The 138,000-nt window shown below is 46.0% G+C and overlaps 4 protein-coding genes across 8 annotated transcripts; 1 reads left to right on the forward strand and 3 right to left on the reverse strand.

Annotated features, from left to right (window-relative positions):
- Positions 1-26,240: 26,240 nt before the first annotated feature.
- Positions 26,241-69,506, reverse strand: LOC119389579 (rab GTPase-binding effector protein 1). Of its 5 annotated transcripts, none has more exons than XM_049414484.1 (17): positions 69,339-69,506; positions 65,705-65,815; positions 64,495-64,801; positions 61,920-61,959; positions 58,762-58,974; positions 57,414-57,549; positions 55,885-56,127; positions 55,092-55,264; positions 52,156-52,399; positions 50,219-50,343; positions 49,878-50,078; positions 46,500-46,739; positions 45,861-46,050; positions 37,146-37,312; positions 35,413-35,529; positions 34,914-35,024; positions 26,241-33,704 (listed from the first exon to the last, which is right to left on the reverse strand). In XM_049414484.1, exons 1-17 carry the CDS (start codon positions 69,385-69,387, stop codon positions 33,537-33,539), a joined length of 2,835 nt encoding a protein of 944 aa, XP_049270441.1. In that variant the 5' UTR covers positions 69,388-69,506; the 3' UTR covers positions 26,241-33,536. The 5 variants fall into 5 exon arrangements, with proteins under 5 accessions (XP_049270441.1, XP_049270440.1, XP_037512844.1 ...); XM_049414483.1 differs by having other exon boundaries at positions 52,156-52,396; positions 61,920-62,040; XM_037656916.2 differs by having other exon boundaries at positions 61,920-62,040.
- Positions 69,507-75,408: 5,902 nt separating this feature from the next.
- LOC119389241 (carbonic anhydrase 7) lies at positions 75,409-87,166 on the reverse strand. Its single transcript, XM_049415067.1, has 8 exons — positions 87,127-87,166; positions 85,252-85,332; positions 84,085-84,168; positions 82,965-83,159; positions 81,495-81,643; positions 81,197-81,286; positions 77,620-77,847; positions 75,409-75,648 (listed from the first exon to the last, which is right to left on the reverse strand). Exons 1-8 carry the CDS (start codon positions 87,164-87,166, stop codon positions 75,409-75,411), a joined length of 1,107 nt encoding a protein of 368 aa, XP_049271024.1.
- Positions 87,167-102,411: 15,245 nt separating this feature from the next.
- LOC119389580 (transmembrane protease serine 7) lies at positions 102,412-112,189 on the forward strand. The gene is made up of 5 exons (XM_037656917.2): positions 102,412-102,886; positions 104,732-104,967; positions 105,724-105,904; positions 108,924-109,049; positions 109,547-112,189. The coding sequence occupies exons 1-5, from the start codon at positions 102,787-102,789 to the stop codon at positions 109,669-109,671; spliced, it is 768 nt and encodes a 255-aa protein (XP_037512845.1). The 5' UTR covers positions 102,412-102,786; the 3' UTR covers positions 109,672-112,189.
- Positions 112,190-117,175: 4,986 nt separating this feature from the next.
- Positions 117,176-136,398, reverse strand: LOC119389242 (uncharacterized). Its single transcript, XM_037656445.2, has 8 exons — positions 136,356-136,398; positions 134,927-135,195; positions 124,508-124,899; positions 122,793-122,960; positions 121,777-121,962; positions 120,428-120,739; positions 118,795-119,142; positions 117,176-117,769 (listed from the first exon to the last, which is right to left on the reverse strand). Exons 1-8 carry the CDS (start codon positions 136,396-136,398, stop codon positions 117,196-117,198), a joined length of 2,292 nt encoding a protein of 763 aa, XP_037512373.1. The 3' UTR covers positions 117,176-117,195.
- Between the last annotated feature and the right edge of the window lie 1,602 nt (positions 136,399-138,000).

A 138,000-nucleotide genomic window follows, 5' to 3' on the forward strand; every position in this document is an offset into this window, starting at 1 on the left:
CCTCTGTTTGAAAAGAGGGCACCTGAGAAATCAGCAACTTCGCGCTCCGCTTGTAGCCTTTATGCAGCGCGCACGACTGCAGTATTTGGCCGAGCAGTTCATAGCCGTGTCAGCTTTCCACAGGATGTGTTTTTTCAACAAGCCCAAGGGGTGCTTCATGGCCCCTTTAAACACTCTTGGGGAAACTACTACAAGTACACTGGCATGGTACCCACTACACCATAAATCATAATTTTTGTGAATTAGGGAAGCGTCCACTTTGTCATTACAGTGAAACTTTACTTGAACTTCAAGGGACCCCAGGAAAATGTTTGTTAAAGTGAAAGTACTCTGAACTGAAATAACTTGAAGGGACCCAGGAAAAAGTTTGTTAAAGTGAAAGTTCACTGAACTCAAATAGGTATGATGCAACTTGTTATTCGGAGCCAAAGAAAACATCAGTTGCTAAAATGTAATTTGAACCCTTTTATTGCAATGCTGCTCATTTTAATGTGACTTTCTGCTTATTTAGCATGTTTGAAAAATGTAGTAATCTTTTGCTGTACTAGTGCCCTTTGGACTGCAGTGATCATTAATTGAGTCATCTATCCAAGTACAGTCAAACCTACTTATAATAATCCCAGATATAACAATCTACTGGTTATAACAACTGTATTTCGGTGCACTTACTATTTTCCTATGCTACCCATTGAAACTGCGTCCACATATAGCAAACATTTGTCAAAGCCTCCGACATTTTACACCGAACACCACCAACATGGTCGCGGTAAAAATATGGCGCTTACGAACTGAAAAATTACACATGTTAATGTGATTCCTTAACTAACGTGAAGCCTGCATAGGGTCAGCTTGCAATGGAGATTCAAGCACAGGGGTGGCTCTGTGGTAGAATACTGGGCTGCCATGCAGAGAGCGCGGGTCCAAATTTCATTCTATCATGGGTATTTTTTTATTTATTTCGTTTTTTTTTTTCGCACGATAGCGGTTACGGACACCAGCGGCGGACAACTACGGCGCCAAAATTGGCCCTTGTGATCTCAAACAGCTTTCGCTGTGAAATGTTATTGAGCAAGCTCGGATTTTGGTCATGGAGAACCGTTGCATAGCAGTCCAAGAGCCTGCAAACGAGATGGGGGTAAGCAGTGGATCATTGCATTCATTTTTCGCCCGGGATTTCGTCATCAGGACAGTGTCCGGGAAAATTCGTACCAACACAGCTAGCAATGGAGGAGAAGAAAATCCATCTCAAAAATATGGATCTGAGCAACTTTTGAACCATTCTCCATGCAGAAAATGCCACATTGATGAACTTGATTTGAGACCATTCCTAAAGATGCGCCCAAAAGTGTTTCTAAAATTGGAAGAAGCGCTGGAGGAAGTGTATGCATTACCGACAAGACCACCCTGAAAGGGATGACAGTTTAGAACTTCCTAATCAACAAATGTATTTCATTCACCCACAATTCATACATCTTCTGAACACACCTTGCATATGAAGGCACATCTTGAAGTGTGTTGGCCACGTACCAGTGAACTGAATTTTGCTACACTGCCATTTTCTGGTTGTTTGGAGGATGTTAAGGGGGGCCATGGCGATGGGAATGGTAAATTTTGTCAAAATGTTTTGCTTTTCAGTTTCTTTTTTCGCGATGCCAAGGTCATACGCAGTATCCACAGGATAGAAATTTTCACCTTCTGGTGCTTGTGGGCGTTGCCAACAAATACAGTAAAACCTCGTTAATTCAAAGTCACTGGGACTGAAAAATCTTCTAATTAGGTGGGTTTTCATATTAACGAAACATACAAAAAGCGGGATGCAAGGAACACTGAATTACTAAGTAATATTAGGTGGTCACTTGTTGTTCCTGTTAGTTTGCGACTCCAAAGGTTATGTTTTCCAGCAATACCCGGTCCCATTTTTGCTGCTAAACCGGGGAAACGGCGGCCCTCGCTGCTGCCAGCGCAAGAAAAAAAAAAGAAAGGGGGAAAAAAAACAGTCTCGTGGTCAACTGAAATGCGCGCCTGCAGAAAAAAAGACGTGCTTCGCTACAAGACAGTGGCGACGTGCGGGGCAGCACATCACCCGCTCCTTGCAGCGTCAGCGCGTCACGATGCAACCATTCGCCCATTCTTTCTGGCAAAATAAAGAATTTAATAACGACCAGTGTTATGGAATTCGCGAAGTGTTAGGGGTGGAAAAGATCATTGAAGTTCTCGAACTGAGTTTTCGAAGCAGGTGTTGCAGGCAAGTACTCCGCCAGCAGCGCAAGTGCGCAAATTGCCGGAACAACCGCCAATCAGAGGTTCGCATACATCGCGAACCTCTTAAATTCCTTAATTTCTTTATTTTCCCAGAAAGAATGGGTAAATCATGACGCGCTGACACTGCGAGAATGCGTCATGCTACCCGCGTGTCACCGCTGCGTTGCAGTGAAGCACCACAGGCGCACATTGCAGCTGACCACAAGACCGCTTTCTTTTAAAGGGGGGACCCTGCTTCAGAGACATATTTCTTTATTTTTTGTACATTTTTATGAAACTTTCGCAGCTTATGTCTTTTTATGTCCTAATTTCAAATATGCAATTATTTTTCTATTACAATATGCTGTTTTCAAAATATATATTTCATGTATATTGTTGGGAGCAAGATTTATTTATAAATTGAGAGAGTTATCAAGTAAATCAGCATATCACAATAACTTGGAATGAATACTGTATGCAGTAAAACAAGAATGGATGTTCTAGGCCCGTTTGAACAAAAGTTAGGGTATGTTGAACATTCCCAGCTTGATCCCAGTTTGACCAAGCTCAACATCACTCACTTGCCAAAATGTCCTTGAATAGTTGTAATGCATGCGATTGCATTTGTAGCTTGTGATCTGTTTGTTAAGTTTCCGTTGTGCAAACACCATCTGAGTTATATTGTGAAGTTGTAACTGGTACCAGTCGAGTGCGCATGTGTTGGTGATATTTGTATTGCCTTAACTGAGAATATATTTTGTTTTCGTTCGTGTTATCGACTCTCGGTTCTGACTCGGTCTTTGGACCACAACCGGCGTCCGCTGGCGCACCAAAAGGACCAACTCTAAATTGTCCGCGCTTTCGTGGTGCGTTTTCGGAGGGCTGAGACGCCAGCTCTTGGAATCCACCCGGCGATTGCTAACCCGATTAACGGGATCAGTGACATTATCACAGTGTAGTTATTTACGATAAGTCGTAATGGCGCGTTCGTCAATAGCCGATGCCATGCATTCATGTAGATATCTTACCATCAGAGAAGTCGCTAACCTTGCCAGTTCGCCGTCTCATACTGAAGTGCTCCTGAGCACGTGGCTTGAAGACCGTGCTCGTCATGTGAACAGTAGACACAAGTGTAAATGTTACCTGCAAAATGAGAGCTTCTTTTAGCAACTGCGCTTTCTTGAAATAGGTAATACTATAATCAAATGACAAACACTTATTCTGTTGATTCGTGAACCAAACAAGATGACTGCAGAAGAGCTGAATGGCACAATTAGATCGCGGAAGTACAGTCAAACCCGTTTATAACAAACTTGAAAATGTTGTGATAAGTGGCCGTTATATCGGTAGTTTGTTGTATATGGCCTCACCCTCAAAAACAATCACTTAGCGACCAAACCATTTTTTGTTCTGTGTATATTTATTAAAAAGTGCTAACAACCCCTTCGGTGAAAAGTTAGGCCTTTTCCTGTGTTAAGCGACGTCCGCTGCGTGCTCACGAGTGAATTAAAACATATTTGCAATGAACTGACGCCACCCGCCACGGTGGCCTAGTGGTTAAAGGGGTACTGACACAATTTCGCGGCCGAGATACGGTTAATAGCAACTTTGAGGAACGAAATTCAGGGGCTTTTGAGGACTTTCAAGCCAGTAACAAAAAATTAAGTACTTGAAAGAACAGTTGTTGAGATCGTAGAAAAAGGCAACGCCGTCTTTTAGAGCATGGAAGTTCCCGTGAACATGTGTATATCATCTGCAATATATATCAACAGCGAACCTATCTTGGAAGGTATTTTACATATATCTTGAAGTTTGCGTGCGCGATCGAGCACCGCCCCCTGATAAGTGACCCACTGTGACCGCCCTACTTCCCTCATGTCCCTACGCTGCAGTCAATACAACAAGTTATGACGACGTCATAGCCGCCATTTTTCTTTTTGCCGCGTTTGCTCCAGCAGACTACTACGCGGCGGCTGCTCGCGAGTCTGTGGCCGCGGCGCACGCGTTGAAAGTTTTGTGTTTGGCGACACTGTTGTCCCGTTTTCTGTTCGAACGGACTTCTTGATCCGTACCGTGCGGAAGTGCATCACGTTTCCGTGTGCTGACGTGGTCGAGCGTTGCACACACTGGGTGGTGATAGTTGCACCCTGTGGCTTTTTGTTTTTGGAGCTCTCTCAAACAGAAAGTGAGACTGGTTGGTAATGAGGAGCCTATAATTAATTATCTGTTGCGCGGCAGCAAACGATGTGCCGTGCTATGACTAACAGGCCCCCAGCAACACATTTCAAAAATAAAACACAAGGCCAAAATTGTTGTGTCAATACTAGGGGTGTGCGAATATTCGAAAGTTTCGAATATTCGTCGAATATTACATTCGAAATATTCGTATTCGATTCGAAAATCGTGTATTCGATAACTTCGAATATTCGAAAAATTCGAATATGCGATTCGATTATCATGCATAAAATAACTCGTCTTCCACATTTCTGCTGCGTTCGTATAGCTAAAAACGTTGCCGAGAGGAGCGATAAAGATTGTAAGTACACGGAGGCACGATATCTGCCTGCGACGAGCGCCCCAATACGTATGATTTATTGCTGGTGCATCTCCGACGTGCAGCGTTGTTGGCGATCATGTAACCGTATATTTTCAATATTATGCGGCCGTAACGTGCCGCACTACCACTCGTTCACTATGCGGGACCACTTCTGAAGAAAGACAGTGGCCTATGTGACTGGTGGCGGACTGTAGGCACCTTCAGATACCCCAGTCTGGCAAAGCTTTGCCCCATATGTACCTCCCTATACCAGCCACTTCTGTTCCAAGCGAGCGTGCCTTTTCAGTGGCAGGGGGTTTGTCTCTGTTAGAAGGGAGCGCCTGCTGCCTGATCATGTGGAGCAACTCATATTTCTTCATGATAACATCTAGTCATTACTTTCATTGTGCCGTGATATTTGATAGTGTTGTCATGTGCATTGTGCTAGCCTGGACATTGTGTTCTGGAGATAGCTGCCAGTCAGGCTGTTAATGTTTTTTGTTTTTTTTTTTCAAATAGCTACATGTTAAATAAAATATTGTTACTGTGGAGGCAGTTTTCCTTTGATATTCGATATTCGATTCGATATTCGACGGTGGATATTCGTATTCGATTCGTATTCGAAAAATTTGATATTCGCACACCCCTAGTCAATACTCCTTTAATTTTAATTATATAGAACGTTAAACCGTTCTTTCGAGGGAAAAAAAAAAAAACGAGCATGGGCCTCAGCATCAGGTCAGGGAGCTTAACCTAACAGCAATGAGCAGCCACTAGTAGAAATGTATGTTGATGAAGTTAGTTTCTGGGTGTGGCTGGTAGGTGGCCTCTATAGCATACTTCTAGTTAATATACTACTCGAGTTAACCAATCAAGTGATAATGCTAGAACTTTTATATGTTAAGCATCTTATAGCGGAGTTCAATCCGGTGGTGGTGGTGGTGGTGTGCGGCGTGACCACCCTTACTGCGCATGCGCAAGCCCTCTCCACACACCTCCTCTCCCTCTCCGACCCCCCCACCCCCCCATTGTTCGAATGATGCATGTAACCTTCCTGTTCCCTAATTGAAGATCTCATCAATGAGACTCCGTAGTAGAAAGCCGAAAACAAATGGTACTAAGACTTATAGTTACGTGTGACTGATACACTTCATATTTCCTGCACCACGAAGCGATGGCTAATGCACCAACAGTAAATGATTCAAGAACATCCGAAAAAGAGCCTAGCTGGGACCTTTATAAGACGACATCTGAGGTTTCGAAAAGGACCTTTCTTGACCATTCTAGTACACACCCTGGAGATCACCTGTATGCCTTTGTTCTGAGAAAAGAGTTAGGGAAAGAAGGTGGATCTATTGTAACCACGGTTAATAGCAACTTTGAGGAACGAAATTCAGGGGCTTTTGAGGACTTTCAAGCCAGTAACAAAAAATTAAGTACTTGAAAGAACACTTGTTGAGATCGTAGAAAAAGGCAACGCCGTCTTTTAGAGCATGGAAGAACATCTTTCAGAGCATGGAAGCACATCTTTCACTGCACACAAGCCAAAGCAGGCATATCTTTCACAATAGCTAACCAAAGAAGTTTTCACAGTTCCTCATTGCCCATTCTTTGTTCATTGTCGGTTTTATTGCATTGCATCATTTTCTGTAGGTTTCGGTATTTTTCTCCTAGTTTGCTTAAACTGATTCGCCCACACTCGTGTCGCACACACACGGACCATTTTCAAACAGTGGACTCAAGGTTATCTTATGGCCCGTATTCACAAACGGAACTTATTCTTAACTTATGACTTAAGTAACCGATCGGCGTTTAACGCATTTCACAGACCAATCTTGTACTTAAGGTAAACTTAAATCGGCACTTAACTACCGGAAAGTAAAGTACAGCCACTGGCTACCTAATTAAGGGCGACTTTCGCTGTTTTCTCGGCAAACAAAATGGCCGACTACTACGGCAGTCTGGCCGACTTCGCCGACTTTGCTGGCCGTGTTGAAGAAATTACACAGGATGCAGCATATCGTTAGCGCCGCCGTTACGCCCACTTCTCAGGGATCGGCAGAATCCCATAGAGGCGTATAACGACGCGGAATTCCTGTCGTGGTACCACTTTTCCAAGCGAGCGGTGCTACGCATGTTGGAAACGCTGCCCCGGTGCCTAAAGGACAACGAACATGGTCACCCCGTTCCGCCACTGCATGCCGATGACATGCGTCAAATATTTTTGACAGGCGAGGTTCTTTTGCCTGCTTCAACAGAAATACACCAAACGCTCAAAAGCAGAAAAATAATCCAAGGAACGAAATGCACGTAAGGTGCCAAAAGAAGTGCTCGTATTGCCCGCGATATCTACCACAGTAAGAAATACATTTGTAGACGACAAAATAACCGCGAGTTGTGACGGCCACTTTATAGCAAAGGCCTCTGAGCGGCGGCTGCTTGTTGCAGCCAGCCGAAGGCTGGAACACCGACAAGGGGCAATATTTATTTCCATTCTTACGCAATGTAACTTTCTAAAGACTGGAACATTTACTGTTCAGTGTTGCGCGAAAGTTAGTTATTTATTGTAATAAGTATGAAAACTTCTATAGCCTCGTTCCAGGGCTGGGCAAAGATACTTTGAAATTGTATCGCGATACGATACAAGATACTCAGGCAAGAAGTATTGGAGATACAGATACAAGATACTGCCGCAATAATTGTATCCGATACGATACTTGGCAATTGTATCTTAAGATACTTCGATACATTATCAAATTTGTTATTATAGATCCATATAATGTAGCAGCAAACGCCAATGTACGAAAATGTCTGCTTGGAAATTTCGTAACTGTGACCTATTTTTTTTCACTTAAATGAAATGTCTGTTAGTATCTCGAAAGTATTGCCCTTCTTGCTCAAAGTACATTAGTTTCCTTCCAAAACAACTTATTGGGGTTTGTTTTAGCTTCTTCACAGGACAACTCTTTATACACTTCGCTGACAACGGTTCTTGCTTGTTATTTTTGCAATTGATGGGAGTCGCTGCTCAGCTTGCCGACCAGCTAGCGGGTTGCCATATAATCACAATAACTTCAATAAGAAGCCTTCCAACGACGGCGCAAATACAGGTGTGGACTTTTACCTTGTCCATAAAAGACAGTTTGCAAAATACCGTATATCCGGACAGGTGTACAGCAGCAGCAGCGCTGGTAGCGATATTTTCTTTTTTTTTTTTGGGGGGGGGGGGGGAGGGGGCGGGGTGGAACGCATGGTGTATACTAGGGGTTTGAGACCTTTCGCTGGCGGCCCGGCCCACACACGACCGTCTTCGTCCTACTTGTTTTTATTTTAGAAATGAGTATGTTCGTGAGCTGCACAGACATGACTGGTCTCAAGCATTCCTTTCGTGAGGAACATGTGGTCACCATGTGCTGAAACGTAACCGTGGAGCAAAAATTCTATATTTCACAATATGCGTCCAGATTTAACTCGTTTTGTACATCGGTATCGGTGTTTCTCGAATCCTGACTCCAAATCCCCTTCAGAAATGACCTATATATGAGATATGGGAAAGGCTTCCTTTAAATCGTAATTTTGTTCAAACTATCTCCCACCATACTCACTGTCCCGGCCCTTGGAACTAAATTTCGCGACGACGGCCCGCTGGCTATAAGCTGAGTTTGAGACCCCTGGCGTATACGCAGATGACGTAAAACTGCAATGAATTTTCATATTCTACTTATCTGCTGGCGTAATGGATTCTTTGTTGATAGGCTCACTAACGTGCAATCTTTTAGCAATTTTTCTTCAACGAGAGAACATGTGCAACATAGAAACATCTCAGACGTATTGTATAGTTGCACGGAGCGTCGCAGGACGCCGCCGCTATTGGCGCTATTGCCGCTATTGCCGCTTTTAGCTCACATTACGTAGCGATTAGTAATACGAAAAATATTTAAGAAGGCCTAAAAGAGGAAGACAAATATAAGCAAAATAGAGAGGTGGTTCTGTGTCAAACATTCACATTGAATGAGTACAGAAACACAATACAGAGGGCGCCCTTAATAGCTATGAGCATGAAGTATCGTCAACTTACCTGTTGAGACAATAGAAAATTCAGTGCCTATGGAAAATTGCCTGAAACGGCTCGTTGGGACGCTCACGAGTAAAACGGAGCATTCAGTAAAACAACGTTTCTCGAATCCCCTTCCTAACATCTTTAAGGTGGCTCCTAATGATTTCCATTGTTATAATGCAAACTCAATTTCGTATTTTCCTAAGCGGTAAGCAGAATGTTTTGTACTGTATACTCAAGCACGCCCACATAATTATATATTTGTTTTCAAAATCGTCTTGGCAACGTGTAAATGTGTTAACAGTAGTAGAAATAAAGCAGACAGAAGAATAAAGCAGAGATCTTATTTTGGGAGCGCGTTACAAAAGACCTACTGCAGTGACCAGACCGGACAAACAGTGCAGAGACCGAGGTAATGTATGGGATGCAAAATGACAGCTAAGAAAGCACTTGCGCAAATAATGACATTATGATTTGATAAATTTTTGAACAAATGTAGCAGAAGGTGAGAAATACGGTACGCCAAGATATTTTCACTTAGGTAAACGCTTGTTCTTTTAGATCTAGCTTCAGTACCAGTGGCGCTAAAGTTGTTAGAATCTTATTTGCATATAAGTTAATTCATTGCATGCAAGTCAAGATTACATCCACGAGATCCTTCCAATCGCTGATATGTAAAATTCACACGACGCAAACCAACCCCATTCTTCCACGCATCACATTTCGTTACGGAGCAAGACGCAAGACGCAAGAGAATCTTCAATAACGACACTGTAGCAATATCAAAATTTGCGCGATAGACGCCGCACGCAGTGGAGTACGCGGCGCAGGACAGTTGCTAAGAGCAAGTGTCGCGGCACTGGCGCAACTAAAACGAAAAAGAGATAGAGAAAACAAAAGGTGCGTGGGCTGGGCGTAGACGTCCGCGCGCTTGTCGTCCTTATCTTCTGCCCTCACTGGAGGACTCTGGCGGAAAAATAAAATTGCGTCACTGCCCTAAGACTTATTCAGATGGCTTAGTGGCACCAGTACCAGCTTGAGAAGCGGAGATTGGCCAGCGATTGTTGTTTCGCACGGTTGTGTTGCGATAGAAGTATCTTGTATCTTAAGATACACGATACATTATCGAACAGGGGCGTAGCCAAGGGGGGGGTTGGGGGGGGGGTTCAAACCCCCCCGAAATTTTTCAGTTTTGCTTGCGTATATATACACGCACACATACAAACGCACGCACGAACATACATAAAGTATGGTTGAACCCCCCCCCCCCCCCGAAAAAAGTTTCTGGCTACGCCCCTGTTATCGAATGTATCAGAAATACAGATGCAGATACTCGTCTTTCGAGACGTATCGCGATACAGATACAAGATACCCATAGAATATCTAAGATAGTATCTAAGATACATGTATCTTCGATACTGCCCAGCACTGCCTCGTTCGCAGGAGCCTTACCCAGAATAGTGGTACTTTCACCAGTGAGCTTAAAGTGCCGTTTTTGAAACTTTCCCCAAACATAACTCAAACTTATACTTTTCTTGTACTTTCATAAGTCAACTTTTCGCGATACTTAAGTTCTGTTCTTGAATACGGGCCTAAGTTCCCAAAGCTTTCCCTCTAACTTGTCATCCATTTCTGAAAGCTATAGAGTGTCTTGGTTTGCCATTTTTTTCTTAAGTTGTTTCACGTGACAATGAAGGTGACGTCGCTAGTGGCTTTTGTCTGCTCGGCATAGTTGCCGGCACAAGATGGTAAATCGAAAATCGTTACTTTCAACGTCGTCTTCACCTTGATGTATATTTCTTAAGTGCAGCTTCCGTTTGACGCCTTTGTTTGCTCGATCACTAATTTTTTTATACTCCATGTGGGCCCAATAAAAGGCTTGTTTGCAACTGAGACAGATCTACGCAACCCCTTTGCTATTCCAAAGTTCAAGACGCCACCAGCCTTACCATGTTTCTCGCAACGTCTCCTGGAATTAGCTTTAGTTGGTAACCATCTACTGTAACCACTGTAACCATCTACTGGATTTTGGCTACAGAAATGGAGTGGAGTGGAGGCCTTCTTCGCTCATGTACCTAGCACAGGCTTCGTTCAATAGCACAGGCTCTAGATGCAGGGTGAGGGGTGTCAACCCCAGTTTGAATATTGTTTGTTTTCAACTTCTATGAGTACATACAGTAAAACCTCGTTAATTCAAAGTCACTGGGACTGTGAAAAATCTTCGAATTAAGCGGGTTTTCGAATTAACGAAACATAGAAAACACGGGATGCAAGGAACTTTATTACTGAAAGTAATCAGAGGCGGTCGTTTGCTGTGCCTGATAGTTTGCGGCTCCAAGGGCTACGTTTTCCAGGAATACCTGGTCCCAATTTTGCCGCAAACCCGAGGAAACGGCGGGCCTCGCGCTGCCAGCGAAAAAAAGTCACAGCTTCGCCGCAAGGGCGAAGCAATGCATGCAATAGCAAGAAACTAATGCTATACGAAGTGAGGCTCGCCAATGGATACTCTCAGTTTGAACACCGCTCCTGTTGCAAAGGCGGCCGAAGCAGCGAAGGAAACTAGCGTGCTTCAAGTGTCGAGCTGTGACACTTGATAGTTCGCGCTGATCTTCTGTTTGTTCGTTTAGCGGCGTCCCTTGAGCTCGAGTGACTTTCGTACGCACCGTAACATGAGCGCGGACATCACGGTGAAAGCTTGAAGCATTCCTCTTCCCCTCACCACGAGAAAACCGCGCGAGCAGACAGCGGAAGGGCAAGGTTCTCCCTGCGCAAATATAAGAAGCGAGCGAGCTCACCGACGACTTTTAAATCCGCCCGTCGCGCTCGTAGCGCCATCTCGCTGGTAATGAAGAAACGCTTATAAGCGCCTGCCGTCTCTGAGTCCTGCCAGCGATAAAGGGTGTCTATATAACGCTCGCCGTTAGCTACCTGAAGGATCTGCGCTTTCTGGCGTAGTGGCTAGCCCACGCGCTGCGGAAGGAGAGGTCGCTGGTTCGATTCCGCGCTTCGGAAGCATATTTCTTAATTATTTTTCTTTGGGACTTTGATATACACTTCTATATATATATATATATATATATATATATATATATATATATATATATATATATATATATATATATATACTTATAAATATACGCTGCATGACGGCGGCGACGGCGACGGCAAAATCCAGCCGAGACAGTCCATATAATTGCTATCGCAATAAAAAGAAAAAAAAAACGGCCTCGTGGTCAGCTGAAACGCGCGCCTGCGGAAGAGAAGACGTGCTTCACTGCAACACAGTAGTGACACGTGGGCAGCATGCCACCTGCTCCGGGATGGAACGAGGTTCGAACCTGGACCCTCTGCGTGGGAGCCCAGTATTCTACCTCAGAGCCTTGCCGGTGCTTGTAACTGCTTTGCAAAAAAGACCCTATACAGGCTTCATGTCGCGAAGGAACCACATTAGCACATGTAGTGTGGTAGAAGACTAAAATAAAAACCAGGTATCACACAAACACGAATTCTGTAACCGGGCGTCACACAATGCGAATTGCGCAACGAATGGGTTGTTGAATGCTTCCAACCCATTACAAAGGGCTCTGCCATAATTCTTCATCGTCATCAGCCACAGCATCAACAAAGTGCACATAATGCCTCACAGGTGTTTAGCGGGCACCATCGGTTCTCCGCAGAATGAGGAAAAATTGCATAGTAGCTGCTTCCCTACTTCACAAAAATTATGATGATTTAAAGCGTAGTGGGTTCCTCGCAAGTGCACTTCTATTGGTTGCCAAGGAAGCCCCTAAGGCTCCCATGATCCATTTCCTCAGGGTCTTAATAAAGTTAATTCGCTCTCTCTCTCTTTCTCACGTTAGCGTCTGTTATAAAGCGTGGTGGGAGAGTTAAATAACGACCGGGTGCCACACAATGCGAATTACGTAACTAGTGGGTCGTTTAAAGCTTCCAACCCACTACAAAGGGCTCAGCCATAATTATTCATCGTCATCAACCGTCGCATCAACAAAGTGCACATAATGCCTTACAGATGGTACCTCGCTTCTCCGCAGAATGACGAATAATGTCGTGGTGGGTGCTTCCCAACTTTCCAAAAATTATGATTTTTGGCGTAGTGGGTACGTTGCTGGTGCACTTGTATTTGTAGCCACAAGAGAGTTTATAACGGGCTCTAGAAATGCCGCTCTTCCAGCTTTCGCTGTGACTGTGCTGCGCTTTCCGCGCAGGCCTGGCGTTCTTTTAGATGCGTAGCAGCTCTTTGACTAGCCTGTGTAACGCTGTCCGTCCGCACAAACGCGAGGCAACGCGCTTCCCTCGGCGCAGGTGTTGGATCGGTGCCAAGTAGGTCACGCCGCAGCTGGGCGTTGACGTCACGCACCCCTCGCAAGCTTCCCTCGCAGGTGCGCGCGTACGTCACTCTCTCCCTCACCCGCCGGGGCGCCGCAGCTGCCGGCTCCTACGCCCGCTCGCCTCCCGTGTCTGCGTTTCAAACAAACGTTTACACCAGTAAACGCTACACCGAGTTTCGCTTCAAACGAATCTTCCAGAGCTCACCGCAGAACCCGCGTTAGCGCCGTTCAACCCGTGACGCCACCCGTGCGCAACGCTGCCGCTTCGCATCCCATCAGCGTTCCCTTCGGGGAGATGGTCCAATTTTTTTTCTTTTCCCAAAAAGCATGGATAAATCATGACGCGCTGACGTTGCGAGAAGCGTGCGACATGCTTACGCTGCCCGCGTGGCACCACTGTGTTGCAGTGAAGCATGTCTTCTTTTCCGCAGGCGCAGAATTCAGGCGACCACAAGACCACTTTTTCTTATTCCTTTTTGCGCTGGCAGCAGCGAAGCTTATATGCTTCACCTGTCACTCATTAGCATCGCTACATTGCATTGCCTTGTAGCTCCTAAGGGGCGCCGTCGTTTACGCGGATTTGCGGCGAAATCGGGATCGGGAATTGGCACATGGCACTCAAAGTTTTAGGGGCGAAGCTCCTTAAGGCGGCACCCGTTCGTCCCTCGTAGTCGTAGTCGTAGTCCGTAACCAGTCTTACGCTTTGACCACCAAGGTGGTGCCGGTGGGAGATTTTTCCTGTGCGTTGTTGAACAATAAAAAATTCGCAGCGGTAGCTAAAAGCCGACTTCTTCTGTCTCTCATTCCCATTAGCAGCCATTCTTTACCTCCAAGGTAGTGCCTGGTGAGATTTCTCCTGTGCGTGATTAAACAATAAAAATTTTGTTCAAAACGCCGTTTATTGATGAAATAAACCAACGAAAGACGCCAGATGTTTTGTAAAAGCAAAACGGAAGAACGCCAGATGTTTCTAAAGCAAAAGGAAAAGACGCCAGCTGCTTAACGAAAGACGCCAGATGTTTTCTAAAGCAATGGTTTTCTAAACAATGAAAATTCGCAGCGTACATGTAAAATTAAAGTGAGCTGCAAGTCGTCATAACTCATCGAACCTTTAGTATAAACGCGCCCTATCTCACGTCGGTGATGATGTACTGGGCAGAATTCACGGAAGATTCACGGTTTACCGATGAATCTCCGCAGCTTCGCCCACTCATCATCATTCACTCCGTGGATATGCTGTGATTTTTTCGAATTAACCGGGCTGGTGCACACCGCCGCTTCAAATTATCCACTCAAACTTATATTGCAAAATAAGGGACCGCATAAATCCTTCGAAATAAGCCGGATTTCGAAATGGTTAACCGAGTTCGAATTAATGAGGTTTTACTGTATATGACATAATTGCCACTAAAATGATGCAATGACGCAGGGAAGAAACACAAACATGACATCATAGGCAGCACTTATAACTTGCTTTGTGTCATTTTAGTGACAATTATGTTATGTAAAAAGTACCAGCTAGGCCATCAACAGGTTTTCCTGATGAGTACATATGCGCGCGCGCACACACACAGACACATTTACAAAGGGGCCGGGCGCCCTACCCTCCCCAACCCCACAAAATAAAATCCTCGTTACGTCTCTGTTTAAAAGTACGCTCGTTCAAACATAAGCTTCTTGGTTTGAATAGAGGTAGGGTGCAAATATATGCGGTAAAATGCATTAAGCTTTAAAATTTTTCATACTCAGCCCTCATTAGACGGTCTAAAAATTGGCGCAGCTTGCTCTAAGTCGTGCAAGGCAGGCTAACAGCAAAGCTGCTGGGCACCTAGCAGGTCCTGGCTTGGCTTGGCTTGGCTTTTACCCTCTCACCTCTCTTTCTTACCCCTTGCTACACTGTACTAAACATGGCTATGTTTGTCCTCGCCAATATTGATCAAGAATTTCCCTCTTTTTCTATCTCTCTTTCTCTCTATCTGTACTCGCTCTCTCGCCAATCAGTTATTGCATCCCACTGCAGAGAACTGGGCGCACATTCTGGGGGCAACGCAGAAGACGACAATGAAGGAGAGAGTTCGTGCCGGTTCACGATGACGATAATCTTCCATCTATTAAACACGACCAACCTCGAACAATAGCTCCACTGTAAAAATCGTTCAAAACGATGAAACATAAGGATACGACTGTACCAATAATACTTCGCAGAAGCTTTGCTACTACTCATGTTCAAGAGAGCAATGCGTTAACAATACGAACCATTCTTATATCCACTATTTCAAAAGCAAGCATTTATCGCATTTAAGTTAGAGGTCCTTAGAGAGAAATTTATGCACTAGAAAAATTAGAGTAAGACGACAATGAAAAAGAGAGCGCATGCCGGTTCATGACGATAACCTTCTATCTACGACACTCGGCCAATCTGAAGCATAACAACTCTGCTGTAAAACTTCAAAAGAAAACAAGACGAAGAAGAAGAAGATCAATGTGCAGAAAGCTCTGCAGCTGATTTTCCCTGAGAAGATGGTTTCACAGCACAGTAGTCCCATGCTGCAGTGATACCATCTTTTAGGCAGGTTACATGCAGCAGAATACATCTATTCGTTTATTGACAGAGTTCTAAACATTAAATTATTGTTGAAGTCAATTCGACAACTTTAATGTGCGCTAGAATATTCGCACATGCCTATTTAAAGAGCAACTGCTTAAATCTGGCTGAACAAAAGTGTATTGACAAAATAAAGGGATATTTAAGCACCTAAAAAATGTTAAGGGTTAACAAGGCCTTGAAAGCGCTACTTTAAAACTCCACGGTTCTCAAGGGTTTCAAGGACCGCTAAGAGCCCTGTATAACGAATTGAATGTACTTACTCCAGTGATCTCTTTCTCTCTATTTAGGAACTCCGTTAGCTTTTTGTTGAATACACATGTGCTTGGAACCCGGCCGGTTAGTTTTATCTTGCGACACATCTGGAAAGTAGTATGAACATTTCCACAGCATTTTAGGCGACACAAAAAGATGAAAGCCGGCATTACGTGTCACTGGGCAAGTCAATTCGCACTGTATAGTAGACCGTAAGCACTAGATCAGATAGTTCGAATCAAAGATATAGTTCTCACCTTATGCCTTCCGCATTTTTAAAGTCCTTAGTGGCGCTAAAATGCCTTAAAGGGGCCCTGCAACACTTTTTCATGTAGCCATGGAATGCCTTCGTTAAAGGAACTTATTTCTTCACGAATCGAGCACTGCAAAAAATTACAGCATATCCATGGGTGAATGATGAAGAGCTTGGGCGAAGCTCCTGAAGCAATCATGGTTACACCGTGAAATGTTCAATGGTTTCGCCCAGCAGTAATCAAAGCGATACGCCGCTTTGATTATTTTTCCTTTTTTTCTTCTTTTTATTTTTTTTATTTTATTTTTTATTTTTTATTTTTTTTTATTTTATTTCTATCTATGGGACAGCGCCATCTATTGAATGATACGGGAGACGCGACGGCGGGGACACGCCGGATGGAGCGACGACCGACCAGGTGATGCTATAAGGAGCTCCGCTCTTAGAAAATTTTTAGAATCCGTCCAGTACGAGCGGAGTTACAAAGGTTTGTCACTTGCTGCAATTGCTTTCTCTCTTCTCTCGTCCTGACGAAAGCGCTGGAAGCTAAGCAGTGAGAGGTGGCACGGGGGAATAAGGTACGTCACGCGCGCCTCGTGACCTTCAGTACTTTTTTTTCTTCGAACGCGTGGCGTACTTTCAGTGTGATCGCTCCCTCCTGGTTTTCTTTTTTTTTTTCTTCCATGCCCGTATAGCCCATGGAAAAAAAAACTAGAAGGGAACATCACGTGAGAATTTTGAAGTCCGGCGATAAAAAAATGAAACAGGAGCATCCTGGGAATTGAGATCAGCGTATAGAGAACGAGGGGGGAGCGGCGTCCGAGGAGGTTGGCTTGTGGACGCTAGGCGCGCGCGCTCGTAATTTTTTTTTTCCCTGAGCGCAGCAGAAAAGAAAATGAAACAGCAGCATCATGGGAAGGTTGAGATGAACGCGAGGAGCTAGCGGTTTCAGAGGAGATTGGCTTGTGGACGCTAGGCGCGCTCCCTCCTATTTTTTTTCCTCCATGGTAAAGGCGAGAGTGTTGTGTCGCCTTTGGCTGTCACAACTATAGTGTACTAGTATTCTAGTACACTATAGTCACAACCATAGAGTTTCCTAAAATTAACTAGAGGGGACTCTGGCGATGCGATCGTTCAGCTACCATGGGAATGATGCGTAGTACACAAATTTGCCTAGTCTTCGTGCTTACGGCTTCAAACGTACTTGTGGCTTTGTTTATTGCTATGTTTGGTTTTCTTTCGGATAAAAGAATGGATCGTTGTGAACTTCGTGACCAGATTTGAATCGCTGAGCCTAAAGAAGACAAAGTGGCGAAGTGAAACTGCTGACTTTTACTGAAATTCGTTTTGCGACAAAGCGGATGCAGCCGACGCAGAGCCAAACGGAGCCGAAAGTACGAAGTTTAGACAAATTTGTGTACTACCCATCATTCCCATGCTGGCTGAAGCAAGGAGGTTAAAATAAACCTCCTTGGGCTGAAGCGTCATGCGTTGCAGCTCCCATAGACACTAGCGCCAGAGTTCCCTCTAGTAAGTATTGTAGGAAACTCTATGGTCACAACGAGGCAGCGGTCACGCCGACGTAGCCGGTGAGAACGCCAGCGTCCACGAGGTCCTGGCGCCGCAGTGCCGAATAAAGCGTCCGCACAGTTCAAGTGAGTCCACCCATATTAAAATTAGCTCTGCGACGCTCGCCTTGCTGTCACACCGCGTCCCCCTCATACACAGTGAGAGATCACGGCCAGGCTATAGGGGAGACCCGACGCGCGTCGTGTTTCTATAGCCCGGGCGTGGTGTCATCACCAGTCGCACATTTTAGTTTGCTACACTCAGTGAGCAGGTAAGCGAGGCCTAGCTGCTTAATTCGAAATCGCGGAGCATCTTTTCGCGCTTTCTATTTTACTCTGCGAGAAAAGCCGTTCCAGAAATCCACTACAATAAGCAATAAAGCGCTGTCTTATGCGGATACTTAAAACAAAAAAAAAATGCAAGATCTCACGCATTGTAGGAATCTTTCATGCGAAGTAGTCACCGCGTATAGCTGCCTTTTGAGTCACGTCTGACGAGGTGGATTGACGTCTTTGTGTAATTTGTGTAGAGCGCATATCGCCTAATAGGCAAGCTTAAGAAAATCGAGGGTGTCTTTAGATTGCACCCGACTTGGTCCTTAATGAAAGACAGGACACGTCTAACACCATGTGCGCTCCATTGACAGCCGAGAGCTCAGCCGAAGTGCCACATATATAGTGCTCGAGGTGTAAAGGTGGAATCGCATGGCGCGATTACATGCGCGATTGACGCGCGATTGGAGGAACTTGCGGGGTGTTTTTCTTCTTTTTTTTTTTTTTTGACGAACGCTGTCGCAAAATCGCGCCGCTGCGTCGTCCTACTCGGAGTAGAAAAAGACAAACGCCTCGAGCGGCGCGTCGCCCGCTCGTCCGCCAAGCAGCGTTTAGGGTGCAGACGCTTGTTTGGTTTCTTGCATCTCGGCGGAACCTTTTGAAGCTGGCGTTCGCTTTTAACGAAAATCTAGTAACCTGGCAAGCGCGGCGCGAAAACGCCGCTGCTTTCTTTCCATGCCGGTGCACTTGCGACCACGGCAACGCGGGCGTTCTCTGCGCGTCGCGTTTTTCGCGAGCGAAAAACGCGCCATGCGTTTCCGCCTTTACAGTTGCTGATAGGCTGCGTTGCGAACTCATCATGCAGCGACATTGAGCGTGACCTTGTAAAAACACTGAGCCAGCGTGAAGCAAAAATTTCGAGCGACGCTTCCTTCAAACGTGGCTCGAGGCGCGCCAGCTGGGGGTTCCCTTTGTCTTTGGAAAGTTCGCGTGCGCTAAAAGAATACAAAATGCGGTCTCCGCGTGGTTTAATGTACACTGCGAAATGGCCACGTACACCAGATGGCTTTCGACTTCGAGTCGCCCTAGGCGAATACGAGTGGCCATGCGAGTTTTTTATTAATGAACAGAGCGACGCGTGTAATTAGAAACGTTTCAAGATTCATTTCGCCCTTAGCTAATTTCTGTGACGCTTACCTGTATCAAGGGTGCTCCTGAGACCCGGGAAAGGACACAGATTCTGTCCCCTCATCCAAGCTTGACAGGGTACAACGCCTGCGAACGCAAGAAGAGCACAAAGGCGCAACAGTACCGAACCTTTCAAGGTGCGTGGTCGCACTGTCTCGCGAGTCTCGCGCCGTCGCGATGGCACGCGAGATCGAGCCGCTAAAAGCTCGATGATGATGATGATGATGATGATGATGATGATGATGATGATGATGATGATCTCTGGCTGATGGCGCTTACCCATAAAGGGGGATGGGCCAAGAACCGGGCGGCAGGATCTTTGAGGCAAATACTTATGAAGCTAAAGACAAACGCTGTAACTTTAGACTAAAAGAGAGAAAAAAACATAGCTAATACTTGAAAATTTCATAGAGCAGTCAGACTATCAGATGTGATGTTTGACAGATGTAACAGCGGGTTGTAATTAATAATGAAAATAAGCCTATATACACTAGCAAGATAATCTTTTTTGTTTCCTGCATGTAATCTAACACTGCAAAGTGGACCTCCCTGGGGCTATAACCTAATGTAATGCCACCGAATGATAACGTTTGCGCAGCATTCATTTGTAATCCTAACTTTTGAAGGGGAGCAACGAGGCGTCTTTTTCTCTGATTAGAATACCGGTGACAGAATAAAAAGAAATGCTCTATTGTCTCTATTTCACCGCAAAACTGACATAACGGTGACGCGCTGAGTCAAGCATTATGATGATAGTCTACAACTGTGGCACGTGCTCGCTTCGATCTCTATGCCGAATTGCATTGTCATGCGCAGCCCATAACGGGTGCCAGGGGCGTAGCCAGAAATTTTTTTCGGGGGGTTTCAACCATACTTTGTGTATGTTCGTGCGTGCGTTTGTATGTGTGTGTGTGTATATATACGCTAGCAAAATTGAAAAATTTCGGGGGGGGGGGGTTTGAACCCCCCAACCCCCCTCCTTGGCTACGCCCCTGACGGGTGCTTCAAGAAATATGTCCAAAATTCTAAAAAATCAGGGAAATGCGATATTCGTTCGATGCCTTCACAATTATTTCTTCTGTAGCCGCAGACATCTTGAGATAGCTAAAGACATCATTTGGGACAGTAATAAAGAACGTTAAAATAATTAAATTTTTAATTAGTTGAGTTAGGCGGCTATGTCAAATGAGAAAATTGAAGTTCTTTATGCGAAGAACCCATTGTAGCTTTGAGAATTCGAAAAAGCGGCCTGAAGTAATATTTCCCAAGGAATGAAGTTCAACCAAATTCAGTGGCGAAACCAAAACCGAAACGCGAATTCTTCTGAGAAATAGAGTTTCTTACATTATGTTCTGAGACGTCCATAATGAGCGAGGGTCGTTACATCGACCATCGAACGACTTCGTTGTGTGGGTGTACCGGCTGCGCTTGTAATTATAGCACGCATGGCACACATACGTTAATGAACGCGGAAGAACTACACCTCTGTATAATCGTTGTCTTGAACACTGTGACGTCATTCTGGCCATCTGCTTGTTGCGCTCATCGGTACTTCGGTTTCGATTTTGCCGTTGAAGTTGGTTGAATTTCATTGCGCCACAATAAGTACTAGAGGCCGCTTTTTCGAAATGTCAAAAGCTGCAATGCGTTCTTCGCATGAATTACTTCAATTCTCCTTTTTGACATAATGATAACCGCCTAACTCCCTAATGAAAAAGTTAATTAGTTTAACTTTCTTAAGTATTGTCCGCTACAGAAAAAGGCATCGAACAAATATCGCATTTCCGTGATTTTTGAGAATTTTGAACACATTTCTTAAAACACCCGGTACATTTGTGCAATATGTGCACGAATACGGGCGTATGCAGTACTATCTATCTATCTATCTATCTATCTATCTATCTATCTATCTATCTATCTATCTATCTATCTATCTATCTATCTATCTATCTATCTATCTATCTATCTATCTATCTATCTATCTATCTATCTATCTATCTATCTATCAGCTAGTTAGCCATCAGTGTACTATAAAAATTGAGATGGGGATGTGATTGTATGACGAATATGACTGACAAGGTAGGCTGATGACATGAATAATATTATGACATTCCTGTCGCGTAAGTCATTAAACCATCTCCCACAGTGACGTGTGGCGCATACCCGTCGTATGAGGGTATGCGCTACAGGTGAACCCCAAGAGCAAAGAAAATGACGATTCAATATTTCGTAAGACCATAAAAAGTCACAGTTTCGCCGCAAGGGCGAAGCAATGAATGCGATAGCAAGAAACTAATGCTATACGAAGTGAGGCTCGCCAATGGACACTCTCAGTTTGAACAGCGCTCCTGTTGCAAAGGCGGCCGAAGCAGCGAAGGAAACTAGCGTGCTTCAAGTGTCGAGCTGTGACACTTGATAGTTCGCGCTCATCTTCTGTTTGTTCGTTTAGCGGCGTCCCTTGAGCTCGAGTGACTTTCGTACATTCCGTAACATGAGCGCGGACATCACGGTGAAAGCTCGAAACATCCCTCTTCCCCTCACCACGAGAAAACCGCGCGAGCAGACAGCGGAAAGGCAAGGTTCTCTCCGCGCAAATATAAGAAGCGAGCGAGCTCACCGACGACTTTTAAATCCGCCCGTCGCGCTCCTAGCGCCATCTCGCTGGTAATGAATAAACGCTTATAAGCGCCTGTCGTCTCTGAGTCCTGCCAGCATTAAAGGGTGTGTATATAACGCTCGCCGTTAGCTGCCTGAAGGATCTGAGCTTTCTGGCGTAGTGGTTAGCGCCACGCGCTGCGGAACGACAGGTCGCTGGTTCGATTCCGCGCTTCGGAAGCATTTTTCTGATTTTTCTTTGGGACTTTGATTATATATATATATATATACGGTAAATGACGGCGACGGCGACGGCAAAATCCAGCCGAGACTGTCCATATAATTGCTATCGCAATAAAAAATCGAGAAGTTTGCACTAAGTCGCGCAAAGCATGGCACAGCGAAGCACGGGCCCGTCGACGCTCGTACGCCCCGTCGACCAACACGCCTAGCTTCGACATGCGCGGCTTCCTCCTCGGGAGTACGCTCTTTCTTAGGAGGCCCCATGGCTGTCTCGGCACGATCGGGCACGGGCAGGCTATGCACTGTAGAGCGGAGGTTGCGCGCGATGTCTCCGTCAGCGGGCATGGCTTAGCTGCGGTGCATGTGCAGTTCGACCAGGTGGTGCGGTATCTGGTCGCGATGCTTGCTTCCTCTTTCTATCTTATTTTCTCTCTTTGCGCTCATGGCTTTAAAGGGACACTAAAGAGCAAAACGATTTTTCTCGCATTAGTAAAGTAGTCTTCCACGATACCAAAAACCCCACGCTTGCTGCGAGAAGACGCTTAATAAGCGAGAAAACGCGCAAAAAGAAAATACAGGTGGCGACGCCACCTTGGAATTCCCGCACCATTTTCCATGACGTCACATATTTTTGACGGCGCCTGCTTGGGCCTACGTAGTTCCTAATCGGTTAAATCGAAGTACATTGTCCTCTGAGGGGGCTAGAGACTTGACATAACGAGTTTGTGGAAATTTCGTCAAGCCAGTGGCGCCAAAACACGTCAAATGCTCTTTGAAACCTTTTACGTCACGAATTACAAAGTTCGGCGCGAAATTTAAAACTGAGACTTTGAACTTGGTTTTCTCCTCTAATAATAAACCCACGGTGGTGAAATAAACTACAGAAGAGTTCTCCGAGCACGCGTTATCAATCTAAACCAATTCATTGTTTCTCTTTAGTGTCCCTTTAAACTGCCATGAGACGCTACGCACGGCGGTCTCCATCGCAGAGCGCGCTCGGCGGTTGCTAGGCAACGGCGCGGGAGTTTTTGCAACACCACTGCCGTCTTTATGGTTTGACTAACAGCTTCACTGTTAATAGTAACTGCAATTTGGACCCCCTGAGGTTTTTAGAGCGCAGCTCTTAGGCACCCTTTCCTGCGTTTAGCGGCGTCGCCGTTTTCGATGTAACCGATAGAGCGAACGAGGACGAAAGAGAGCGAAATCGAGAGACTGCCCCGAGGAGTTTTCTACCATGAGAGCCAGCGAGCCGCTGTGTTAGCGTCTGTAATGCTCCGTGCCTGCTCGCACTTCTTCTGACAGCCCAACGCATGCCTCTCGTGCACGGGCACGAGAAAGTGGGTTGACCTGCGAGGCTTGGGAGAAGAAGACATGCGTTGGTCGAAGGGACACTTTGTGTGTGAACGCTCTAGCGCACTCTGAGATTTTGCATCGAGTTGTCCGGGCACAAGGTCGCCCATAATAAACCTTTTTTGGGCGCAGCTCATAGGCGCCCGTACCTGCGTTGAGCGGCGTCACCGTCGGCGTAACCAATAGAGCGAACGAGGACGAAAGAGAGCGAACGCAGAGGATGAAAGACAGTGATAAACGTCGTCACTAATGTATGCGGCGAGGGTGTCCACCTTTAGCACTGCATGAACGAGGGCCTGTCTGCGGCGGCTGTTTTGGAACGCGCCCACGCGCTGCCGTCCGCAGTCTCCCGGTTAGCTAGGCAGTCGCGCCTCAGTTTCATCCCCCCCCCTCCCCCCCGGTCGAGTCCGAAAAAAAAAACGAGCTCCGCAATGGATTCAATAATGATAAAGAAAGCGATGATGTGGCGAGCTGGGGGCCAAATGCCTGCCATTGGTCCCCAGCTTTCCGGGTGTTACGTTTGGCCGTGGAATTCTTCGAGGCAGACGCTATTGTGCGTGCACCTGTCTGCCGGAATGCTGTGTTCCCCGTATTGGCGCTTGGACGGAGGCACGGAGCCTCACTTTCTTGGAGATCTGCTTACGCACACGTGGTCAAGTGCCCCAATCATTTCGCCGTAGTCCGGTTGCGAGGAACCCGACGGAGGTTTCAGGAACGCCCCTTTCTTGTGCGGGGTTTGTCAGCCTGGGACAGCGCCGCTGGAGACGCTGGCTCATCGAGCCAGCCAGATGATGCTTCCACCTGAAAGCAGCCTTCAACGCTTGCAAGTGTTCCCGGCAGCGGCAGCCGATGTCATCGACGTTTCACCCCTCCCCCCACCCCCTCCTTCGGACTCTTCCTGCTCGCCGACATACCACCATTCGAGTTGTCGGGGCGTGGTGCGTGAACATCTTGATTGTGTGGTGCACTGATGGTCCCCAGTTGGACTTCTCGTCCTTGTCCCTCTCTCGTAGGAGGGGCCCCGAGACGGCGGGCCACCGGATTAGCGGGAGCTGCTGACAACGGTTTTCGAGTGCCTCAGTTATGGTGGCTAGATCCACCATACCTCAGTGTAGGAGGCACTCTACTGCACAATATACGCGCGCGCCACCACAAAAAAGGGAGAGAGAACTTTGGTTCAGGGACATTTAAAGAAATGTAAGAAGGGCACTTGCCTAAAAAGTGTAGGTTCATCCAACGCACATGTTGCAAGTTTACTCTAAGGGCTCGTTTTTCTTCGTTAGGCACGATATTAATGAGAACTAACAGACAATAATGCCAAGGAAGGTATAGGGGATGTTATTTGTAGCAATTAGGATATAAATGTGAAGTAAGTAAAGTGGACGGAAAGATAACTTGCCGCTGGCAGGGACCGAATCTGCGACCTTCGAATAACGCGTCCGATGCTCTACCACTGAGCTACGGCCCCCCGTTCCACTTTATGGGGTACATATGTGCATTTAAATATAAGAGTGTTAGTCATCTTTTCTTTAGTCTTGTTAGTCATCTCTCATAATCATATCGTGGTTTTGGGACGTTAAACCCCATATATTATTATTAGAGAAAACAGAGATATGTCGATTGCAGCATTGGCCGAAGCAATGGAAGTGATCCCTTGATGTGCGGCAGTACAGTCGAACCCATTTATAACAATACCTGTTTTAACAATATATCGTTTATTACAATGAGAAGCTGCTGCACAGTCGACTTTAGTATGCTTTTTATGGTGAAATAACCCGCTTACAGCAATGCCCGCAAGCCGCATTATCGGTTATAACAATGAATTCTGGCTGTTGGGTGTCTGTGCTGAAAGGCAATGGAACGCGATATCCTTGAGAAGAAAGAAGAAAACGAGAAATTCAAGCTGCTGAACCCCCGCCCACAACCCCAACGTACCCCAGCGCCCCTTCGAAATTGCGGTATGCTTCACCGCATAGTGTTGTGGCATTGCGGCAGAGCTGACTTTTGAAATCCGCTAAGGCGCGGGAGCGGCGGTAGCTCCTGTTAAAATATAGAATTTTAGTAAAAAGTTGAGACTTCGAAGAGTTCCACTGTCTGAAACTTCAAACGTTGTCATACATTGGCTCTACATTGTCATTGTCATACATAGGGCTTGTGGCGGTCCCGTGAAAGCATCCGAATTTTCAAACATGTCTGAAAAATCGGCAGCTTTGTCTTGGCAGCACTGATGTCTGTTGGCACATCCCGTCCAATATTATAGTTTTCTCACAACAGCCTGCCATCCCCCTATTTTGCTTTTTTTTCGTATAACCCGCTTATAGCAATTATTGTTTATAATGATGAAATTTTCATGACACTTCAGTATTAATATAAGTGGGTTCAACTGTACAACTAAAACATTGTTTTGCTTCTAGTGTTTGCTACTACTAAACCCTTTCACAAATGCAAAACGTGGGGTCATGTGGGATATGAATTTGTCAACAAAATTCTGGTGACAAAAGTACTTCTACGTGAACACCTCACCTCCTGGAGAACAAAACCAAAACTAGGGCAGCAGAAGAACAATTATATTGCAGAAAAGAGGTAAACCGCAGCTGTAGAAATATCATATTATAGAAGTATTTACCAAGTCCTGATGAAGCTTATTAGTGTCCATTTATAGAGTAGTCAACTAGGGCTTTCATTTAACGCAAGAAAAATACAGATCACAATAAAATGACCAACAAATAATGCACAGAGAACAATTTTTTTTTCTTGATTTTCATTCTGTACATATTTACAGTCACAATAAACCACAAATAAAAATAGAAAACATACCCAGGTGACACATCTTTGCTACGACGCGACACAAGGATGATGAAATTTTGCAAAATCCCACACATACAAGTCAGACGTGCATCTTTAAAACATCCTAGATTGTATAGCACATCTCGTCTGCAAATCACCGGTGGTTCAGAACTCGCCTCTTGACACAATCACAATTTCAAAACTCGAGTTCACCCCCATTCCTATGTTCCCGTGCGTCAAAAAAGAAAATTTTAAATAGTCTCGTCACAGGACTTCTGAAGTGCTCTATTTACAAACAAAAATATTGACATAACCTAACGGTGTACAAACGTGCGGAAATATAGAGCAGAATCAGCCTTTTGTGACGAGATAATTGTTGCTTCTGCATTTTTTTCACTAAAAAAATGAAACAAGTGAAAGACCACTGTATTCAACAATCAACCTGGCATATAACAGTTGAGCAATTAAAATATAGCATACGCTTAAGCAAATGAGCAATAGATCGAAAACGACAGAGCAAGAAATGCTTGTGCACCGACCTCATGTAGATCTCCCAAAAATAAAAAGTTTACCGTGTTGTATACGTACAATCTACCGCCCCGCCTTGCACAATGCAGTCAACACAACATTAGAAGTCCACAAAATCCAGTTTGAAAGTCACTAGATTGCTCAGTTGATTTTTCTAAGCCTGCGTTAAAGCTACAAGAGCTCTTCCATTGCCTTCCATGCCCACAGAAAAAATTCACTCGTGTGCCACGACATGGCAGAAGACAACGCGGAGTGATCGCATGCAATGTTTGTTGTTTGTCGCATGTGGCATGGCCTCAGAGATTGGCACGAACCAGTTGTTCATCCTTACGCTATCAACTCACTCCATCTGAAACCTGAGCATGTTGACAGTGGTTTTTTTTGTTCAGCTCTTTTTCAAGTTGAAATCTTTCTTTTCTCACTGTTTGAACCTCCATCGTGCCCTTAGCCTCAGAGATCTGGAATGGGCACACGAAATCTCAGAGGCCACATTACGAGTCAGCCCTTCTCCCACTGCCCACCACTTGGCAGCACATTCAAGTAACTTTAACTGACAGATGCACGAAGACAATGTAGAAAGTGATCTAGAATGTTGATCCAGTATTTCACCTTAGCATAGATAGCACTTGAGATTGGAACATTCAAAAGAGTTGCGAACAAGGTCGGAAAAAGGCAGAAATGCCTGAGATACAGTGTTCGGTAATCTTCCTATTTAAAAAGCACAAGCGCAACAGCCAAAACGGATGGCCACTATAAATGCACATTTCGGAAGTAACGGCAAGACAAGATTCGATTGTTGACCCACGCTTGCACACAGTCACAAAAGTGCATACAGCAAAGACTCATTCAACTGTCCATTTCCATAAACACAGCACCGTATTCACATTTTCGTTTTCCAATGTGTTCTCTCTCGTCCCACATGTAGCAAAATGTCAAAGTTCCCGACCACTCGAATCAACTTGTCATCAAAAGAAACAAAAACCACATGGCCTCAATATAAAGTTGAGTGATAATTAAAGTTTGCTGAGTCAAACATCTTGTCTAAATGTTGTGCATGCAAATAAGAGTGCAGACACTGTGCACTCTGTACGATAAAAAGAACACGCACAAAGTAAAACGCTACGTGCTAAAATTTGCGCAAGACAAGAAACCTTGATTCCATTCCAAAACACAACACTCCAGCGGTTTCATGTTCATGTCTTGCTCACACCAACATTTTTAAGCTTCTTAAAGAACTCTGTCACCATGCGTCAAGGACGCTGAAATGTATGATACAAGCGAGCCCCCGAGGACTGCATAAATTGTCGAGTAATGTAATTATAATGAGTTGCCAAAGCTTTGTAGCAGGTGTAAGGCTACTTGACAATGACAGCAACTGAGCTTGCAGCAAATCCTCAACATCGACACGATGTCAATAGTTTGAATGGTGCAGCTAAACAAGATTGTGCTCCTTAACAAGAGAAAAAAAAAAAGACTAAAATTACTTGGCTAAAATATTTGGAGACCACATTACAGTTTGTGCCTCCTCTCATTGCCCCTTCACTGTGGTATCTGCAAGCTTAGACATACTCCTGCATATTGACCTAAATAACTGGTTGCTTTGTGTGCCCTCTGTCAACCAGAATATGACATTACAGCGCGACCTCTGCACACACGCTCCTGCTAAAATGTTTTGTGTAATGGCCCTATCAGGCTACAAACACCTGTTGCACTGAAAAATGTGGGAGTACTAAAGTGCAGTGTTTTATGACATATGCTCAGGAAAATAGCAATGCCCAGATTACATGCAAAACAAATATAATGCTAAAATGAAAAAAATAAAATAAAATGAACAGAAGAGGGAAACCATCGGCTAATATTGCATGTTTTAAGAAAAACGTATTCCCTAACAGACTAAAACATGAACAAGCATTGCCCGTACGGAGAATTCTGACCTGTGGACCAGTTAATCCGAACAACAAGTGGCTTCATGTGCAGCAAATTGTGGAATAATAAAACCAGCAGTTTGAAGCAACTGACAAACTTTTGCGCCATATAAATGGTGCCGTAAAGGCACGAAGACTGTACTACTGGCATCGATTCACACGTGTCACAAGCGAATGGCATGCTTTGTGGCGTTCCCACATTTGTTCCGCGTTTGTAACGGTGATGAGATTCAGCCTAGTACAAAGTGCACGTCATAGGCTACACAATGCTCAGAAACAAGCCACATATTATACTGCATGTCAGACTGTCGTGTAATTGCGCATAGCAGGTCTTACGATCACTTGTTTGCTGTTTGCACATCCAGCTATGTAAAAGCCCCTCATTTGCAGTTAAAGGGAAACTTCAAACTAAAGTCCAACAATAAATTAGATTATATTGATAAATTACGCTTTGAATACTCTAGTGTTGTTAATTTTACCACCGAAGGTTTAATAGATGAGAAAATCAATGTCAAAAGTCTCACTCTTAAATTTCAGGCCGAAATCCCCTATGGTGACTTGACAAATTTCAGTGTTTTTTCGTATCTTGGCCACATTTCCTCAACAAAATTTCCTGAAACTTGATACGTTCAGTCTCTGGCTCCTTCAGAAGACAATGTACTTATTTTTACAGATTGGGAGCTACATAGACCTTAGCAGACACTGCCAAAGTCAATGACATCACGGTGGCTGGCGCGGAAACTTCTATGTGTCGTCGCCACCCCCAATGTTTTGGGGGGTGTTTTTTTGCTTTCCGAATGTCTTCTTTGAGCAAGCATGGTGTTTTTGGTATTATGAAAGAGTAATTTACTGATATGAGAAAAAAAATTGTTTTTCTCATTTTAAATCTAGATGCAAGCGACATGCTTGACACCAGCCTCCAATTAAAACAAAAAGCCAATTGGGACACCGTCCATTCAACTGCAACAAACAGTCCCTGCTGCAGTCTATAACACATGACGTGGTCTAAAAACACGTATCGGCTCCTACATCGTGCCCTTTTCACAAATGTGAGAAAGTATGGTAACACAAAGGTGCATTTCTATTGACTTCACTTCATTCGCATTTACAATTCATGTTGACACCGCACATGGGTCTATAAGATACACAGCTTCTCTAACCCAACTGAAATGAAAAAGAAAGAGGAGAAAGGAGAAATGCTTGCCAGCACACCAACACATCCCAACACAGACAAAATCTAAAATCATTCACCATCTACGTGCAGTAGAGGTCATACTATCACAAAGCTTTTTTTTTAAACAGATAGGAAAGAAACACATATATACACACTCTCACATGGAAAAGATTTAAAAAAGAAAGTCAAATACGAAAGGTTTCTTTTCAAAGATGCAATGTGCATTATGATAGCCTGGCATGGCCTTACAGTTCACAAGCGAAGGAAGTTACATACCCAGCTGTGCTAACAAGCCTATAAAGGCAATTTCTTACCAATCGGTTTGCCCCTTGCAGGTCGCTCTTGTAGTTCGCTCGGAACTATTGTAGTTCACACTGCTCTTTTAAAGGGCCCTTAATCCACCTCCGCTATTTGTTTTAACATTTCAAGTCAACGCACCCATCGAGTTCAGAATGGCGTCATGAGCAGTGGTGCCAAAGGCGGCAGTGTTACGCATCAAGGAAGTGCAAAAAAAAAAAAAAAATCCTGTGCTGTTCTCCGTGCCTTTCGGTATCCCTAGAATTGGCCGGGACGTCACCAGTAGAATCTGGTCATATCAGCAGCAGAAGAAAGCCATATTTGTCCGCCTGCAGATAAGCGCGCTCCCTGCTTATCCTCCTTGCACAGTGAGGAGGAACACTCGTCCATGAGGAGAGACGAGCAAACGAACAGAGCATAGCAAAGGAAAGAGTTAATTGAGTGAGGACCACATTTCATCATCAAACGCATGTAACTCCGCAATTACGGCACCATTTCGAAAAATTCTCGTGGTTACACGACGTTTGTTGTAAACCCGTGCACAACTGCAGCACTTCAACTAAATTTCAGCCTCAGTATGGTTTAGGGGCCCTTTAAGGTTAAAAAAACGATGTAACTGCAGCCGGAAAGTACCAAAGTAAAAAGATGATTCCCTGGTTGCCATCATAATTAGCTGGTTGGATCCTGCCTGGGTCATTAAAAAAAATGTTGTAAGCAAACGTTCACGAAACGACGTTAGTATGGGAACCAGGGACAAGTACAAAATCATGGTACAAGCCCAGCTCTGAAAATGCAACAATGCACTGCACCGACAAAACCCAGATACAGGCATGAGTACACTTTGCTCAAGTAGGACAGAAAGAACAGTTAGGTCAACCAATGAAATGTTTTAGCAAGCCAGGCTAGGAATGAGCCATAAAGTGTAGCTAATATACCGAGAGACAGGTTGCAATGGTTTTGTGCGAGTATTCCGCATAGTTTGAAACATAACTATGACATGCATTTTCGCATGCAAAAGCAACAGAAATCTGCCCACTCTTCTTGTTCTGAGTGCCACTTTTGCATCGACTAGTGAACATGTCACCATCACTCCTAGCCAACAATATTCTTCGGACAAGTGCATATTAAACCATAATAAACACGGTAACTGTTCGATCGAGCGACGGCCATTACGTGTACTATGCCACTCAGTTAAAATCCTTCTAACGCTTCTTAAAACGATAAGTTGGGAAGTTACGCTTTGTACGGATGTCGTACACAAGTATGCAAGAGATAGCAGGGGTACAGGCCCCTTTCGTCCAGATTACGCAAGTTTCATTCTCTACAACCAGCACCGTCCCTGGGTCGTGACCTGGCGCACATGCCAAGGCACCAGAAATATAACGCTCCCGACCGCAGAGAGCATTTATGTTTGAGAATGCTATCTGCATAGTCTCCTCAGTGTACAGTCAAGAGGTTGGCTACAGCCACATGTGGCCACTGTACTGAATACTTTGGAAGAGGGAGGGGCATCTAAAGAAAACATTTCTTGTTTCACCAGGTAAGTGGTGTGCATATCTGCTTACGCAGACTCATCAACGGAGATGCTCGCAAAACTCGAACGGAGCAGGCATGGGCCCATGACATTCAGCAATTACATTTGCCACACCGATACTAACACACCGTGCGCGTAACGCGTATTTACATATCTGAATATGCCTATAAACAGGAGCAAACCTTTTTCTGACCAGTTCCACTCTTGTCACCATCTTCCTAAAACAAAAACGTGATATCTTTGGAGCTGCCACACAAACCGTCACACACACTTCCACACAAAGCCTCAATTAGCAAAATCAAAGAACTTGAACTCTGTTAGAGTCCTTCAATAATGCAAACCATCCCAAATAGAGAGCAGCACGACAGGTAATGCAACGTCCGAGCCAGTTTCTAACACAAGCACATACAGGGAACTTAAAATCATACGCCAGGTTGCAGACCTGGAACTCTGAGAAACATAAATAGCGAGCTCCACTAGAAGTAACCATTTTCTATACTAGAGAATAAATAACAGCTCAGAAATGCACTTCAAGGAATAGTGTTTTGCCACGTGGCTGCTAGATGTGTTCGTCCAAACAGTAGATTAGTAACAGGTGCCCAAAAATGTGCAGGCCGAGAAACACTCTCAGAGAACTCTCTGGGCTTCAGCTGACCTAAAACAGTTTGCAAACAGTGATTCTGTACATCTAACCATCGGCCTTCGTCTGCATGTGCAAACCACTGCCGCTTTCGTGCATTTTCTCGTGAAAACGAAAGCCGCGGTGCTCCTATAAAACGTGTGCTCGCTCATCACAAGAGGTTGCTTGCGCAAGTTTGTCGACATCTTGCCGACGTCTCACAAAAAAATGCACACTGGCATAATGTTAGTCAGGTTGTCACCAAAGATGGCTTGTCAGATAAAAGCCAGACATCCAAAACGACGGGCTACAGACATAAGGGCGGCCCGAGTGAAACACATGCCAAATGCATAGGTCAGGTTTCTCTTCTTTTTTTTCTTTTAGAACGCGGTTTAGCCAGTTGCTGGGATGCTTGCCTAAATACAAGGGGCACCTTTGTCTATATTTACTAACAGCCATATGTTACAGGAAACAAACGTCATTCTCGCAGTTGACACCAATCTTTTTTCAGTGCCAGAAAACACCAGTTGCACCTCAAGAGGCCCTTGTCTATATAGAAGAACGTAGAAGGGCACAAAAGGTTAGTCGCACAGACTGCAGCCTTTGTCAAGCAACACCACAGTGCACGATGTCATAAAAAAATGAGATGAAAGAAGTTAAACGATACTGGCAGCAAGTAGGTGCCTACGATGTATAGCTGCTAAAAGGACTTTTTTTTTTTTGCTAATTAGGCGCAGAAGGCAGTTCACCGGCGTTTTTTTCAAACGGCCCGTTCGGCATTCTCGCACACAAGTAGCCTAAATGCCGGGACACTCCCAGCGGTAGAATACATAGCACCCCAACTATGCGACAGAGCCCGACAACAACGATGGAAGAACTCGCGTGGACAGAGAAACACGCTACCCGATCAGACACAACACACACTTGCTTGCATCACATACAGGGCGCCACAGCTTTGCGATGACAAAAGTGCGCTCCAACGTCGTGTTACAGTCCGTTGGATGAGCGGAGGCGACGTAACGGTTGACCAGTTTTTTCCTCTCTTGAAAGGAGAACGGCGAAGACGTGACAAGCTTCTCGGCACTTCACCCGCCGACTCTTCCGAGGTGGAAATGGTGCGATGAGATAACAGAGAGGCTCAAAAATAATAATAAAATGCCTAGCTGGGAGTTTGAGGAGGCTCGCTGCTGAAGTAGGGTGCAGTGTCTCGGTCGAGGAGGGTGTGGCAGACGTTGCACACCGCGAAGGGGCGCAGCTTCGGACCCGACCGCACTACCCGGCCAAGACATTCGGTGCAGAAGATCTTTCCACAGTGGTGGCAGTGCGGCTGGAAGAAAGAGCGAATGAAAGGAAGAGCGTCAAAAAAAATTTAATAAATAAAGAAATTTTAAAGAAGTGCGTGGGTTTTAAAACTTCTGTTAAACTAGAGCTTTCAATAAGTTGAATCAGGGCTGCCAGGTTTCAAACTCAGCACCCAAGAGGCAAGTAAAAACCCAAGAGGCAGGTAAAAAAAAGTAGCAAGAAAAGATGAAACAGTATAACCTCACTGACACACTCCCGTTTCATACGATTTCCTGGTGCCAACATTTGCGATACTGTTATAAAGTGAAACTACACAATGTTTCAGTGACTCTGGATCATAAATTTTTCTGGATAGTAAGTTTGTTTAACGCATTTTTTTTTTTTGCAAGGACGTATGAACAAGGTTCTACTTAACAGAGAAAAGGTAGCCAAGAAAGTAGAAAAAAAAACAGTCATACTGCCATGGTATTTTCACAGTATCTTCCACTCATCTTTGCCAGTCAACAGCACAAGTACAAGAAATGAACACTACGGAATTGTGGAGTCGTGAAACTGCACAGCAGACTATAACGTATGCCATTAGAGGGCTCCAAATTATTTTGACCACCAAGGGTTCTTCAATACAGACAAAATGCAGGCCATAAAAGCATTATTCATTACAGCACTCAATGGAATCACAAAGAAGGAACATGACCAATCTGTAATCTTAATGGATCTCTCCTCTAAAATGCTGGTCAATATCATCATGTACTAAGAGTGTATGCTTATGATACTGATATCGAACATCACGTATACAATAATGTTAATTTTGTGTCATTGTGACTTTGTTAAGTTAGGTATGAAAACTCCTTGAACGCAGGGTGTCACTGGAGCCAACGTTTCAACAAGTGGTCCTGTCTTCTTCAAGACAGCGACTTTCAAAAAAGGCCTTGAAGAAGACAAGATCTGCTAGGAAGAAGACATGAATTTGTTGAAACATTGGCTCCAACGACACCCCGTGTTCAAGGAGTGTTCATCGCTTCAAGCTTTCATCATCCACTGAACTTGTGCCTTATTAGGATTTTTTTAAAGTAAGGTTTGACTGTACAGCATAAACAAAAATATCTGAACATCAGCAATGTAAGATGCTCTCCTGTCAGCAATGTGCTCTCTCAGCCGCTATTAACATCAAGCATGCCTCATCTGCTGGCACCTTCACAAGCACGGGATGAATGAGGAGGCAAACCATGCTCACCTTTTCCTTGCGAGAGTGCAGGCCCTTCTTGCAGCCGTTGCATTCATTCACGTCATCTTCGTGCTGCCATCGGACTTCACTGTCAGACTGCCGGATCTTCTCCAGCTCCACCTGCGAAGAAGCGCACAGTTGGGAGCTAGGTGGAGCCTTTCCCATTCAATGGCGTTCATTTTGCTGACGTATTTCTGTCACAGAAATACGTCATGAAAGTCTTGGTGGACCCCGGCATAGTGTTAAAAAACTTTAGCATTAATATGTTCTCTCATTTAACCTTCAACTGAAAACATAGCCGCCACAGCTGGAAATAGAACCCTCGTGTTCAATGGAAAATGTGCAAGCTTGACTACTGTTCATAGTTGCCCACATAGGGCTGCAGTCACTCTCGTTGCTTGCTCCTAAGCCGGTTGTTTGCAAACTTGAAGCACGAAGCCCAAGGCAAGGCTTATGACAGATGACAAATGGATGCCAATACAGTGGTGCCGAAGCAGTGCCCGCGTACCTGGAGTGACTGTGACAGCTTGACAAAGTCCCGCTGGACTGCCTCGCTGTTGTCAAGCTCCGTCTGCAAGGTCTGCACTCGTCCTCTCAGCCGCGTAACCTCTTCCTCCAGTTTCTCCTGCGTGGAAATAGCCAGCAAGCAACATGAGGCTGGCATCAATACCCACAGCTTTTTTAAACAGCGAAGCTGCTGTTATTCGACCCTTCGCTGTCCGTTGGCATAACGCAGGCATGTCATGCACAGCAGCAGTGCTTGCAGCGCTTCTTACTTTCAGGCGCAGCCGTGACAGTAGTAGTGCACATTTTGAGCAAGTGGGCGGGTGGAATGGGCCATAGCAACACTGGAACTCTACCCTAGCGTTCTAGCGCTGCCGTGAATGAGCATATCATTGCCCCATAGCTTAACATAGTGTGTCAAATAAAGAGTAATGATACAACACAGAAATAGTTAGAAAGCACTTGCAAAACATAGAAATAGTACTTACAAAGACCTGAAAAAAAAAAACATGCAGAAAGGCAATAGCCTGACGAAGCGGGCATCAGGTTTGATGTTTTGACAGCTTTCACGAAATGTAGCTGGTTGCATTTTTCTTTTCATTTTTTTTTTAACCCCAGAATAATGGGTGTCTTAGTTCCAGGCATGGCACGTGCACCCTTGCAATGCCTTGATGATATCGCCTTGATAATACAGCCGGAGTGTTGACCCTAGGACGTGGCAACACCCAATACCAGCGAGAAGTAGTAATGAGTTCTGCAATATGACGCACAAGGCAGAGGGCGCTTGCGCCTGAGTGCTTTGTGCGCTTTTGCGTTGTATAGCCAATCTCATTACTTCTGACAGCAGGTGCTACAACGCGCCTGGGTTCAGCACTTTCATGTGATTATTAACGGTTAATGAATGAATTCATGTTTATTTCCACAGTACAAATGAACATATTGCAAACAGTTGTCAGACGTGTAGCTGAATGCTAGTTGAAGGTCAGATAAAACAAAAAGCAAGCAAACCTTAACATAGAAAGAATAGGCAAAATGCAAATGACAATTAATTAACATTAGCAAACAAATTGACGTCTAAGTTCGTATGAAGATTGAATGGTTGCACCCTACAACACCTCACAAAGAAAAAAAAAAGACATGCCTGTGCTTTTCTGAAACAGCTATCAACAAAACCACAAGCTACAAGGCAGTATTGTTTCTTTACTTGTAGTCTAATGATTTTGACTCAAATTGCATAGAATTAAAAAGAACGAAAAATCACCCTTTCCGTAAGTGGGATCTCAACCCACAACCTTGGAATTGTTAGCCAGCGGCACTCGCCACCTTGGCTACAAGTGGCGCTGGCTAACACTCTCAGAGGTTAAGCACACATAAATACCACACAAAGTGGACGAGGGAGCGCCCTCCACAGTAGCTCAATTGAGAGAGCATCGGACACATACAAGAAATTCGAAGGTGGTGGGTTCAGATCCCACCGAAGGAAAGGGTGATCTTTTTGTACACCTTTATTTCTTGCAATTTAAGTCAAAATCGTTACATCAAAGGCGAAAACACAACAAATAATGTCCCCTTGTGCTTTCCTTGGCTTTATTGTCTGTTGGTTTCATTAGTTGTGTCTAACGAAGAAACGAGACCCTCGAACAATTGCCCTTCTTTCATAAGCTACAAGACAAACGGCTCAATTATAACACTGTTCCCATCGCAAACACACAAACCAAATTTTTGGTAAGGGCTTGCCTTTGTGGTTGTGAGCTGGTCATGGCCCCTCTGCAGCGACACCACCCGCTCGTCCAGTTGGCTCGTCAACTGGGCCAGCCGCGCTTCGCATGCCTGTAGAGACTTCTCTTTTTGCTCTCGAAGCTGCCGCTCCTTCTCCAGCTGTTCACGAATGCCCATTAGCTGGTCTGAAAAGAGTGTCCAAGCAACCACAGTCAAGCAATTGGCCCAAATCCACAGCGAAAGACTCTGCTGTTTCTCTTTATCCTAAAGGGACACTAAAGAGGGAAACAATTTTTCTCGAATTCAGTAAATTACTCTTTCACAATTCCAAAATCACCATGCTTACCGTGAGAAGACACTTGGGGAGAAAACTCGCAAAAAGAAAATGTGGGGACACAACCTTAAATTTCCCGCACCAAACACCGTGACGTCATAAATTTTGAAAGCGTTTACTTCAGTTGGATACAACTTAAAGGGGCCCTGCAACACTTTTTCAGCATGATTAGAAAACGCTGCCGATCGGTAGTCGAGGCTCCCGAGAACACGCGAGCCAAACATTATAGCACAGTATGTGGCCTGGGATTTACTAATAATATCTGGGGTTTAATGTCCCAAAACCACAATATGATAATGAGAGACACCGTAGTGGAGAGCTCCGGAAATTTTGACCTCCTAGGGTTCTTTCACGTACACTTAAATCTAAGTACACGGGACTCAAACATTTTCGCCTCCATCGAAAATGCAGCTGTCGCGGCCGGGATTCGATCCCGCGGCCTTTGGGTCAGCAGTCGAGCACCATAACTACTAAACCACCGTGGCAGGGCGCCTGGGATTTACAATAAATTCTCAAAGTCAGTTAAAAAACGCTTCCTCTTCTCTCAACAAATGATGCTATTTACTCAAAATCACTGCGTCGTTGACTCAAGTTACACACCACTGGCTGAATTGAACATGGCGCGCTCGGTAGTTACTGCAACCCCCGCGGGTGGCCGCAGGAGGCCACCACTTGCCCACGTGCGCACGATCGCGCTGAAATTACGCTGCGCGTTCGAAGAAAAAAAAAAGAGAAAGTGCTCAAGGTCCCGAGGCACCCATGGCATACCTTCTTCCCCCGTGCCAACCCTCCCTGCTTCGCTTTCAGTGCTTTCGTGGGGACGAGAGAAGAGAGAAAGCAATTACAGCGTGCAACAAATCTTTGTAACTCCGCTCGTACTGGACGGATTCTAACAATTTTTGCGACGATCGATTCATGAGGCAATAAGCTCCTTTAGTGAAGCCATTCAATGGCTACTTGGAAAAGTGTTGCAGGGCCCCGTTAAGAAGTTCGGAGAGGTCCCTCCCAGACGACCAAAGTGCGCGAGCTGACCGCCTCCACGACTAAAGAAATAATCCCGCTCATGCACACGGCAGTGTTCTCCGAAGGCGGGGTCACCAGCCATCCGGATCATGACGTCAGCCTGAAGTGCGCGCCCACTGGTGCGGGCTCGTGTGCATCCGCCTTTGAGGAGGAAATGCCGCCGACTTCTAAAGTTGTATCCGACTATAGGTGCTACGTAGTGCCTAATCAATGAAAATGAAGTGCATTATCCTTTTGGGAGGGGGGCACAGACTTAACACACCAAGCTTCAAGAAAGTTTGTTCAGTAAATGTTGCTAAAATACGAAAAATAAGCTTCAAAATACGTAACGTCACGTGCAGAGATTTCACCGTGAAATCTTAAAATGAAATTTTGACCTTGACTTTCTTCCCTATTAATAAACCTATGATGGTGAAATTAACTACATTTAAGAGGACAATTTATCAATCTAAACTGATTCATTGCTTTAGTGTCCCTTATATGTTTTCTCTCTGTCTAACCACGCTGGCCCCTCCCTGAACAGAGGTGGGGAGAGGGGCCCTGCAATCTTCTAATTTCACACACTATCCTGAGTGGAAGAAGAAGAAGAAAGGGGCATGAGCAATGCATGTAACGAGAAGGCAAGATAACACTGGTATTAAAGGGTAACAGACCAGATTCCAAGAGAAGGCAAGCGCATGAGGGGAAGGCAGAAAGTGAGGTGGGCGGGGCTGAAGCGGCCGCAGCAAGCACAGGACTAGGTTAATTCGAAAGACATTAGAGAGGCCTTTGACCTGCACAACAATAGTCGGGCTCAACACAATGCATTGGCGGGCTAGTTAGTGTGAATACGTAGTGCTTTTTTAGTGCAATAAATGACGTCAGTTGAGAGTAGCGCTTTGTCCCGTCTTCCGTCTTGTGGCGTCGTTTTGTGCTAAAAAAGCACCATGAATAGTCGGGTCGATGATGATCCTCAGTGGCTCGTCACCACAACGATTCAATGGCCTGGCTAGTGTGCTCATGATGTACCCAATCAATGTTATCAGTAATCTGCACAACAGTTAGTAGACACTGTAAATGGCTCCTTCCTGCTTTTCTTCTTGCTCTATATTATAACCTCTTCTGCTTCCTTCACATGTGACACTTTCTTTGCTGACTTTCGTCACTGGTATGAGCACAATTTCTCCCTCGCTCTTCTAACCAACCCAGACAAGCCAGTTTTCCCACTATCAGATGTCAGCCGATGCTGATGACGTACGTGCGGTCAGGCCTTAACCCCTAAACCGTTTTGCTTTTTGAGAGTTTTTATGTCTAAAAAGTTTTTTTTTCAACTTGATATTGAATATTTTGCTTCTGAAAAGCATGTTTTCATTGATGGAAAAAAAATGGAAGCATATATTAAGTCAAATTAGCATAACGAAGTTTATTGTTCCATTGCCTATTGGTGTCTTTCACGATTCGCGAAATAATGTCATCGTCGAGAAACTGACGAATATAACCCGTCAAGTCATCAACGTAAACTGTGGTATCTGAATAAGTAGCGCCTGAAGAGCTGTACGATGACGAAATGCTTCTTTTCCGCAACGACGCACAAGCAACGTATGCGTCGCCTTCACTGGACAACATTTTCTAAACACAAGTCGCAAAAAAATGTGAAATGGTGTATTGCCTAACAGACGCGTAGTGGGTACTTCGCTAAAGCCTGCACACCTTTCAAAAAGACAGACAAAAGTGCTTGCAGGAGGAACGTGAACAGTCAATTTAATGCAAAACGCAAGTGCTTCTTGCTCGTTGCAGCTCATTTGTCTCACATGAGTGCAGCCAGACTTTCGCCTTTTCGTGTTACAGAAGTGTGATATCTGCCAAATTTTTCTCACAATTTTTCACTCACAGATAATGCTGCTGATGCCAACACTACATCTTCTGCGACACAGGCTCATTCACATTATCGCACAAAAAGATGGCCTACAGGAACCACTGGAACAAAGCATCTGTAGGAGCTCATTCCACATTTTCACAGCGCTAGTGCCAGTCCTGCATTCCATCTATGCCAATTTCTCACAAAAAAAAAAAGCTTGTTTTAAAGCAAAAGCTCGTTTCGCGGAAATTCCGGTGTTGGCGTCGACGTCATTTGTTGTGAGCGAAAAATCAGCATTGTCCGTGAGCGAAAATTCGAGATAGATGCAAATAAATAAATAGTAAAAAATATTCAGTTTGAGTAAGGATCAAACCAAGGCCTTCTGTATACCAGTGCTTCAAACTGCTTCATATAAAAATGCTACAAGAATGACATGGAGTGGGTGGAGTCTCCGTGACGCATGTAATATTGTATGGCAGAATCGTAGAATCGCACCAGGTATCAAAACATACGAACTCTGCAACGAGTGCATGGTTTGAAGCTGCTCACTGTTACGAAGTATGCAGCTGCACTGGTGCGCGTGGCCCCTTATGGATGATGTACAGTGGGTATTTCGCAAACTAGCAAAAGGAAGAATTATGGCGTAGTGGGCACTTCACAACAGCCCATCCAGTAGGCATTCTAGGATAGTTTGTTACACACAAACATTCTTTTCCTTGCGGTACGGTTGAAGGCGATGCACATGGGGCCCGATTACATTATCGTGCTCTACTTTTGAAGGTGAAGCTCAAGCGTTCTTCAAGTTTTGCAAAACCAATGCTTTGGACAATTTTATGGAGCATTAGCGTACCGTATTTGCACGAGTGCAGGTTGACTCGACTCTGGTAAAATAACTGTTTGAATACGGTACCTTAAGTGCTATTTTGAGCAATTTTTTTTACAGACTGTATCAGCTACTTGCCAACTCTGGCGATTTTTCGAGGTCAATGGATCTCCATAAAATGCAATCTGTACATTCTTTTACACATTTCCATCGTTTATGCCAAATTACAGGCTTGAAAGGTATGCAGATTGTTCTTAAGTGAATTTTATTGATCGCCTCGAACCACCCACCTGGCTTCCGACATTTATTTGCCACATTCTGTGCCCCTACAGAGTCTGCCGTCTACAAGGCAGTGATTGTGTGTTTGGCCAGCACTTCGCTGGCTTGGCGCGCGAATTTCAGTTCCCTAATAATAGTATCCAGGATTTTACGTCCCAAAACCAAGATATGATTATGAGAGACGCCGTAGTGGAGGGCTCCAAAAATTTCGACCATCTGGTGTTCTTTAATGTGCACATTTCACCTCCGTCAAAATGCGACCACCAAAGCCGGGATCGAACCCGCGACCTTCAGGTCAGCAGCCGAGCATCATAACCACTGCTTCACCGCGGCGGACAATTTCAGTTCCCTGTAGATGGGCATGCAATGAGTGGCAAGTGGTGTTGCGTTGTGGGCTGCCAAGATTCCCCTTATAACTACCCAAGGAGTCTCTAAACACATGCAGCTAACGATTACTCTTCGTCTCCATATTAGAGTGTTTGTTAGCAGTCGCAGTTTACTGCACAGTAGTACGCTAATACCGTACCAGCCAAACAGTGTGCAAGCACAAACTTTACGGTACAGAAACTCTTTTCGTAACATATACCGGGTCTCCGGTATAAGATATCATGAGAAAGGTGGCTTGTGCTTGGCTTGTATTATGTTTAATCACTCCTATCAACGCAACGTTAAATGCCACTATCCACAAACTTATGCATTCTTTCCATAACAGTATAGTATAGTATAGTATAGTATAGTATAGTATAGTATAGTATAGTATAGTATAGTATAGTATAGTACTATACTAGTATAGTACAGTATAGTATAGTGGTTTGTCCACAAACTTCTACACTTGCATTTTACCCAACAGTGGCAGCCAGAAACTTGAGCTACCTGGACAGGTGGCGCCATGTGGTGGTGGAGAGCGCAACCAGGCAAGCACATGATGTAAACAGATGTGTTCAACTTCAGCGAAGAGGAATTTGCCTCCAAATGCATCCGAAATTGCAGCTGTCATTGTCCAACAGCTCCAAGAAGCTTGTACACGTAGCACGGTCAGCCACAGACACAGTATGGCTGGCGCAGCGTGGTCACCATTTCCGCAGAGTGCCTGCTCTTTGCAGCTTTCATACTCTGCGCTGGTGGAACCGGCAGGCCTTGCACAACTTCCAGTTTTTACCATCTTATGCGTCACATGAAGACAGTACTGCTCGGCTGGGTTTCGGTTTCGGTCTTGCGCTTCTTTGTTTATTTAAAATTAATTTCAAATTTGATGAGTGTTTCTACTATCAAGCCTGTGACAGGAGCGTCTGAGGACCACAGAAGCATCATTACTTTGGGTTTAGCAGGACCATTAATATTACCCAACGACCAATCGCAGCCACAAACAACAAACACATTCTCGATCGCAGAGTTCACGCACATTACAACTTAAAATATGCAGCAGAAAACAGCAGCACAGATCACGTAGAACGGCACTCAACAATGCAACACCGGCAGTTGGTGTAGAAAGCAGCAAGCACACGTGCTAATGTGACTAGATAGCAGACAGAAGGGAGAAAAGAAATGAATAGAAAAGAAGGAAAAGCAAAGAAACACTGAACTGTAATAAGGTCAAGCACAAAAATAATGAGACCATACATTTCCACTTATAATGTGCATGCAGTGGCTTTGTTAAAAAATGAGTCCAATAGAAAAAGAGGAAGGCACGAGAGGAAGATGACGGTGTCAGTCAGTAACTGGCTCAGTCATGCAAGGATGCAGTGCACGTCATGGGAAAGGATGCAGGAAGGCAGCGGCGGGCAGGTGCAGGAGGAAATGATAAAAAACGTGCGGGAAAGCCCATCCATACAGCACGCAGGCACTACAGGGAGGACAGGTAGCAGTCTCCAGGAAGTTCTGGGAGATAGAAAGAGAGAAAGAGAAAGGAAATGGGAAACGTTTCATTTCCTCTGTCCGAAGAAGGGCACCATGAATTATGCATTCATTAAAGGGACACTAAAGAGAAAAACGATGTTCCTCGTATTAGTAAATCACAATTTCACAGTACCAAAAGCACCGCTCTTGCCGAAAAAAGAAAATACACGCGGCGCCGCCGCCTTGAAGTTCCCACACCAGCTCGCCGTGACGTCACATTTTTGACAGCATGGACTACTTTCTACATAATTGTTTGTCCCAAAAAATAATTTGCATTGTGTTCTAAGGGACACTAGGTCTTATCATAGCAAGTTTAGGAAAATTTTGTTGAACCAATCTAGTCAAAATGCACCAAAAGACCGACATTCATGAAGTCGCACTGACATGAACACAGAGTGTGTCAGTGGCCAGTGAGCAGTCTTTCCAATTCTCGTTTCAGAAGAGAACTTCACAAAGAAATGGACAACAGGGGGCCCAACATGCCAACAAAAGCTGTAACAATTAAGAATATGCGAAACAGTAGGTTGCTAAAGTAAAAAAAATCACACAGCTTTCCTTAAAGGGCCCCTAAACCACCCAGCGGTCGAAATTTAGTTGAGGTGAGGAAGTTGTGCTCGAGTTTACAACGAACACGTAGCCGTGAGAATTTTTCGAAACGGTGCCGTAATAGCGGAGTTACACGCGTTTGATGATCGAAACGCGACGACCGCTTCTTTCCCTCTTTCCTACGTTACCCTCTTCCAAAACCGCTTTGCCCTCCTCGCTGAATGCCCCTCCTCATCTCGCGTGGCATACGTCACCGCTGACGCGCTGTTCGAGACAGCGTCTACTTCCGGTTGCCGCGACTCCGGCGACTCCGACACTCCAGCTCGCCGTCAACTCTGTGTGGTACCTGGGTGCACTGTTCGTTGACTAACCGCTGTTGCTGCCGTGCCGGCCCGTGCCCCTACAAATCGTGCCGGTATGGACCCTGTGTTGCGCGCACGCCTTCAAAGGATCGCCAACGTGATGGGACCCGTACGGGGACACGCCGTGCCAGACCACCTCGGCTCGAGACGAGTTCACGGAGCTCATCAAACCGCAAGGCGTGGATGTGTAATTACGCTAGTGACTTGGCGGTTGCGTTTTAGTCTGTCCGGCATTAAAGAAAGCGTCGCGTAAAACCAAATAAAATGTCCCCAAGCTGGCGCCAGGTCAAGTGGCGCCAGCTATGGAGGATTAGAAACAACTAACAAACGCATAATCTATGTCCTCCGAGCATTCGGAAGCGCCCTTCTCGACTCGCTAAGCCTACAGCATCGATTATTTGAGTATGGCTCTCCAAAACGGGGCTGAATCGGTACGAATACTTTGCTGTCGAAGCTTAAGGACATGAATCTAAAGCAAATGGAAGCATCAGTTCGGAGCTTACACGCTACAGCTTACACGACTCGAGGTGGACGACAACCGCTTTTGGCACTGCGGCCATGTTTTTCGGAGGCTTGCCGGCGTAGCTTGCCGTGCAAGTTGGACTGCTGTCGCGCGTGCGGCGACGGACGACGTTCTGCGGCACCGCGCCGTTGCCCTTACGGGCCGCAGATGTCGATTCGCAAGCGGCAACACGACCAAGAACAGCAAGGTGCGCACGAACAGCTGTTTGCAGAGTAACCGGAAGTCGTCGGTTGTCGTTCGGCCAATCGCAAGCATCGAAACTGATAACGTCATAGTTTCACTGGTGATGTCACACATGTCAGTGGCGGGAATGGCGGGGACCGGAAAGGAGAAGCTATTGTTTTTTCAAAATTGTGGCGCGCCCGCGACCTGTAGCGCTGCGGCGTGTGGCATCGTTGATCGCGACGGCATTCTGCACGCGATGCGCTTGTTTACTTGAAATGTTTGGGAAAATGTCGGAGGGGGTTTAGGGGCCCTTTAATGAAGAAGCAATGAATGTGATAGCAACAAATTGTAACATTATACAAATTTAGGCTAGCTGCTCTTTTGGATCCGGCCTCGCATAACTCAACAAAAACCTGGTTTAAGGAAATACAGCAACCGAATCTGTTTTCGTGCTGTCAGTGCTCTAAAAGCAAAGTAAGCATTGAGAGCACAAGCTTATGAGGCATCTCCTAATGCCAGTCGAGACAGAGTGCGTGCCAGCAACCGCGCCCTTCGAGCAACACATCCCCCCCCCTCCCCTCCCTTGGCGCCCCTTCATGCTCCTTACAAAAGATGGACGGGGCGTTTCCTCTCTGCTTGATGAGCAATTGACGGCAGGCCTCGCACAAGGGGTGATGTTTACCACATATGCCCTCCAGCGAAGGAGACAGCCGGCTCATTTTATCTCCACTTCAGCTGCGTTTGTCGTCGGCGCTAGCAAGCTTTTAAGCACAGGTAGAACATACAATGCGTGGGGTGATGTTATCAGTTTGGACTTTCTACAATAAAAATGACAGTGACAGCGAGAGCAAAAACCCACGGAGAGTATCCATATAATTGCTATCACAATAATATATGAGAAACCTCAGTAGAGGAGAAGGAGGAAGGTAGACCTTTCTCTCTCACCTAGCTGCCGGCGTAGCTGGTCGGCCTCGTGGGTGAGGGTGCGCTCGATCTCCTGCTTGCAGTTCATCTCCGCACTGGCCTGGTCGCGCAGGAACAGGATCTGGCCCCGGAGGTTTTCCTCTAGCGTCTCCTTGTCTAGCTGCACCTTGATCAGGTCCTCCTGCAACTGCAGGCACTGGAAGCGAAGCTCCTGCACAAAAAAAAAACACAAGACACCATTCATTCATTCATTCATTCATTCATTCATTCATTCATTCATTCATTCATTCATTCATTCATTCGTTCATTCATTCATTCATCTGGATGCCTGAGAACGATGCAGGGAATGCGTACCGACCTTCACAGGTGCGTTAGGCGGGCGGCCGTATTAAACCTAATTCAAGGGCTAACACTATTACATGGTCAGAGTGCCTCAGAGACTTGCACAGCCAAAAGCGAATCTCTGAAGGCAGCGTTCATTGTGTTGAAGTGCATTCCGTCCCTCTTTATTCGTGTTGAGAGTTATGAAAGCTCTGTGACATCACAACGACATTGTGGAAGAACCGAAAACAGGGGGCACGCTGCTCGCCAAGCTCCAGCAAATCAGCGGCAAACAAAATGGACACATAGAGGATAGCTCCCCTGTTGCGTTGCACTTACCTCTAGAGAGTCGGGCAGGTTGATGGGCTGGTCCTGCAGCTGCCTGGCCTTGGCCACGTACCGTCCCAGGAGCTGCTGGTTCTCCCGACTCAACTTCTCGGCCTCGTCTCGCACGCTCACCAGTTGTGCATGCAGCCGCGACAGTTCCTCATTCGCACGCTGCGAGCATTCGGCGTGCGCCTGCTGGGTCTCCGCGAGGGCCGCTTCAGAGGCTCCCAGGCGGGACTGCAGCTCGGACACCTGTGGCACAAGTTGCAGTGAGGATCGAGTTGCACATATCAACGTGTGCAGACACTTAAATGCAATAACATTAATAGACACCATATTTTTGAGAGAGTAGGACATGGGCTCTGAAAGCGCTTGGTTGCAAAACTTTGCTAATGCTTGTTAGTGCGCTAGTTGATTTTGATGCATATTGAAACGAAACACACTGCAAGAATACAAGGACGGAAGGGGGGCACACACACGAGCTTGTGTGTGTGCCCTCTCCGTCCTTGTCATTTTACACTGTTTATCGTTTCATTATGGTTACAAAAAACAACACAGTAGTGGGAACACACAATAAAGGCATTGAGTAGGCTCGTGCGAATATTCGAGCGAATATTACAGTATTCAAATTCACTTCGACACGAATTTAAATTATCCGAAATTTCGAAGTATATTTGAAATGAATGAATAGACATAAACCGCATGAAACCCCCCCCCCGTGAAGGTGGTTTAACTGCAGTGGAGGAGTGCTATACCGTGAATACACCTATCCAGGGAAAATCCGCACTGCCGCAAAGCCACACTTCAAGGTTAAATGAACAAAGTACCCTCACAATGATTCATCATTTTTTAAGTTTAAAACCTTGTTATACCAGTGTATATGCTCTAAGTATTGTAAATTTTAAAACGTAACATATTTTACAGGTTTTCACTTGTATTCTACCCAAAGTCAAATGCTGCTACTATTCAAAGTTGCTTCCATTTCCCTTTGAACCAGAAAGAATGACATTTGCACGTGCCTTGATTTAATTTGAAATTATATTGTGCAGGTTAGTTGGGTCACAACAAATACGCTCATTTTTCCTTATAATATGTGATATATACTATTCGAATTTGATTCGAAATTATTCGACCAAATGACTATTCGCTTCGAATTCACTTCGAACCTAAAATTTACTATTCGTACAAGCTGAGCATTGAGTGCTCCTTGTGTACAACGGTGCTATAGTCACATAGAACTTCAGAAGTCCGAAGAAGCCCCGCCCAGGTTATTGTAGTACAGCAGCCGATCGCCTCTGCGACTGAACAAGTACAGTCGCCGACCGTTTATTCGGACTCGGCGGGAACCGCTGAAAAGTCCGAATAATCGGGAGTCCGAAAAAAAGAATTCACCAGAAAAAAGCACTTTTATTGGCCCAGCGGCCGGAAAAAACTTGTTAGTGCGCGTCTGTACACATGTACGCTTACGCGCGAGCAGGTCGGCCTGTATTTCAGCCAATGTTTGGCCACCCCTGATGGTCGGCAATAGCACTTTAACGGCCTACGCTAAATCCGCATTTGATGGCTGTGGTGTGGGAGGTGCGTCGTCAGGCAGTCACTGTCCACATGCGCTGGTTCGAGTAGCTGACGGATGATCTCATCGCCCAACTCGGCGAAAACTCCCAAGCAACTTCCACCTGGTGAATAATCGCCGCTTTTTTCGCCATCGTCAGGGCCTTGTAGTTGCCGCGTTACTTTAGTTCCGACGGCGCACATGGAACGGGCAGCGTCGGAGCAATTTCAGCAGATCAGGCCTCACACGAGCAGGACACAAAGCTCGGGATGCAGATCAGGCCTAGCCACAGAAACATCTGAGAACGCAAACCCTCACACGCCAAAAGGAAACGATGTTGGTCTAGTTGATGTCGCAGCGCTTCTGTAATCTGTTGTCGTACTCTCTTTGTCCGAATTAGGATCCGCGTCGTACTCGTACGCGCTGTCATTCACCTCAAACGCCGCACAGAGCCGATTCCAAGCTTGGCTTGGCTTGGCCTGCTGTTTGGCCGTGGTAGCCGTTCAATGGATACGTGACTGGCTAAAGCCAAAAGGCAACCATTACGTGTAGCCAACAAACATAGCCTTCGAGATCGGTAACTTCTGCGTGGATTTTTGACACTGGCACGATCTCCAGTTATAGCCAGTGCAACATTTCAGTGCTGGCAACCTAGTAAAAATATTGTAAACATTGCTGACAGCTTGTTATGGCGTTCAACGTCGCACTCTATCAGCCAGCCGGAGTCCAAAAAATCGAACGGCGGGCTGTGGGGCGTCCGAATTTTCGGTCGCGAGTTTACATTACTTCAATGGGACGAGTGGTGGTGCCGCGAAGGTGTCCGAATAAACGAGCATGTGCGAATTTTCGGCGTCCGAATAAACGGTCGGCGACTGTAGTCCCACTCATGCACTTGTTCATGTTCTTTGAAGGTGGGGTCACTCGCCATCTGGCTCATGACATGACATATGGAGTGCGCACCCATTCGTACAGGGTTGTGTGCATCTGCCTTTGAGAAAGAAATGCCGCAGACTTCTAATGTTGTATGTGACTATATTTAGCTGAAATACATACAAGAACTACCTCCTTGATGAAACGACGAGACAGTAAGGAAGCCTGAGCACAAGGCATGGCGGACACAAGTGCTTACGAGTTCACGAACACCCGTCTGATAGGGGCATATGCAGAAGAATCGCGCTAAACGGGAATCGTTTATTAAACAAAACTGCTGCTAAAATGAAACTGTCTCTGATTTGGTTGTTTGAATATGGCCGATGCAACCCCACACATCCGTTTCAGTGAATGCAACGCCTTTAATTGAAACACAGTTACCGATTTCCTTCAGGTTCTGTTGAGCAAAACGTAAAGTAAGCTTTTTTTTCCTTTTAATGTGCAAATCCACGATAGAGTGCACATCTTTTTGGGGGGGATGAGAATATTAGCTACATTTTGCGCTAATGTAGGAATGAACTATGTGCAGGTGTCAGAGGTAGCATTGAAGCCACTCTCTTGACTTGGCAATCACTAGGTGGTGGATTGTAAACCACTAACGGGACATGCAGGATTAAAACACGTACCAGAGTTTGTCCAGTGTGCATTTCACCTTCAATGTTCCCCATCAACATTCACCATCAATGTTCATCACCATCAATGTTCCCGGTTAATTTTCACCATCAATGTTTGCAGTCAATGTTCACAATCAACCTTCACCATCAATGTAGTGTGATCCACTGTCTAGTATGCCATACCAACACGCTCAGTCTTCAACTCTAGCAAGTTCACTGGCAATCACGGCAACTTACTTGGCAAAGGCTACATCATCAACTGTCATTTCTTGCACTCGCAATGGGTGAACCAACCTGCTGCTGAACGTCGGTGGCCGAGTCGGCGAAACGCTGCTCCAGCTGCTGCCGGTAGTCACGCTCCCGGCTCAGGTCCTGCCTGGCTGTGGCCAGCTCTTTGGTGTGCCGGTCCAAGTCCCGCTGCACCTGCTGCAACTGCAGCTCGTAGTTGCTGCACATCTCACACGGCTGGCAGAGGCGCTCTCGCAGCCGCTTTAGCTGCGTCAGAGCGAGAGGACTATTTTAGTAAGGATATCACATCCCAAAACCACGACATTATTATGACAGGTGCCATAGTGGAGGGCTTGGAAAACTGGTCTGTGCAATAAAAAAAAAACCTTAGTCTCATCCACACATACCTCCTCTTCAAGTAGCCTCCATTCCTTATCGCTGACAACTCGCTTGCCGACACCGAGTCCGTCGTCATAGTCCGTGCGAGCAACTTCCATCAAGGACTTGCGGGCTTCCATCTCGGGTGTTGCATCTGCAGTTTTCAAGGCATCGAAAAATGAGCTTTGCCCCAAAACATATTCTCTGAACAGGTTTGTTAAAGATTCTCGCTGATGTCCATTAGTCATTTTTATTGGACCACCGCTATTACCAAGCTATCTCGCAAAAAAGAGGCATGTATGGTCAGGTTCTGCTCTACATTTGCAAAGGTACATACATGCTAGAAACTACTTTGGAGTACACGTTGAAACATGTGCGGGTAGTGGAAGCAATTTATATGGATGAACAGATGCAATGTTGATGACGGAGCTCGCTGCTATCATCCAGATTTGAATGTTTCTTGCTTTTCTGGGCATGAGTTCACACAACAAAGAGTTCTTAAACGCTTTTGGTTGTATTTTTTGGTACTTCACAGTCATTACAGCACGACGATATACACTAAAGGTTTCTTGTTTTACCCCTGCTGCAAACTGTTTTCATGGAGTACAGAAGTAGTACGAGAAACACCTACATTCGGTGGCACCACTGTACAGAGTTCCCACTGCTGAATTACAGTTCCTTTCACACCACAGATACCAAAAACTGTCAAAATACTTACAGGCTTTTGATGGGTCATTAGTACGATGTTCTGGGCACAGAGAAGAAGCATTAAACATTAACTTGAGAGATTATGCACTAAGTCAGGTACAGTAGACTCTCAATAAACGAAAATCTCTTAAATGAAACTGCTGCTTAAATGGAACAACTGCCTCTAAGATGATTGGTTTTGTGCTTGAATTCTGCACCCCTTTTCATCTCTCAGTAAACGAAACTCCTGTTAAATGAAACATATTTTCCTGGTCCCTTCAGCTTTCGTTTAACAGGAGTCTACTGTATAACAATGTACTGTTTGAATTGACGCAGAAAGAGAAAAATGATTATGAAAAAAAAAGCACTTCACAATACAGCCGAGCTCACTTACAGTGAACACATTCCTTTGTGCTAGAAGTTTTTTTTCTGCAAGAACTCATTAGAACTGAACTGGCACTTGGAACAACTTATGACAAATTTAACTAGGGGCAGTAAGGAGCCAGCGCCATAAAAAGCGAAATAGGCTGTGCAAACGCTGCCGCACACAAAGGTGCTTGATAGAATAGCCTCCATTTTGCTTGTGATGTGTCTGTGAAAAGTGCATGCTGCTATTTTTTTTTTTTTACAAAGCCCTCTTTGCAATACGGTAAGCACCTCTACAACAAATAACAGCTTTAGAACGAAATGACACGAATAACAAAGAATTGTTCACAACAGGGCAGTATTGAGAGTGTTATAGTGCACAACTTTTACAACGAAACAGCCATTATGACGAAGTGCCTTGTACCTCTACAGCAAATGCCCCCCAGGAAAAAATTACATGGATAACAAAGGATTGCTTATGTCTGTGCTGTATTGTGAGCGTTACGGTGCATGACCTTTAAAACAAATGACATTTAAAACAAAGTGCCTTAAGGGTCTTCAGCACTTTGTTGACAGGTGTTCGACTGTAATAAAGAGAAGTTCTTGCTATAACATTTTAGTTTATTTTACGCTACTATGGAACACAAGGTAAAAAAAATCAAATACAGTTGGTTTGCATTGAACGAAACCTAAAGAGAGCAGGAGAATATGTTTCCATTTAACAAGAGTAGCATTTACTGAGAGGTGAACAGAGGTGCATAATTCAAATCCTAAACCAGTCATATTAGACGCAATTATTTCATTTAAGCAGATATTCCCATTTAGTGAGAGTCTACTGCAGTGACAACTGCTCAGTAACAAGACGAAAACAATTTTTCGCTGCAATCTAATCAAAGTTAGCCAAGAGTCTCACCAGAGAGTGCACTGAGCTGGTCTCCTGTCAAGCCGATGCCGCCGGTGGTGATAGCCGCCCCACTGTAGTCCCCCAGTGACCGAGTGTCTTCTGTTCCCTTCATGGCTGGAACGGATAGAGAGTTGTCGGTGTCGGAGGGCAGGTCGGAGCTCGACAGGGATCGCCGGTGGTTCTGCTTCGCAGCCAGGAGGGTCGCGGAAGCCTTGCAGGCATTCAGGTCGGCCGGGGAGCTTCGCATACGCTGCTGAATGTCAAAGGGATGTGCATTTCTGAAACGGCAGCTTTCCCCGGGTTAACACCTTACTGCAAGTTGCACTGTAACTGTTAAATGTGCATCGCACATCCTGACACAAATGAACTCCTTACTTGATAAGGATGAAAAAGAAAATGAAACGGTTATTTGCAATCCATCTTTCATCTAGCAATGAAATTCACCGTAGAGATAACACTAAAAAATTTTGAAGTGATCTTTTTCCCTGAAGATGTTCAGTGAAAGCTTTCGCACGTGAATGGCAGAAGTGAGAAGAAAACTAGTTTTACAATTCGAACATCAGAAGGCATGCACTTGCTCTTATCAAATCACTGCAACATTGAGGGTGTTTTCAACGTCTGAGAACATTACGCAGACCTCCCGTCATCACTTTTGAATGCCTCCACGAAAAAATAGGCACAGTAGCGCATCCACTCCAGCTCGAGCAATTTCAACCCCTTTTTGAATTTGAAGTAGTAAACAGTCTAGGCTTGTGTGAATATTCGAGCAGTTCGAATATTTGAACGAATATTACAGTATTCGAATTTGCTTCGATTCGAATTTAAATTCGAGGAAATTCCAAAGTATTCGAAATGAACGAATAGGTGTATATTAGTCCACATGTAACCCCCCTGTAAAGATGGTTTCACTGCAGTGGAGGGGTGCTATGCCGTAAATACACATTTCCAGGAAAAATCCACACTGCCGCGAAGCCCCACTTCAAGGTTAAATTACATATTACCCTCACATCGATTAATCATCTTTTTAAGTTTAAAAGACTGTTATACCGGCTTATATGCTCTAAGCGTAGTAAATTTTAAAACTTAACATATTTTACAGGTTATCACTTGCATTCTACCGAAAGTGAAATCCTGCTACTATTCAACGGTGCTTCCACTTCCTTTGAACCAAGAAGGATGTCATTTGTGCATGCCTTGTTTCCATTTCTAAAAAAATATATTGCGCAGGTTAGTTAAATCATGACAAACATGCTCATTTTTCGTTATAATATGCGATATATACTATTCGAATTCGATTAGAAATTATTCGACCAAATCACTATTCGCTTTGAATTCGCATCGAACCTAAAATTTACTATTCGCACAAGCCTAGTAAACACTGACAGAGTAAGGGTTCGGCAACAGAGCTACCCTGACGGGCTTACACCTGTAAATGCCTCCCCACAGCCCATCCAAAAATAATAATTCTGCAGATCAAACCCACATGTTAGGATAATGTGAAGCAAAGCTACTGAAAAGCAGTTCATTAAATGTCCCATGGCAGTCACTTTAACATACACTGCCACAAAGTGTATATTTGCCTGCCCTGCGAATCAGCAAGACAAGAAAACCAACAACTAGCAGAGCGTGCGATCCCAGCAACCACAATATACGCTGTCTTTGGGATCGGACCAAGTTTACAGTGAAACCTCGGTGATACGAATGTCATGGGACCACCAAAAATATTCGTACCATCCGAAATTCGTATCACCGAAAGCGTGGAAAATTAGCATGCGACAAAAGAAAGCTGGCGTACATTTTCATTTATTGTTTTTCAGGGCCACAGCAACGTCAGGAAGAACCCTGAATGATTGTCAGTTAAGTTTTTAGGTATCGGCAATCATACCAGCACCCATAAATATACGGTTCGTACGCACGTATTTTTTTAATGAGCCAGGTGCGTTGTGACCCGCGACAGCTGTAGCCCCTTCGAAATTTTAGTATGCTTTCTTGCATGACACCGGAGTACTGCAGCAAAAGTAACAAAAGAACCGCTTTGACGCGATGTATCAAGGCCATGAATTACAGAACCACGGTCCTGTGTTATGATTTTGTTATCGCGGAGGTGTTCGGGATGTTTTTTGGGAGATTTACGGCCGTTCCCGCACAAGTGCGACCTTAACGGTCGCGCATGGTGACGTTGTGAGGCCTGACTCCTTCGCCAAGACCGTCCTCGCCTTCTTTCTGTCCTCGCCCACCTTTAGAAAAGTGTTTTTCTTACACCGTGATTCTGACGATTTGGTGGTGCGGTGCGCATGCCCACGCTTGCGTTCCCGCGCTCGCACGTGCTTGGCACGTCTTCCGAGACAGCGCGGAGAGCCCCCTTCGCACCTGGGCGGTAGCGTACTTCGTATCAAACGTCGCTGGGTGAAAATCGGTTCGCAACAACCGCACTCCATTACATTGCAGGACAATGGGCCTTGGCCGGGACCAACGAAAAATTCGTATCACCCCGAAATTCGTATGAGCTGTGATCGTATCACCGAGGTTTCACTGTATATAGTTCCATCTCCGGAATCAAGCCAGTTTACCACTCTCGCACTATTTCCAAGATTGGCCCTCATCATTTGGCAAGATGCAGATCAAACAGACATGCCACCAAACCCAATGAAAGAAGGGCAACGAAAGCTCTTTAACAAAAGAATGATGCGTTTTAAGATGTACTTCTTTCACCTTGAGGATTTCTAGGTGCTGTTCTTTGTTTCACCGTGTAATTTTGAAGAGAACAGAGCCAGCCACTGGCACATCTGTAGGCGTAGTAGATGTGGCACTACATGTAGGCCGATTCATTTACACGAAAGCTGTTTAGTGTGTGACCTTATTCGCAAAGACAGCAGCAGCAGCCATGGTCAGCCATGCCTGGGAGGGTTCATCAATAAAGCCCTGCTTGAAAAGTAGCCACTCACGTCGTTCGACTTCCTTCCCGGGAGGGTGCTTGCTTTGGAGAATAGCCGGGGCTCCAAGGCCATGAACCTGTGGCCAGCCTTGGGGCTGCTTGTGGGCAGCGGAGAGACAGAATGCAAGGCCTCCTGCAACTCGGGTTCTTGCAGTGGGCAGGGGACTAGCTCAGAGTTTGCGCCTGCAAATATCAAAATGTGATATCATGCAGATGTATCATCCTTAATTTGAGGCTTACAAAAAGGGTTCAACTTAAACTGAGGACCACACAGCCAGTCATGGAAAGACAAATGATAGGTGTAACCTTAAGGAACAAGAAGTGAGCAGAGTGGGACGGGGAACAAACGGGTGGGTTAGGGAACAAACATCTTAGTCGAAATCAAGAAGAAATGGGCATAGGCAGGGCATGCAGCACGAAAGCAAGATAGCCACTGGAACAGACTGGATTCCAAGAGAAGGCAAGCACGCAAGAGGGAGGGAGAAAGTTAGGTCGGCAGATGAGTCTGCAGGGATAACGTGGCAGCAGTAAGCACAGGACTGGGTTGATTTACAAAACATGGGAGAGGGCCTTTGCCCTGCAGGAGAAGTGTCAGACTGACGACGATGAGAATCATCATCACCATGCAGATATTTCACCCTTCCAAATCATTCATATCGGAACAATGACATCTTCAGAAACCTTTTAGCCTATTTCCAGCTGTGTCTTGGCTCATGCAACTTGCAAATGCTATGAGCAAGAGCATTTGAAAATTGGCCACAGCAGTAAGCTAAAATGTTGTTCCCTTGACGAAGTGGGCATACCTGTGGTAGTAGCGGCAAATGCCACAGCATTCTCTCCCTCTTTCTTCCGTGGACTCGTCGGCGGAACGTCGACTTTGCGCAGGTGTGCCAGGTGACGCTGCTGGTCGGCCGTCAGCACCGCCTGGAGGCGCGCCAGGTCCCGCACGTGAGCCTGTTGGGCCTCCAGGAACCGGTCGTTGGCCATCTGCCACGTGCGCTTCAGGCAGCTGTGCTCCCTCTTCTCTCGTTCCAGCAGGTTGCACACTGCAAGCCACCACGGTCGCGCAACAATCAAGGAAAGGTGTGCAATCCAAAACAATTTGGCACGTTCCGTGCGAGTGTCCACAGACAATGCATAGAGACAATCAGTTTTCGTCAGGCTGAATCAGTTGGAGAACCAGCCTCTGTTGGAAGAATCCTACGGCACTGACAGGACTTAACATCGCATTGGAAGGCTGTGCAAGCATTACTAGACTTCTTGCGATTAGTCGGCTCGTGTGAACACCTTTACTGTTCTTTCTTTTACTCTCTCTCTCTTTGTCCTCCTTATTCAATCAATTTCCCCAGCCCGTTTAAGAGTACCAAAACGGAAACTCATCTGGCTAACCTCCCTGCCATTCTCCTTTCTCTCCCTCAGTGAATAAACTACTAAACAAAAATCTAGCAGAACTTGCATATGATGGTTGTCTAAGACATGGGTTCTCAAACTGGTTTGTGGAGGAATCGCAAGTCTATGTATCATCGGGAGTTCCACATCAGCAGCGATGGCCTTTGATATTAAAGTTGACAGCCCGATGCGCGCAGTGTTAATACTATGGTTGCACACATCGAGAAGAGTGATCACCTCCCCCCCCCCCCCCCCGCCCTTCCAATTGTCTTCATGCTCAAGAAAAAGTGAGGGGTTCCACGGCACTCTGGAAAAGCTGTTGGGGTTGCCCAAGGCCAGAAAGATTGAGAACCGCTGGTCAAGAGCATGATTCAGACAGCCACACTTACCTTACTTAACTTTCATTACAGCCGACTCAACGGAGCACTGCAGCGCATCACAGTTCATCTTGGTTTCTTTGACAGTAAAAGTTGGTGTGCGTCTGTGAAGACCTTCTAACACTGCATGTGCAAGCTGCTTATGCCACTACACTCAAACCTCGTTATAACAGTCACACCTGCCACGAAAATAACTTCGTTATATCCAAAAATTCGTTATAAATGTTTATTTTTAACACTGTATCTATGACAAGCACTATTCGTCATTTACTTCGTTATAACCGATAATTCGTTATATCCGTGTTCGTTATATCGAGGTTAGAGTGTACACCCGATTGAGTAGAGTATGGTGCTGTGTTCACTTGGCTTCATTGCCTTAACAACCCCACTGTGTGTTTCTGCGCAGTAAAAACACAAAAGCAGACCAATACCATAACAAAAGTGTTGTCTTTCAGCCTATACAAACTTGTAGACACTACACTCGAAACAAATTTCTGTTGAGATTGTGGTGTTTAGTTCAATGTCACAAATCCTTACAGTGTGTACAAGGTCTTCTTTGAGCCTACCTTCCTGAAACTGCTTGCGCAGCTGGTCCATGTCTTCCTGCATGACCGTCTTCTGGGTGTTGAGGACCGCCACGTACATCTCCAGGTCACTGCGTGATGCCTTCTCTGCCTGCAGTCCCTTGCACAAGCTGGTCAACTGAAGAGAGGTAGAACGAGAATGCGACACTGTTGCGGCAAGATGACCTTTTGAGTAGGAATACTACATGATCAGCCATAACCCTTTGCGACACGCATTATGATGAACTGTCTATAAATGATCAAAATTTACATAATTTGATGCCAAGGTTCTGAAGACCAAGTTTAAAGCAAGTGGACATGTTAGCATAAATTATAATGCATTTTACAGAGACCAATTGTAATTACAACGTAGATGATTATCTAATCATTGTACAGTCAGTCATGCTATAATTCTTCATAGACAGAATTGAACGACCCACTCAAATTGCATGCGATAGTTATCTACTGGCATCGAGCACTCCTGAAAAGGTAGAAAAATATTTTGAACTTCCTGCCAAAGCAGTCCACTTCCAACGTCTTGTAAACACGGTACTGCCTTCACCAAAGCGATTGTGAGTAGCAAAATATATCAAATAAAAGTGATATAAAGGAATTTCAGGCAACAAGAATGCTTAATTTACCCTTATTTTAGTGTTTTCGGTCTCATCCTTGCCAGTAGTACACAGAAATGGCAAAAGTAAGTCGCATATCCAAATGAGCATGCCAGCTCGCTACGGGATAAACAACATGGTGCAACCAACTTATTTACTGCACCAGCCAGCGTTAAAGGGAACATGCTAACACAGAGTATGAGCAAATCTTTCACTCTGCAATCGAACAAATCGCTAGATTCACAGCGCATAACTTGTGCAAGGCAGCACTTGCACTTCTCTACACGTGGGTTAACTGCATTTCTCTACACTTGCACTTCTGTACAGGTGGGTTACTTTATCCGTTTACATAAACATGAAGTTTCATGAAACATTTTTCATGTCTCATTGGGTAAATTGTAGAACTAACATTTACTGCCAAAGTTTGGGCTAAATTAAACCCAATGTTTCAGAGGCTAGTTCACATTGAGCTCACTGAGCAATGTCTGGTTTAATGTATGCTGCCTCTTCGTTGAAAACCTTAACTTCACTACTGAAATAAACAGCATAAATAGAACAAAAAGGGTGAACAACATTGATAGTATCTGCGTGTAATTCAGTTTAATGTTAGCTGCTTCATAAATTAGGCAGGCTTAACCTGGCCCTTCCCGACAACGCAATACACCCGCAGCAGTTTAGGACCGGAACGAACAGAAGGTGGATAAATGTTTGTACCACAAAGGGTTAAATTTGTGACAGACCTTGTCGTCAAGATGGGAGAGAATTTCGGCAGGCGAACCACCCCGCACCGCGTCGCCCAGCGTGCCCGAGCCAAGGCCGTGGACGAGGCCTGTGAAGGCCGCTTCGTACACGTGCAACTGCTCGTCCGTCGACCGAAGCTTGTCCTTGAGGGCCTTAATCTCCTCTTCCAGGGGCACCACCAGAGACCGAAGCATCTCCGCATCTTCTTGTGCCTGGTTCATAACACAACACTGCATCGCATACTGCTTCACTCGACCGTTCAAAACTCATCGTGCCAACACAACAGAATATTGCCTCTTTTACACATGGAACACGCTCGAAATACATCAATGAATCATTTATTCTGTTGTAAAAAGTAAGAAAGTCATCTATGAAACATGGTTTTATCGAGTTCTCTGCAAGAAACACAGAGGACAAGTGCCATAACAAAGTGCCATTGTAGATCAAGAAAATGAGCTTGCTAATAAATGCGACTCTGCGGCCGTTTCAAGAAAGTTCAGCACAAGATAGATGGTCTAATGTGCAGGAAGTCTGACAGACCGCCACTTTCATCGTTATGATGTACATCTATAACCTGGAGTTGTCCATACAAATACCCATATAGGGGTCACCATGTGGAATCGTGTCATGCGGGTTATGCAAATCACAATCTGATCTGCACTGCAACTGTCCAATCAGTCAGACAATGCATTGAAAAGATCACTCTTATGACAGGCCAAACTTGCTGCGACCTACTGTAGATTGTTTCGGCCTCTTGTGCAGCAAATCGTGGAGCACTTACTGGCATATTATTTAGCACTCTATGGGCAAACTTCCCTTTCTTACCCTTCTTTACAGATGGCGCATTGCGACATACAAAGCGAAATGCACACTCTGACAAATACTACGTAAATCAGAATGCCAAAAACATGCAAAATATGTACGTACACATGCACAAAAGAAACCAACTAAACCAAAGGCAAGGAAAATATCCATTTAACAATGCTGCGACCCAAACAATTAGGAATTTTATTATCCTAACAAAATAATTAGCGTAAATCTTAAGGAATACCAGTAAAAAAAAAACTCAACAGTTATGACATGCAGGGTTAGTTTGTCAAATTGATAAAGGTGAGAGTATTGTACACTTACGTCCATCCACAGCTGTCAACAGAGAATAAAAACATGTTCACAGAGCACAGCTTCTGCATTAGCAGCTAACACTTAGCAGGTCCTTGAAAACTGGCAGTGAGCAAAATGGCAATTCTGCATAATGCTAACTGATATGTGTCACACTAAACATTAAGTATTCAGCGTAGCGTTACTGTTCAGCGGAAATAGTTGCCAATACCACTTGCAGCCAGCTGCGCAAGCGTAGGAGTTATCAAGTGTGCAGAGTTCCAACGGATTGTTGGCAACGGCACAACAGTAACGCTACGCTAGAATACTTTTATGCTTATTATTTTCTGTCTGCATCACTCCTTTCACTGTGAGCTCAGAACACTGATTCATGTCAGAAGGTGTACTGTACACTACCTACAACCAAAAGCACACTTTTGCCCACTAAGCAAGCAAAATTAGTATGCTGCATCTAGTAGAAGGTTCAATAAAATGGCAACACATGCAGCTTGCCTTAAAAGGACCCTGCAACACTTTTTATGTCTTCCTAAATGCACTCTATACTCGGGGACAACTTTCCGTAGCAATGAAGGGAAAGCTACAGAGCCACAATGCACGTATCCTACCGCTAATGAATGTAGTCCCACAATTGCGTCCGTATTTTCTGCGTGATATATATTAAATAAGCCTTCATGTTCTACATGTAGCTTTTTGAGACGAAACGCAGCGCACACAAGCGAGATATTCGTATTTCTTTTACTTTATACGTTGTCACTTTGCGTTTTTGCGTGCGTGAAAAAGCCGCGCCTTTTACCCGCACCTTAGACGCTAAGCAGCGTTTGCGTCGAAATGCAATGCTAGCCGTCACTTTCCCCGGCGTTACGAGACGCGCGCCAAACCGAACTACTTCGCGTAGCAGTACATGTGCAGACGCTCCGCCCCCGTAGCTTTACCTTCATTGCCACAGAAAGTTGTCCCCGAGTATAGAAATCTTCAAAAAATGAAGAGGAAGAGGAATTATGGCGATTAAAAGCACACGTACTCAATTTATCGCTTACACGAACTTCAAGACATAAAAGCACAATAAGAGCAACCCCTAACTGAAGTTTTCACAGCTCCAGATGTCACATTTCAATCTAGCAGTACACAAACATGCGGCTCCAAATGGCAGCAAGGCATCGACGTTATACAGCAGAAGTCAGCACACCAAAGTTTTAAAGATTGTTCAAACTAATCTCCGCATTATTTCTACTGTTACAACAGCTTCACCAGGGAGCAAGTTGGAGCACCACATTCGCAGCGTGTTGGTAGCGTCATTTCCACGACGTCTTCTGCTAGACTCACATGATAGTTATGCAGTAATTTAGCTGACTGTACAATGAACAGTTTTTTTTTTGCTTTTGTTTTTTGTCACTACTCTCATTACTGTGTAAATGCAAACTGCACATTACGTATGTAATCAATGATTGTGGTGCCACAGATAGACGTCACACCCGTTACATTATACGTAATAGCTGCATGTCAGCGGTGCTGTTTAATTGATCTTAAGTGCATTGGAGGGCACCGATAACAAATACATTACCCCTTTATTGAAACAGATTAGTCGGCTACCTGGTACTGCATAGCATCAGGTTTAGCACAAAGATACGATGCAGAATGACAGAAGACACAAGAACACATGCGTTGTTTCCTCGCGTCTTCAGCCATCTTGCCATTGTTACATTGCGCTAAAGCTCAAGACGATCCTTAAGTGGCTTAATGGGTTAGTTGGTACTGCATGATTGTAGAAATCAGCACAAGAAACTGAGACAAAGAACAGAGACACGTGCATAAACAGAGACAAGTACATTGTGCTGTGTACTCCGTTCTACCTTGTCTCCATACTTCAAATGTGCGTTTCTCCATTTATGTATGTGTCTCTGTTCCTTGTCTCCGTTTTTTGCACTGCTTTCTACGATGATCCTTGATGCATTCCTACCACCACCACTACCACCACCACCAATACGGAACAAGATGCACAAAAGAGCGGGATATTCCTTGGAGAGGGGTGTCCGCTTACCTTACGCATGCTCTCCTCGAGGTTCTCGACGGAGCTGTCGCTGGAAGAGGAAAAGGGGTTAGGACTGAGATTGCCCACTTTCTGCTTTAGGGACTTGGTCACCACCGCCAGCACGCCTTCCCTTTAGTGGGGGAGAAGAGGGAGAGCAAAGAAGAGAAGACGGGGGGAGGCGTCGTCAGCAGAAGATCGCAAGGGGGCGAGACGTGTGCAGAAAGATGGAGAAAATGTTTAGAAGACAATTGTGAAAGAATGGGCAAAAGGGCACAGAATCGGATAAAGGGGATGATGAGGGAAGGCAGGGAGAACCGCAAAAAAAGGATGCGAGGGTGAACGGATTACCATGAGTTTAGGGAAAGGGGGTGACGGAAAGGTGGAGCACAGGGTTAGTGAAAGAATTGTCAGAAGGGGAGACAGAGATGTGAGTATCGGACCATGAAGAGGTGGGGAAAAACGCACCATAGGGAGAATATGAGGAGCATGGGGAAGGGCAGCGCACAGTGAAGGGAGTATCAGAAAAGGGGAGTATAGGGTTATCAAGAGAATGGTGAGAGGGAAAGAGAGAGAGGAAGGTGAGCATGTGAACATGGGGAGATGAGAAAGGATGGAGGCACGACAAAGTAGGAGGGAACAGGAGGACAAGAAGAGAGAGAGAGAAGGGAGGAAAAAGCTGTCAGAAGCCAAGCTCCTCCTCCATTTCACAAATGATGTACAGCACGTACACGCAGGGCACGTAGACAGACAGTACAACAGAATTTTCGCACACTCAATGAATAGCATCACAGTGGATTGAAAGTACCCCATCTGGAGTACACAACTTAGACCACATATATTTCATCAGACTACGCATGTACTACACATCTTTTTTTCCTCACATATAAACAGAAGGAAGAAAGTGCATTTTTACACGTGCACTGGCTACTTGCCTCAGCACTAATTAAGTTGACCGATCAACCGTACAGAAAAGGCTGTTGTGCCCACTCCAATCTCAAGGCCACCAACAAAATTTTCAAGTGCAAAGCTTTCCAGTTAATGTACACGGGTTTCCTCTGAAGGGGGTTGTCAACCATTGTGACAATCCACCATGTTCACATGAAAATTATCACAAGGGCTTGCAGACTTAAGCCCGAACCACACGTACGCTCCCAAACGTGCACGGGGCGCGCGTCAGCGCGCGCAGCCTGGGCGTCTCCGGCGAGTTATGGCGGTTTCCACCCACACACTACGCGTGAAGGCGCACGCGAAGCGCGCGCTTCCTCATACGTGCAAGACATCATTTCGTACAAAATTACTGATAGTTCATCAGAATACTTACAAAACCTCCTTCTGTTACCTCTTTTATTGTTAGATGCATGCAAAAGTAAATAAGAACTAAAATTTTTCACATGATGTGTATCATCATCCGTCGGTCAAGCCGGTGCTGGTAGAGGCCATGCCACAGTTGCGTATTTGCAGGGCTCCAAAGCGCTTCCAAGCGCGCGCCGTCTCAAGGTCGATATCAGTCACCGCAAACACTCGCGTACCGCGCGGGTTTTGCCGCGCTTGCTTCGTCTGCGCATGCGCGGCCTCCGGAGCGCGTACAGCCAACGTACAGCGTGCGCTCGGCCAGCGTACGTGTGGTTCGGGCTTTAAAGGAACACTGACACAAAATTTTGACGGCGAGATAACTTGCAAGATCTGTTTGTGTGGACACACGCACACACTGTGTACGAAATATCAACCACAAATATGGCCTAGAACGTATACAAAATAAATTTTATAAAGTGTGTGCCACGCAACTGAGTGACAATGCAGCTCCTCGCCACATCAACTTGGCCTGATATGTAAACAAACAACCACCACCTACATCACGAGAGTTTGACTCTCTAGACACATGACGTAGTGATTGTTCACACTGTCTTGTGTTGGCTAACTATTGGCAAATGACAGTTAGTGTTGTTAAATGATGTCTAGTGATGGCTAAATGATGGTAAATGTTGGCTATCTGGTGTTGTAACAGAAACATCATCTTTGTTCAACTTCAAATCCAGGGCTTGTCTACCCCACGTTTTCTTCTTTTTCTCTATCCAGCAAAAGAATGCCATGCATGAACGAAATCACCTATAATCATCTATACTCGGTTACAACCTAATAAAAAATGGCAGTTCCGCCCCCAGAACCGCAGGGCAAATGCCTTCACCTGTGAAAGACAGTCGTGCTAGCTGGTTTCCGTTCTAACCGCAAGTAATTTTTCTCGGCTACTGTAAATACTACGCATATTAAGAGTTAATGGCTCGTCGTTACTCCTTAAAACATTACATTTGGCTGAGCAGTTATATCAGAGTCCCTGATGAAATTTACCAGGATGTTCAAGTTTCCGACCTAAAACCAGTGACACAAACATGTGTCTGTATGGGTTTCTCGGCTATCGTAAACACTGGAGAAGTGCTTGAACTCAAGAAAATGAGTAAGCGATTTTGGACAGAGCACTTATGCAAGTTCTCTGTGGGAGACACAGCGATGGCTGTTGGCAGAGCTGACATTTTTTTCTTAGGTTGTGACCAAGTATAAGTGAAGAAAGCAGTAGCAGAGGGCCTACCTGTCCTGGGCCTGCTGTGCCCGGAGCTCGTGAAGTTCCTGCTCAAGCCGCTCGGAGTGCTTCTTGTAGCGCACCAATTCCTTCTCGTATCGTCCGGAGCTGCGCAGGGCCTCCTCTGTGTTCTCCTTGAGGATGTGCTGTAGCGAGGCCATCTCCTCCCGGTGCCGGCGCCGCTCGGCCTCGAGCTCGTTCTCCTGCTCACACTGGGCCACGAGCAGGAGCGACCGGGCTTCATCTAGGTCCCTCTGAAGCGCATGCAGCTTCTCCCCGAGGGCCTCTCGTTGCTGCCGCTCTGCCTGGAGCTCCTCTGCAAATAGAGCGGGGCATAGCATTGATAAGGAAATCCCTGAGTAAACAAGCTCTTCTTGTCCCACCGCTACACCTTTGCGAGTTAACATTTACACAAAAAAAAGAGAATTCTACAGCAGTGCCTTTTTTTATCAGCCCATTCACATGGTGTTATTAACTTATTGCCCAGTTCACTTAGAACAACACAGGGATTCAATTCACAGCTAGTGAAGCATCGTCACGGAGATAATGTTTCAACTTGATTCTGAGTTGAGGCTTCCTTCGTTCACTCGCTTAACAAGGATAACATCTTCTTGGGCCACATCTAACCAGTCTGTAATGGGGAATGATGAATCTTTCTGAATGAATTCAACTAGGACATTCACTCACACAGTAACAGCACTCGTTAGCGTTGGCGTCTGTCAGCATGAGTTGGCTAATTTCAGCTAATAACAGCTAAATTATTTCTAATTTTGGCTATCTGCTGTTATAACAGCAAAAACATCATCAATCTCAATCATATGATTGGGACTGCCATCGCTTCCTAGTTCCCAACTTTCTGTGAACTCCTCTCTCTTTTACATGATGATGAAACATTGCAATGCAAAGCAATGCTGTGGACAAGGACTTATTGAACAGTACTGCTTCGTGGTGCAGTATTTCATAACATCACAGAGCAAAGTGGCCCAGTACAACACTTTATTCTCTCGGATCAATGCAAAAATGGCAATGCAAGAGGTATTCGTGAAAGTGGATCAAGGAACTGGATTATCCCTCAACACGTTGATGCAAACAGCTGAAAATGGCAACAGCACAGACGAACAACTAGACTAACCACTTGTCTCTTGTAGAGCGAGGCAACCCAGCATTTCAACCACGCATTTCCGAACAGCCTAGAAAAAGAGGTTTATTATAGGCATACCTTCTTTCTGCATGAAGAGTTCCTTGAACTTTGCCCTCTTTAGCCCAAACTCTGTCTCCATCGTTTCCTTCTCTTTGCGTAGCTGCAGCAACAAGGTCCCCTCTTCTGCATCTAGACAAAAAAAAAAGGGGGGGGGGGGAGGGGGGATGCCAGCAGTGCGTTAAGGTCGCTGAAAAATTCCTGGAAAGATTCTTATAAGATGCCTTATCTCGTCTAAGAGAACTTGACAAAAGGAACAGGACACTGCACAAAGTTTGCAGTGTCAAGACGTTTATTAACGGGCACTCAGCAACGGCGCAAGGCAGCGACAGTCAAAGCGGGGCCGACTCTCTGCACGAGGGGCGTGCTCTCAGAGAAGAGAACGACCCACTGGAAGGCGCTCGACAGGACGACCCATTACTGAGTAGGAATGCTTCGCTACAGCAGCAACTACGACTGTCGGTTTCAACGCTATCGCAGCTGTGCCACACCATGTCGCAAGCAAATGCAATAGCTTCTGCAAAGATATATTCACTACAGATGCAATCTTTAGTAGCATATGCAAGAAGAGAATGCAGAGGCCTCAGTTAATGTAAAAAAAAAGAAAAAAACAAGTCAAATATCAGGTATTAAAAAAAGACTGATTTAACTGATACATTCCCTGCAAAGTATCATTTTTCTTTCCAAGGTTTAATAACAAATGTTAGGCATGCAGAAATATAGTAAACAACAAATGCTTTTAAAACTCGCGCTGGAAGCAGAAAGGAAAGGAATTGTAAGGTATGTGCTAATCATCACTGCAGCCTGCTTTATAGTTACAGACATAAACGTCATTGCTCTTACACAATAGCTTTACACAATGCTTTACAAGTGATGCTGCACGGAATGTCACCATCAAAACAAATGTGTGACAGATTGCTGTTTTATATTCAAGGCTACTTGTACACTTCTACGATGTCCAATGCCACTGTAGACATTATGTTTCAGCACAACACCTGTCTTTGCCGAGAGGCATCACAAGCACACATTTTTGTGAGATATGATAAAACAAAAGTACCAGTATCATAAATCTTACTCGGCAATGCACGAATCTACATGGTAGCGACATTCCTGACATGTCATATGACATGACTCATTGAGAAATGCACTGAATAAAATTTTTTTTAAAGTATCTCATCACAATTGCCTTAACCTGGTAAAGTTAAGGCCACTTAGCTCTAGCCTAAACAGAAATTGCTGTATCAGTGAGCTGAGAATAATGAGACAAGCTGAAGCTCTCAATAAACACAGAAAGAAAAGTAGATTGGCATAGAAAGCACAGTACTAGTTTTAATATTCTCTGCTCCTGTAGACACAACAAAAAAAGCTGTTCTGGTCTCAAACGAACACTTTTGTTCACCTTTTGCCATGACACTTTCATTCATGTCTGCATACAATAAACCTAGAGCAATGAGACAAAACATACTAGTGCAGCTTAATACTACACATGTAAACAAGATAGAAATGCCTTGGCAGAAAACCTTCATCCAACCTTTTTCACAAGCACATCTAGCTATTCAATGCATTCACTTTGGTGAACACTTTTCAAACATCACAATGAGTGAATCAGCTCAACATTCAGATACCATGACTTTCATTACAGATGATAGCTTGGTAACAGTACCAACAACAAAAAAAATTAGTTCTTCAATACATACTTTTCATCTCAACTAGCACTGCTGTAATTGTAGAAGACAACAGAGCCACGGCTATACATGGTGACAGACAACAGCATTGCACATTTTTTTCCTAGCAGGGTTTGCAGGATGACAGCAATGGGCAGTTCAGGCTCCTAACTATAGTAAAAACTTATTGCTTTAAAATAACTTTAATGTATTCTATTCCAACCAAAGCACATGTGTAGGCTAGTTAACTATAATGGCAGCACACATGGTGTTGTTTGACACCGCTGTGAGCATGCTTAAATAGCTTGCTCTCCGATTTGATAGAAGCATGCAAGCGTTGTCCCAGATTGTGACTTAGCTGCACTTCTAGCTTGTTTATGTTATTCACAACATGGCTTCCAGTGCCAGAAACGTTAAGTTGTAAACTAACATTTCTACAACGGTCTCCGCAATGCATTATCTGCATTGGCTCTTTTGGATTTCTATATAAGCAGAAGAAATATGTTTGTGGTTAGGCTTACGCTGGGTACTAGGTGCAACCATGGCAGAAAGCTGCTGTACACCTATGTAAAGGAACTTGTCGAATTAAATATTTACGCCTATCTTGTTTATTTACAACACAAATGCTCAAAGAATGTTTTCGCAGCCGGCTCATGAACACAACCTTAAACATCAAAGCCTAGTGTTCAAAATAAGATGCTGAAATGGATCAGCCAAATAATCCGAGTGAGAAAGGCATACCTACACTGCAGTGCCTTTTAGTAGCAAAAGAAAAGAACTGGCTGTTCCAAACCGTGGACACGTCCTACTGCAGTGGAAAGCTTTTACGGCTGCGGTAAGGTGCTATGATGAGTCTTTAATTACTTCTCAATTGCAGTCTCAGTAACAAGGCTTCCAGGTCTGTGTAGCAGTTCACCTTTCGAGCTGTGTGTGTGTAGCCTTGTGTCAAGATTGTCCTGAAGCATGCCATTCAAGCATTTAAAATTTTCGTGCGGGCGTGTTTCCTGTACACAGTTCTTTAAACACGGCTTACAAGCAGCTAGCATGATTAATTACTATTAAAGCTTGAACGGAAGGCCATGTGCTGAAAAGTGTACACGTTTGTCGGAATGTGTGCTGGAGGTCAGAGACCAGAAAGTACCGGTACACACGGTATGCACTTGCTGTCAGTGCTGATAAACTAATGTGCGACGAGGTTGTGAAACAGCATTGTTCCTCGGCCGTCTTTACCTTCACCACTGTTAGTTAGCGCGACCTCAAAGTAACGATGTCAGGAGGAAACGAACAAAACACTGTAGTGCAGAAACTAACGCTGGAGCGTGGCAGGTGCCCGGTTCGTGAAAGCCTCGTCTTAAAACGCAACTGCTCACAGCTGTCGAGATGCTGGCTTGTGACGAACAGCCAAAAACAAAGTTTGCGGAGAAAACGGCGGCAAAATAAAGCGAAACAGGGACGCGAATCAATGAAGCGAGCTACAAAGCGAAACGTCACCGAGGTACGAGAAATTTCCCGTCACACAGACACGACAGCCACAACAGCGAGCACACCAACGTTTACGTTTTATTTTTTTTGCCCGGCTCTTAACAGTACAAAGAGAAGATAGACAGGCAGGAACTTAAAGCGCACTGTGCCAACGCCCACAACGTCCCTCGGTTTTCGTGAGCAGTAAAAAAAAAAGAATGTCGTTGACGTCATGTCAATCAGCTGCTGATCACTCCCATCGACCGTAAGTATCATTACGAACTGTCGCGTCGAAAGGAACACGGCATCTCTGTTGGCACCGTCGGAGAAGTTGACAAGGGATAGCGCCAGCGTCGTTGACGCAGTTTCTACGATCTGATAAGGCCCCCAAATGCGGGATATTTGGAATCGCCTCAAGTTTGGAGGAGGTGACGAGTCGTATGTAGCAGGGTCGCGAGCGATCAACAAAATGTGGTTTAAGCCTAAGGCCGTCGATAAAACACCCTTTCGATGCGTGACCGGGAACTCACTTTCCGTGTCTCCGTTCTCAGATTGATGGTCCATGCCTTTGGCGTCCATGGTGATGCAAGGTGTGTCACGGGGTTGCGATTACTTCACAATAGAAAATTTCGGAACTTCATTTTCGGGTTGCACACTCCGCATAGCGGAAGTCCTCTATGGGTGACAGAAGAAAAAAAAAAAAAGTCACACGCGATCTCACTGCCATCTGGGCTGCCGGGATTCGGTCTTTACGGTTCTGATCACGTAGATTTGGTGGAGTTTATCGCGTTAAGAAGTCAACACGTAATTAAGTCGACTTTTTTAGCATGTTGTTTTTTGCAAATACGCAATATGTGCGTTACCGAAACCATGGTAATGCGGGCAAAAGCGAGACAATTGGTTTCGGTTTCGTATTTTACGACGCGCCAAAGCGCACAAAGCGCGTTTTTTTGTAGTGCCTCCATTCGTTTTAAACGAACAATTACTCGTGATGTATGTATTTGAGGACGACGTGTCGATGCCAAAAAAAAGTTAACTAGATTTCAGATTTCACTGAAAGCAATATCACCGGAAAACTCCCACTTGGGGCGGGGCACGGGGGTGAGGCATATGGCAACAAGGAGCATTAAGCGGAAGGTCAGAGAGGCGGAGAGGATTTATTGGATGGCAGCGATGGAAAAGAAGCCGGCTCTGAGCAACTGCCGAAAGGGAAAAACGAAATAAGGAGGGAAAGGTTTTATTATAATTCAAGGGGAAGCGCTTTACTGTTTGAAGCAAGGTCGGGCTGCCTTAGAACGCGTAGTTATAAAGCGAGATTCAGTAACGAAGAAGAACAATGTACATGCTGGGGGGGAACTAAGGAAACGATGGAACATGTACTGATTGAATGTGGCGATATTCACCCAGGTATACGTGTGGGCACGAGCCAACATGAAGCCTTGGGTTTTAGGGACAACAATGGAAAGCTGAACACGTCCGTGATAGAAATAAGTAAGAGACGGTTAGAGTATTGGTGGCAGAAAAGTAGAGATAAAGTACAAAAATAAATAATTGGGGGAAAAAAGGTCATTCTGCCTTAAGAGGCAGAGAGATGGACCGTGAATTTATGTTTTTTGGTATAAAAACATAGATTTAGTCAATGTAGATAAGGTATTAGGACAACATGAAACAATGAAGTTTTTTTTCTTTTTTTTTTCTTTCTTTTTTTCTCCTTCGAGCCTGGTGGCAGACGTGTCACCGCCCCGTTATAAAGGGGACGCTCATAGCCTCCATCCATCCATCCACTGTAACGTTACACTGAAGACAACACTGTACCGTTTGTGAAGATAGCGTTCGGTCTTGTCTTGTTGAAAGTAAGTTCTGTGCTTGTCCTCGCATTATTCGATGAAATGCATCCATTCAATGAATTCGAGAACACTGCTCTGACATAGTTTCTTCCTGTGTTTGTTTTATTGCTTCATTCATTCATCTTTTTTTTTTCTTTCCTTCTTATAATAAGATGTGTAGTTTCTCACTAAGGTCAGAATCTCTCTTTAAAACGTTCCATCGCGCTTCTGGCTCACTCGAATTGCGAAAAATTCCGTGCACTTAGATTGAGGTGCACGTTAAAGAATCCCAGGTGGGGAAAATTTCCGGAGCCCTCCACTACGGCGTCTCTAATAATCATATCATGGTTTTGGCACGTAAAACAACACAAATTATTCTTATGAGTTGCGAGAAATTCCGGAAAAACACGCATGTATATGTGAATAAAGCAGGCACATATATTCTTATTTTTTTAAATACTGCCAGTATCGTCCGAAGCCTCAAAATGTGGGCAGTCGTTACAGGCGATGAATAGTATGGACAGATCGAACAGGCTGCACAATTGGCAAAAATTATCAGTAAATAATTATACAGGTAATAAAACTTTCTAATGTAGTTCAAGAAAAAATACAAACGCCAGCGGAAGCAATAATATACCACCAAACGTAAAACCTATGCTAACACACACTGTTTAGTAACGTGTAATTACATCAGTCCACAATACTTCATGCAATGCAAGTATGTAAGTATGAGTAATAAACACAAGAGGAACTTGTTGATTGGTTCGAAGGCCACAAAAAAAACTCAATGTATTTTTGTAAGTGCGCGTCCTCAACTATGTTCGTGGAAGTATCTAATGATGTATTCATTAGTATTAATTAGTCAACCAAGATTGAGTCATTCTGAGCTGAAAGCAGGAAATGTGCCACATTGCTCATCATGAAATTTTAATATTTCAAAGTACCCTATACGTTAAGCATGATGCGATCATAAAGCATTTTCACACTAGTTCAAAGTGCAAAAATGCCTTTAAGTGATGCAGGGCCCACGTGTACATAGAGTTTCCTAGGAACTCTATACACGTGTATATGTGCACGACTTCGCTTTCTTTCAAGCTGTGATACACTGGAACGCATTTTTTATATTTCCATTTTCTATGAACGGGCTTACATGTATAATACCAGATTAAATTGTTGCTTTCGACCGTGTTACCAATTTTTTTTTAAGTGAAGCCTGTCTATTTGTCTCCAGATATGTGAAATAAATTGTGCATGAAATACATTGTTGCGTGAACTAATGCAGTGAATCTGTACGCGCGTGTATCCGTCCGTTTCTTGCTTTTTTTTTTTACCACGTTGCGTAAGCGCGGCGCGCTACATTTTTTTTTTTTACCTTCTAAGAAATAGACGTACTTCGATTCAATCGAATTTTGGTATTCAACAACAAAGTGAACTGAGCAGAGAGATGTCATCGCGATATGACAAAGGCTTTACGGTACGTCATACTTGGCACTGACAACTAAAATTTTTCAGAACAAACACAAAGAAAATAAAACGAGTGTTATGGAAGACATATCCAACAATAAGGCTAAATTTCAAAACGAAGAGTCAAGCGATGTGTAGAACAAAGCATTACAGTCGGCGACAATCAACCTAAGAACAAATATAAGCTACCTCCACAGAAGTCGCCATCTTATGCAAAAAAAAAGAGTTATGCACTCGTGTTTAGAAAGAGTTTATTCCAACGCAAGACTCAACGAACAATTGAGGCACAGTGACGGTACTAGAACAGTAACATATGCAAAATGATGAGCACTATTTACATGACATGTTTTCACAGGAATGTCCAAGTCTGCAGGACGGATGAAACCAACAGACAATTTAAGCCAACATCATAGGAGACATTACTAGGTGTGTTTTTTTTAACTGTAGTGTAATTATCTTCTACTTAAATTGAAAAGAATTAAAGTGGACCAAAAATAACCGTTTCCGTCAGTGGAATCTGAACCCACAACCTTCGAATTATGCATCCGATGCTCTACTGCAATTCTAAAGTTGTGTGTTCAGGTCCCACCGACGGAAAAGATTATTTTTCATTTAATTCTTTTGAATTTGGGTGAAAAATCACTACACTAGAGTTTAAAAAAAAACAAATAATGTCCTCTGTTATTTCCTTGGCTTAATTGTTTGTTGGTTTCTGTAGTTGTGCTTAACAAAAAAAACGAGCTCCTCGAACAATTCCCCTCGTTTCGTACAAGTCTACTAGGACGTGACTAACACAGGACTAACTGCCCAACTGACATAAACGAATTGTCACATATGACTTCACATTGATGTTTAGAACAAATGTTCTTCTATGGTTAATTATTAAAATAAAGCACTTAATAGTGATTGTGTTTAGAACAAATGTTCGACGATTTAGAGTGCGATGTACCCTACCGTTGCCACTCGATAAAAAAAAAAAGCGCGGCCCGTTCAGTGCCCAAAAAACAGCGAGAGTTGCCTAGCTGAACCTGTTGCCTCGAACTCTTGGCAAATATTATTTGCGATCATGTCCTCAACACTCCTCTGGATGCACTGTTTTCTTCGGAAACAGCGATACCTTATTTCATCATACGGACTCTTAACGTCATTCAGTGTCACACGGAAATTCGTGGTACCCGATGTTGAATTCCTTTATTGTCGTTCCAAGACACCATGAAACACAGCGGCTCCTCCGCATGCCCACATATGGCGGGATACAACGTCTCGCGCACGCCACAACTCTTTTTTTTTCTCTTTTTTGTTCTAAATGCTCGTGGCTGTACGTCTACTAGCGCCAACGCGGACGGAACTGTCAACACAGCGTTCACGCTTGTGCCCGCGTGTTTTAGCGCGACGCAACAAGCCGCAACGCACCCGCAACGTGCTAGGGCGCGTTCCGAGGAAACGAAATAAAGTTTATTCATCCATCCATCGAGCGGCCGTGATTCTACTATGGGAGAGCATTAACACGACCTTCTTTTTTATGTAGCGGCCGTAGCATTGATCTGCCCCAGTAGCAAAACGAAGAAGAAAAATGAACCATGCAGCATGACTGTTCCGCTGTACAAAAATTCTTACTTGAATCAGGGCGATTTTGATTCTGAATATTTAAATTAGCATTATTAATATATTCTAACTTTCTATAATTCATTTTCATATGTGATCACTTTTACCTATAAATTATTCGTTTCTTGGCCAATCCCCCAGAGTAGGTGTGAGCCATTCATAAAGGTCATCACCATGACACCATCAACATGACTGTTGAAGACAGCCGCATTTTGATGTCCAGAGCCATGCTTGTGTCGCTGATTTTGGACGCAAAACTTGATTGCCTGGACAAATTTTACCAGAGTTTCTTAAATCAGTACACATCCAAACGTAATGTTTTAGTCACGACAGACTAACATTTATTGTCCAATATGCCTAGTGCTTACATTTGCAGAGAGAAAGTACTTGTGCTTTAAACGAAAACACGCTGGTACGACCCCCTTTCGGAGGAGAAGGAAAGCGCACCGTGGTTTTGTCGGTGGAACTTCCAGTATTTATTCTTAGGTTGCAAGCGAAAGCTCGGGGTCGTGGGTTCGGTTCCAGGTCATGGAAGCCGCTTTTCGATGGAAGCGAAATGCAAAGAACACCCGTGGGCTTAGATTTAGGTACAGGTTAAAGAACCCCAAGTGGTCGAAATTAATCCGTAGTCCACTACTACGGCGTGCCGCGTAATCATATCTTGGTTTTGGCATGTAAAACACCAGGAATTATTATTGTCGTTGTAACCGAATGCACTTTATTCGGACATTAAAAAAAAAGTCAGTTTCGCCGCAAGAGCTTATCAGTGAACACGATAGCAACAAATTGTAATGTTACACGAAGCAAGGCTAGCAGCAGCCGCTGCAGTGAACGAAGCGAGCTTCGTGCTGTGAAGGGTAAGACCTGTGCTGCTTGCTACGGTTGCATACTTAAAGAACAGCGCGAAAAAACAAGAAGCAAAAGGAAGTATACGGCATGCTTCAACGCAAACTGAGCGGTGGGAACGCAGCACGTACAAAGGTATATGAGCCGTCTACTAATCCCTGTCAAGACAGGGCGACCGCGCCCAGCAGCTCAAGGTACGCAGATTCGCCCGGAGCCACACAGCCCCTCTCCGGGAGCCACCACGGGCCTTTCGCGCTACGGAAGACGACCGGTGCGCTTCCTCCCCCCTGGAGCCGCGATCGTCGGCTGCCCGCTCATGCTTTCACTCGCACATTGAACATACGACGGCAGGGGTCGTCCCCCCCCCTAGTTGCCTGAGATTGGGGGGCGCAGAGTCTGCCCTATACATTGACTTAGTGAGGGTGCGCTGAACCTCCCCCCCCCTGATAAGAAACCCTGTGCACGCCTATGACTATAATTATGCTATAATTATTATAATTTATGCTAATAATATTATTAGTTTACTTTATTGCACAAGTATAGTTTTATTGTATGATTAAAGAACTTAATCGATTTCATATCAACAGACATAAGTGCATACGTGAAACAAATAACTAAGGTAGGTTTCCTTTCTTGAAACTAAAGCTATCATAGTTATCAAACTTCACGTTCTCTTAGACTAAAATGACTGGTAGCCCGCTACAACGCACAGCATGGAAAGAAAGCTATAACTTTATGTGTAACGTATTTTTGTACGCTCTGCTCTATGAACACCAATAAGGAATCATTTCCGTCATACGAGTAATTGTAATTATTAAAAAAAAACGACGAGATGCGGTCGGACGTCGAGCGGCAACAGTTAAGGTTGCTTTAAAGACGCCGACGAGGCGACGACTGCGAACAGAGCGACGGCGGCGCCGCGCACGGCGTGTGTAGAGGCGCCAGTCGACGGGGTGAACGAGAAGAACGAGCGGAAGATGGTGCGCGTCGACTTGACGCCGCCGCGACCGTCGGTGATGGGTCGCACGTTGCCAGCGAGCGGGCCGGTGCATGAAGCGTCGCCACCGAGACGCCAACGCAACTTGCGCAGCTCCTCCAACTGCGATCCAGAAAAAAAAAAACAAGGACAAAAAATACACGTGAGAAGCAACCGCATTCATGGATACTTAATTATTACATAGATGCTTTGTAGTGAATAGAAGTTGTGATCCGTATGTTTGTGGTGCGACGCTGCAAACAAATTGTATGCGGATTTCGCAGAAAGAAAGCGCTCCAGTTGAAAACAAAAACTATATGGGAATCTAACCAATTTGTATTATGTTTAAATACAAGAGCATTAATTGTCGTTGAGTGCAGCGCCTGAAGAGCTCTGCATGTTATAGCAGGCTATAGTGAGAGTAGGATCGCGAGTTGGGCTAGTTGGTGGATGTTCATCGTAATATAATCGACAGAGCAACGGGTTAAACACGGACAGAGTCCTTCTCTTCTTTCTGTCCGTGTTTAACCCGTTGCGCTGTCGATTATATTACGATAGCGAGAGTCCTTCGATGAAAGCCTATTAAGCTCAGGCCCATCTATCTATCTATCTATCTATCTATCTATCTATCTATCTATCTATCTATCTATCTATCTATCTATCTATCTATCTATCTATCTATCTATCTATCTATCTATCTATCTATCTATCTATCTATCTATCTAATCTGTCTGTCCGTTTCTTTAAAGCGGGCTTTGCCACGTACGGAGTCTTCTTGCGAAAAAGCCAGCTTTGGCAAGCGCTTTTTACCGCGTCTGCACAAACTATCGCTTTAAAGCATGCTTTGCCACACAAAGAATCTTCTTGCGAAGAAGCTGGTTTTGGCAAGCACTATCTATCTATCTATCTATCTATCTATCTATCTATCTATCTATCTATCTATCTATCTATCTATCTATCTATCTATCTATCTATCTATCTATCTATCTAATCTGTCTGTCCGTTTCTTTAAAGCGGGCTTTGCCACGTACGGAGTCTTCTTGCGAAAAAGCCAGCTTTGGCAAGCGCTTTTTACCGCGTCTGCACAAACTATCGCTTTAAAGCATGCTTTGCCACACAAAGAATCTTCTTGCGAAGAAGCTGGTTTTGGCAAGCACTATCTATCTATCTATCTATCTATCTATCTATCTATCTATCTATCTATCTATCTATCTATCTATCTATCTATCTATCTATCTATCTATCTATCTATCTATCTGTCTGTCTGTCTGTCTGTCTGTCTGTCTGTCTGTCTGTCTGTCTGTCTGTCTGTCTGTCTGCACAAACTATCGCTTTAAAGCAGGCTTTGCCACACAAAGAGTCTTCTTGCGAAGAAGTCGGCAAGCGCTTTTTACCGCGTCTGCACAAACTATTGCTTTAAAGCAGGCTTTGCCACACAAAGCATCTTCTTGCGAAGAAGCCAGCTTTGGCAAGCGCTTTTTACCGCGTCTGAGCAAATTATCGTTTTCAAGTAGGCTTTGCCGCACAAACAGTCTTCTTGCGAAAAACCTGCTTTGGCAAGCGCTTAGTTGCTCTTCGGATATACGCGTACATACATGGAACTGACGTCTTAAGAAATGAGCTGCTTTTGTAAAATCTTCCTATAGAGATCGGCTTCAGTGTACTACCTCAGAATCACGTGGTCAGTGTTCAAACCTTGAGATACCACATGCTCTCGGACAATGTCAGTGCCACACGTGTGACCCGCGTAACGAAGCCAAGCTAAGCTTTTCTGGGAAATCCCCCATCATTGAGACACTTTCATTCGTTCTGCACGTCGTGTTACGTGTGAATGAAATTTCTTGCATGCTGTGTTCATGTTTTTAAATATGCCCACATTCAACTAGATCATGATGATAGGCGTGACCCCAGGCAAATAGCATCTATCTATCTATCTATCTATCTATCTATCTATCTATCTATCTATCTATCTATCTATCTATCTATCTATCTATCTATCTATCTATCTATCTATCTATCTGTCTGTCTGTCTGTCTGTCTGTCTGTCTGTCTGTCTGTCTGTCTGTCTGTCTGTCTGTCTCCGGAAGCACGTACCTGCTTCTGGCCAATAGGGACGGTTCTCTGGAAGACCACGTTGATGGTTCGCTCAGTGCATGGCGGGAAAGAGAGTGAGCCCGGGTAGATGTAGTACTCGAGCGTGTCGTCCGGTATCAGCGACGACATCAAAAACTTTGTGCTCGTGTGCAGGTTGTGAGCGTTGTCCTGGAGCTCTTGCATGGCGTCCAGTAAGGGAGCCAGATCCTCATTATCGTCGTTTTTCTCCTGAACGTGCGACAAAATGTAACAAATTGCTCGGGCGGATCTAGGGCTGTCAGTATTTCTCCTAGTGTTCTGAACCTGCCGCTTTCATTGAACGTAACAGAAGAACAAAGCAAAAAACAAAGCAAAAAGTCGGAAATTCCCCGTTAGTACCTCTTTACCAACTAGCGTAATACGTTGTGAAATTATCGTCTCTAGAGCGTGATGCATAGGCGTGAGACGGTGGAAGGGGCAGGAAGGGGGGGGCGCCACCCCTAATCACCTAGTGAGGGGGGGGGTCTAAGTCTGCGCCACACTTTTACTTATTCGGAGTGGAGAGGGGGGGGGGGGGCTGAGATGAAGCTTTGCACCCCAGCCCCCTAATGGTGAACCCTGCGCACGCCTACGGCGCCATGGTTGGAAAACGTGCCACACAATTTGCTACGAGCATTTGTTGTTTATGTTCTCCACGTTTCTGTCGACATGGTATATAGTTTAGGCCGTTTAGGAAAGCCTAATTTTTTTCGTATTCCCTTGCATGCAGCAAGGTGCCTATTTATCTAATTATCAGTCACTGTCTCCTGTGGCTTTCTAGAGCCTAATATATTTAGACACTGCCTATATATGCCATCATGGATTTTGACATCGTCATCGATAAGAACGGGGTGATTGTGAAGCACCACTTGCGAGCAGAATAAAAAAAAAAATCACAGTTTCGCCGCAAGGGGTACCAGTGAATGCGATAGCATCAAATTATAATGTTGTACGAAGGAAGGCTAGCAGCTAACTCTTTTGGATCCGATCTCGCGTAACTCTACGATTTATGCGTGGCTTTAACTGACTCAACGTCGTAAAGGTCAATGTACAGCGGAGCTGAGGGGAAGCCTCAGCGATGAAATGCAGTGATGCAAAGCTAGGCGAACACGGGCATGGTTTAGCACTGAAGGAACCTCCTCTCCGTTCGACCACCTGCATGTCTCCAACCTCCAACTCGCCTCCCTCCTCCACTCGCCTCCGCTGTACTGTGCTATACTCTCCATCCTCATTTCCCTCTTTCTCACCCTCCCTTACTTTTTCCACCCCTTGCTATACGATGCCATACATGGCTATCCTATGTATGGTATAGCACGTGTTTCTATGTTCTTACTTGTCTTCTTCGCGCAGTTTAAACTTGTCTGCTGGACGATAGTTCGCCCGTTTGAGCTCGGCTTGAACAGCGCCGCTGTAGGACGCTGGTATAAGGGATCCCATACGGCCACTCCAGGAATAGAAGCGGTTTTCGTGCAGTTTGTTGTCTCAACGCGATGCAGTGAGAGCGCAGCACGTAGAAGGGCATACGAGCCGTTTGGTGATGTCTGCCGAGGTAGTGCGCTCGCGCCAGCCACGCCCTTTTGGTCAAAGTTCACGCTTGCTGCTCGAGCGACGCAGCCCTCCTCCCCCCCCCCCCTCTCACTCCTCCGGCGTCCATGATCCTTAGAATGAAGAAATGCAGGCGGGTAGTTTCCTCTCTGCTTGAGGAGCAATGATGGCAGGCCTTGCACGGGGGTTGATGTTATCGCATTCACCCTCCGTGCGAATGAAACGGCCGGCTAGTTTCATATATGCTTAGGCCGCGTTCATCGCCCCCGCTCGAGCGCTTTTACCGGCGGGTATAACGTACGATGTGCGGGGCGATGTTATCGATTTGGACTTTAAACGGAACATGACGGTGACGGCAAAAACGCGTCGAGAGTGTCCATATGACTGCTGTCGCAATAAAATAAAATTGAGGCGCCTTCATGCGTGTGCGAGATTTACCTCGGGAGAAGCTCGCAGGAATGAATATTCGCTCGTTTGCCGACATCTGTGGGCTGTCACGCGGTCTGTGACGTCATCGGGGGCACACGAACGCACCTTTACATTTTAGACAGTAGGCGAGCGCTCTTCTGTAATGTGCCCTGCCCGTTCTGCGATTGCTCCTTTATGGCGCTCTGGCATCCTCTATCAAAAGACAGCTTCGAACGGTTACAAGCATAAGGGCACAGCCGAAACGGGTAAAACTAGCAGTTGTTCCGTGTACGAATACAACCGATGAGCGAAGCTCCTTAGAAATGGACGCAAACGACTATGTGCCTGATCTCGCTGCTGGCTTTCATGAAGGCGGTAGGGTGGGGAGCGGGTGGGGAGTGCGTTTGCTGCGCTCGGTGGCGAGAACGACTGAGCAAGTCAGTGTGCGGCGCACTCAGCGCAGGGAGAGGGAGACAGGTGGGAGAGGGGTGCGAGCGGTGATGCGGCGGGGAGCTTCGACGGCGGCGACGAAACGCCGCGCGCAGCGTTCGCAGCGTTTCATTGTCTTTATGCGCCGGCGCCGGGCGGGAGAGCATCTGCTACTACCTTCTACAAAGCGCCCGTAGTGCGCTAGAATAATGGTTGTCATTTCACAGTCCCCCATAAAGGTGGTGAAAGCAGGCCCGTAGCCGGGAATTTTTCCGGGGGAAGGTGGGGGGGGGGGGACACTTGCTGAAAACCTTGACTATTTGAGAAAGATACCTATTTTATTATTTATTTTTGGTAAAAACACCTACTTTACCAAAATTTCGTGGGTGGGCCCGGGCCAGTGAAGACGACCATTATAACCAGTTGCGCACAGAGCCTATTCCTTTTAACCTCGAATTTCTGGTGCGCTAGAATCAAACCGCTCAAGGCCTAACCATTTCCTCTTAACTCACCGGCCACTGCAACCTAAAGCGATGCTTAAGAGAAGGGAGCTTCAACAGCGAAGGGGGGGGGGGGGGGCTAAGGAGCTTCGCTCTTAAACAGCAAGAGTGGAAAGCCAGATATCGGCTGAAAACGCTGCACGAGCTGAGAGCAAGAGTCACGTTCAGAGTGAGATGAATGGGTTGAGGAAAGATTGTATTCTGAGATATGTTCGTTTTTGCTGCGTCGTACGCCTACACGCTGCAGCACTTTACCTCTGTTACCGCTCCATTACTGTTTCTCATTTTACAGAGAAGCGCCTACCCTGTGCCGCCGTCGTAGTAGTAGTAGTGGTTGTTGTTGTTGTGTTTTGTTGTTGTTGTTGTCGTTGTTGGTAAGTGTCACGCTGGTCACGTGACCAGAGGGGGAGTGAATAAAGAAATAAAGAAGACGAAATGATGATGATGATAATCATAATGTTCGAAATGACAATGGTGATGATAATTAGATGCTTTTGTTTAAATAAATCAAGCGAAATGACGACGATCATGACCTCTTTATTACGAAAGTCATCATCATCAGAACAGTTTCGCTGTCCGACGGTTTTCACGGTGTGCAACTGAATGAATTTTGTTTTCGTTTTTCAGTTCTATCTATATTCTTGAAGCCTTCGTTTGTTTACAGTACGTGCGCTTACCTCAAAAAGTATGACGAGCACTAGCAGACCGTTGGCTTCTTTGAGACAGTCGTTGTCGCTCAACATCTCGGTGGTGTGGATTAATTGCACCTGCACGAATAAAGAAAGTCTGACTGGCACTAGAGTCCCTTGTATATCCACTATACACCAAAGAGCCTGTCATCTCATTTAATGAGAACACAAAAATGGCCACGTTGTCTCTGAGTGGTCCGAACGAATGGGCCTGACGACTCCATAGAATTAGACAGTTTGTACACCTGCAGTGTGCAGAACAGGCAAACTATGTGCGCGCTTGTACCTCGGCGGCGTATCCCTGGTTCTCGATGAAGTGCTCGGATCCCGAGTGGCGATCCTTTCCAATGTGAATGGTGCCCATGAAGAAGCTGTACTGCACCTGCAGGGGTCCGCCGAATACGCCGAGGTCCACGCCGAACGGGTAGAAGAACACTGCGCCGGATGCGTTGTTGGCAGAAGTTAGACAGACAGACAGACAGACAGACAGACAGACAGACAGACAGACAGACAGACAGACAGACAGACAGACAGACAGACAGGCAGGCAGGCAGGCAGGCAGGCAGATAGATAGATAGATAGATAGATAGATAGATAGATAGATAGATAGATAGATAGATAGATAGATAGATAGATAGATAGATAGATAGATAGATAGATAGATAGATAGATAGATAGATAGATAGATAGATAGATAGATAGATAGATAGATAGATAGATAGATAGATAGATAGATAGATAGATAGATAGATAGATAGATAGATAGATAGATAGTGCAAAAAACTTGTATGTCTTGTATTCGTTGTATATAAAGAAAGATCCTTAGTTTCGCCGGAATGGTGAAGCAGTTAATTCGATAGCAACACACTGCAATACTAGACGAAGTAAGACTTACTGAATATGTACTGATAGGCTAGTTGGTGAACCATGATATTTGATTAAGCAGCGCACAAAAGGACACAATCACGTACACATAAAATGACGCAAACCCAAGCGCTGTCTCAAAGAAGCAAGACTAGCAGCTTTAGGGGCGATGTGTTTCCGCTTTGTACTTCCGAACTTCGGGATCCTGACGACAAGCCTCCTGTGTTGCGCTGCAGTATGACTCACGCGCAGCTGCACATTGTTCCTCCTTGCGGACACGCATGCGAGCATGGTTTTTCTTCAGCGTGACTAGCGTTTCGCTGAAGCTCTTTGGCCGGAGTTGTGACGACACGCGATGCGCGCTTTCACGACGCTACGATGTGCTGCTCACGCGAACGGCACAAGGAAGACGCGGACGAAGTAGATGTGCAACTTACGCGCTCACGTGCTGTTTTGTTTTGTTTTTTTCACTCACGCGCGGAAAGCTGAGGTGGACGAAGTACATGCGCTCGCGTGACCTTCGCGTGACCTTCGCTGAACGTGGAGGTCAAAAGCATGCAATCAGCCATTTTCTGGGCTTGTGCGTGTAGGAGTAGAGCTGTCGCTCCGAGACGCCAGTCCTGCGCGGACCACGCAGCACAGTCACAGCGTAAGCTGGAAAACTGCAAGTGCTGTTGCGAGGTACCCGCTACGCGTCTACAAAGTAAAACGACCACACGTAGCTGCAAACTTTGCTGATGCTGCGACTGATAAGGATGACGATGAATGATAGCTCAGCCCTTTGTAATGGGTGGACTTTTAAACCACACACTCGATGCGCAACTCACATGATGTCACATCTCGTACGATTCTACTCTTCTGTCGCGCGATATTCCCGTTCGTTAACACGAACGATGGCGCTTGGAGAGCTGAGACGGGTGCTTACGCGTCGTGCCGACCATCTCGATGTCGATCTGCAGGTACGAGTCGTAGTTCAAGAACTGGATGGGATCGAAGTACTTGTACTCGGACTGCGCGAACAGCACCAGGATGGGCGACTGCTGGGAGCCACCGCACGAAGGGTATCGACGGTGCCAGGCTGTGTAATCTGTGGTATGGCCGGTATGCGGGTGAGTTGGTACATATCCGTTCCTGGGCAGCGCAAGACACGATAACACACGAGAGAGAACACGGGACAAGCGCTGGTCTAACGAGTCAAGGTTTATTCGAAGGACACAAACACATTCTGTGAACCACGTGAGTTGATTACACATAAAAACACACGTGCCTAAGAGCCATCTATTGATACAATCTCTTGTTCCGAGAGTGCGATCGAATGTTGAATTATGTACTTATCGCTACTGTTGATGTGGCGTCCCTTAACTATCTCTCTTGCCCTTTGATCATGATGCTGCATGATGATAGTGGTTCGCGTGAACAAAGGCGCGCAGCCGCGCTCCCTTCGAATAAACTTTCAGTTGTTAGACCAGCGCTCGTCCTCTGTTCCCTCTCGTGCGTTGTCTTGTGCGCTGCCGAAGAATATGGCTGTAATCTGCACACGCCATCTACGAGTATCTGCAACACTGATTGTAGGCCATCTATCTATATGTACTAATAGTTATGCACGGAACTCCTGAAGAAGTTCGGTCCACGTAAAGTCGCGATAGATAGATAGATAGATAGATAGATAGATAGATAGATAGATAGATAGATAGATAGATAGATAGATAGATAGATAGATAGATAGATAGATAGATAGATAGATAGATAGATAGATAGATAGATAGATAGATAGATAGATAGATAGATAGATAGATAGATAGATAGATAGATAGATAGATAGATAGATAGATAGATAGATAGATAGATAGATAGATAGATAGATAGATAGATAGATAGACAACCTAGCTAACACACTGGCGTTGTTTTTGGAAAATGCGAGCTCAGTTAAGCTTTCAATAGACAAATGATCCTGCTTTCTACTATAGTCATTACCACCATAACGCGAGTTAAGGCCTAGCAACGACTCTTACTGAGAATGTCGGTGGTGTCGTACTTCAGGCAGAGCGGGAGAGTCTCGTAGCTCCAATTTTCGACCCTGCATCTTCGGTAGGCTTCTGAAAGGTGAGACAAACACATATGACGTAACTCTTGAGCGTCGAAAGGGATGTTGGAAAGAGGAGACTACCGTACACAGGAGAAAGTAGCAGTCTCCTAAACCAGCCGCCTATATACCGTTATACAGGATTGCATAAATCGTCTGTCACAGGTATTATAGTTCAAGCCCTCGAGCTAGATAACTCCAAGAGGTGCACATATTAGTACGAGACCGAAATACGCAATCAATTAAGAAACGAAAATTCGCCAATTACGTTTCAGTAAGTTTTTTTACGGCACATACTGCCATCGATAGCCGCCGAATTCGCAAGACGTATGTCCACTTTCAACGAATTTGCATAAACGCCCGTGCACGTAAGATTCAGAACGCAGGTATGTAAAATTAATCCGAATACCGCACGCCACGTAATCATATCTCGGTTCTGCCCGTAGAAACGAAGAATATACTTTTTTTTTACAGTTCGTTACTTGCAACACAGCTTAACGCAATGGCATTATTAAAAAGGCAAATAGCGAATCTTTTGTTCATTTCGAGATAATGCGTAGATCTCTATTGAAAATGTTCATCCGCTATGGTCGCAACACTGGGCATAAGACAAGACTTGGACAAGACCGTTGGGTACACCTCGCAGAGAATTGTAATTCAAATGAGCAGTGCACATTTTTGCGACGGACATAGGCGTGCGCCCGTTGGTCGAGGTCGAACGAAACCAAGCGTCGCAGTGGATGCGAAAATGAAAATGAAGCGACGACGTGCTTCCCACAACGGCCTGCCTTTGGTCCCCGGCTTTCCATGGGTAAAAGTGGGAAGTAAACAGCTCTTGCAATGCAACATCAGTAGTGGCCCTCAGCCGTCATTATCGTCAAAAACCTGCCTAGTCATAGCCATGCACTGTAAACAATGATGTGGAAAGTCCGACTGAGCAAAGGCATGGGGGCAGACTTAGCGCCCCCCTCAAATGATTAGGGGGGTCTGGCACCCTCGTGTGCACGCCTATGGCGATCGACAGATAGTTTTTGGGAACATTAGAGCGCAAAACCAGACATTCAAAAGAACGAGAGACACAGGACAACGGACTTACGTATGAACTTTTCGCTGGTGTACCAGTGGTAGACATCAGCGATCCTCGAATGCTGCGAGTGATTGGCCTCCGCCTTGGACACTGAAAGGGCAAGCTCGTGTCACGGGCTGGCAACATTCTCGGTCTCGCAGAAAGACCTAAGCCGCGCAAACATTATACGTGCAACGATTACCGTCACCACTGCAGTTATCTTCATCATTCAGAATGTTTACAGCACAATTGTTAGTGTTAACACCCTTGCATGCTGACCGCATCTACACTCCCTTCAAGGTGTAGTATGTCTACAAAACGTGCATACTCTCAAAGTATTTTACACCCTTCGGAGTGTCTTTCCGACCCACAACGAAAATTCACAGGCTCCCTTAATTAGTCTCTTGCTAAGACACTTCGTCCTGGTCCGTCGATCGAACCCGGGACCAGCGCCTTTCCGGGCCGGAAAGGAATTGGTCCCGGGTTCGATCCCCGGACCAGGACGAATTTTTCAGCAACTAAGAAGGTTTCTTTCTAGGAAATCCATAGGGATTCCCTTGTGGCTTCGTGCTGCGAGCAGGTGGTTGTCAATTTCCCTTTCCTATCTATCTATCTATCTATCTATCTATCTATCTATCTATCTATCTATCTATCTATCTATCTATCTATCTATCTATCTATCTATCTATCTATCTATCTATCTATCTATCTATCTATCTATCTATCTGCCTGGCCGCGCTCCACAGCCCTTCAATACGGTATTCAACTCATAGGCGACGGTTCACAAAAAAAAAAATTGTGTGGCGATTGGCGTACTTCTAAATCCTGCGCTAATTGCAGCTCCACTACTGTGAAACATGAGAAAATGCGTAGCACGGACGCCCAGTGATTCCCGTTCGTAGAGTTGCCACTGCTCCGTTTACCAAACCGCCGATGACGTCAATGTTTGAGGTAAGCATGTACGGTTTCCCCGGCACGAGTAGAATCATGTAAGGGAGATTCGCAAACATGGTGTGCGACATGAGCGCTGCTTTGTGCCGCGCTTTATGGATTTTCTGCTTGTTACGGCAGTTGTGATGCGTGTCGTCTGCAGCTAGTTCCGTCAGGTTGTGTGCCCCTTCAAGTGTAGCGACGAAGGCGCCGGAGAAGCTCCGGTGGGAGGAGCAATCGCGCACTTGAAGAGGCGGTGTCGCCCTCTCTTGCGCGGAGTGGGCGTCAGCCGCATGTTTACGAAGCGTTTTTAGCAATTTTAAGTTAATTGTTGCGATTACTTTTTTTATTATTTTTGTTAATTATATTATCTTAGGCCTTGTTCGTTTATTTTAACCCGGTTTTCAGCATTGCTAGCCTTGTTTTAATCCTGTATTGAGCACTTGATTGTAAGCGTGATCACGCCACATGAGATCTGCGGACGACAAGCTTGGCCCAACTGCACGCCACAGAAATACTTACGGTACGTTCCATGAGCTGCGCAGGGACACGAATTGATGACCACGTAGAAGGAGGCGTATGATATCTGCGATTACATCGATAACACACATGCGAGTTTACAACTAGGTGAATCTCTGCCACGCTGTTGCAAATAAAGTCAGCGTCCCGGCAGCAGCAGCAGGCAATGCAGAAAACAAAGAACGCACTCACCCACGTGCGTAACATTCGTCGTATGTGCATGCTTGGTGTTCTTCTGGTTCGCGATGCTAATTGGGATGCCGCATTCTCACCGTCAGTAAAACAAGAAAATGAGGAAGAAACCAGAGAATGTGTATACAGGCTCGCCGGAATAGCGAAATTTCCTAATTGTGTTCGAACGCTCGAGAAAAGAAACTTCCGAGCGTCGGGTCACATACCTGTTTTTCTCACACTTCCTTTTCCGTCACCTCATTATCTATTTACACATTAAATTACCTTGTACTTGGTCGTCAACATTAGTGACGTCTTCCTCCATTCCGTGTGACCGCTTTTGAGGTGGCGCTATTTATGCGTTTTAGCCACCCATTTCCTTTTATCTGTGCTCCTATGTCTTTCCACAACAGTAATTTTGCCCCGCACTTCTCTTACTTCAAGCGAAGCCCGACATGCATCGACTTGCACTGCCTCATTAACTAATCGTAGGACCCCTGTCAGGGGCGTAGCCAGAAATTTTTTGGGGGGGCTGGTTCAACCATACTTTATGTATGTTCGTGCGTGCGTTTGTATGTGTGCGTGTATATATACGCAAGCAAAACTGAAAAATTTGGGGGGGGGGGGGGGTTGAACCCCCCAACCCCCCTTGGCTACGCCCCTGACCCCTGTAGTAGGGGGCAGGGGCGTAGCCAGAAATTTTTTTTTCGGGGGGGGGGGGGGGGTTTCAACCATACTTTACACTCTAAGACAAAATCGAGTATTTTGGGAGTGTTTCTGCCACACAACAACAATCGTCATCCACCTCGCGTACTTTCCTCGCGTTATCACCGCGGTCGCGGCACTTCCTGGTCACGAACGGCACGCGCGTTATCAGCGTGACAGCATTCTTGACAGGAAAGTGACGAGAGCTGGGTTTTCAAGAAAGGAAACGCGAGCAAGCCAGATGACGATTATTGTTGTGTGTCAGAAATACTCCCCAAATACTCGATTTTGTCTTAGAGTGTATGTATGTTCGTGTGTGCGTTTATATGTGCGCATGTATACATACGCAAGCAAAACTGAAAAATTTCGGGGAGGGGGGGTTTAGAACCCCCCAACACCCCCCCCCCCCTGGCTACGCCCCTGGTAGAGGGCCCCCTGTTTACCCCCCTTCAGCCTCCTGTAGGCCCTTCGGAGGCCCCGTATGCCCCCTGCAGTTGACCGTAGGCCCACTGATCTTTGGTTACCTTAGAGACAGGAAGCGCCATCTACGAAGCGTCACGCGGTACTTTGACATCCTTGGAAAGTCTCACCCGTCTCACCGCCCGAAACGGGGCGCTGCGTTCGCTCTCTGTAACGGCGCGTTCGGAATACGCACCGTGGGAATACGGTAGACCTGAAGTGACATAAATGTAATTATTTTCTGCGTCCTTATCTTAGCATTACCTCACATAGAAAATACAGTCGAATGTAAAAATAACGCAAAATTGAAATGCCTCTGCGTACACGCATCCTGGGGAAAAGCGGGAGAGACTTTTTTTTTTCTTTTCAGAATGACAAAGAAGTCGGCCTAAGATGCAAGTTGCTTTGTCATGACACACTGCACAGCGTAAGAAGGGCGGGAAGAAAAATAAAGAACAACGAATGAGGATGACAAGATAATGAGGCGCGTATATGCACAGAACTTCATCACGCTTGGCTTTAGTGTTGCCATAGCATCTTGATGAAGATTAAGTCTCTACGACATGGTTTTGAGGAAAATTCTGGTAAGCTGGGCAGGAGGCATGCTTTATACTCTGAGAAAATTTCTGAGCGTTATCAGGTGAAATCTTGATTCTATACGCCGAGTACATTTCTTTCTAATAAATAAACAAAATTGGTACTGTGCTTGGGGACCCCAACACGCTGTCGTAATGCCCTCGTCTCAAAAAAAAAAAAAAAAGAAAGAAAGAAAGCTGTAGCTTATAATGTAAACACAACCGAATCGAAGAACAGGCCTTGTATACTGAAGAACAGAATTCCATATGTATTCCATATAATTCCATATCTATTCTTACAGAATCCATGTTGAATCCATGTATTTTCCTTATATTATGTATGACAAGTTGTCATATATTTCCATTAGAATCTTAAGAAAACATATGGAATCATTGGAATAGCGCACGGAACGTTTCAGTGAAGAATATCTAAAAATGTTTCCTGAATACGGAACATAAGAAACATTTTAGAAATTATGTCACGATTTAGTATGTAGTTATGTCTTCGGCAAAGTTGTTAAATACGTACGACCGTCCCCGCACTTTAGCTGACGCAGTGAAGACGGTAATAAAGAAGAAGAAAAATGACTGGCGAAGTTGGAGAAATCACAGCTGGTTAAACGGTATTTCTACGCCCGGGCGGCAGATTACATGTACCCCAACGCTAAAAAAATTGCGGCTGCCGACTTTCTGTTCGTGCTGTCATGTTCGTAACAGCAATGACCAGCCATGTCATACGCGGGCTCCGCAGCGTAGAGAAGTCGATGTTTACGTTGAGTCATTTTCGACATGCGTGAAACATTTACCAAAAGTGTTACATTCCTGGTATTCGTTTCCTCTTTTCTGCAGCATAGGTTCATTTCACATCCGTCGGACTTCCCCGATGATTTCAAGGCGTACGGAGTGGAAGTCATCGTCGCGTCTGATTTCCCCTTCGGGTCACACATTTCCGAGCCAAGCACTTGCAGTCATTGTCGTGTAGGAGCGAAGTATAATGACTAATTATTACGTACTGGGTGTCTCATTTCCTAAATTATTTTTTTCGCAGAATTTAAAATCTAACGAATTCGCATTCGTTAACGAACGGTTGCTATCCAAGCTCACCACCCTGTATTCTAATACAAAAATACACACGCTCCCTTATGAGTTTGCCTAAGGCGACTCGAAGGCGAAAGCCACCTATTCCTTCTCAGTCGAGTGTATTGATTCCCCTCGCCCCCCCCCCCCCCCCCCCGCGCACCCAACGTAGTTTTGCTCTGCCTCCGTGATCGGAGGCATTGAAAGCTTTGTGCCCTTCCCGCGGTTTTGCAGTACCTCCGGGATCGACCCACCTTTGACCGAGCAAAGATCTCATGTGATGACGTCATCATGTGGCGTCATGATGACGCCGCAAATTATGGTGACCTGTGACGTCACAATGACGTCATTTGGTGACGTCATCAACTGATCATGATTTTCTGCATCACTCGTGTTGACGCCGAAGATCACTTGTCGCGTTTGATGAGGCATCTAAGGCTTTCGCCTTAATAAAGGCAGCATATTGGGGCGTGTTTCTGCCAGATAACAATAATCGTTATCTATCTCTCATGGTTTCCTGGCGTTATCGCTGCGCACCCGGTACTTTTCGGTCACGTATGGCGTGCAGCTATCAGCGTGACATGGCACTTTTGATGAGCAAACAGCGATCGTGCAGTGTTCGAGAAAGGACACACAGGAAAGCCAGGTGACGTTTATTGCTATTATTAATCAACCCCATATACATGAGTGTGACGCTCTGAAAATAAATATGTTGGAAGTTAGCACCTGTCTTCGTCAGCTGTCACTCTGTCCTTGTCTTACGTTGTGCGCTAGATGCTGAAATAGCGTAAAAGGCATCTTGAATGAATATCTATAGCCTTTGAGTTGGCAAGTGTGTTTAGCCACCTCTTCTTTTTCTTTCAATCCTGTTTTCAGCGCTGTTTAGTCCTGTTTCTTTGCCCGCAAGCAACTGTTTTAAAAGAATTGGTTTTTTCTGCACTGATTTAGCGTAAAGCTATTTGGTGTCCTTTTAACGAACATTCTCACCCAAGTCTGTCAACAACCTTCTTCGATTTCGAAAAGTGACACACTTCAGGCTGACGAACTCTTTTTATCTAAAAAAAAATTCGGCAGATCCCACGCGTTGTGGGAATCGGTTTCATGCGAAGCAGTCAGCGAGTACTTCCATGCTGTATTTTATGGCTTTGAGCTAAGCGTTACGAGGTAGATCGACGTGTTTTTGTAAGTGTAGTAGCTGTGTGCACATCGTGGGCTTACCAGGCACGTCGACAACACTGGCGCTAAAAGGGTAACTTATGGTGCGACGTAACGTCAGCCCTCACGTTAGAGTACATACGTCAGTGTATTATCGAAACGAAGTGCACTTTATGGCGCAATCATTTGAACATCATACGTAACTTTCGTTAATGTATTCCTCCAGGGGCGAGCAATGCTTCAATATAGCTTGCCGAATCATAGGATTACAAATGTAATGTTTATTACACCGCTATAAAATCGGAGCCAACACTGGAACCACAGACGTTAATCTGATATGATCCTGTATCGTATAGGAGTATATATGTAGTGTTTATTGCTTCCTTGTAAAATTAGATAGCCAGCACCACAACCATAATTGACGTTGCACCGACATTACGCCTACATAGGATGTTTTTCCACTAGTGATGCAGAACTATCGGTAAATTGACTATCGATAGTATCGATAGTTTCAAAGAAACTATCGATAGTGTAAACAAACTATCGATAGTGCTACTATCGACAAACTATCGATAGTGCAATCGGTAGTACCATCGTTAATATTACTATATAGCGATGCTATAGTATATCACTGCCACGCGTTTTTATTGCTTTGACGTATTCGGGTTTCACCCACAAAGACATTTAGCAACGTTTGACGCAGGCCGCGCCGTAATCTTTGAGAAGCTTGGCAATTGCTTGAGATCATTCTAATAATAATATCTGGGGTTTAACGTCCCAAAACCAAGATATGATTATGAGAGACGCCGTAGTGGAGGGCTCCGGAAATTCCGACCACCTGGGGTTCTTTAACGTGCACCTAAATCTAAGTACACGGGCCGCAAACATTTTCGCCTCCATCGAAAATGCAGCCGCCGCGGCCGGTATTTGATCCCGCGACCTTCGGGTCAGCAGTCGAGCGCCATAACCACTAGACCACCGTGGCGGGGCGCTTGAGATCATTCTGCTAAGATTACGCGCCGGACGCGAATAGTCAAGTTTATTCGAGTACTTACGCGAGCACCAGCGATAACGCTGAAAGGTTTGATGACTGATGTATAAAGGACAACGCGTTCCATCGATGATCAGATTACTCAACGGCTGACGACTGCTCCCGCCGCTATGAGTGCGCAGCATGTATCGCTTGTATTTTGAGTTTTGATTTTCTGGGCACAAGTTCGGCCATATAAAGAGCTTTGTATTTTCCAGTCTTGCTGCAGCATTTTTTACCGTCACATCCACGTGACAATACTATGATAGTGGTGTGAATATAGTGATGCGGTTGCTGGCCGGCTATATTGCCCAAATAGTTGCGATAGCCTATTACCAGCTTCGCTTAATTTATGAGCATTTTTTGGCAGAGAAATTAATTATTTCCGCAGAGAAAATAGCGGGAAATATCCATCAATAAATTCGTATCCGAAAGCAACCAGTTACACCTTACAATTAGCTTCTTGATATTTTTCTTATTTTTAAATCCTAAAATGCAATATCAGTTTGAAGCCGCGCAGTCCCACCAAATGTAACGTCTTCCTATCCGCTAAAGCTGAACAGTTTGACTTTATGATCATGTGTCCGCATAGCACTCTGGTTAAGAACACAAGCATGTCAACTTTCTTGCCCTTTAGCCAGCTCCTCCGGCTCCACTATGTACCACGCGCGCGGGGAACCAAGTTTATTCTGCAGTGAATCCGCGCTGTTGATTTTATACTATCGATAGTACCATCGAATTTTTTACTATCGATAGCGCTATCGATAGTATTTTTCACCATCGATAGTTCGATAGTGAGTCAGCTATCGATAGTATCGATAGTACCATCGATAGTTCTGCATCACTATTTTCCACACTAGTTTATAGACCTGGCGTGGCTCTGCGGTAGAATACCATTTGCCACGCAGAATGGTTGGGTTCGATTCCTGGTGGGATCCTAATTTTTATTCTTTCCCTTCGGTCGGGTCAACGCTGCCGATGTCGGTTTTTCTTTCTCGCCGTTATGGGTAGATATAAACTGTCAATCACCTGTGGCGCATACCCGTACACCGCGGCCCGTGGTAAACGGGTATGTGCCACACGTGTCTGGGGGAAAGGGTTTGACGACGTACGCGACAGGATTTTCATGTTATTCATGTCTTGACCAGACAGTCATATTCGTCAATGCCTCTTACCCTCCCATGCCAGTTTTGGTCTACACCAAGTTAAGAAGGCGATCATGAGAGCACCCAGAGGTAGGCGGCTAAGATAGATAGATAGATAGATAGATAGATAGATAGATAGATAGATAGATAGATAGATAGATAGATAGATAGATAGATAGATAGATAGATAGATAGATAGATAGATAGATAGATAGATAGATAGATAGATAGATAGATAGATAGATAGATAGATAGATAGATAGATAGATAGATAGATAGATAGATAGATAGATAGAAACGCTCAAAGTGCCAAAGGTTCGCTAAGAAATGCTTCACATTTAAAATGAAACCGTCCGCCAGTCGTGACCTATTTCTCGACAAAAACTTCCTTTCTCGACGCTCTCCAATGCACTTCCTGCCGCCGGAAGAGATTTCGCGAAGTTCACGCGAACAACGCAAAAGTGAATCGCTTTCAATGAGTCGTCGACAACACCGAGAATCCACTCGGCTCAAAGCGAGCGAGTCTTCGTTACACCCGCGCGTGAGTCGACACGGCTGACTAAGCCTACGGTGAACGAAGACTCGGTCACGGTGGTTCAGCGAAGGGCGCGCCGGCGGCGTTGCCCTCATTATTGTGGGCGGCATCCGCTACGCGAGCGATGCGCTATTCAGCGCTCGCCCCGCCGCTGTCGAGGTCCTACATACACACTAACACATGTACGCACATACACACACACACACTAAAACGCATACAACACACACATACACACACAGCCACACGCACACGCACACACACACACACTAACACACAGCCACACACACATACACACATACAACACACATAAACACACGTACACACACTGACGCATGGCCGGGGATACTAACACACATACAGCATACACACACCAGCACAGGTGCAACACACGTACACACACGCACACATAAACATACATACACACACTAACACACGTACACATATACAACACATATACACACGCACTAACACTCACACACACGTACACATATGCACACACTAGCACATACACAACACATGTACACATACACACAGCACAAGTACGACATACGTACACACACTAACACACATACACATACCCAACACACGCGCAGACACACGCTACACGCACACCCGCACAGACACAAACCAACACACATACAACACATCAACACATACGCCCACTAGCACGCACACCCGCACAGACACACATACAGCACACACACACACACACACACACACACACACACACACACACACACACACACACACACACACACACACACACGCACACACACCGTCAACAGACGCGAACAAGCGGTGAGTGAGTCCACGCGACGTGGCCTCCCCCGCTAGCCGAATGAATAGACGCACGACGCCGGTCGCATGCCTTTGGCCGTGAATCACGCCGCGCTCTCCACGCTGCCAGAGGTGTACAGTGACGCAGAAAGTGGACTCCCTCGATTGCGTCGTTCATCAGATAGACGGAGGCGTGTTCGGAATGCGACGACACAAGCGGACTTTGTAGCCGCGTATGCCCTGCGGCGGAGTGATTTGTTCGCCAAGCGTTCGTTTGATTTTTTTAGCGCGTCGTCGTTCGCGCTGGCATTCCTCTGTTCTCGCCAAGTCATCGGGCATAAAAAAGCTATCGCGTGATGTGTGTGTGTGTGTGTGTGTGTGTGTGTGTGTGTGTGTGTGTGTGTGTGTGTGTGTGTGTGTGTGTGTGTGTGTGTGTGTGTGTGTGTGTGTGTGTGTGTGTGTGTGTGTGTGTGTGTGTGTGTGTGTTTCGTGTTCGTGCGGCTCTTGTCCTGCGCTAGCATTTTCTAATATAACGTGATTCAACATCAACCAGCCCAATAAGTTACGTCGCGATGCACTAACGTCCAGGTGCCGCTGTGTAAAAGACCATAACTGCAAAGAACCCAGTAACGTATACAATACGCTCTGATGAGAACGTATACCCACCATGATATATCTTGACACGTAAAGTACCGCGCTGCTAAGCTCGAGAGCGCGGGTTCGATTCCCGGCCTCGGTGACGGAATTTCGACAGGGGCGAAATCCGAAGAACAAACCTGTGTCTATAGACATAGGTACACGTTTAAACAACCGCGGGTGGTTGTTACCCACCGTAGTTCACCACTGTGGCGACCCCGAGAGTTATTATATTATGGGGCAAACCCAATGAAATCAGTATCAACGTTCGAAAGAACACTTTGTCGGGTGGATGCGGAAGATGTTAGACAAAGTCTGTCGGTGCTCTGGCGCGTGGAAACTAGAGTGACGGCAGCACTGACTTTTTCAAATACATTTTTTTCCCCCCGAAGTATTGAAACGTGGAATAGCATACCCGGTCACATTCGTTCCTTAAAGAGAGACGAACCTTTGGATGTACTAAAAGACCGTATACCCTAGTCCTGTTTTCTAGTTTTACGTGCTATTTTGTTCCTATTGTTTAAATAATTCCGTTTATTTGATTTTTGTATTTCTGTGAGCTGTAATTGCTTGTTTGTCTCCCACATGTTTTCGGTTTTCGTTACTTCTTGCACTGTACCCACTCCTGTGATAGCCCTGAAACTGGGATGCAGTGTGTGAAAATAAATAAATAAATAAATAAATAAATAAATAAATAAATAAATAAATAAATAAATAAATAAATGAAATACGATGTGGGCGCATGCCGGCGACGATGCGATTGCACGACAACTTGGGTGTATTTTATACACCCAAGTTGTCGACTAAATACACCCACTAAATACACCCAATTTGCACGACAACTTGGGTGTATTTAGTGTTTTGTAGAACCGCTCCGAGGTTCTACAAAACACTAAATAAATAAATAAATAAATAAATAAATAAATAAATAAATAAATAAATAAATAAATAAATAAAATACAATGTGGGCGCATGCCGGCGACGATGCGTTTGCACGACAACTTGGGTGAATTTTATTTATTTATTTATTTATTTATTTATTTATTTATTTATTTATTTATTTATTTATTTATTTATTTCGTGTTTTGTAGAACCTCGGAGCGATTCCGAATAGGGCTGCAGATACACAGCACACCCGCCTTAAACCTAGCTTCTTCAATACGGGCCGCAGCGCATTTCATGTAATTTTGTAAGCTGCATGTTACTGCAGCATCGTGCCTCTTGCTCGACGCTCATGGCCGGTGTCGGTCAATATTCCGATTTCAACAATCACGATCACTGCGCCAATGATCATGACCCCCATCTATAGTCAATGCGCATTACCACTTCTTGTCCCATATAGTTTCATACCAGCAGGCCCACGAAGCGGCCGACAGGCTTGGCCTGACGGTCCCGACGTGGGAGTCGCCCACTGCGCGCTAGGGCGCGTCCCGCAGGACCTCATTAAAGTTATTTCAATCAATCAATCAATCTGTGGTACTCCGCACTTACGAGATCTTACCTGTTAATTATTTGTTTTAGTTTAACATAGTTGTCTTATTCCACAAGTTGCTTCATAACAACCTCACGCTTGTGTATTCACAGCACTTGTTCTTTTGCAGATTAAAAATGTAACAAGATTCGCAGCTAATAACAATTTTTTGTTACCCATGGTTTTTACTAATTACGGCAAAAAAAACATCTGCGTTCACTGGAATTGCACTTTGGAATGCTTTACCTTCAGGTATTAAATCTAGTGCTTTCCTTGCAGCTTTTAAAAAGGACCTTAGCCATCACTACCTGCAATAACTGACTCACCAATGTGCGTGCAATCTAACGTCCCAGAAGATCTGAGTCATGTTCTTTGTGACTGCAAGCAATACGCATCAGAGAGACAGTCTCTGAAGGCGACCTTGCATCTGTAACGGAGCTCGTGCTTAGAGTTGCGACATATTCTGGGCCCATGGCAAAGCAGCACCTGTGCGCTGCGTTCCACGAAAGCGCTGTTGACTTTCTTGCGGGCCACGAGCCTGAACGAAACTTCGTAAACGGCGTAGTCTACGTGTGTGTGGCTGTATGTGTTATGCGTTTATCAGTGTATATACCATAATGTTCACCCAGCACCTGGAGTAGCATGTCAGGCGAATAGCCAGGCAAACATCTCCGGCTTTTCATTAAAATGTTTCTCTCTCTCTCTCTCTCTCTCTCTCTCTCTCTGTACTCTTACCCAGGCTGTTTTACCGTCGACGTTTTTTTCTCCCTTGTCTGAACTGAAATATTTAATGATGCATATAATATGCTTGATTTTACCGATAACTGCTTTCATTTGCTGTCCCAGTTATTACCATCAATGTTTGCATAATTAACCGAGGGTCCCTTTACAGTTCTTTTACTTTGGGGCCATCGCCAGTATTTTTGTGGTCCTGTAACTACTTTTTTTTTTAAGTAATACAACTGAATCTAAATCTGAGTCATCATAACAGCTTCTTAGAGCATACCCAGGCGCTACGACTAAATTAAAGAGCATAGCACCGGGGACCCCTAGCCGTTGGGTTTAGAGTGCTATATATATGCACTACTAAGGGAGAGAGTTGTACGCCTGTCTCTAAGATTCCCACAGCAATGATATTGCGAACTATAATAACATGGATATAAGTGGTGTTCAGGAACAATGATACTTCGTAACAGAAAGTTTGGACGCATCTCTGAAATGTGACGTCCGCGCCGGAAACAGGAACGGGTGCCTCGGAACTGCGCCCTAAAATGTGGTAAATCATTCACAGTAGCACACAAGCGAACCACAAAGGGATGTTTACTCAACCGACACACGCAAGCGCTACACGCGCTTATACATTCAATACTCATAACTTGCGTCAGTATAACTCACACAAAAGCTAGACGCCAGGGTTACGCAAACTGCAGTGATGCGTTCTGCACTACAAAGCCACTGTACAACGATCATGCCAACTAAAGCATCATAGCTAAAGAACGTGGAAGTGGGGAAATGGAGGGGGGGGGGGGCTTGTTTTATACATTGTTACTCAGTATTGCATTGATGGAGCTCCTTAAAAATTAAATGCTGTTCCAGTCAACGTGAAAGCTGTAGCAAGTGCGGAGCAGTCAAACCTTAATTTCTGATGCAGTGGCGCCCCCTCCCCTCCTCTTTTTCCTCATCCTCACATCTCTTCTCCTCACCCAAACTTCCCTTTCCCAACCCCTTGCTATACTGTACATGACTATGTTATACATGGTTTTGTCATCGTGACAAGCGACATGACATCAGACGCCGACAGCCCAGACCCCTAAAGTGCTCCGCTCTTAATGACGTCAACACCATCACCTTCAAGCTGTGTGAAATGTGTGAGCACTTAGGGTGCGACGTACTCTACCGTGGGAGAGCGGTAAGCTGTTCCTACCACGCTAAGTGTAAAGGTGTATTTAGAGAAACGTAATCAACCTTCGGCAGTGTGCCGAGTGACTCTGTATCTAATCCTCAGAGGACGCACGCAAGACCTTACAAGATATCTAACGACAAATACATCTGACGAACTCGGCAGTCGCCCTAACGAAGTAAACGCACAGTACCTTCCAAAGAGCACTAATTTCAGAACGTACTTAAGATCTTTTTGAGAACTAAGTTTTACTGCAAGACGCGCAATATCTGCTACAGTTGGGTGAAATCGGTTGGGGTCACGTTTCTTATATTGAAAGTTTTTGTAGCTAATGTATCTCGCGCCTGATAACTAAGTACGCTTGATGCCGTTGGCTCCCCGCGTTCTTGCGTCATTTTGTTCTCTCCTAACTTCCCTCTGTTCTCCAGCTGCCCCCAAGGAGGGTACAATAGAGCGCTAGAGCTTGGCTACGCAAGTCGCTTGAGGAGCCCGGCACTGAAGTTCTCTATTAAATTGTCATCAGTGCCAGGAGCGTTGCCAGAAATTTTAACTGCGGATCAGTTTAAGGGACCGCCCTGTCGACGTCACGCGTCTCGCGTTGGCGTCACGCATGGTCCCACGTTTGATACACAGCAGGCTTCACGTTTGGAACACCAGCGCTTGCTTGCCCGTGAACGCCAGCGTCGCCGAAGGGCTAATTCGTCTGTCCGAGCCAGCGAAACGCCAGCGTCGGGAGTTAGACGCACCGCGCTCGGAGCAGCAAACGGTAGAAAAACAGTATGCAGGAGTACATGGTACAGAAAACAGATAATCGCGTAATCACAAGAAAAGAACTGAAAAGGATAGAAAATATGACATAATCACACGAAAAGAACAAAAAAGAGCAGATCAGACAAACACAAGGGAAAGGCAGGCGAATCGTCCGCATTTCGTACAGCTTTCACTTGGGGTGGAAGTGGCTTTGTTGTTTGTTTTTTCAAAAATAACGCCCCTTCCCCCGTCCCCCTCACCCCCCCCCCCCTGCCCCGCTCTGAAATGGCTTTTCAGAAATTCTAACTCGAAATGGTATTTGTTTTACTCTATACCAGTGGTCTCAAACTCACGTCAGCTAGCGGGCCGCAGTCATGAAATTTAGTGCCACAAAGGCCGGGAAAGCGCAGAAGGTTAAAGCGGGTTGAGGGGGGGGGGGGGGCGAACAAAATGTCACCTAATTCTCCCATTTGAAAGAATGCCATTTCCCATATCTCATACGTGGATCTTAGGGGGACTGGGCATCAGGATTCGAAAAACCTGTCGATACTGATTTCCAGAATGACTCAAACCTAGACGTCGATTGTGAAATATAGATTGTGTTCCGCGGTTACTGCATGGGGTGCCTCGCGAAAAAAATGCCTGAGTCCAGCCCCATCGCTGTAATTTGCCCGAACAAAGCGTTATTCATCGCAATGGGTGAGTAAATAATGTGAATGCCATTTAGCAAATTCACAAACATTTTATTTCTTGTGAAGCCGCGGGATTTATTTAATTCTTTTATTTAACTCACTCTTTCTCTGCCTTTGATTATTATTTTTTTCTATCTCTTTAGCATTCAATTCGGAAACCGTAAACACAAATAATATTTTCGCTTCCCTACAAATTATCAAATTATCTCTTTAGAATTATCCTCTTTTCTTTTTTATTCACAAATTCTACCGCCGCACGAGTCGTGGCCGATCCCCCGTGGTGGGTTGTGCCATTCCACTAGGAACAACCAACCAACCAACCAACCAACCAACCAACCAACCAACCAACCAACCGCAAGCGAAACGCCCGCGGGCCGCGTGTTTGAGGCCCCTGCTCTATACCCACAGGCTCGACACCGTCACGTACAGCGCTCCTCTACACCAAGTAGCGAATGCTAAATTATGTCACCGATAAGGCTTGCGATATCATAAGCAGGCAAGCTGATGGCGGTAATGAGAACAAAATCGTCGGGAAAATGCCGCAGGATCCACTGCAACCGATGTGCGTCACACTCTGCAATGATCAAGAGTTGGGCCCTCTAAACGCTCGTTGTACTGCAGCATCTTATCGCAGCTTTTAACGTACTGTATAATATGCGCTCCTCTTACTGGCAGCGGCGCTGTCTACACAGGCGTAAAACACACACCGTTCCGAAGTTTCATTCGAATAAAACTTTTATTTATTTCTATTTATTACATACTGCACACCCTTAGGTACAAGAAGGTGCGCAGTTTCAATATCACAGATATAATACAAAATTCGGAGACTCTTGAGCTTCGCCTTCAAAAGTAGAACGCGACAGCGTAATCGGGCCCCATGCGCATCGCCTTATCAACTGCTAAGCCTGCCTTCGGGTGTCAGTGGATGCCTCAACCGTTCCGCAAGGAATCGAACGTCTGTGCGCCTAACATTGGTCGTTTCAAACTATCCTAGAATCACTTCTGCGAGTATACAGTTGCGAAGTGCCCACTACGCCATATAATTATTCATTCTGCGAATCAGCGAAGGACCCACTACGCGTCCGAAAGGCAGCTGCTCACTCACTTAGTTGATACATTTGCGGCTGATGGTAATTAAATATGTCTGAGCGCTTTGTGACGGGTGGGCCTTTAAAACACCCACTCGTTGCGCCATTCACATGTTTTGACGCCTGGCGCGATTCTACGCTTCTGCCACGCGATAGTACATGACTTACCCACTACACGATATTCGTATAGTGTTTTTTTTTTTTTTTCGTAGCAGTTTCAAGCAATGGCGTGGCTCTGTAGTAGAACCTCCGCTTACCACGCAGAAGGCCCGGATTCGACTCCCGCTTGAACCAAAGATTTTTATCATTGATTTATTTGCATCTGTCTCGAATTTTCTCTCACGGATAACGCTGATTTTTTGCTCAGAGCCAACGACGCCGGCACCGGAAGCTCTTTAACGCTATCGCATTAGAAGGGACATAGAAAGCTGTTTTGAAATTAGTACGAATAACAGACATGACTGAAGTTATGTTCGTGGTGGCTTCCTGGATAAGCACTTCTGATGGGCATTTTTGGGCTTTACTTGATTATAAAAAGAGTGCTAAACTTACCGTCGCACTTGTGCATTCCTCTTCAACGTCGGCATCATCGCGCTTCAAAAAAGGCAGGCGTGATATTAAAGTGCCGCACATTGTTTCCAAAGAGAGGCAACGGCGGTGAGTCTGGCTAGATAATAAAGCGAGACAACAAATTCGTACAGGCTGTGAGCGGTAAGTATCCCTTGAACGCCTATAATTACTAAGAGGTGCCTATTTTCGCACGATCATTCGGAAGCCTCGTAAAGAAGCATTTGACTATTTCGTATGTGAAATCCAACGAATCGAATACGAACCGAGTAGTAATGACTTTTCGAATCGTATTGCAGATATTGCAATATTTGCGCAACACTGAATGTACTCTATCTCACAAACTGCTGCTGCGTGTCAAAGCGATTCACCCACAGCGATTCAGTTCAATCAAAAACAGAAACTGCAGCCTCCGGAAGCAGGATCTCGAATTGGGAGGCATTGCAAAAACGCTGATCTTTTCGTAAGTACGTGAAAAAAAAATCTGCGTTTGGCACACACACACGACGACACGAGATGTCTGCTAGCGAGCGAAACATCGCTAGCAGACGTGTCCGTTATCTGCTTCTTTCGGAAGCCAGTTACTTTCCGCCCCAGCGTCCGGCCTCAATGCAACGCTTGACTCGACAACGTGTGTAATCGCACTTCGGCGCACTCCGAAGCTTACGTGGTGGCGAGAGACACAGCTGCCATCATGAAGGACAGCTAGCGCCGGGAGAGGGTTTCACGCACAGCGCCGGCTCTCCCATATCCTGCCACCTTCGTGGCGAGAGTCGCGCTGGTTGTGACTCAAGGTGTGTCCTCCTCACCTTATCGCTGCTCGCGGCAAGCAACGCCTACGCTAACACGCCAAAGCCTTTTCCTTCTTTTCTTTTCTTCTTTCCTATACATTGCGACATCAAAGGATGCGCCATTCCTACATACCTCCTCGCCATGAAACGCACTCGCCTTCTGCTAACGTCCTCTCTGCGAGCAGACGAATTTCTCTCTCTCTCTCTCTCACCTGTTTCGCGTAGCAGACGACGCTCGCATACGTGTTGCAGACGATAATTGCTAATTCTGGGTCCTCAGGCGATAGCGATACGTGTTTCATCTCGACTTCTCCCGCTCATTCACTACGCCGACCTCTTTCCTGCATTTTTTCCGAGTAGAAGCGAGTCTTATGCACGCCGTTTACTCACACTTTTTCCATCTCCTCCTTTCAGAGTCGATTCACCCTCGTTCGGTGAGACCTTTATTTAAAGTACCCCGAGTGGCCGCTGATCGTTCAGAGTCTTTCGGCCTGCTCATCTGAGGAGTTCGCTTGTACGCTTGTTCTCGAACGCAAGACAGCGTGGTTTTCTACAGTCTCGTTGAGGTTGTGTGTCTAATTCGTGCGCCATCATGAAGACCTGCGTGTGTTCCCGCTTTTTCGGACTTGTGCTCCTGGCCGGTGTAATCCTTGCGACTACGGTAGCAGCGGAGATCAGTGCTTACACTGACTGTGAGTTTCTTTCTTCTTATTTCTGTGGTATACAATGACAAAATGTGGAGGCTTTGTTTAGTGATCACGTACTGCAGGGAAGGAGAAATTTATTTAGTTATAGTTATTCTTCAGTTCAACCTCGCGAAGTTTTGTGCCAAGTAGTAATCTGAGTAACGTTTACGGGCAAAAAATATTGTTGTAACATAGTTTCGGAGGCGCATATGTCGTCTGTTTTCGGCTCTTGCATGGTTCTTGTGTGAAATTTTCTGCTCTATTCTCGTCTGTTTTTTGTCAGTAACAGTTTATCGCTCTCGTATGGTAGACTACATAGTAATCTGAATCGTCAAACGTTATTCTAAACACATCTTATATTTGGTTGCCTACATGCAAGAAAAATTCTCAAATCCTGTTGCGATCGCGACGAAAATCTCCTTCCCTTACCATTTAATATCTGTAAATTGTCCTAAGTCACATTGCCAACTGCGGGCTGCAATCTGTATGGAAAATCCGAGAAAAAAAATTATTTGCGAGAACATTTTACTCAGCATAACCGCATAATCTATGTCGTCTGCCCATAATCGCCATCGCCGTCTGCTGCTTTCCGTAAAATCGTCTGCTCGTAAGTGTTATATCGTCTGCATGAGATAAACTAAATTCATCCGTTCCTCCTGTTAGTGACATAACTTTACTCAAGTAATTTTTATAAATTTTCAAATAACGTTTATAAGCTCGAACAACATGGGGCACTGATATTGTAGGACAGAGCTGTGACATCAACATCGCCCTTTATAATCGGCGTATACCATGAAGCGCTGGGCGTCGAATGCACTTGATAACGATAACGATAAGGCGAGCGGTAGAATTCCAGCGAATCTTTCGAAGTATCGCGTACACGCACTTCCGTTTATTTCGATCGACCTCCGCTATAGATACGCGATAAAAGCAAGAAACACAGATAAAGATCAACGGTCGCTATAAGTTACAATCAAACAGCAAATTTGCCATAAGATAAGCAGAGTGACGTAACGTTTGTTATCAGAATTGAGATAAATTACAAGCAGGTCGCGGAATCGAATCGCGGCCGCGGCGGCCGCATTTCGATGGAGGCGAAAATGTGGAAGGCTTGTGCACTTAGATTTAGGTGCGCGTTAAAGAAACCCAGGTGGTCAAAATTTCCGGAGCTCTCTCTCATCGGAGCTGCATGACTACGTCATGAAGTTCCATTATTTTGCGGACCTATACTGAAGAACGCTAACCTAACCTAAGTTGACATTATTTAACCAAAACCTAATACCGGTGCCACATGGTGCACTGCTGTTTGTTGGCCTAGTTGGTACTTGCTTAGTGACATCTTTTAGCCGCGAAAGAGCACAACACAAAGGAAAGAAACACACAAGCCGCCCGTCCTGTCGTTGTGTGTTTCTTTCCTTTGTGTTGTGCTCTTTCGCGGCTAAAAGATGTGCACTGCTGATCGGGATCAAATTTCCGAACATTGATTAGCTCCTTTCCGCAGCTAGCGTAAAGGAGCCAACGGCGATCAAATAAATTGATCCGGATCATGCCTGATCCCGATCATAGGTTACCGTGTGACACCGGTATAATTCCTTCGTCAACCTAACCTCGTGTACATGATCAAACCCAAACCAATCAACGTAAACTAACCTCTTCTAACCTAAACCTAACCCCTTTATCAACGTAACCTCGTGCAAATTATCTAACCTAAACCAATCAACCTAAACAAACCTCGTCTAACCTAAACCTTCGTCAACCAAACCACGTGCACATGTTCAAACCTTAACCAATCAACTTAAAGTAACCTCTTCTAACTCAAGCCTTACTCAACGATGTTTTGTTCCGGCGCAGACTATCTGGAGGACCACTGCTCGTCGTCCAGATCGGCAGACCGCTACCGGGCTCGCACCGAGGCGCAGTCCATCTCTTTCCGGCTCAAGTCTCCAATGCAGGAAAAGCTGGACGAGCGAGGATGTAGGGCTGGCCTGAGCTTCAGCACGCTGAACGAGACGTACGGATTCCTCGTCACGCCTGTGTCCATCGACATCCCACGAGGACCCACGAACTCCTGCGTCAACTTCATCTGGGTGAGCATTACCACACGTATGCTATAATGTATACATGTCGCAATGATGGGTATAGTATAATCGAGAATGCAACGAACGCTCAAGTTGAACCACTGTAGACAGTCAAGCCATCTTGTCAAGTCTTGTCATCTAGTCTAGTCAGTCAATCAGTCATCCAGGGGCGTAGCCAGAAATTTTTTTCGGGGGGGGGGGGGGGGGTTCAACCATACTTTACGTATGTTCGTGCGTGCGTTTGTATGTGCGCGTGTATATATACGCAAGCAAAACTGAAAAATTTCGGGGGGGGAAGGTTTGAACCCCCCCAACCCTCCCCCCCCCCCCTGGCTACGCCCCTGCAGTCATCCTATAGCCAGTCGTGGACTCTAGTCAGTAAGTATAGTCGTCTCGTCTAGTCTGATCAGTCAGTCAGTCAGTCAGTCAGTCAGTCAGTCAGTCAGTCAGTCAGTCAGTCAGTCAGTCAGTCAGTCAGTCAGTCAGTCAGGCCATCAAGTCTAGTCAGTCAATCAGTCAGCCCAGTCAGTCATCTAGTCTAGCTAGCCAGTCTAGTTCACAACCATGTTCACAATAAGTGAGCCAATTACAGTTTATCAGACAGTCAGTGATAAGTATTTTGAAACGCCGGATGATATCTCTCGCCACTAACTTCGCTAGCTATACCAAGTGTACGCACGTTAATGACGTTATCGTAACGCAACCGAGCAGAGCATAAACTCACACACGTGCTATAACGCTTCGTCCATCTCAACCGTATCGCAGTTCGACGGCCTGGCCGAAGACGAGCTGAACGGCAAGCGTCTTTGCGGCGACAGCTTTCCCAAGAGCAGCGCGATTCGCACCAAGGGAGACCGCTTCACCATCTGGTGGTCTTCAGAACCCAGCAGGGACGCTGACCGCCAGGCCTCCTTCAACGTCGTCATTGCCTCCTACGTCAACCGATGTGAGTACGGATAGATAGATAGATAGATAGATAGATAGATAGATAGATAGATAGATAGATAGATAGATAGATAGATAGATAGATAGATAGATAGATAGATAGATAGATAGATAGATAGATAGATAGATAGATAGATACGGATAACTCTGTGCAAGAAAGGCGTGTTTGGTGGTTTCCGTACTAACCATAAGTACTGTTTCGCTGCTAATGTTAATACTGCACATATTTTGAATTAAAAGTTCGTTGTCCCTTGTGACAATGTTACGTTTGGCTGAGCAGAGAAGTCGGAATCGTTGTTGAAATTTGCCAGGAAGTAAGAATGAGAAAGTAAACTGAAAACTAGCGCTACGAACACGTGCCGTACAGGAAATTCATCTACCTGAAATACACGAGAGGAGCCTGACGTCACGTAAATGAGTAACTGCAATTGGATGTATGTACATTCTGTCTGGGTGGGGCAGCGATGGCTGTGGGCGAGGCTTAGATTTTTTCTTGGGTCATAACCGACTATAGTCGAACTTTTGGAAGGTTAAAACTTTGAGTCATCGTCGAGTGACAGTGAGCCAAACACCCAACATATATCGTGTCTTCGGTCATGAACGTGCGCCCTCGTTGGGCCCAGCGAAGCACGCACGACCTGGCAGCACATAGTGCTGTGCCAGCACCTCGAAATGCACGCGTAGGCGTGACGCGAGGCGCTGCTCAAGGCCGCTTGTTCTGGAAGCTACGCGGCATCACGCCCCACGTGTAAACATGACAGAAAAACGAAATATATGTGCAATGATATAAAGAACGAAAAACGCGCAGAGACGCTCGCACTCGTTCCTGCTTTGACAGGCATGAGCTTGCAAAAAACGAGGATGCATGCAGAGTTACAGCTCACGGACGTGGTGACTGGGTACTTTTTCTTTATTTGGTTACGTTCCCGCCACGACGGCAAACTGTAGAAAACTGAGCTAATGTGTGTGACGTCACTGCCGAGGAATGTGGTATGCACGTCATCGCCATGCGTTGATATATGACCTGTCGGAGTGACTTAGTGGCTGTATGGCGTTCTGATATACGTATCACGAGGCGAGGTCGTTAGTTCAACTCCAGTCTGCGGCCGCTCTTCGGTCCTATGGGTCGCAAGTTCCCTGACGTTACCGCAGGAGCACGTTAAATAACTGCCTTTAATTAGCTTTAATTGCCTTTAATTGACACCAGCTGATACACCACGCCCAAACCAGGCTGCACCCATTCTGCACCGTACTTAAGAATAAAGGATCTTTGTGGTACAATTTCACCGCATTCGTACAATGCAGTAATGTAAATAAGCAGCAACTAACAGTGGGATAGACGTTGAGCTGCGTTCCATGGATTAGAAACGACCTCCGTTTAAATGCTCACCGGGGAAACACAGGTATGCTCTTGTAAAGGTAAAATGGATACTGCTACTGCTACTATACTAAGAGTCCCCATGGAGCTTACTAGTAGTACAACTATTGCTACTACGTACTTCAATGAAACCAGTAAGCATAACACCCATTAGCAAGGCCAGACACGTGCCGTCTCTGCCAGTCCTAGAATATTCATCATCTTCACTCAACGCGTGCTTAGTGCATAGTAGTAGCGACTACCACGTTTAACCTTGCAAAAGCAGCTCTCGCGACGTCGTTTGCTCCCGCATCACCGCGGCCTCATCCATGCAGACATCCCGAAGTAGTACCTTCGTCATATCTCGTATATACACAAAACGTTTGGCGCTGGGCCAAGGCTCATTGGAAGGCTTCGAAGGCAGCTTATAAGTCGAGGCGTCGCTGCCAATTCCATAGGTATGTGCGTGTGTGCGTGTATTATTACCGGTAAAATTAAGCGCTCGGCTGGCTTCCCCGCTGTGCGTATGATGCTAACTGCATGGCGCGCACACGGCACACAACCGCGATGTCCATGTACCTGTCTCTGCATACGTAACGGTGCGTGCTTCTGTACTTATACACGAACTTTTTTGCGCAACGGTTGCAAGGAGCGGATGCGTCTAAGAGACGGTATCCCGAAGACGTCGTGTAGCGGCTGCGAAATGAATCATAAGATGACGATATTACCGTGGGCGTTTCCCTTCGCAACTGCGTACGTATGTGTGTTTAAACGCTTCGCTTGCGTCTCTAGAAAGGCCAAGTAGCGAGGCTGTGTGTGTTGGTACATGCATCTTGACGTTCGGGTTCTGCCCAATCGCTTCGCGAGCCGTAATGAATGTGACGCAACTCTATATATATTTAAAGCGAATGGGATGCGACGAGCACGTTGCGTCACACACTTCGGATGAGGTCAACCGCGTAAGCGTCTACACGGGTCAAATAGAAAAAAGAAAGAGAGAGAGAGCGAGACTCGTAAGGCTTCACGGCGTCCTATGGAACATGACTAGCTTATCGCGCAATCGTTAAATATGGATCACACGGAACACCTCAACTGTCAAGCGCAAAGGAACGCGGGCACAGTAATACTTACACCAAAATGGGTTTGAAGTGGTACGCTCAAGTTGTTACACTCTCGCTCACCCTCTTTTCACACCCTTTTGTCATTACTTTGCCATAGTACACCGTTTCGGCAAGGTTCTAATACATCCTTAGCACCCTCTTATTGGCACTTGTGAAGGGTGTAGGGCGATAAGTATATATACAGAAATTCTCGTAATTGTTATCTAGAGAGAGGAACAACTGTCGTTTTCGCTCTCTCTTTTTTGTTCATTATTTTATTATCTTTCATATTCATCTCAATTCGGTTCAGGTCATTTAATTAAAGATACATAGTGATGTCAGGTTTCTTTACAGTGAACACTTAAGTAACCGAGCTTCGCAGCTTGCGGAACGACCCACGGTAGCTCGATCCCTCACGCACCTTTGCTTTGATTGATTGATTGATTGATTGATTGATTGATTGATTGATTGATTGATTGATTGATTGATTGATTGATTGATTGATTGATTGATTGATTGATTGATTGATTGATTGATTGATTGATTTCTCCCCGCGCACGCAGCGTCCGAAGCCGAGTGTCCGGCGTCGTGGCGTCGCTGTGACAACGGTGCCTGCATCGAACCCCTGCTGTGGTGCGACGGCATCGACAACTGCGGCGACAGCAGCGACGAGACGGAGGACAACTGCGGTGAGTGTACCACATTGGACATTGCGTGCACAAGGTTCCCCATTGGGGGGGGGGGGGGCAATGTTTCGTCGCAACCCTCCCCTCCCTGCTGGTAGATCCCAACCGATGAAAAACAAAATGAAAATGAAGCAATGACGTGCATCTCACAATGGCCTGCCTTTGGTCCCTGGATTTCTGGGAGTAAAGATGGGGAGTAAACAGTTCTTGCAATGCAACGCCAGGGGCCTTCGGCCGCCGCTATCGCTAATAATCTGCGCGGCCATAACCCTGCTCTTTAAACAATGACGCGATAGTTCCGACTTAATTGGTAAAGGTATGGAGGAGATATATTGCCCCCTCTTAGGTAATTACCCCCCCCCCCTAACGTGCGCACGCCTATGCACGCGCGTTTGTATGTCTCCACTCAATCTCTGTGTTGTCTGCAAATGTTTAATTGTAGTAATCACACGAAGGGGTGTGCCGCGTTCTCATGCAATTTCTTTCTATTGTCTCTGCAGCTCCCAGCACAATACTGTCCATCCCTGGAATCGTTATCATCGCTGTTATCGTGGTCCTAGTCATCATCGCTATCGGAGTCGTTGTTTACGTCTGCAAGCGGCGTCGTGCCTACCGCGCCACGTAAACAGCGATGACGCCTTCGGGGGAGATAAAAGATGGCTCCAAGGGGACACCCTCCGCAGTTGACGTCACACCTGCGAAGCTCTGCACTTATCGCTCCAGTCTGTTGTCACTTCCGGTATGATGGACACGGCCGAGCAGACGGCAGCGAAGTGTAGCAGACGACACAATTGTATAAGTACAGTCAGTGCGGAGGGGGGAACAGTAGAGAAGTAGTTGAAGCCGAAACCATATGTGTGTACATACCAAGTCAGAACTGTGAATCTCCCACTATCAATCCATGTGAAGACAGGTTTTCAACTTAACGCGAGGAAGACTTCGCGCTGGTTCGTGACGTCATATTCTCGTCTAAAGTTGTTCTTCGTGTCAAGAAGTTAAGGAAATGCACGCTTTGACCAGCACGTCGCGCAAAGGAAAGTAGTAAAACTGGAACATTCGTTGTGATAGCGTCTGTTCCAAAGAAAGTACGCGCGAAGACAGGATTTCAACACTGATATTCACTCTGGCCTCAGGCTCGATCTCGTTTTAGTAAACAATCTAACTTCCGTATGTCTTCAATCGAAGCACCGTTTACGGTTGCTACGTGAAACGCGCTATTCAAAAGATATACTTCGATGTATAGCGCTCGGGCACGTTTTAATTAAGAAGAAACAACCTCCGATTCAGGGCTGTAGCCGAATCTTTCATAGAATGAGTAGGCGAGACGAAAGGAATTCCAGGTGCCCGGTAATAGGTGACCGTCCACGTCCGTTAGTGACTCACGTTGACCGTTTCGAACGTACGCAGTCTCGATATGACCGGCCAGTGAGTCACTTCGTTTACGTCACGCGACACTCCAAGTCACCGGAAGTCACGAATCGTTTCCCTCTCGACCCACGTGTAGGGATAATGACTGCGCATGCGTTCACTTTTGTTACATGTCAAGGCACTTGAGTCATTTCCGTTACACCGTGCATCATCCTTCGTAGTCATATAGGCACTCCTAGGAAACTGATTGAGTAATCAAATCTAGATGTGGGAGAATATCTAGGTATCTCATATAGTCACTTGACTCACATAACTCAGCATATACATATAGTCACCTGGACTACGCAGTACGGCGACTTGTAATTGGGTTTCGTTAAACCATTAAGGCTTTGTTTTAAAATATATGGAGGTCTGACGAGCGGTCTTAAACAAAAAGTCAAATGTCTATCAACGTATTACGTGCGAAACACTCCTTGTATACTGTGTATTGAATGTCTTTTTTGTTGTGACTAAGTGGTTCCTTCGTTTTTATAAGCCCTGTCACACGGCCCGCAAAATTGGCAGCTCGAATAATTTCGGCTCGTAACTTCACCGGCGTCACACTTTCCGGTGCTGCAAGCCACGCCTTTTACACACTGTCGCATTTTAAGTTAAGGCTTTGTAAGTTAAAACCTGGCAAGTTAAGGCCTTGTAAGTTAAGGTTTATATCTCTAACTGCCCGTTTCGCGGACCATGTGGCATGGTCGTTAATCGTACTCTTTTGTACATTGTTCGTGTGTTTCCTTTCTTGTCTCGTGTACAACTCCATTGTACGATGCCAGTCTCGTGCAAACTCAAGCGCACCAACTTGTACGGACGTTCGAAGTCATTCCAATGTCCGTAAGTTCTGAAACGCGCGTTTAAGGCGGGTTATTGTTATGTACATATACACATTTGCCCACTGTTTTCTATTCCCTGTACTCATTTTAACGAATGACTTTTAACCAGTGTAGAATCATATCATACCCCTTTAAAGCATCGTTTTTAACAACGATCAACTTATCATCACTTTCCGCAAGGGGCATTCTCGGGCATATATACCCAGGCATCCACGTCACACCTGGATCGAGCTTAGTAGTGATTAACTAACAGGACACAGTATGTTCTCATAGTTAACCACGTCGTTCGCTTGTGTAAAAGTGTGATTGGTATGGTTGGTGGTTGTATAGTCAATATTTACGAAGTGTCGCGAATGAATGTGTTTGTCAGTCTCATACGCTAAGTCGTTGCACGTTATAGCATGTGTTGAATGGTTATAACGAGATCTGTAGCTCGCGAACGGCCAACCTGTCACTCATCGTATGAATCCACCCGTAATTCTCGAGTTGCCATAATCAGACCTTCCTGTGCTAAAGCACCAAGCGTGAAACCCTACGCTGGCTTTAGCGCTTTCTTTTTAATTTTTTTTCGTAGATATACTCTTATCGCTTCTAGGTACCCTCACATAGTCTCTTTTATTTCACGTTGATTTTGTTTGTGTTCTGTGTCACGCGTTGAAACATTCTATTTCCACAATTTGTTCTGAGCTATGCGTGTCCCTAATGTTTCTGTTTCATAGTTCGCATGTATGTCTTTGTGTTTGTATCTCTTTTTTTTGTGTTGAGTGGGCTCCATCTTTACGTAATTGTGTAAGGCGTGTCATATTTATTGATTCCCTGCTGTCTTGTCCTGCGATGAAACCAGCTGCTTTGCCTGCCATTTCAACGCCTAATAAAACCGTGGGCTGTACAGGTCAATGAACTTGTCTCCGTCATTTTTTTGTTTCAAAACGTTCTTGAACAATTTGATCGCACGTTTGATCTGCTCCTCTTACTTACCACGAACATCGGAGGGACCGTGTGTCGTGTTACGTTGTTTAGTGATCACATACACGAAAATGCTGACGTTGTGACGAACTTTAGGCGAAATGCTTGAGGCCCGTGTGCTTAGAAGTGCACGTTAAAGAACACCAGGTGGCCGAAATTTCCGGAGCCCTTCACTACAGTGTGTCTCATTAACATGTCGTGGTTTTGGCTCGTAAAACCCCGCAAATTATGATTATTGTGATGAACTTTCTCCGGTGGCGTAGGACGCTGCTTGACTGGCAGTTCACTTGGCGTCGACACTGAAAAAAATACAACCGCCAGTCGCATTTGAGCCGTATTACTAACGTTCAATTTCGAGATCCGAACAGTGGCGTTCGAATAGCGAATGCTATTTGTTTCGTAATCGAAACTTCTAATATTCGCACGAGTCGTCTACTCGGGCTTTAGACTACTCCCCCCCCCCCCTCCCCAAATCATTCCACCACCATTCTGGATTTAAAAAAAAGAAACACCGCGTAATTCTTTCATATTCCGTGTACGCAAAAGAAATTCCTCTTTCTGCTTCACGTGTTACCTGCTTGGAGCACGTTTCCGTAACACCGCTGGTTCTTTTAGGGGCGAAGCTCCTTATGCCGTGGGTCTGTCCATCCTCCGTTTGTTTGTTTGTAGTAGCCACCTCTAGTTCGTGAGAAGCGCGCGTTCTGGTATGCAGTAGAAGAAGACGACGACGTTGACGAGTGAGACTCTCGTGCGTGTTAGCCTGTGTGGCGTTCTTTCTTCTTTACTACGTCTCGTGTTTTCAACGACGCCCGAAGACAACATTTCAGACGTAACGCGCCATGAGGCTTCCTGTTGGCGCGCTTTCTCTTTCGCTCGGAGTCGCCGGATAGAAGACAAGGCTACAGAGACCCACCCACGAGATAGCCGTTAACTTTGCAGTGGTCGAACGTCTTGGCAAAAGATTGCCGTTCTCTTATGTTTTCTTTACTTGTTGTTGCCTTCTGTAGTTTCCCGTCTGCCATATAAGCCTAGCTGGTTTCATGTCAAGCTTGTAGAAGATGTAAAACGGGACCCCATACTTACTGAGGTGGACGTTTTCTGTCTTACCGAAACGTGGAACGCCAAAAGACCGTATATCAAAGGATACGTTCCAGTCGTGTGCATCGATGATGCAGAGCGTCCTGCAGGTGGTGTGGCCGTATACGTCAAACAAACAGAGAAGGCACAATATCTGAAACTACTACCAACGACACAGAGCCACAACGGTGAATATGCTGCCATCGATTTTGATGGATGCATCACCATGACCATGTACCTTGCACCCAATTTGTTGAGTGGGAATATCAAGACATTCATTGACACGGCATTTTGTAATTATGGCAAGTACAAGAATAGACGATTTGTGTTAGTTGGTGACCTGAATGTCGATATTACCGAAAGGAACAATGAGTGGTTAATACAACATATGGCAGCCAAATATGCTCTCACGTGCACGTCCTTTGATCATATGAAACAGGGGCGTAGCCAGAAATTTTTTTCGGGGGGGGGGGGGGGTTCAACCATACTTTATGTATGTTCGTGCATGCGTTTTATGTGTGCATGCCTATATACGCAAGCAAAACTGAAAAATTTCGGGGGGGGGGGGGGTTGAACCCCCCAACCCCCCCCCCCCCTTGGCTACGCCCCTGATATGAAACCAACGACCATTCGAGGGACGTGTATAGACCTGGTATTTTCAAATTTCCAATTGCAACCCGTACAAAACCGCTACCCTTGATTTCACGGACCATAAAGCCGTGATAATGAAGGTACAACGCAAGCCAAGCATCATCTAATTAAGAAAAATAAAAGTTTGATGTTTGTAATATACACACAGTGTTTCTCACTCTTTATATGATGTTTGATGGCGCGTTACACAGATGATTCACGGTTCACCGATAACTCCTTCCGGAGCTTTGCCCCACTCATCATCATTCACCACGTGGATATGCTGTGATTTTTGTTGTTTTTTTTTTATCCGAGACCGGTACTAAGTTCGAGACGGATGATTATCTTGGGGTTTAGAACTTCATAGAAAAACAAATCGCAGAGACGACAATCAAACAGCAAACTGCTTTATTACGAGCTGAGAAGAGCGTTGCATCGTCCCACAAGTCTACAAAGTTGCTGCCTAAATGAAGCGGAGACCAAGCTTCTAGATTCCAAGAAAACCGCCAGCCACGATGACCGTATCCATTAAAAGGACGCAGCAAAAATAAATAAATAATCACACGATGTGCGTAAGTCGAGATCTACTCAGTTCCATGTGCGCAGATGGCGCTAGATAAGGTATTAACTTATCAAATTTGTGCTCTTTTTATTTCTATTCACAATGCTCATTGGCGTGAGTCTTCGTACACGGACGCACTTTAACATTCAATGCGTACTTACAAAGAGGCAAATGTCTCAGCCAAAGTGATTAAAAAATCCAACAATATCTCAACCACATTCCTTCAGGCTCTTCAGAATAGTTGATCATAGAAAGTGGCTTTCTTTCTTCTTCTGGGAAGCGTATCTCAATAGGAGAACGTGTTGGCAGTAAGCTAGATAGATCATTCATAATGCTGGTGAAATTGGTACATCCAAGTGGGCTATGCGCATGGACGGGCCAGAAATCGTGGCATGAAACCACGTGATGCCAAATATGCATGAAATCTTGGACAAGATTTCATGCATATGAAGGCCGCTATACATGATTATACATCAATACATGACGTGATTCGAAGAGTGACACTAAAAAAATACCTGTCCCCGCATAGAGAGATTGTGAAATTGGCGACAGGTTCGCAGATTCGGCCATTGGTCCACCATAAAACAAATCACAGACGCGTTAACACGATCTCTTCTTTTGTTTTCCGGTTTCCGCTAACACCATTGCGAGTATAATATGTAGAGGGCGCCATACCACATCAAGCACTAAAGTCCCTTACCAAGCACACCACATGAGGTCGTCCGTTGCCAAGAAGCCGTACCAAGGAAATCACATCTTAGTATAAGCGATTGTAGACAGTGAAGTACGCTATAATTTCCTTCTTTGTGGGATACCTTCTTGGAGCTCTCCAAGAGCACTTGGGATGATAAGATAAAACAGTAGCGACGTTTTCGCATCGCTCCTTCAACATTGGCCCATCGTTTGATGTATATAGCTTACGCCAATTTCAGATTTTTTAACACGAAAGTGTTTTATGCCGGGGTCCACCAAGACTTCAGTGACGTATTTCTGTCACGGAAATGACGTGGAAAAAATATACACAATCAGATGGCAAAGAAAAAAAGGTACCATCAACGGGCATCGAACCCACGACCGCTCGGTCCGCAACAAAAGATGCCGGGCACGCTATCCACTGCGCCACGGTCACAGACTCCACATGCTTTACGAACGCGCCTTTTATATCTACCACTCTCCCGGTCGGCTGGGTGGTGTTGACCTCTGGGAGTGCTAAGGTAAAGTAATTCGTCATTGCTGTGGCCTCCGCGACTAGCACCTGCAACGCGTTACGCGTCCGTCCCATTCGGCGCGTTTTCAATAGAAGTTGAATTTTGTCAATGCCTTAACACACCGCGAGGTGGCGACCTTTGCCCAAGCGTCGTAAAAGCGTCGGCCTCGCTCAGCATCACGCCAATACAAACCAAAAATAGCTCTGCGACGCGCGCCTGCCTCACCTGGCTGTAACACCGCGTTCTATGCTCACGCGCTCGCCCCGAGAAAAATCGCGGCCGGGCTACCGGGGCGGCAGGACGCGCTTTGCGTTTCCCTCTGGTCCGGCCATGGTGTTCGATCACATTTTAACATGCCGCGGGATGGCGACCAAGTTCTGCGTCCAATATGTGACGCTCTTCTGGCTATCACACCTCGTGCTCTGATTACGCTTTCACCGTTAGCTACTACAGCTACGACAAGGGTTTGTTTAATCATTTAACATGGACGTTAGTCGTCGGGATGGAGATGTACCACCAATCATCAAAGTGGGTGCATAAACGTTAAACGGCGCCATTACTGCCAGACATCAATATACATTGTGCAAACTCTCTTATATCAATGTACCGTAAGCATTCAGTTATTTCTGTAAGGGCACGCTTTACTTTCGTGTTATTCCGATTCCTATAACGGAGGGATCAACCGTGTTTTTTTTGTCATACTCCTGGCCATTCTTTGGGTGCTTAGAACCCTCTGGTCGAAATTATGCACGATAATGCTGGGTCGCCACAGATGTCACAACGTTCCATCAGGCCGCATCGCTGAAATAGGCGATCTGCAGCACGTAAGCTCTGCTATATTTCCACGTTCTTTCCATCGCCTTCAACGTCCATGCGTTGCAAACTAGCACCAAAGCCAAAGAATAACCGAGAGCCCGCGCGCTAAACAGGTAAGAGAGCATGGACAACTAAAACACTCCTGTAGCACTCCTGTAGTACTCCTGTAGCACTACGAAGCACTCCCGCTGCACTCTCGTAGCACTCCCATTGAACTCCTGCAACGATCACTTCTCTTTAGCGTAGGTGGCAGTTCAGAATGCGCCAGTTCCACCACAGACGAACACCACATATGCGAAGATAGCGACGTGTAGTTACAAAACACTTCCAACCAGGAGGCCACGTCGGCGTCTCTGTGTATAGCTGTGAAACTTGAAAGTGATGTTCATAAGTTAATGATGTCGCGGCAGTCACAGTCACGTGAGTCCTAAGTCACGTGTTCAGACACGTGAACAACGTTCCTTGCTGGAAGATCATTCGCGAGCGGTGAACGGATGGGTTCTCGTAATGTCGCGCGAAGTCCGAACCACGCGAATCCCGCGTCAAGTCCTGTGACACCACACGGTAGCGACGTTCGCGACTGGAGATGTTGCACGAGCGGTGCACGACGGACACGTGCTCTCACAAGGCGGTACTACACGCCCTCACCGGCGACGTCCCGCCGTGAAGACGTGCTTCGAGCTGGGCTTCCAGCACTTGCACGAGCCGTTGACGAGGAACCAGTCGTAGTACATGCGCACGATGTAGCAGCCGACGTGATCGTAGCCGTCGCACTTGTCCTTGGACGAAGACGCCGACGTCCGGGACCTCGCCGCAGCCCTGGGACCCGCCGGCGAGACGTCGTTACGCCTCTTGACCTGTGCCTGCTGCGGCGGTCGCTGTTCCTGCTGAGATCGCTGCTTCTCCACCGACAACGTTTGCTGTTGCTGCTGCTGTTGCTGCTGCTGATCGGCGCCCACACGGCGGTGTAAGTACTGCTGGAAGGCGTGGAAGTCGCCCACCGGTGGAGGCGGCGGAGGCTGTTGAAGCATCTGCTGCGGGTGAGGATAGTAAGGAGACTGCGCCTGCAATGGAGCCCCCGGATGAGGAGCTCGGCGTCGCTGCGGAGAGGTCGTGGGGAACACGGCGTGAGGGTAGAAGATCTCGGCGACCAACAAGCTCACCCAGCGTGGGGACTCGTGGCAGAGGCCCCCGTCGACGAAGTCGCACCTGCTCGACCTGCGGGCGCGACGATTGATGTCATATGTATTGTTACAGTCATATCTGGCTTTGGGATATATGTAATCATCAACCTCTGATCTTCGCTGACCGAATAGTGTCAAGAAGAAAATTTTTAAAAAAGCGAGCTTGACTGCCCCTGTCTCCGCGGTGGACCAGTGCTTGTGCTCGTCTCCTGAGACGAAAGACTAGGGTTTGATCCCGGCCACGGCAGTCGCTTTTCAATGGAGGCGAAATGCTATAGCAGGAGCAGTTATAGAGGCCCGTGCACGGGCCTTTATATGCACGGGCCTTTATAGAGACACGTGCTATAATATTTCACCTGCCTGTTATTCAGATATTACGAGAGGATGGAGACACATAAAAGGGAAATAGAATCAAGGAAACAGGCGAAAACGAACAAAAGACCTGAAAAAATTACTTGCAAGAAAACACTGTTTAAACGAAGAATCGTTCTTAAAATATTTTTGTGAATCCAAGAATCCACTGGATACGCTTTCTTCATTAACTTCTGCTGGACTAATGACAATTATTTTCTCCTTCCCTTTTTTAGGGCTAGAACCAACGCTGATATGAATCATCATCATCAGCCTGTCTACGCCAACTGCAGGGCAAAGGCCTCTCCCATGTTCCGCCAATCAACCCGGTCCTGTGCTTTCTGCTGCCACGTTACACCTACAAACTTCTTAATCTCATCTACCCACCTAATTTTCTGTCTCCCCCTCACGCGTTTGCCATATCTTGGAATCCAGTCAGTTACCCTTAATGACCACCGGTTATCCTGCCGACGTGCTACGTGCCCGGCCCATATCCATTTCTTCTTCTTGATTTCAACTATGATATCCTTAACCCCCGTTTGTTCCCTGACCCACTCTTCTCTGATATGGACAACTAACATCAAATACTACAACGCCGTGCTGCATACCGCTGTGAGCGCGATCGATAGCAGACTAGTCGATAAGTGTGTGTCACGCGACTTGGTGAAACGCTGTACGTGTAGAACGAAAACAAAGGAGGTCACTCACATGCACTTCGTCTGCTGCACGGTCTGGGTGAGGTACCCTTCGTGCGGTATCTGTACCACGTACTTCCAGACGCCCTGGTAGTTGCGCGCGAACGTGGGCGTGACGTACTCCTCGAGCGACGGACACGGGGTGGGCGGCAGGCCCTCGACGTCGTTCTCCAGGCTCGACTGCTGCGCCGAGTCGCTAGGCTTGGACTTCTTGCGCGTGCTACTGTACACGTTGGCCAGCAGCTTGATGGGCGAGCTGTCGCTGGTCATCAGGTCAAGGACGGTCACTAGGGGACTGGTAGCCGACGCGACCGTACCCGTGGCTCCGGTCAGTGCAGAGAGCACCTGCGTCAACGGCGACCTGCGAACACCAAACGCATAGCTGACGCATTGCACAATTTTCTATACGGTGACTGCGTAATGCCCACTCCTTACTGTTTCCTCCCTCCATGCCCGCAATTGGACCTTCACCTACGTGCTCAGCAGCGCAACACTTCAGTTGCTACAGGCAGCAACGACGGTCATTAGTTCATACCCGGGCAACAATGAAATGTGGCAACGTGAACTGACGAGTGATCTCGATAAAAGATCAAATTGCCATATCAGAAACGGCTAATCACCGACCAGCCCACGATCGAGAGAGCATCAGTTATGGGAAAATGGCGCGTACAGATACGCGTGTGACCAGATCACCTTCGAGGGTCTATTTGTGTACACTAGCATTTACGCACACTCGCCGGCGCCAGGTTTTTCACGTATGATGCCGGCCCCGCCGCCGAAGCGCGCCACAACCAAAATGCAGTTATGAGGTACTCCGTAGTAGAGAACTCCCGATTAATTATGACCACCCTGGAGTTCATTACCGTTAGCCTAAAGTCTACACTAGGCTGGCGTTGTTTGCATTTCGCCCATGTGGCCTCTATGCCTCCATGTCCGGAAATCAAATTTAGCAGCTTTCTTACTTAGCAGCGCAACGTCGTATCTGCTAAGCCACCATGGCGGTTGCTCCACAACATATAGATGGCAACACACCATCAGTGTGATGACTGTCATTGACTCCCATAAAATGTAATTCAAAGCACGATAGAGCCAACTGACACAACAGAGTGGTAATTCGAGATCACTGGAAGAAGCCTTCATACTGCAGCAGAGTTAAGACAAGATGATGACTTTTGTAGCATCCCTCAAAGCACGGATACCATATGAATGAAGAATATAGTTGCGACAGAAGCACCTCTAAAAAACGCTGCCCGTCAGGTGTCTGTACTGCTGCTTTAAATAAAAAAGTATATCACTTCTAAACGACCCACGTATAAAACTCACAGGGTCCCTTACGCATTCGCCTACTCGAAGGAGAAAGCCATCTTCTTTTCCTTCTCAGTCATTGTATTGATCCTCCCCCGCTCCCCTCCGGAAGCTGCCTCCGGGATCGGCCCACTTTTGACCAAGCGACGATGTCATGTGACGTCATAGTGACGCCACGATGACGTCATAAATTTGGCTATCTGGACGTGATGATGACGTCATACGATGACATAATCGCGTCATGATGATTTTTCGCATCACTCGTGCTGACTCCGGTGGTCAATTTTCGCGTTTGATGAGGCATCTAAGTCTTTCGCCTTAAGAAATCCGAGTCGTCATACCTGTTGACTATGGGAGGAGCAGGAGTCGTGGCCGTGGCGTCCGGACTGATGGCGTTGATGATGTCAGCCGCGTAGGTGAGCATGTTGAGCAAGTTGCTCTGGGTTCCGCTTCCGCTTCCGCTGGAAGACGACGACGATGACGAACCGGAAGTGGCGGAACCGGAGGACGACGAAGAAGAAGTTGAAGACGCACCGGACGCCTGAACCTTGTCAGCTATGGCAGGCGTCCGGGCGGTCAGCAACTGCAGTATCGTCTGCAGCACGGCCGTCGACACCCTGGCTGTCGACAGGGCCGAATAAAGAGTGCACAGCCTGCGACAAAGAACATTTAAGTGTTGTTACCTGTATAAATTTATGGCGCAGGGTATTCTGCGAGAGTATAGCTAACGTTACGTGACTTTTTGTGGGTGTGCCCTGGTACTAATAACATTAAATAATGCCAAAAGTTCCAAATACCTTAGCAGCGTGGTTGATCTAGTTGACACATAGCCATAATCGATGGTTTGCGGTCTAAAGATTACACTTCATTTTTTTAATTTATGTAAATGCCATGAACAGCGCATGGCCTTGGTAATGGTACACTTTGAGGTAACGCAGTAATGCAAACCTAATAAAGAAGTGACATAGACGAAATGAAAACGTTGACAACTTTCAAACGGTACATAGACGGTCTTCCAAAGAACGCAAGCTCGAAGAAAATATATCGACATCCAAATGTACACTGCTATTCTGAGTTTATAGACGGAGAACATAGGGCTTAGGAACTGTGAATATAAAAAGAACACTGGAATTGTGCTAACCTAGCAGCACAAAAAGCATAAGGGCTGGAGTTACGTTGTTGCAAGGAGATAAATGTCTATTTTTTTTTTCAATAAAAAACATGGTTTGTTAATTTTAAATAACGACAAGGCAAGCAGAGAGCGCGCGCGAAGTAATCTTTGTATTAAAAAATAAAAATGGAGGAGTTTTTGTCTTCTATTCGTCTTTTCCCTGCACTGTACCACCATACGGTAAAGCTTACCTTCAACTAGAACAGACAAGCACTCTGTCACGTGTACCAGGTATTCTTGCAAAATCTATCATTCTCTTTCTTGTTGTTCACTTGTGGAAGACAGCAGAATTTAAGACTTAAAAAAATCTTCGAGCTGTTTTGCTGGAAGGCTGGTTTCAGGGACCCTGCCCCGTATTCTTCAAACGAACTTACGCTTCAATTATTCGTAAGGCAAAATTTCAGCCAAGCCCGACGCTGGATATATTATTAGTGAAAACAATTGTCAAGTATTGCTCACAAAAGAAAAGCTTTTGGGAATATTGTCCCACAAATATACAGCGTATAACGTAGTACTCACGTCCCGCTTCCGTGCTGACACAGTTGCCTAAACGTGGCGTTGAAGGCGCGCGCCAGGTCATGCATGGTGGTCGACTCGTACGACCTTTGACCCCGCCATTCGCGCTCCGCCTCTTGAAGCGACTGATAGGCGTTCTCGGTCTTTCGGGTGGAGTTGAAAGCCGCCAACGACCTTCGACCTCGCCGCCTGCGTCGTTCGACAAATAGCGAGCCAGAGTAAATATTACGCTCTTCAAACTTTCAAGAGCAAACATTCGTACATCGAACCTCATCAGAACATAAAACCATGGTTTTAAAAAATGCGAGAATTATTTTCCCGCAGCCTTTTCTCCTTCATTGTTAAAAATATGCCAGAGGTGCTTTTTTTTTTCTTTTCATGTGGCTAAAGGCACATAGGCATATTGTAAAGACCTCAGAAGCCCTCGGGGAAACGGAGCACTTCTGAACTGACAGGTAAGCATCTTGTATTTGCATGACAACCAAAAGCGTGCGCAGGATTCTCCAGGGCGAGGGGGAGGGGAGCTTTATCGCAGCCCCCCCCCCCCGCCCCCCATTGGTCGAGTGAGTCTAAAAGACAACATGCTCCACAATGAATGAAAATATAAAATTGAAGCGATCACGCGCCTCTCCCAATTGGCCTGCCTTTGGTCCCTGGCTTTCCGGGAGTAAAAGTGGGCAGTAAACAGTTCTTGGAATGCAACATTAGGTGCTTCGGCTGCTCTTTAAACAATGTCAGGACAGGTCCGACTGCGTAAAAGTATGGGGAAGACTCTGCGCCCCACTCAGGTGATTAGACGGGGCGGCCACACCCCATGCCCCCGCTCCTCCCGTGCGCACGCCTATGATGATAACCCAGAAGATATTTTGCATACCCGATAGTTTAGATGTGCTGCACCCAAGAACACCTTGGTAGACCTGTCAATGCATTCGGGCAGGACAGAACATTAACAGCACTTGCGCTCGTCCTGTCAATGTGGTTTTGTATAATTGCGTGCTTGTGTTTTATCTTTTTCTTGCCTGTGGTAGTATTCGAACACGTGTCCCGGTGGCACGGCGAACAGGTTTCCCGGGAACCCTGGCGGTGGCCTGCCGGCGAACCTGGCCACCTTGGGCAGGTTGGGGTCCTTGCGAAGTAGCGGCAGTGTGCCCGACAGAAACTCCAGTGTCTTCTTCTTGATGATCTCACTGCAGTGGATAGAGAAAAGAGCGCGTGACCACCATGCATGTGCAAATGGCTGTAAATGACGTGGATAGCCGTGCTCCACTTTACTAATTCGGTGCGCTAGAGTGAACGCTACAGGGCTCGTGTCAGGCAATCGGTAATGAAAGCCGGTTACTTGTCTGAGGAAAAAAAGTGCTTCGCCCAACGTGCGCTGTCTTAGTCGGCTATCTATCTATCTATCTATCCATCTATCTATCTATCTATCTATCTATCTATCTATCTATCTATCTATCTATCTATCTATCTATCTATCTATCTATCTATCTATCTATCTATCTATCTATCTATCTATCTATCTATCTGTCTGTCTGTCTGTCTGTCTGTCTGTCTGTCTGTCTGTCTGTCTATCTATCTATCTATCTATCTATCTATCTATCTATCTATCTATCTATCTATCTATCTATCTATCTATCTATATATCTATCTATCTATCTATCTATCTGTCTGTCTGTCTGTCTGTCTGTCTATCTATCTATCTATCTATCTATCTATCTATCTATCTATCTATCTATCTATCTATCTATCTATCTATCTATCTATCTATCTATCTATCTATCTATCTATCTATCTATGTATCTATCTATCTATCTATCTATCTATCTATCTATCTATCTATCTATCTATCTATCTATCTATCTATCTATCTATCTATCTATCTGTCTGTCTGTCTGTCTGTCTGTCTGTCTGTCTGTCTCCTTAAAGCATGCTTTGCCACACAAAGGGTCCTCTTGCTCAGAAGCCAGCTTTGGCAAGCGCTTCTTTGCGTGCCATACAAATTCTCGCTTTAAAGCAGGCTTTGCCACATAGAGGGCGTTCTTGCGAAAAAGCCAGCTTTGGCAAGCGCTTTTTTTTTTTTTGCTCTTTTGATGTACAGAACTGAACAGTGATTGTAGCTCCGATGCAGAGGCGTAGCCAGGGGGTGGCACACCGGGCCCGTGCTGGAGAAAGGTAATGCTGGAGTGGAAGCTCTGGCATCGCCTTACCACAAAAGTGAAACCAGCGCTTGCCCACCCTTTATCTCGGAAACATGCTCTTTTCGGGTTGTGCCCGCTTAGAAACAAAGTTGTCTTGCTCCGTTATGTGAACGCTAGGTTATTTCTCAAATGAGAGACCGTTATGAGAGACCGTTCCCGACGAAAGTAACATTCCGAGATGAGCACTGATGACTTGATCTCCAGTAAAATTTGCCAAGACTTTGAGATCTTTTGAGAAAACCAGTAACACAAGGACACACGTTGGGCAGTCCCGGGAAGGTTGCTATATAAAACTTGTATGGCATGGGAGGAAAACGCTCCTTTTTCTTCGCTGAACACTGACGTTTTATCCTCTCCCTACTAAGATGGCGGCTATGGCCGCCATTTTAGGCTGAGTACGGCTACACTCTTGAGGCATTATTTCCACTTAAATATTTTTTTCTAAAACCTACTTGTTTTGAACACATGAGCACTGCATATATGAACACACAGTTTGTAGCTATCTCTCTATACGTCGCATGTATAGCGTTACTCACAAAGGGTACGGTTCCCCCTGCGGCCTCTGACTCATGGGGTTGAGCGGGATGAAGCCCTTGTTGAGGTCTCCGCACAGGGTGTCTCGAGGCGAGAACCGGCCATACACCACGCGCTCGGGACAGTGCACGTTTGCCCTGTGGTAGGGCGGCTTGCGGACCCTCGGCGGCCGGTCCTGCGGCCTCCGGGCCTTTTGGAAGGCGTAGTAGCCCCGAGGGTGACCCGTCGTTGCATCACGACCCTCGCTACTGCTGGCGGTAGGAGACCTAACCGAAGACTTAACCGAGGAGGAGGAGGCACCGCTCGCACCACTGCCGGCTCGAGCGCACACTGCTATGAGTGCGAAGGCGAAGGCGGCGGCGAGGGGTAGCCAACCATGACGGCGTGCCAGAATCTGCGGGAGAGACGTTGAGGGAAGGGGTGGAATAGTAATTAAAATAAAACGCCCAAGAGGTTAACTAGGTTCGGGTTTGGTTAGCTATGCTGAATTGGGTGAAGGGCAAGACGGGGAAAGGAAGTAAATTGCCCGTATTCACAAAACGTTCCTACGCTACACTCTAAGAACTAAAGAGAAAGAAGGGAGAGAGAGAGAGAGAGAGAGAGGGGAAAGGGACAAAGGAAAGACAGGGAGCTAGTTCAGCACGATATCGCCAATTCGCTACCCTGTACTTGGGAAGGTAAATGTGGTATGAAAGAAGGAAAGAGGATAAGAGTCTATAAAGGCGCCACGAAGTTAGTATAACTACAGAAATGTACGTACGACGAACACACACACACAAAAAAAGAAAAACACGATCTAATGTTCGCAGCAACGTTCTGACGCAATACCTGCCTTAAGATCAGGTACCGGTAAATCACGTAGTCGGAAATATTAACAATAGTGGCTACAGCCAACGACAAGGTGTTCGGCTTGCAACCTGGACAAGTCCATACTTCCATCACTGGAAGGAGGTATACCTGGTGGTTAAGTGCAGCCTAGTTAATGTTTGTTATACTTAGTTTTATTTAGCTCACTTCAGGAGATAAGAAATGCTCGGAACACGACTTATGAGTCTGCGTCCGGTGTTATGCAACAAAACAGTCCCACACGTGGCTAACTGTGGCGTACACAGAACGACACGTACGAAACACAAATGTGCACGACGAGGGTATGCGTTAGCGCACCAGCATACGCGAGAACAATGACGCCCAGCCAGCCTCTAGCGCGGTAGAGTAAATAGCTCGATCGTCTAGCTGCGCCCTACAATGACCCTCGCGAGGCACAGCCAACCGCAGCGATAATTCCTTTGTCTCGACTCGTGTATGGCCCGCATGTGCACCAGAGGCCGCACGACACGACCCCGGATTCTTTCTCTTTCCGTTAGCCGCCGCGGCACGTCGCCGCAGTCGCTGGCGATGGATGAGGGCGAGGGTTACACCCGAAAGCAGCGGAGTGGAAAGGGAGGGGAGGTGCCATTGTCCGCGTGACCAGCTTGCGCTTTGGCTCGTGACAGCAGAGATCCTGGTGGCACAGTACTACAGAAGACACGGCCTTGCAACAAGCGATGCCATTGCTCCGTAAAATGTAACAGCTGAGTGCGTGCGTGCATGCGTACGCCTTGCGCTGTGCACGGCTCCCCGACAGCGCAGTGCCGAGAAGTATACCAACCCGATGAGCTCCTGTGCGTCACGGGTTAATGACTTCTCTCCTCTGTTCTATTTTTTTTGTTATATTTATGATCGCGTATGAGTATTGCGCAGGCCACGTGATGCTTATGGAGGATGTGCGTGTGCTGTCTGCATAGTGACAAACATTGTGTATGTTTATTCTTTTTTTTTTTTTGCATCCGACTCGTACGCGCGCAATCGTCGTCTACGGTCTGAATGGCGTAGAATGCGCAATAACTATGTAGCGTACGTGTGCGCCGTTCGTGCTCGTTTCCTGGTGTACGTCCGGATTGGAAAGCGGGGTAACGGTATACGCTGGCAACGTTCTATTTACGAAGCTCAAACTGACACTGCTGCTTGAAAAGAAGGAAATAAAAAAAAACAGGAGGTTGACGAAGCTCATTCTACTATATGGCGTTTTTCCGCTCCATGTTTTACGTCCGGCTCAAGCAAAATGCCGGGGAAAGCGCAGTGTAAACCGATCGAGTCTTTATGGAGTACTTAATTTTTACCAAATAGCGAGATAGAGAGAGAGAAAGAGATGGATAGATAGCCAGAATGACATGATGAACTGGCAGCCAGCATGCTTTCACACGCTTACCTATCAAGTGGTTAACATGGACGAAGAGGGAGAGAGAAAGAAAAATCCACTGTGCGCGCACACGCGGAGAAACGTTTGCAAGCACAAAGCATCCTACTAACATCAGAATGCCAGTGACGTAGACGTGAGCAGCAGCGCTGGTGGCGCCATCCGGTGACAGATAGTGTTAAATTATCTTTGCCACGTCGGGCCATGCGTCACTTCAAAATCGTGTTCTGTTGAGCTAGTTGGTTCATAGTCATAAGACGAGCCTAAGCATCAAACACCGAAAACACAGAACGGTATGGAACTGAGAGGAGCCTCCTTCATTTCCCTTTGTCCCAATTTTCCAATAGTTCGAGGAATATATTTCGCCATCGCTTTGCAGCCAAGCTGACACACTTCTTGGCAATACGCACTTATCATAAATTGTTGTCTGTTGATTGTCAGTAATGTTGTGTCTAACAAAGAAAAAGTTGGATGACGCTTGATCTTCGCCTTCAAGAGTAGAACGCGATAGCGATAGAGCCTCGCGCACATCTCAATTCCTCCGCAGCTGCTCACTTTGGTGATGATTTCGCAGCTGATGATGATTAAATTTGTCTGAGTGCTTTGAAAATGGGCGGGCCTTTGAAAGACCCATTCGTTGCGCAATTCACATGTTTTGACGCCAGCTAGTGCGATTCTACACTTCTGCCACGCAATATTACATGCGCCAAGGAGACTCCTTCCACTACATGACATTCATATAGTGTTTTTTTTTTCTTTTTTTTCGCTGTAGTTGGCTCTGTGGTAGAACAACTGCTTGCCACGTAGACGGCCTGGGTTCGATTCGAACCGAAGATTTTTTATTCTTTATCTTATTTGTATCTTTCTCGATTTTTCTGTCACGAACAAGATGATTTTTCGCTCACTACCAACGTCGCCGACAGATTGATTTCTGTGAAACGAGCTCTTTAACGCTATCGCGTTAAAACGTGCCCTTAAAATTCCCCTTCTTTCGTTTATCATAAACGTAAAATATATGCATTTCCTGCACTGCCTCGGAAGCGACGCTCTGCTATACTCGCCACTGCTTTTATCGCAACTGGGGGCATTCACGGCCACAACACTGCCGCCCCCGCTTCTGCGCACGCGCAGAGTTCTCGGATTGCATATGCGGTGCGTCGCAATGTAACTACTGCTGACTAGCAGTGCTCTGGGCCGACTGAGGAGCGTATGAGCTCACGTGTCCTTGCCGCCGCTGCTGGCAAATTGGGTGACAAACCACCTTCGCGGGCAGCGTCTGCCCCCAGCAACGCATAGCTCAGCCGCGCGAGCATCGCGCCCAAACTTGAGCTTGGGTTCGTTCGAACGTTGTACACTCCTCCATACGTCTTATTTCCTGGCTTACTATATTAATCATAACAGACAATAATGCCAATGAAAGTATATACCGTACACTTTTCTTGGCATTATTGTCTGTTCTCATTAATATTGTGCCTAACAAAGAAAAACAAGCCCTTAAAAGTAATCTTCTTTCCTTCATTCCTGGCTTACTGTAATTTACTCGAGTGTTGGGCAGCAAGACCACAGCTGACGCTCCGTGTTGGGAAAGTACTGCAAACTTCCTGGAATGCTTTGTACGTAAAGTCGTTATTCCGTGAAGGGTCGTGGGAAGAGAAACACTCTCTAGAACAATAGATCGCACGATCTCTCCCGTACTGAGGTGAGTCAATGAACCCGTTGTGCTGGCAGAAAGTACAAACACCAGAAACGTCTGAAAGACCGACTCATAATAAGGGACTCAAGTGGCTGCGGTATCTCCAAACTGTATAGGAACGGGCTGCACTGTGAAGTTAGCTTTTCCGCAAAGTGAAGCGGTAGCGCAGTGAAGCTTTATAATTAGGTGGCAGGTGGGAAACTTGCAGCTGATGACGTGCTTATCCGAGGGAGGACACGGTTGGCTGTGACCAGTGTTACTGTATAGGTTATACAATAACTCTAGCTGTGACGACAACGCGCATAAGCTTGGTGCCATATTGGACGCTAAGGACAAATGGTAGGAATTAGGTCTCCGAGCGATGGCCTATATGACACACCACTCTGTGAGAAAATGTAGCTCGGGGGTTACTTTGTAGAAGGACACAGGCCTTCTCCTTCAGAGTTATGTGAGGCCTGTCATAAGTCATATAAATGCGGTGTGATATCCACGTAACTCTATTATCAGGAGTTCATAAATGTGGTTCGCTTTCCTTGGTATCTTGCAATGTCTCAAGATGAATTCAGACAAGGGAAACTCAACGCAAGCTCCCTAGCTATGTTTTGGTATGCCTCAATGAAGTTCAAATCAGGGAATGTTCAGTAAACTAATTACTAATAAATAATTGCGATACTAAGTTATATTTCAAATAAAATGTCACGTATGACTAGCTACAATGAAATAACGCAGCACTACAAGCTAGGAAGACGCAAATACCCACCGCCACACAACAGATTAAATAAAAAGCAGGCAGTTGCGTGGCGGCAGCTGCAAACACACACTTACCCAAACCCAGTTATCTTTCGTCTCTGTTACCCTGATCTCTATTTGACAGACAAATGTAAGATGTGCGACGCAAGGGCAACACTGGGCCACATACTATGGGAGTGCTCGAGCTTAGACGACGAAGCACACGGAAACCATGAGGAGGCAGTATCGAACAGCAGGGTGCGCTGGGAGAAGGCTCTGCTCAACTCCGCAATCGAAGAACAACTTTGGGCCGTCCAGCGAGCCGAGGAAGCCGCCCGAGCCCAAAGGCTCGCGGCCGATGCCTAGGCCGAGGTTGAGGCCTACCCCAAGTCAAGTTCGCTGGACTTTATAAATAGTTATTTCTCTCTCTCTCTCTCTCTCTCTCTCATCTTTTGAAGAATATACTGTCCAAGGCCAGAAACAAAAGTGAACAATTTGTTCGAAGATTTTTTTAAAGCAGAACAGCGTCTTGTTGTTGATTAATTAGTCTCTTTAAATAGCGATGATCTCTTCCACGTATTACGCAATGTCTAACTTCACCCAGGACATCAGCTGCAACCATTTGCTCTATGACGTCAAACGTAAGGTTAATAGCTGAATAAATTATTTGTCATCTCATCTAGAGCGAAAATCAACTGAATCGACGATGAGCTGTACATATGCGATCGAGTTTATCGCTGGCAGCCACGTCACTGTCACGTGGTGCGCGCTTACCATTTTGCGGACGTTCCTCTAAATCCTCGATGCCTATAGACAGTCTCCTGGACGGGTGGTCGACGTCGCCAAACTAGTACGGCATCGAACGCAGATGGAATAACCGGCTCCTATGGCGGCGCTTCAATCAATCAATCTCTCGGTCACACCGTCGAAAGTGAATTCCGCAAGTTCCCTCCTGCAAGGCGTCGTGAGCTTGATCGAAAGTGGCACGCAGCACCGTTTTCACGTCAGTATTGTTGTCGCGGATGTAAAAGCACCGATTCACCACAACACACACAAGCGAAGAAAAACTCCAGACGCGGCAATCCACCACTGCCTCTTCCAAAAGTGCGGCGCAGTGTAATCACCGCTGTCTTCTTTCCACGGCGTGAACGAGGCACTCGTAATAACAGGCGCGCGGAAGGATCGATACCTTTCAATAGCCACAACACTCGTTCGGCTTTCGAATGGAAATGCTCTGATCACGAACTTCCTCACAACTCGACCGGTAACAGCATGCGCGTCGTAGGCGGCGGCGTGAGAAGTTCTCGAGTACGTAACAACGCTCGGCTATCCATGGTTCGGCTGAGGTCTCAATAATAAGCTTCCTTCGAAGGGCTTGCAGCTACAGCGCTGCTGATGTGGGGCTTTCTTTAGGAAAAACGCAGCCGTGCGGAAACGCCGACGGGCCAACTCGTCTGTGCATCCGCGATCGGGGAAACGGCGTCGTCTGCTGCCGAAACGACGGGAATCCGAGGTATCCGGAAGAAGAAGCAGACGACAACGACGCTAGGGTGGAGATGGCGGTACTGGTGGCACCATGGCACTCTCCTCTCTCTTCTTCCTCGCCTCTCTTCTTCTTCTCGCGGCCGACCGAACCGCTATGTCTACCGTGCGTTCACGAGAAGCGACGCCAAGGTCACGGTCAAGATTTTTTCCCTCGCCTGACGCCCGCCCGCACGCTCGACCCCGTACTGTAGTACGCTCGAGGCGGTGCGCCTACTGTCACTCCGCCTAGTGTCGGCCGCCGGCAGTTATGGGTCGCGGGGGTTTGCCCTGCACGGAGGAGGTCGGATGAGAAAACAATAAAGCGGCGGTCTAGAGGTTTTGTGTGCGAGAGTGTGTGCGTTGGAGAGTGTTTAGGAGGAAGGAGGACTTGATGGTTTTCGGGTTCAGATCTTCTTTATTATTAGTATTCTTCTGCGCTGGTCGGATGAGAAGAAACAAAAGCGTTGTCCTCAGGAGACCGTGCAAGAGAGAGAGATGACGTTGTGGTTCGTATGCTCGTTAGTTTGCAACGAGAAATGCAAGATTAAAAAGTACAAAGAGGAGGCGGGCAAGCAGGATCACAAAGCATGACCGCGCTCTACGAACTTTGGGGTCAAATTCGCAAGACATTTCTTGCACGTAAGGACTGCTTATTACCTCCGGCTGCTTCCTGCGATTATAATCGACTCTTCCCATGCTCCTAGCTGTGCCAACGTACCAGCGAACACCTGCAAAAGGCTGCGCGGCTGTGGCTAACGTTCCTGTCCTTCCGTCTATTCCTTATCCCTCCTGAAGTCGAGACTTCACAGGTTGTTGTGACAGTCAGAGATTGTTCTGGAAGCCTCTGCAAACCCTAGTGTTGTTAATTTTACCATCATAGGTTCATTAATACATGAGAAAATCAATGTCAAAAGCTTCGCTTTCAAATTTCCCGCCGTAATTTTCGATGGTGACGTCACGGATTTCAAGGCGTTTTTTTTGTATTTTTGCCACATTGGTTCAAAGAAATTTCCTGAAACTTGGTATGTTAATTGTCTGTGGCTCCCTCAGAAGACAGTGTACTTCATTTTTACCGATTAGGAACTAAGTAGGCCCTAGTAGACGCCGCCAAAATGTATGACGTCACGGCGGCTGCGGCGGAAACTTCCATGGGGCGTCGCCACCCGCATTTTCTTTTTGCGCGTTTTCTCGCTTACCAAGCGTATTCTCGCGGCAAACGCGCCGCTTTTGGTAGCATGAAAGAGTATCTCTTTAAGCTAATGCGCTTTAACCGAATTCTCTATAACTGTATGTTCACTGTACGACTTTTTTGGGGGGCGTTCCCCATTCGGAGCACGACAAGCCAAACGCGAGATCGAGCAAGCGAAACAGTTCCTTAGAACCAGAGATAACTCCAAAAGCAATCGTGGAACGATGCATCTTGGCTCCGTTTCATCGTGAGCCACGCATTCATGAAAAAGAAAAAAAAAAGGAGGAAAAGAGTAGCCTAGATGCGAGCACGTCTAACTTGCCGGACACACGTCATCTCGATCAGTCCGGGTCGACCTAGCTGGAGGCCGCTGTCATCCGCGGCGCGCAAAGTGAAGCACCATGCGAGGCTCGCTATAATACGTATATAGTATATACACACCTATGTTTACTTACATTCCGTCCCGCGTCCGCCTTCCATAACGAAATAAACAGCCGCAAAGGAAGGAGGCACGTTTCTGACACAAGAGGATAACAGCAGCAGAGGTTGGGGAAGACTCTGGGGGGAAAAAAAATAAAAGAACAGAAAAGCGAGAGAAAAGAAGGACACCGAGGACCAAAGACGCGATAGGAATAGAGCGAAGACGAGTCAAACCGAGGCGACTCAGAGTGCGTACAAACTGGCGTCGTTCGTTCGGTCGGTCTGTGGGTCGCGCAACTGAAGAGAGAAGGTTGAAGCGGCGGGCGCGTTGCCCGCCTGTTTCGACTGACCCGCATTGACGATGTCGACGCCGCCGCGTCGAAACAGTCCCCCTCCCCTCCCCCTTCCTCATTCCTCCTCTCCACAGATCTTTCTTCCGGTTGGGAGGAGGAACCAAGAGGAACGGCCTACCAATGCCGGAGCCTATATACATGTCTCATTAAAGCGTGCACTGTTACGGCAGAGCCTCGCCTGCGGCAGTAGTCGTAATAACCATCAGTGGCCGAACTCTCGGAAGTATTTGTATGCGTACTTATGGTCATTTAGGGGGCCGTAATCACACACAAAAAAAAGGAAGAGTCTTATGCGAGAGTTGTTCGTAAGATCGACTTTCAACCAATCCTGGGACATATATCAGCGACGAAGCCAGCCGGCATACGGCAAACAGCCCTTACGAACTCTGTAAAAACTTTGTCAGCTTCTTTTATGCGTCGTATAAAAGCGTCGTATAAAAATTCGGGAGCCCTTGACCTATAGGGAAAATGGGACTTTCTAACTGTTTGTTTCCTACATGTCGGGAATTGGACCGTCATCGATCCACGTGCTTAGCAGCGCAACACTGCAGTTGCTACAGGCGACAACTGTCCACGACAGGCGACAACACCCACAGGCGACAACATCAACGACACACGGCAAACCTCGACCCTAACAGCTCTGCCGTAAAATCTCAATATAGGACCTCATGCTTACAGCGGCTGTAGCTCTAGGCCAGGGACTGCACAAGGATGTTTCTACTGGAGTGCCCTGTGCCATTCCCCGCACCAACTACGCGTTACACTGCGCCCTTTTTCTGTTACTTGGAGAGCTTATGGCCGTCACCATTAATTTCACTGGCTTCCTTTGCTGTTGGTCGGCATGCATGGTTGCATATATAGTGACGTATCTCTCACGCCCGCACTCAGATCCCACGCATTAGACACTCACTGTATGCGGATGATATTATCATGTGGACCTGCACAGGCTCAGATGGGCAAATTTGCGATGCATTGCAAACAGCAACTGACACTGCACAGGAATACGTACAGAAAATAGGCCTTAGTTGTTCCTCCAAAAAATACGAGCTCTCAGGAACAGGAATCAGGAGCAGGAAGAAGAAGGGTGACCCCTACTAGGATGCGCACTCTGCGAGAGACATCACAGCAAACGGAAACCTTGTCCCTACTGTTCACACAATAAGGATTTTAGGAATGCTCATTCAGCATAGCGCTTATAACACAGAAGCTTTAACCAAACTACAGGCAACCGTACAAAAAACAAGAAGACTACTAAAAAGAGTGGCAACTAAAGGCAAAGGAATGAAGGAAACAGACTTATGCAAATTAATCCATGCCTTTGTAGTCAGTCGATTCATGTACTCGTTCCCATACTAAAAGGGGGATGTAGAAAAACTAAACTCCCTCATTAGACAAACGTATAAGCGTGCTCTGGGGCTTCCCAGGTACGCAAGCACGGACAAATTACTACGTCTGTGTATCCACAACACAGTGTAATGGAAGGGCACCTAACAATCCAGGAAGAAAGGCTTTCACGCACAAAGGGAGGCTTGCACATACTCAGCCGCCTCGGCCACTCGGACGCACTCAGGGGCGTAGCCAAGGGGGGGGGGGGAGGGGGGGGGGGGGGTCGGTTGGTTCAACCCCCCCCCCCCCCGAAATTTTTCAATTTTGCATGTGTATATATACACGCACACATACAAACGCACGCACGAACATACATAAAGTATGGTTGAACCCCCCCCCCCCCCGAAAAAAATTTCTGGCTACGCCCCTGGACGCACTATGATGATGATGAATCAACTTTTATTAAGCCCAACTGTGTTGGTAGTGCACGCAGGCACCAGACGGGGCGGTTCCCTAGTTTCGGGACCCGTATGTATCTAGCAGCTCCTGGCCCCTGTCCGTCAGTGCAAGCTGAGTCGGTAGGGCGGGGCTGGATAACAAGGTCTCCCATCGCTCAAGGGGTTGGGGATTGGGGGTGCTGGGGGGAAGGGAAGGAGGGGGTTTTTTTAGTTCTGTGCACTCTGTCAAGATGTGCGGCAGGGTGCCATTCTCGCTCTTGCAAAACGGACAGAGCGTGTCGTGTTCCGCAGGGTACATGCGGTTCATCAGTACAGGATGCGCAAGCGATCCCGCCTGCGCTCGACGCAGTATCGTCTGTTGTTGCCTGGTCAGTTCGGGGTGCGGCTCTGGCAGTCTGCACCTTTCCTCTCGGTACATCCGGGTAATGTCCCGAAAGCTGGTAACCGGGTGCGGTAGCTCTTCCGGCTCATGCTCGGCCCGGAGTGACATTACTCGGGCATGATAGTCGGCAATGGTGTTGCCTGCTACCTGCGAGTGAGCCGGGACCCACACGAGCTCTACGGCTCTTCCCGGAGGCTTGCACTTGGATAAAATGGCTCGGGCCGCGGATGAGATTACCCCCCTGCGGAAGCTTCCGTAGGCTGTCTTCGAGTCAGTGACCACGGTGTCCACGCTCGGCTGTGCGAGTGCGAGGGCCACGGCCGCTTCCTCGGCAACTGCGGGGTCTATTGTCTTCAGGGATGCGCTGACGATCAGCCTGTCTTTGGTTGTAACCACCACCACGCACTATTGCTCATTCAATAACGGGGTTCTCTTACCAGCAGCAACTCGTGCACACCTCACGATTAAACCTCTGTCCAAAAATATGCTGACAGGAATACATGAGGAAAGAAGAAAGGCAAGGGCAGAAAAACTCGCACAAACCTTTCAGGATCGCCCAAACGTATTGTACGTTGACGCTGCTCGAAAGGCGAGAGACCGTTCCGCCATATGCGCGGTGACCGGTCACGGGGAACCTATTACCGCAGCCACCGTTAAAACAGCCTCGTCTTTATAGGCAGAAGAAGCCGCCATCGCGCTGGCCACCCCAGTCCAGGCAACTAATTACATCTTGAGCGATTCTAAAAGGGCGCTCACGAACTTCATGATGGGCAGTGTTAGGCCGATCGCGGCCAACATTCTCAAAAATAACAAACTTTGTAATAAGATACAACTTGTATGGGTGCCAGATCAAGCGAGGAATCTGGGGAATGAGGCAGCCCACCGTGTAGCCCAAGGTTTAATCAACCGGCCGGAGGCGGATCCCCCAACCCTGGACTTGCCGCAGGATCACCACATATAACGAAATTACTGCTCATATAACGAAATTACTGCTTATTATATAGAAAATCACAAAACATATGCGGCCCCGCATACAGACCTAACAAGGGAACAGGCTACGATCTGGAGGCAAATCCAAACAGATTCTTTTCCCAGCCCTCAACGGCTCTCTAAAATATACTCGCAAGAAATTCAACCAAACTGCCGACATTACGCTACATGAAGGCTAGCCAAAATCACATTCTTTGGGAATGCGAGTGGAATCCACCTCCTAAGACAATACTGCCAGCTTCCTTCCTCGAGTCGTGGGAGTCACTCCTGTCGGCAACGGACTACCATATTCAAGTAGACGTGTTTAAATGGGCCGAAATGGTCGTGGCTAGCTACTGACCACCACCCTTCGAACCACCGCCAAGCTAACTTCAACGATCTATTTATGCCGTGAATAATGTTGTTTTTCTCTCTCTCTCATCACCCACCCCCACCCCCACCCCTTTTTTGTACATTGAATCAGCTCACGTTCGTACTGTTTACGAGCAAGTATAAGCACGAGCTCGGTGCGGCACTTTTGAACGACAAGCATCGATGGACACGTACTTACGTAGCGGCCGCCATGCATTGCCGTACGTGCGGTCGGGACCCATTGCGGAAGAGCGCCTCGTTGCTGAAGACCACCCGAGTGCGTTCAACTTCGGTCGTTGCCACGCCGATGTTACCGATAGTGCAGCGTGGCCTACAGGTCGCCCTCGGTGTTTGTGTATACGCGACCGTACGGGGATCATTGCACATCCGACAAGGAACGTGTCCAGAAGATGTTCAACCCCAGCGCTCATGTTTGCCATTCTTTCACTTCCTCAGTCGTTCCTTTTACACGTATTTCCGCACTTCAGTGCCTCGCGTTGTCCTTTTTCACCACGCGAAAGGAATAACTTCTTGCACACGCATGTGTGTGTGTTTAACGGCAGCGACGTCGTGACGTTCTCAAGGGCGCGTATGCGCTCCATGGAGCTCGAAAGGCAAGATGTGGGTGCTTTTGACTCTCTGTAATGGGCAGGAAGCGTGCACCGCCACGCTCCACTATATCTCATCTATACGAAAGAGAGAGGTGAAGCAAAACGGTAAAAGCGATCGAGAGACAACGTCAAGCAGCTAAACTTACGTCTAAAGCAGGGGAGCCAAAGGGGGCTTGGGGAAATTTTTCGTTGTTGGCACGACCCCCCCCCCCCCTCGAAAAAAATTTCTGGCTACGCCCCTGGTCTAAAGAGATCGCTAGATTTCCTTCTTGGCACAGGCTTCCTGTTACCACTAGAAACTTTCTGCCATCGGGCCGGTTTCCGCAATTCAAATGACGTTCGTGACGAAAAAATGGCAGGTGCCGTCTTTCCTGCGAACGAGGCGATAACAGCAATTCTAACGGCGTTTCGTAAGCCTTCTTCTTCTTTTTTTTTCTTTTTTGAGTGCTGGCACATCCGTACAGTTTCGGAACCGCACCAGTAACGGCTGGTTCCTTTGTTCAAGATTATCATATTGAGCCCGAATGTGTTGACATGACGCGTGCGTTGAGAGAGTGATTAGGCAGTTTTAGAATAGCGTACGCAAAGCTTTGCGTTCGCTTTTCGCGCAACTGCGCATGCGTCGTACGCTAACCGCTTGCGGGCTCCCGTTAAGTAACGGAAATAGCGGGCCGCAAACGCTAACTTAATCTCTCGCCTTGCCGCTTCTCGCCACCGCGCCCGCCTCAATACCGAGGCGAGTCAACAGGATCGGAAGGCTCGCTACAATGACTTTCACCGCGTCGTTCACTTCAATCCCGGAGATGAAGTATTGCTGTCGACCCCTACGCGAGTTCCTGGCCTATGTGATAAGTTTCAGCCACGTTTTATCGGCCCCTATGCTATCGTCAAGCAAACTTCTCCCGTGAACTATCGGGTAACTCCCGTTGTCATGCCTTCCGACAGCCGTTGCCGCGGCACAGAGGTTGTCCACGTTTCCCGCTTAAAACCATTCCTACGACGTACACAACCGTCATAAACAGCGGCCGGGTTGGCCGCTTCCGCGCGAGGGGGAAATTAGTGTGAGCACAATATTCACAACATGCTTCCTTCATTCTCTTCACCTGTATGTAATCATCATCACTGTGAGCGTCATCTTCGTTCTGAGCGTTGGTCAGGCGGCTCTGGTGAATAAAAGGCGTCGAGACCACGACTTTGCTGCGGTCTTTCAATAATAATATCTGGGGTTTTACG

This window comes from Rhipicephalus sanguineus, chromosome 4 (genome assembly GCF_013339695.2).
Source record: "Rhipicephalus sanguineus isolate Rsan-2018 chromosome 4, BIME_Rsan_1.4, whole genome shotgun sequence".
In the NCBI taxonomy this organism is placed as follows: domain Eukaryota; kingdom Metazoa; phylum Arthropoda; class Arachnida; order Ixodida; family Ixodidae; genus Rhipicephalus; species Rhipicephalus sanguineus.

Coding starts and splice junctions, on each gene's coding strand:
- LOC119389579 (XM_037656916.2), bottom strand. CDS start 69,387: ATGGACGCCAAAGGCATGGACCATCAATCTGAGAACGGAGACACGGAA. Junction 65,816..69,338: donor TGAGAACGGAGACACGGAAA/GTGAGTTCCCGG, acceptor TTTTTTGTCTAG/ATGCAGAAGAGGGGACCTTG. Junction 62,041..64,494: donor GCACAGCAGGCCCAGGACAG/GTAGGCCCTCTG, acceptor CCCCCACTAAAG/GGAAGGCGTGCTGGCGGTGG.
- LOC119389241 (XM_049415067.1), bottom strand. CDS start 87,166: ATGGAGGAAGACGTCACTAATGTTGACGACCAAGTACAAG. Junction 83,160..84,084: donor CGACACCACCGACATTCTCA/GTAAGAGTCGTT, acceptor GCCATACCACAG/ATTACACAGCCTGGCACCGT. Junction 75,649..77,619: donor TCCCTATTGGCCAGAAGCAG/GTACGTGCTTCC, acceptor TCTGGATCGCAG/TTGGAGGAGCTGCGCAAGTT.
- LOC119389580 (XM_037656917.2), top strand. CDS start 102,787: ATGAAGACCTGCGTGTGTTCCCGCTTTTTCGGACTTGTGCTCCTGGCC. Junction 102,887..104,731: donor GATCAGTGCTTACACTGACT/GTGAGTTTCTTT, acceptor GTTCCGGCGCAG/ACTATCTGGAGGACCACTGC. Junction 104,968..105,723: donor CCTGCGTCAACTTCATCTGG/GTGAGCATTACC, acceptor ACCGTATCGCAG/TTCGACGGCCTGGCCGAAGA.
- LOC119389242 (XM_037656445.2), bottom strand. CDS start 136,398: ATGGGTCCCGACCGCACGTACGGCAATGCATGGCGGCCGCTAC. Junction 120,740..121,776: donor TGTCAGCACGGAAGCGGGAC/GTGAGTACTACG, acceptor TCTTTGTCGCAG/GCTGTGCACTCTTTATTCGG. Junction 117,770..118,794: donor GTGCAGCAGACGAAGTGCAT/GTGAGTGACCTC, acceptor TCGCGCCCGCAG/GTCGAGCAGGTGCGACTTCG.